The sequence below is a fragment of the Malania oleifera genome, chromosome 3 (genome assembly GCF_029873635.1).
Source record: "Malania oleifera isolate guangnan ecotype guangnan chromosome 3, ASM2987363v1, whole genome shotgun sequence".
In the NCBI taxonomy this organism is placed as follows: domain Eukaryota; kingdom Viridiplantae; phylum Streptophyta; class Magnoliopsida; order Santalales; family Ximeniaceae; genus Malania; species Malania oleifera.
In genome coordinates this window covers 55,853,423-55,997,601 of record NC_080419.1, presented here as the reverse complement: position 1 = coordinate 55,997,601, position 144,179 = coordinate 55,853,423, and the positions used below count along the sequence as shown (strand labels likewise).

The following is a 144,179-nucleotide window of genomic DNA, read 5'->3' as shown; positions in this document are numbered from 1 at the left end:
GCAAGATTGTCAAGGCTAGTGGTGTAGACATTTTCATGATGATCAACGGTAAACAATATTTTGTTTTCAGATTTGTTCTCTACAGTGCATTTGTCATGTTCAAATGAGACTTTATAACCTTTATCACATAGTTGACTTATACTCAATAAGTTATGTTTCAATCCATCAACTAATAACATGTTAGCAATGACAAATGAAGGTTCCTTACCAACCTTACCAACTCCAATGATTTTACCTTTAGCGTTATCCCCAAATGTAACGAATCTTTCATCTTTGGATATGATAGATGCGAATTTAGCTTTATCTCTTGTCATATGTCGTGAGCATCCGCTATCCATATACCACTTGTCCTTCGAGGAGGACAATCTTAAGCACATTTGTAGGACATAATCAGATAACTACTTTTAGTACCCAGATTTTCTTGGGTCTATGGGGGTTAGTACTAGATTCTCCTTTAACTTTCCAGACTTTCTTAATTTTGACATCTTTATTTTTGAAAGGACAGTCAAATTTTATGTGACCCAATCTCTTACATTTAAAACTTATAATATTTCTATGATAGACTTCAGTTGGAACATACGATTTTGACTCTCTTACAAAATATCCCATGTAGAGATGTCTTTATTTTAGATTCTCCTTCCCATTAAAACCAAGACCTTCCTTCTCTATGGAATTTCTTTGAACTCCTAGGAGTTTTTCAAAATTATTTTGACTTTCTGTAAATTTACAAATAATCTTAGATTTATCTTTCAAATTCTTTTCTAATTCCTCAATTTTCAAATCCTTGTCTTTCATGAGAGATGCATGAGATTCATTTTGACTTTCAACTAACTTCTAAAGTTCTTTCAATTTTAATTTCAAACCATAATTTTTCTTATTCATTTTCTCAAGAATTTTAAGGATATACAAATAATCTTGATGCAATTCATCATAAGAGAGCATGTTATTTTCATTTTCTAAATCACTTGAATAGTAAGATGAAGTAGAACAAAAAGATTATACCTCGTGGTCATCGTGAGCTATCAGACATAGATTCGCAATCTCCTCGTCACTGGATTCAGATTCTAAACTATTGGTATTGTGAGTGTCCAAGCCCACCTTTAAAGCCTTCTTCTTCTTCTTCTTAGACACTTTCTTTAGCTGGGGACAATCTGGCTTGATATGTCCAAATTCTCTACAATCATAACACATAGGAGGATCATCATTTTGCTTCCTTCTGCTTGACTCTCCTTTTTCTATTTTTGAGCCCTTGAATTTTCTGGTGTATTTCTTGTTCTTTCTCATGAACTCTGCAAATTTCTTAGTGATAAATGCCATGTTTTCATCCGATTCTGAATCACTTCTCTCATTAAAGCAATGAGATGATGCCTTAAGTGTAGTAGCTTTCTTTGCTTTAATTTTCTCATTCTTCCTCTCATTTATTGCAAGTTCATAGGTGATAAGTGATTCAATTAGTTCATCAACAAACATCTCCTTCATATTTCTCCCTTCTGCTATTGCAGTAGCTTTAGCTTCCCAAACTAGAGGTAGTCCCCTAAGTATTTTCCTGATCAACTCATAAGTAGGGTAAGATTTACCAAGAGCATTTAAAGAATTCGTGATGTGTGTGAATCTAGTGTATATGGATTGAATAGATTCATCAGCAATCATTTTAAATGTCTCATATTCACTAGTGAGCATGTCTATCCTACTATCGTTTACTTCCTTAGTACCTTCATATGCGACTTCTAATTTTTCCCAAATATCTTTAGCAGTGTTACAGGCCATCGCCCTATTAAACTCATTTACATCTAGTGCACAGAATAGCAAGTTCATTAAAGTAGCATTTATTTGCACAGATTTGAAATCTTCTTTAGTACACTCATCTTTAGTTTTGGGTACATTTGCCCTATCAACTAATTTCATAGGGACATGGTTTCCCTTGGAAACAATTTTCCACACTTTCCAATCCACATTTAAAAGATATATGTCTATTCTTATTTTCTAGTAAGTGTAATTTACACCGTAGAAAATTGGTGGTTTAGTGGACGAGTGTCCCTTACCGAATGGAGTTACACTAATGTGTGCCACGTGATCTTTTTACAAAATAAACAGTTAAGTCTATGTAAACCCGCTCTAATACTAAATGTTAATTCAGTTGTAATCTAAAGAGGGGGTTGAATTGGGTATTTTAAAAAACTTTACGTTTATTTTACCACTTAATCCCTATTTCAATGTTTAACAAATTAATTGCAGGAACTTGAAATTAATTCAAATTATTATCTCAATAAATTATATTTTACCCAATTAATTATCAAGTCCATATAATATAAATAAACATACAACCATGCAAAAGCTGATAATGAAATGCAAGCGGAAATTAAAAAGATAAGGGAAGAGAGAAGGCAAACACGATTTTATCATATTCAGCCAACCCGGCCTTCATCCTCACCTTGAGCAACCCACTCAAGGATTCCACAAAATCTCTGCTCCTTTAACCGGAATGAAGCTTCCCTTACAATCTGCTGCTTACAAGAGGCACAACTTCCTCCTCATCCAATTTACAACTCGAATCGTGATTATAATATAAAATTTTAAATCTGCAAAAACTCAATATTACTTCTAGCAAAGCTAGTGAGTACAATGGAAATCCTAACATATATTCATATGATAAGACTTGAAGCTCAATATGTATGTAACGATGTAATCATTATATGAATGATATGCTTCACAAAATTTTCCTTTTGATCAAATCTCCCAAAATAATTATATAAGTAGATGCTTTGGAGAACTTAGGGTTTTAGTTCAACTTACTAGATGCAAGAATACAGAATGTGATCTTATTAAAAAAAATTTTCTTGAATATTATGAAAATCTTAGTTCTTGCTATCAAATAATTTGTAAGATCAAACATTTGAATAAATGTATGACTTTGAGTATTTCAAAGATTTAACAAGTAATATTTTTCAAATACGTTTTGCACCAATAAAATAGATCTCTTTGAATAAAAATATGACTTTGTATATCACAATGAATCAAACTTTAGAATACTATTCCAAAAATATTTTTTGAATAAATAACTATGGGAAAATTAGTTTCTTGCTCCCAAAAGGATTTTTTACTAAATGAATAATGAAGAAGATGATCGATTAATAAAAATTGAAAGCTCAATAAAATAATTTCCAAACCTCAAGATCAAACTAAGATTTAGCAGAGGTTGCGCATGTACTTGCTTAGATCTTGAATATGCGAATGCCCAAGTAAATGTGTGTTCTTTGCAGTGCAAGCAATGATTCTTAGCAATAGTATTCAAAAATCTCAAGATACGTACAAGAATGTTCAAGGCTCCTCAATCATATGCAAAAAGTGAGGCACTAGGGTTTAGAGGTTGATTTTATAAGTGTTCTTGGCCCTAGGTTAAGTCTTGACCGTTGGGTCAACTTGATTACTTAAATGACTCACGTGTTCTCTCGCTAAAAACCAGATTTTTAAAGTTTCTACAAGTTCAGACGACTAAGCTCTCAGGTTCAGATGACTCAAGTTCCTTAAAGCTCTGAAAGTCATAGTCTCGATATAGGGTGAGACGACTGAACTATAGGTTCAGTCTTCTGAAGTCTCAACTTAGACGACTGAACTGATGGTTCAGACGTCTGAAGGTGTTTTGCCTGTTCTGTGTTTCAAAATTAATTCTTCATATGACTGAACTAATTCTTCAGTATTTTGAGAAAATTCTTCAGACGTCTGAAGTAAAACTTTTGTCGTCAGAAGTTGCATCTTCAGACTTTTGAGGGTAATCCTTAGTCGTATGAGCAGTCCAACTTCATTTTTTTATTTTGTTTTCAAAAACCATTTTTACTTTCTTGCTTTGCTTCTTCAAAAAACATTTTATAGAGTTTTAAAATATAGTCTCTAAGTCAATGAATAACCCCTAAAAGATTTTCATGAGATGTATGAGTCCTAAGGTCAGTCTAGGGTATATTTTGAGCTTTGAATTAAATCATATGAAATATGTAGATACATTCAATTATAAATACCCATTCCCATGACGATCTTGAACTTGATGCTTGCATCTTCATTCTTCTATTCTTTTAGTTCCATGGATTGTGTCAAGTTGTATATCCTTTAATCCTCATGGATTCCATGACTTTCTAACCTTCTGTGCATGTTCAGTAATGTTCTTGCTCACATTCTCAATGCATAGATCAAATACCAAGTGATTTGTCATTATCAAAACAGAATTGGATTCATAGAGTTAACACTCGAGTCAACTGATATGCCATTCTCAGAGATCACATACCTGAGGAAAGTAACTTGCCTCAGCCAGGATTCACATTTCTTGAATTTTGCATATAATTTCTTTTCCTTTAACACCTGCAATACCAGCCTCAAATGATCCTCGTGCTCCTAAAAACTCTTCGAGTAGACCAGCATATCATCAATAAATACCACAACAAACTGGTCTAGGTACTGATGGAACACTCGATTAATTAAATCCATTAACACTTCCGATGCATTATCAATCCGAACATTACCAAGAACTCCTGCATGTCTAATATCACAAGATCAGCTGGTAGTACTTTCTCCTGAATGTCCATTAAAAATTTTTTAAGTACCCTCATACATCTCATAACTGATCCAGTCAGTGTGGCTACTAACAATTCAACATCTGACTGTTGTGCCTCAATCCCAGATAACTTAGCGTACCTCGACGACACAAAAGAATGAGTGGCACCTGTGTCAAATAAAACAACAACTTTTTATGGTAAAGCAGTAATAATACCTGTCATGACATCTCTAGTAGCCTCAGCATCTCCTAGCATCAATGCATAGACCCTCGCTGGTGTTGTATTCCTCTACTGGCCTCCACGGGGTGCCTGGTAACCACCACGGTATGGTCTGTGAACAAGTGCATGGTTTGGCGGTCCCTAACATGACCAAGACCTATGTCCTGGTCTCCCACACCGATAACAAATGTTTTCTCCCATCCTACACTCACCTAGATGCCTCTAGCCACATCTGGGACAAACAGGGTAAGCCTGCTCTCCTTGAAACCCTCGGTATCCAATCACATGTCTCTGGCCTCCTCTATACCGATCTCCTCTCCATGGGCCCTGACTGGAACCCGCCTAAAAACTTAGAGGCTTAGGCCTCTTCCTATGGCTCGGCACTCCCACATCTGTCTACTCACTCCCCTCTGCTACCGTGGCTCAGTCAACTAACTTAGAGAAGTCCTGTATCTTTAGAACTGCCACCTACTTCTATATACCTCGTCTCATACCACTTTCAAACTTCTTAGCCTTTTTAGCTTCATCTAGTACTATGTATGGGGAAAATCATGACAACTCTATAAACTTTTCTGCATACTGCTGGACTATCAATGGTCTCTGAGTCAAACCCAGAAATTCCTACACTTTAGCCTCTCTGACTGTGACAGGAAAGTATCTATTGAAGAATGTCTCTGAACCTACTCCAGGTCATAGCCACTGGTATGGGCCTCTACTCCTCTAGTAATTTGGTAGCCATCCATAATCTCTCGGCCTCCCCTATCAACTTATACGTGGCATAGAGGACCCTCTATTCGTCGGTGCAGTGAAGCACCATCAAAACTTTCTCCATCTCCTGCATCCAGTTCTCAGCAACTGCAAGATCAGCTGCTCCTGAAAATGCTAGAGGATTCATTTTCGTGAACTTATCTATGGTACATCCCTGGGCTGCAGATGAGCCTCCCTGCTTCCTGGAGCTCCGTGTAATCACAGCCATAACCTACTGAGCTACGCTACGTAAAACAGCATCTAAGTCACTGCCGCCCATATTAGAGGGCCCTGCTCCATCATCGCCGCTAGCATGAGCACTACTACCTCTAGGGTCTATCCTGCAATAACAACAAATTATTTTGAGAATCTGAGCCTCATAACACTAATCTAGCTAAAATATCCCCCATGCCTCCTATTACCTAATTTAAGGCCTAGTCCTACCATATAGAAATAGAAATCGATGATAGTTTACTATGGTTTTCATGAAATCATCACCCCAAGAAAAACATAGAAACCACCCCAAAATTCCTACTTCCAAACTGTAGAACAGAACCCTAAATTCTCATCCTAGTTTCCCAACATTAACTCACTAATATTATATTCCATCCTCTTTAAATTCCATTCCTATATCCTGATATTATTTTCCGTTGTACTCTAAAGTCTATAAAACCTAGCAACTTAGGCTCTGATACCCCTGTAATGACTACTAAAATACACCTATGCAGCAGAAAACATAAAATTGTACAACCATATACACAATACCAGAATTCAGTATCTCTCCAAAATATACATACATAATTACATATCATCTGAATACCTTCTACCCAAAAACTCTTGAATGCTACTAAAAAATACAACCCCTTGATAACACTTACCCTACAGACAGGGTAGTGTAGACAACCACTTTACCTGTGAGCCTGATCTGCTCGTTTAGCTGATCACCTAAAAAATGTTAATTTACTGGGATGAGACAACGCTCAATAAGTAGAAATATTCTTTTACTAGTGCGTGGCAACTGAGTTACATAAATAACTACTGATAAATAACTAAACTAAAATACCATGTAAAATATAATGCTATGTAACTCACACCTATGTGGCTTAAAATGCATCTGTAATATCTGAGTTTTCTATTTAATCATACTCCTAGTATTATAATATATCTATTGTTATTCTGTAAATAAATAAATAAATAAATATATATATATATAATTAACTGTGAAAGCTACCCTAAAAATCTGTATGCAATGATTTAAGCCTTCATGATAGGGTTGTGCGGCCCATAGGCGGGACTTAACTGTGGTTGAACCATCAAGATAAGTCAACTGATACTCTACCAATCTATAGTCTGACCTTACTACAATCCCTCCAAAGGCTCGGTACTGGCATCTATCTAGGCCACCTTTACCTAGAATACCAGGGAGCCTACAATCCCTCCAAGGCACGGTTAACGAAAATTCACACACTATCTGAGATATGTGGTTGCACTCTTATCTGAAATAGCTACGGTATCGTGCTCTGCTGACTGAATCTGACTGAAATATTTCATTAGGGTCTGATACTATGTAATACTAGTATATAATTATCTTACTGTTTCATCATAATTCCAAAATAACCATAACACTATAAATTTGATCTGTAAATACTGTAATATATGATTGAAATAAATGTATATATGACATGTATTATCTGACTGAATAAACTGTAATATCTGAATGTTATAGTTTTGTAATTCTGGAAATCATGGTATTCTGTAAATACTGTAAAATATCTATTTGTAAAACATCTATCTGTATAATATCTATCTGTAAAATAACTATCTGTATAATATTTGTCTGTATATACATTATAATTTATAAATTCTGTAAAATCTAATAAAACATATTCTTGTACCAAAAATAATGTAAATCATGGTATTTTGGAAAAAACTGTATAAACTCTGTTCTGAACAAATACCTACTCGGGCCACACAATTAATAAAACTCATGTTTTGAAATCTGTAAAACTGTATAATTTATACCCTGTATCTTAATCAACAAAATACGATAATTTACTGATAAAATTTCTGAATTTACTAGCATAGCATATTTCCCTTCCTTGGCAAACTAAGCCCTTTTGCTAATTTCTAACTCACGCCCACGACGTCCACAATACCAAAATCCTGAAATTACACGCATATATTTTCCTATCAAATAACTGAATTCCCCAGAATAAACTTTCATACTCATACTTCCTGAATTATAAACTATTCATTATCTTACTTGGGTTCCTGGGAACACCCTTTAGGTCCCCTAACCTGCCTGCAGTATAAGGCCCAAAACCCTGAATTCACAACACCCACATAAATCATCCAAAACACCAGTATAACAACATCTACTACTAAATCTGGGTTTAGAAAACCTACAAACAAAATAACCTTTAAACAATCCACTTACCCTGATTTTGGGATGTTCCCAAACCTCTCAAATCGAAATTCTGCTCCACTAATTTGTAGAGAATCTCCTCAGTATCATCGTGGTAGCTTATGATCATCGAACCGGAGAGAAACGGGGTTGGATTTGTAGAGAGAAGGTAGAGGAAACTGAGGGTAAAGAGAGAAATTAAGAGAGAGGAAGATTTTTCATGCCGAATCCCGATTTCTACGTATTTATAGGTGATTTGACACGTGGCTTCGTCGACGAGACATGTGGCCTCGTCGACAAGATGAAGAAGACAGTTCATCGATGAAGGCAAAGAACTCGTCGACAAGCCAATGGGGTCCAAAATACACCCTCTTGGTATCTCTTCATCGATGAACACTAGAACTTGTCAACGAAACTAGGGCATTCGTTGATGCACCCTATTTTAACCCTTTTGAAATTTTCCTTCTCTCTATTATTTAATCATTATAATTTTCGGGTCGCTACAGTTTGCTAAATCTTGAGATTGAGAGTTACGCATAGTTTTCCCCTTAGATTTAATTTAATAAATATTTTGTGTGGGAAAACTTAAAGCTTATGGGTCTTGGCATTCAAATTGCAAGACACCTTAGCTTGTGTTTTTGTTTGAGTAAAAATTGTTTTCTCAAGCTTACTTTTGAATATCTCTTTGTGCTTGAATATTGAGAAAATATTTTTGAGATATTCTGATTACACTTGGTGAAAATATTTCAAACCATAAACTATGATTGAGATACACATCTATACGTAGTTTCAAAGATTAGTTTGTTGATACACTCTTGTGCTTGATTGGATATAGTCATTACTATTAAGTGTTGATTGCACACATATAACACTTAGCTTATAGTTCTTATCTGATTGATGTGCATTGATTATACTATGCTGAATTGGTACATAGTTTGCTTAGTTGAGAAGCATTTTAATTGTACATAAAATTTCATATTCATTGTTGTATTCTAGGCGTGGCCTGAGGGGGTTTGATCTAGCCCATAAAAATCGGTTGTTAGGGCCTTTTCCGCCCCCTAAAGAGAGTGTGTAAAGATTGAGGTCAGCCCTGGTGTAATTTGACCTAGTTGTAAGCAGTGCTGCTCCACCCGTTAAGTGAGCAATAGTGGAAATCCTCAGGCTTGCGAGCTGAGGCGCGCGCGGGGGGGGGGGGGGGGGGGGGGGGGGGGGCGGCATAGTTGGCTAAACCCTAATAACATTTCTTGTACCTGCTTTTAATTTCCACAATTTAAATTTCAACACTTGAATGTTTATGTTTTACTATTGATATGGATTGGGTTTATGAATATATAGAAAGACCCTAGGTTCTTGTAATACTGGTTATGGAATTTTGACCAAATTTAGGAGGAATTTTTAAATACCCAATTCACCCTTGCTCTTAGGGATTACACCAATTCCAACAATTGGTATCAGAGCCTCATAGCATTGACTTAAACATTGTTTCTAAAGATCAGGATGGCTCATATTGGTGTATCCCTATTTAGAGAGGGATGATCACCTTCCAGTCCTCCATTGTTTTGTGGTGTTAACTATACCCACTAGAAAATACGAATGAGCATTTTTATAAAATCTATGGACTGGAGGGCCTGGATGGTGATTGATAAAGGAATTTGTATACCAGTAGAAAATGATAATAGTTTGATGCATGCAAATTCACATGCCATGGATTTACTATATTGCACTTTAGATACTGATATTCTTCATAAGATTATGGTATGTAGTAGTGTACAAGAGATCTAGGTTGAGCTTGAAAAGAAGTATGGAGAGACCTAAGAAAAAGATATGTTAGGTTTGGTGCAATCCCAAGATGGGGGGTGAATTGGAGATTTAAAAAATTTCCTCCTAGGTTAAACTAATCTAGCAACAGTATAACGCAACCTAGGACCAGTCTAAGTATATATGAAATTGTAGATATGATATATTAAACAATTTTCAGTACATGCACCACAATTTCATTATTTCTTAACCAGGTACAATGTCGTGTCAATCAGATATGTAGTATATTCAGTAGAGAAAATAAATCAAGCACAAAGCATAATATAATGCAAGAAATGTAAAAATGACACCGAATATGATATTGGGGTTTGCCCAATCCTACCTACATCCCCGTCTTGGCGCACCAGCACAAGGATTACACAATGGACTCACTTAAAGGGTGGAGCGGCACCTAATACAACCAGGTCAATTAGCACAGGGCTGACCTCAACCTTTACAAACAATCCTTCTAGGCTGGATTACCGCCCCCTCAGACCACACCTAGAATACAATCAATGAATATGAAATTTTGCGTACAATTTAAGCGCTTCTACACAAGCATATATGTACTACAATACAATCCAGATAAATATGCACTCACAGATGATTTGGATTTAATGCTCAGGTGAGATCCAATATGTAAACTCTCTAAGAGTGTTAGTGTATGTACATGTGAGAGTTCAACCTTTGATTCAAGATAAGATATTCAACACACAAATAATCAAAGGAAGTTTAACACAATCCATATCAAATATCTTAAGGATATTCTAAATTTAAAGCACATAGATATTTTGGATTGAAGCTTGCAAAAGTAATATCAAAGATTATATGCAAGCTTTCAAGTCTTGCAATATGAGTGTCAAGACTAGCAAGCAAAAAAAAAATAAAAAATCTTCCCAATCAAATATTTATATATGAAATATTATGGGAAAGATTAAACAAGCAAGAACTCTCAAAAATAGATTTTCAAGTAGGTATGAATATATGAGAGTTTCTTCCAAGGAAATGGCTTGAAGTGATGCACAATAACTTAATCAAATCTCCCTACTCTTTGAAATTGATTTTCAAGTTAGGAGAACAATAAAAAATAGCTCTCTTTGTTGAAAATGATTTTGCAAATAAGGTGTAAGAGAGTATGAGTGATTTTTGCTTGAAAAATGGTAGAGTATAAGCAAATAGAAGTGTAAGAAATTGAAAGAATTTTGTGCTAATCTATTTGCTAATTCTTTTCTAGTTTAGGCAAATGAAAAGGTATAAATAGTTTCTCCCCAAAAAGTAACCGTTGGGACTCAATGGGGATTATTAAAAATTTTTTAAAACAATTTAAGAAAAGTAACCCTGTTTAACCGTTCTTAACTACGGTAAAAAAAATAAGAGAATCCGAGAGTTTTGGGTGCCCGAACAGACACAGTGCAAAAAAGTATTTTTTGAAGTTTGGGTGCTTGAATATGGGCTTGATTTGTTGACTAAGGCAAATCCTCAAAACACCATGATTCAGGTGCCTGGTCTAAAGTTCAGTATGTTGAACGTGAACTTTCAGTTGCCCAAGGGTAAAATGAACGTGGGAGTTCGGGCAGCTAAGTTGTTAGGAAAAAGACAACATTGACGTTCGGTCACCCGTGGATCCTACGGTCATTTTAGTTCAGGTGCCCGAAACCAAGTCAACTTTCTAACTAGTCAATGGTTCGATCGCCCTAGGTGTTTTGAACATCAAGGGTTCGGTCGCCTGACTTCTCACAATTTTTGCCCTTTCAATCCTATTTTAATTCAATTGTTTCTCCTGATAGTATATGTGATTTTGGGGACTAATTTAAGTGTAAGTGCAAGGACCTAGGGTCTTTCTAAGGTCTTTGAGTTAGTCCCAAAAACCTGGCATCAGTTGACCAACCCTAAGGTCACTCTATGGTCTTGAGCATTTAGTCCTATCATGCATGTGATGCAGTTTATTACAGACCATATTATATTACAGACCAATTAGAAATGAATGCAAATACAATTGAAAATAGGTCTTCATTCTTTTGATTCTTCAAATTCCATAAATGAAGCTTAATCTTCATAGTCCGTATGACTTGCTTAAGTTCCTACCAACAGTGCATGCTAAGAATAAACATGTTCAAGAAACTCAGTGCACAGGTGAGAAACATTGGTTTTGTCATAATCAAAAGGGTATCAGACTCATAAAGTCAACAAGATACCACCACTTCGGAAATGTCTCTAAGTGGTAAATCACAGGGATAGTGCATTAACAGAACAGAAGGTATATGATTCTTACTCTTGCTCGATTAATGATTCGTGAGTTGAATGCTTTGTTGTTTCATGTGCTGAATCATCTAGTAATTGTTGTAATAGTTTTGTTATTGATGCACTTGATGATTCTCATGTTGAATACTGGAATATTTCATGCAATGAATCATCTGATTGCCCTAGTGATAATTGTGTTAATAGCTCATACAATAATTCATATGATGCATGTTGTGATGATTCTTGTGTCAAATCCTATGATATATCTTATGATGAATCATCTATTGTTTCTAATGATAATACTATATGCATTGATTCATATGCATGTTATAGTGATAAATATTATGATGAATCATGCGTGAATTTAATGACGATAGCATGCCCTTGAACAAAGAACTAGAATGTACTTTATTTAAAATGCATGAACTTCTAGTTAGGATGTCTAAGCAGAAAACAGTCTTCAAAATTGAGAATAAAAGGATAGAAAAACAATTAAATGAATTAAATGATTATCATGCTATTCTTGAGAAGAAAAAGATAGAGAAAGTTTCAAAAATTATCTACTTAGAGAAAGAAATAGATGATTATTCTAAAGCTACACTTGATGTTATAAATGAAAAGAATAATCATAATAAGTCCTTAAAAATTAAGAAGAAAAATATTTTCAAAAAGGATTTAGGTTTATCACATGATTCCCACAATCATGCCTCAACGAGCAATCATAAGAATTGTAAGCATAATCTTTCACGTATTTACAAAACTTGCTTACATTGTAAAAGAAAAAGGCACATTTGATTTACTTGCTCATCTAGAAGTGCGAGGGGCTTAGACAAAGAAATGATGTGTGTTATCATGAATGCGAATCCCGTAGGACATAAGGAAAAATTGATTTAAATTAATGTTACTTAATTATTTAATTCCTCCTTAGTTCCTAGGTTTAAAGGTCATGATGACTATAAGCTCGGGAAGTGGTGCGTGCTTAAAATTCCAAATCTTAATATATGTATTCACTATACACTATTCCATACTAAGAATCATAAGATTGGCAAGCTAATATAAAAATTGAATAAAATCCACTTCCAAATGGACATGGCATCTTTGGTAGGTAAATAATTCTTACTGCTTAACCCATGCCTAAATGTTGATATCCTAAGTTAAGTATATTTTTGTCCATTGCAAAAATTTGGTTTTAGGGAATTCATCTTATATGGTCTTACCATCTATCCCTAAGCCTATCCTTAATCATAAAAGCCTAATCAAATATTGGTCATCACTCTAGGCTTATGCACTAATGATGATTAATTTCTATTCTATCTTGTGCTTATAATAAGACATCCCTCTAATCAAAATTAGAGGCATCTACTAGGAGATTCATATTTTATTATTAAATCAAATTATTCTCTTTGCGTTTAATATTTAAATCCTCTAATATTGATTCACCTATCCCCTTCATAGGAAATCCTTACCAAACCTTGATCATATTCGGTAAGGTTTCACCTATCTACTTTTATCCTTACTTTAAATTGTGATTATATTTATAGGATACTTTCCACTCTCCTAAGAGCATTGTTCAAGAAAATTCAAATACTCAAAAATGCTCTTTGCCTAAGCGATTGGACATATCCACTTCTACGAAAATATCTTGAATCATGTCCACTTATAATGAATACTCTTCGAACTTAATAGAAATTTTAATCCTTAGGAGTATTTAATCTTGTGCCTGTCGCACGCATTGAGATTCATAAGAAAAGGGGCAGACATTGGCTTATTGTCTTAACAAATATTCATTGTGACTTTTTGGTCTGATAAGCCTAAAGCATCCATTGCCAAGATTAAACCATTAAAAATTTTAAGATCCTTGGCTACGATATGTAGACATGAAAAAGGCATAGAATGAATAAGTACATAACTCAAGGGGAGCATTTATCCTTCATATCTATATAAATTAAAATGCTCTCATATTCTTATATCGTTTATGTCTTTATGCTTATATGTGTATAGTATTGCAACACTATCCATGATTCAATAAATAGTTAAAAGTTCTTTGATGGATAGTTTATGTTTTTTCCTAGCACAAACTACTATTGAGCTATATTGAATATCTTGAGTTGATTATATTACTAGAATGCATGCTTAGTCTAAAATGCCTCCTGCATAGCGGATGCAGTTGATGTGAATTGCATGCTAGTAGTGGATTATAGGTTGTTACATGCTTTATATGATCTATCAATTGAGAACAACCTATCAAATACAGGTTTTATGGGAAAATGTCTGATTTATAGACGGTATTCTGCCGAAATTTCGACAAGAGTTTTCCCAAAGTAAAACTTTGTACAAAGATGATTATGATAAAATAAATGTTAAAATCTTTTTGAAAGGATGAGTGAAAACTTAATGAAAATTAAATTTCATCCTTATATAATCATAGGGTATTTAGAGAGCTAAGCATCCTCCCTATAGAAAGGACTTAAAGGACTACATGCATCCCTTCACCTTTTGAATATTGAGGCTCTTCTGAAATCCCTGAACATTATATTCAGCTCTTAAAGTTATATAATTAGATATGGAATGTTCTTGGGTCACGAACTCTATAGCATGCCTTAATATCTATTTCTAATGCATTTGTTGCATATAGGGATGACCATACAAATCAGAATATTGTCGATAAAACATTAGTATGGTTGGTTTAAAAGATTCAAAAATAATGGCTTAAACTACAACGCATAATGAAATTAGTCTTTAACTAGTATAAGTAATTCACTATATCTAAGCTGGAATTCAAATCAATAGGGGGAGTATCTAGAATTAAATACGCTTAGATCAGTTTGAATTCTTTGTGACATGTGCTAAAATGTAGTGACTTTATTGAAAATCTTGAGTTGAACATCTAAATTGAAAAATATAATACTTAGCAACATGTTCTTTATGCTGTAATATGATCTTGTATTTGAATGATTATATCTTTAGGATCATTGTGGTTGTGTTTTTCTGGTTACAGATTGTGTGCTTAATTAACAAACCAAAAAAATGTTGCTTGCTTGCATGATTTTTAAATTTTTTGGCAAGCAACCCCCAGTATCTCTTAACAACATTCTAAGGGGGATATATAGTTATAGTTATAGTTATATATATATATATATACACACACACACACACACACACACACACACACACACATATATATCTATTTACATATATTTTTATTTTTTGGTAAGAAATTCTTTCAAATCAAAAATCCTTTATATCTTGCCTTATTATTACATACATACATATATATATATATATATATATATATATATATATATATTAAATTGCATAACTGGTTTGGTAATGTCACATGAAAATGCATGCAAACTAGTTCGACTGTGTTTGTGCTCAAACCAACTATTTACTATCATATGTCATGTGCTTTAAACTCAAATCATTCACGGGTCTTATGATATGTTTCAATTGCAATGGTTTGTGCATATTTATGGTCTAATTCTGTTTTTCATGTCATTTAAATCTTTTAATAACCAGTTATATTATTTGTATGCTTAATTGCTATATTTCATGCTTTATGAGGCTATCTTTGTCATTCATTTTGCATTGTATGATTATTTATGAAAGTAATACTTATTGATATACTGGACTGTTTGAGTTAATTGATGTTAATTACTGTAAATCATTTGTTGAACTCAAATAGGTCAATCAGATACAATTTTTTTTTTTTTTGGGAAAATGCTCTGTTTTCAAACGGCATGTGGCCGAAATTTCTAAAGATTTTTCCAAAACCATATTTGTATTTAAATCACAATTATCCTTTGCTTGCCTATATGTTTCAATTTTTATTCTTGTATGACCCTTTTTGTTGATGCCAAAAGGGGGAGAAGTAAGCAAAACTATGTAATCATTATATATTTAAAATTTCCTTATGCATACTTTCAGGGGAAGCCTTTCTTGGATGTACCCACTTTTGCATAAGATATTTTTCATCATCAAAAAGTGGGCGATTGTTGACCTTATGGGTCATATCCTGTTTTAATTATGACAAATACTCCAGTATCTAATGTCCATCAAGTTTGTGCGCGAGATCATATTGGTGAAATCATATGATGGCATGTGGTATCTTGAAGCAAAAGAAGACCTAGAATATTTATTTTTTGTAATTTTATGTTAAGTTTAATTCGGGTCTATAATAGTAAAGTAGGAATGGTCTATAATAATTGATGTGCATCATGCATGTAGGAACTAATAAGCTCAAAGACCTTAGATTGACCATAGGTCCCAAATTATTGCATGAAAAAATCCCCTATAACTTAAAAGTAACAAATATGTGAATAGAGGTGTCTTTAAAAGAGAGTTAGGAATTGAATGTACAAAGTTAGTGTGTTCGGTCGACCAAACCCTGGCATATAGAGACACTTCGGTCGAACGAACCTCCCTAAGGTCAAAGGTTTGACTATTTGGTCGATCAATCTTAAAATGAACATCAATGCCCTAGTCGACCGAACCGGCACGTGGAAAAATCCCAACGCCCTGGTCGACCGAACCTGAAGTTGAAAAATGGTATGGTTGACCGAACATCCAAATTTGGTCAACCAAACTTAGCCTGGTCGACCGAACCTTGGAGGTTCCAAAATTGTCTCAAGTCTGGTCGACCAACACCTTTATTCAAAAACACCTTAGTCGACCAAACCTTAAAAATGGTCGACTAAACCTCTCAGGTTACTCGAATTTTACCAAGGTTAAAACGTGGTTAATTTTTATTAATCCCATTTAAACTTTCTAAAAAATACCAGATAGTTCCCAACGGTTATAATTTTGGCCCTGCCTATATATATGGGTTCATGTGCTTAGATTAGCAATGGATTAACATTTTGATTAGTAACAAAATCCTCTGAAATTTTTTAGAGCCCATTCTTTCATACAAAGCCTATACACTCACATACTACTATTCCTTTGAGAAATCAAGCCTTGTGACAATATCCTTGAGTGATTATTCATTATTTATTGTTGCTGAAAACTCTCATTACATTTATTTTTTGCTTGATTTTGAGATTGAAAGTTGAGCATAGTTTCCCCTCTAGATTTAATTTAATAAATCTTTTGTGTGGGAAAACTTAAAGCTTGTGGGTCTTGGCATTCAAATTGCAAGACACCTTAGCTTGTGTTTTTGTTTGAGAAAAAATCATTTTCATAAGCTTACTTTTGAATATCTCTTTGTGCTTGAATATTGAGAAAATATTTTTGAGATATTCTGATTACACTTGGTGAAAATCGTTGAAACCATAAACTATGATTGAGATATAAATCTATACGTAGATTCAAAGATTAGCTTGTTGATACATTCTTGTACTTGATTGGATATAGTCATTACTATTGAGTGTTGATTGCACATATATAACACTGAGCTTACAGTTCTTATCTGATTGATGTGCATTGATTTTATTGTACTCAATCGGTACATAGTCTACTTAGTTGAGAAGCATTTGAATTGTACATAAAATTTCATATTCATTGTTTTATTCCAGGCCTGGCTTGAGGGGATTTGATCTAGCCTGTAAGGATCGGTTGTTAGGGCCTTCTCCGCTCCCTAAGGAGAGTGTGTAAAGGTTGAAGTCAGCTCTGGTGTAATTTGACCTGGTTGTAAGCGATGTTGCTCCACCCATTAAGTAAGCAATAGTGGTAATCCTCAGGCTTGCGGGCTGAGGCGGGGGGGAACAATTGGCCAAACCCCGATAGCATTTCTTGTGCTTGCTTTTAATTTCTGCATTTTAAATTTCAACACTTGAATGTTTATGTTTTACTATTGAGATGGATTGGGTTTATGAATATATATAGAAAGACCCTAGGTTCATGTAATACTGGTTGTGGAATTTTTACCAAATTTAGGAGGAATTTTTAAATACCCAATTCACTTCCCCCTCCCCCCTCTTAGGGATTACACCAATTCCAACAGAATAGGAATTTGGACTTGGAAATCAGAGTGATGTGTGAAGATGAAATGAAAAACTAGGATTTGGCAGCTTATGAAAGAAATCTGTGACTTGGAAGCATTGTCTACATTCCATTATTACTTTTGTGTATCTAGGAGTTTAGATGTTAAGTTGCTTGAATTACCTAACTTTTTTCTTGTTCACTTCCTCTGGATTGGCTTTTAACTGACTGTTTGGAACATAGAAAAATTGATGAAAGCAAAAGAAAATGAGGGGAATCCAGTTTGCGATGCTTGATTATCAAAAAAGGTGAGAGAATAACCTATATTGCATATAAATCAACACTATTTTTATTTTACATGCATTAACTTTTAATTTTGTTATTTCTTTTTCATGTTTTCATCCTCAATCACAAAATACAATCTCTCACTGTTGCTGATGATGAAACATAAAAATGTAAAATGACTAGCTTGTTCAAAGAAGTCTGCTTTTTTTTTTTTTTTTTTAATTATTTTGGAGAACCAATTTGAGAGGATGATTTAATTTAGAAAAAAAAAAAAAAAAAGGAAAACAGGGCTCTCCTAGTTCATGTAATCTTGCTTTTGCTGCAAATAAGCATTTGCAGGGGATTTTGTAACTTGAATTGTGAACAGAGATTTTAATTTCTTGTGCAGGTGGTGCTAACACCAACCCATCTAGCCATAGTCATGGTATGCTGCAGGAGGAGAACTTTTTGAGAGAATATGTAATGCTGGTAGATTCAGTGAGGATGAGGTAACTTAATTAAACCAAATCTTATGAAGATTTGTATGCTCACCTCTCTGCCATTTCTCATCTGATGCATGCTTTTATGCCTTGGGACTGTCTGTGATGATCAAATTCTTACATGGGCTACTCTAGAATTTCATCTAGATGAACCATTTCAATTCATCTCTTGGTTTCTTGATCTACAATCACAAAATATGTTAAAAGGGTTTTGGGAATTGCAGCATCTGTTTTGATTTGATCATAGAAAAATCTATGTTGGGTCTTCACTAACAATATCTATAAGCATTTGGGATAATTATTGTAAACCCTTGTCATAATTCTGTGTTTTCTAAAATTAATGAGATTGTAATTGTACAGAATTTTGAAAAATACTAGGTTTATTATTAATATGTCTCCATGAACTACAATATATCTCCTTGAACTACAACGGACTCGAGATATTTATTTTAAACGCCTTGAGATTCTGCAAAGCTTAAACAACTTGCAGGTGCCTTTTCTTATTCCAAATTTCTTTATCCCTTCAAAATAATTCTTTATTTTCGATTATTTTTATTTTTTAAAACATTCTTAATTGTCTTTGTTCTTATTGTTAACTTTCCATTAAAAGTTGTGGCTTAGGATTCCATTGGAGAAGTATGACGATGATAATATGGGTGGGGATTTGGATCATTTGGTAAGTAATGCTCCTCCAGCAGTTGTAGGATCTCAAATAATGCATTTTTTCATACAAGATGTTACATACACACATGCATTCATAGTTCATATACAGCTACACCAACATGAACATGGGTACACATGTATACAAGTGTGTGTATCCTTGCTCCTCTCTCCCTCCCCTTCTTTGTCTCAGTTTCCTCACAAGTGATTATTGGATAGTGGTCTTAAAATGAACTTTCATTATCACATTAGTTTGGAACCTGTAATCATTATATTATTAGCTAATAGCTATTTTTTTAAAGTACATCTGGCCAACAGATATTTCCTTTAAAGTGTAAAAAAAATCTGACTTTTGTCAAAAGATTGGACAAATTGTCCTTGCAAAATGAATAATTTCAAGACTTTATCACTATGCAATGGCAAAGGATGGATTTATTTAATTTTAACAACGATCATATTAAATTTTTTCAAATGATAAGAGGAATATTGTATAGATTCTAGCAGATTGGCATTTACCTATATGTTGCTCTTTATTGTGTTTTCTCTCTCTTTATAAATCCTTTTGTTTTCTCCTTCAGAATGGACAAAGTGATTCTTGGGAGCAATGGAATTCATTTCGTCTTCTATGTGAACATCAGTCACCTTTCTGTTGCCCTTGATATTTTTTGAGTTGCATGAATTTGTGATTGACCGAATTAATATTCTGAGGCTGTTCTTGTTTTAATTTTGTTTTAATTATTAGAGTACATATTCATTTATAATTCCTTGTTCTTCAGTAGTTCATTACCTTTAGCAAACTCACTTGGGCGCTAGATTGGAGAGTCTGTCAGAGCAGCTATATTCATACTGATGTAATTTTTTATGGCAGTAGCTTTTAACAGTTATGTGTCACTGTGCTTTTTCAAATTGCATTTTCTTAGACTTGAATTCTTTTTTTTTGTTCATCTGCTAGTCCTTTCTAACAAATGCACAGGGATATCCATGTCTATCAAAGCGCCATCAGAAGCTAGTAACTTCTTTTTTGAACCATTCAGTACAGGTTGGTTTTTGTTTGGTGTTGTGTGTGTGTGTGTTTTGTTCTCTATCTATTTCTCTCTATGAATAAACTATAATTTATGTACCCTTAGATCCCCTTGAGCTGGAAGAATGTTTTAGCCGATGACAATTATGCTTTTAGATAATTCTTAAATGGTGCTAGTTGGATATAAAAAATTATCTTTTATTAAACCCTTGCTGGCTCTAAAGGAAATAATTGACAGCTTTCTTTTCTAATTTTGTCCCTATTCTCCACCCCCTTCAGTTCATACTCATGATATTAAATATTTACCTTAAATGGTTGTCCTCATTAATTTCTCTGAATGCAAAAGTTTGTTTCACTTATTTGACAACATTAGCATTTGTATTCATATTTCAAAAGTTCTTCCAACTTCTCCAAAATTCATATTGAACTCTGTTACTGTTTTAGTATTTATAATTTTATTCATGAGCATGTCATAATGGCTCTCGCTGTGGGTGTCACCGGTGCAGCAATCTCATATTTTGGAGACTTAGTTTATGTATCATTGACTTGCAGTCTTGGTAAGAACACCTATTACTCCACATGTCCCTCATTTGTTATTTTTAACATAATTTTGTTCTTCAAGCATGATTTCAGTTTTTGGTTTCTGTTTGTTAATTAATTTTGATGTTGTGAGATAGAAGTGACAATTGAAGGGTGCACAGTTAACTTTTTTACTGCTCTTTAGTTATCGTGTCTAAGTTAATTTCAGTCTTCTAGCATGATTGATGATTTTTGCTTTTCCTCGTCAGTAGTTTGGTAGCAATATGGATGGACACATTGATCAATGCATGCTATATTATTAGTTTAGTTATGGTAAAATTCCTGGATGATTTATGATTCCTTGTTTAGGAATATTCACTAATTATTGATCTTTGGTAATATTGTTTGCAGATCTTGATCTCTGGAAAACTGGTACACCGTATTCCTAAGGGAAGTTTGGATTTAGATTCAAATCACACTAATAATCACGTTGAGGGTAAGTTCCTATGCTAGTCTTTTGTGAAAGACATTCATCCTTAGTTTCAACATTCATGTTTCCTTTTATTTTCTTTTGGGGTGCTCACAATTGGTAAATGTTTCAATTGCATATGCATTATTTTTCTTAATGAGCCTGAAATTTGTTGTATATATTGTTATATATTCTTTGTTTCCTCATTGTTGTTATTTTGTACTATGCTTTGTCTTTGTGTGATACTGTTTTTTTAAGTTCCAGAGTTTTTTTGTCTAGCCTAGGGATTTAATTTTTTCTTATTGCTTCAGTTTAATGGATGATTTAATTTTTGAACTGCATGCCTGAATTGATATATGTTGTGAACTACATGCTGGTAATGGACATTCGGACTACTTGCTTGATTGGAACACCACCTGCATGACTGATGCAGTAATGTGTACTGTCTGCCGGTAGATACTTTTAGGTTGTTGCATGTCTTAATCTAAATGACATTTGTATGATGCAAAAAAAAAACTCGTGAATTGCAATCTTTTGTGACTTGCAGGTTTGGGAAATATTCTATTTACAGACGGCATGTTGTCAAAAATTTATTAAATTCCAACTTTTTCTTAACCTTTAATAGTAATTAACAAGCTACAAGAATAAACTGGCGTCGTCAACAAATTGCAAATGAGAAACAATTACATCATCCCTACCAATAGCAACACCATGGCAAAAACCCTTTGAATGGCCCTATCAAACATCCTAAACAACACATCAGCTACTAAGATTAAAGAAACTTGCCTTACACCATAGAAGTAGAAAGCCAAGTCTTAGGATGACCCTTAATAATTACAAAAAACACAAAAAAAAAAAAAAAAATGCCAGAGAAAGACAACCCCCTACTCCAACAATGCCAATTAGCTCCAAATCCCTTCCTATCAAAGATCCAATCCAAAAAAGACGAACCTTGTCATAGGCCTTCTCAAAGTCCAACTAAAAAACTACCCTTCTTACTCCTAGCATCCTCCACAACCTCATTAGCCAAGAACAACATCCAAAATACATCTAACCCCACAAAAAGTTGCCTAGGAACTAGAAATAGTATCTATCCCCTATCACCATCCTAATCCTCTTGGTGAGGACCTTTGCAATGATATTATAAATGCTCGTAATCAAACTAATAGGATGGACATGACTAACATTAACAGAGTGGTCTTTCTTTGAAACCAAAGTGATTAAAGTTGAGATACTTTTGGGAATCACCACATTTGCCTGAAACTCATGAAACAGCTTCATCAAATCACACTTAATGACCTCTCAACAACTCTGAAAAACGGTTTAAGTTGAAACCATTTGACCTATGAGAATGATTAGAGTGTGTTAAATGTTAAAATATTTTTGAAGGGATGAGTGAAGTTCAAATGAATTTTGAGCTTCATATCTAAATTTACTTTTGCATATGCGCTAAGTGAAAACTCTATCAATCATGGACTCATTTGCATTATTTGATTATTATAGTTGTTTTTGATTCCTAAAGAAATCATGTAAATCATGAACATCACATTCTATTTTTTCATACAACTATATTCTGATATACATTGTTTGTGGGATGCATAAGCATACATTATTTAATGCTTATTATATGAAACTCTTGTGCACTCATAAAATTCTTTATTGGTTAGATTATTGGGAATTGTTTATTGTAAACACCCAAGTTTGGAGCATATCTCTATGGAAAATGTCTTATTAACAGACGAAATGCTGCCAAAATTTTTCTAAACTGATAAAACTTAGCTATTAAATTATATCATTTTTTTTAACTATGTCCAAATGTCCAATTCTTTTGCTATCAAATCATTGATACTTATTGTACGTATACATATATGTTAAAAAATCGTATACTAATTTCTTTTATAATTCTTAATTTGTAGGGTTTGCGGCTGTCACAACATCAACACAATGCCATGCACTATAGTTGTTTTTTTTTTTTTTGTATTTTTTTTGTTATCTGAATAGATGGAATTTCTATATTTTAATTTGAATTTGTATAATGTATTTGTATTCAAATTTGATTTTGAATTTTGAATTTTTTTTGTTTTTGTTTTCATTATCTGAATAGATGGAATTTTGTATTTTAATTAAATTTGTATTTGAATTTGAATTAGAATTTTGAATAATTTATGAATTTTTTAGTAATTATGGTTTAATGTTATGTATGCGAAAATGTAATTCAAGATTTTTACAGGAATTAATGATTAAAAATTATTAATTTTAAATTATTAGTGACGATTTTAAAATCATCACTAATAATTGTCCATTTTTTAAGTATTAGTGAAGGTTTTAATTAAAACCGTCACTAATTATAAAGTATTAGTGATAAATTTCAAAACCGTCACTAATACTCTACTATTAGTGACAGTTTTAAAATTCGTCACGAATATGAAATTTGTCACTAATACTCTACTATTAGTGACGGTTTTGAGCCGAGCCAATGTAGAATTTATAATAACGATATTAGGGTTTTAGTGACTGTTATAATTCGTCGCTAATACTCTATTATTAGTGACACTTTTAAGATTTGTCACCAATAAGTAGTAGTAACCACAGTTATAGCGACTAATTCAAAACTGTCACTAATACTTATAAAACTGTCACTAATACTATCAGTGACGGTTTTTTTATTATTAGTGACGGTTTTGATCCGTCACTAATACCCTTATTTTTTATAGTATTCAAGTAGGATGGAGTCCTCTCCAAGCGATACCCCACGCTCGGTTAGCCAACGATTCAATCAACCCTAAATAGCCAAAAATTATAAGAGAAAATTTTGTGTACAATGGCACTCTCGAAAGAGTTAATTAGTACAATTTGAATATCACAATATATTTCAATCAAATATCAATATAGAAAGATGAAGCTCAAGTTAATATCACCGGATTCTTTCTTAGATTGAAAATTTCAAATAGAGGACAAGAACCGTGAGCTTTTAAATCAGCAAGTACTCAACTTTAGCTTTCAGAAAATATTCAGCAAGAATGCTTTTATTGAGAAAGAATTTGATCAATAGCTGATTTTGATATTTGTTGTTATGTTTGATTCTTGGGTTTAACATGTATTTATAGATAGAAAAAGTAGTATTTCATATTTTCCAATTTTTTTTTAGTATTCCCCAAGTTTTTACAAAGTTTGGGGGTCAAGCAAACACTTTTGAAAACCTTCCCACGCGGTTTTAAATTTAAATTTACAAAGGTCAGTTGGCTAAACCCAAAGGTTAGTTGTTTGTGCCTTTTAAATTAACATATTTTTGAAAATAATACAGGGTCAGTCGTCTGACCTGGTTCTGTCTGCTTGTCAGTCAACTGATCAGATATGGTCAGTCTCCTGATCTATTGTTAGCTTCGACCACCCTTTAGTATTTTGGTCATAATGTTTTATATACAACTCCAAATTGGACGTTCTTAATATCAACAGAAAGCTAAGAGAAAATATCACAACTTTCATGTTGAACATTTTTTAAGATAAGAAATCATTGTTAGAGAAAATTGCACATTAATGAAGATATTGAAAAAAAGAAGGGAATTAATTTGGAGAATCCTGTTTTGGTGCTTTTTATTCCAAAAATAATTTTAACCTTTTTGAAATAACTTTTGACCTTATAAAAATATTTTCCAAGTATTTTAAAAAATGTCTACGTCCAAGTAATTAACCTTAGAGTTTTATGCATCCATAATGAAATCATTTAAAGTATTTACATGAGACTTCTTAAAAGACCATAACTTTCTAAATGCTAAGTCTTCATGTATTTGCTTTGCTCTCAATGTCTTCACATACTTGCTTTTCTTTCATATTTGACTTGACTTTAAGCTTCAATAGTCTTTAGCTTCATAAGATCTTGTAGCATTAAGTTCGAGCTTTTAAAAGACTTTGTCAAACACTTGTTCTTGAACACTTGAGTCCTAAATCATCACTTAATCAAATATGTTAAATTCCTTTGTTTTATTATCATCAAAACAAGATTCTAAACCTTATGAGGCCAACAGTTATATTATATTATATTAATATATTATTATATTATATTATTACACTAATTATGTATATATATTTTTGGGGTTGTTACATTCTCTCCTTATAAAAATTTCATCCTCGAAATTTGTTAAATAATCTGGAGCAAAGAATTTCTCTAAAGAGACTCTTCTATTTAGCAGAAGAATAAGAGTACTTGTGAATCAATATGGTTTAAAGTAGAGCAAGAGATCAAAAGGTAATATACTATAACCCTAAATAAAATCTATTGTTAACACATAACATTATAATAAGTTAAAAAATATCCTAACCTACCAATTCTTACCCTTATCCTAATTCATACCTATATTCTAGTAAAAATTATTTCTAAAGTCTACAGAATCTATAACCTGGTGCTCTAATACCAATTGTGAAAACACGAACCTGATAGGGTTCCTATAGCTATGATACCAACTGTAGTAACACGGAGAAAAATTTTAATAGCGGAAGACCTCAAATTCATTATACCAAAGTACTAAAAACCTTTCCTTTATTACAACAATATCTCCAATATCAAATTTAACAACCCAAAAATTCCAAAACATTAAAAACATAACTAATTAAATGTTTCTCTTAACAAACTCTTCTATCCCACCCACGTTTCCGCTACGCTACTCTGATTTCGGCTGTGCTCGTCAGGTATCTGAAAAGTATGATAATAATTAGGTGAGACACCTCTCAGTAAATAAGGATTAGATTATTATCAGTGTGTAGTTAAAATGAGCTTTATAAAAATAATTTATTAATTTTAATGTTAATCCCACATTTGTAAAACAGTGAACCATAAATAAATATACATAATTTCCTTCAAATCATAATTTAAGCCTATCATATGATCATAATCACATAAATACACAAATATGTATAAAAGAACTCCTTTTGACCTATGCATGTCATGTTTAACCCCCATGACCGGGTTGTGCGGTCCGAAAATTGGACTTAGTTTGGTTGGCCGACCAAAGCTAAATTAAAAATTATGCCTGTAAGTGCGATTTTCCTATCACATCCTGGTCCGGAAATAGGTGTGTACTCCCCTACTTTGACCAAATCCATTATCCACTACAAATATTTCCACTATAGTGTGGCTGCACTGATATTCATCCATAGCTACGATACCGAGCATTCACAACATTCGGACCATCAGGGTTATTGAAACATATAAATATAATTTACACAATAAAAACATTATCATAATCTCATCATTTTTTTTTTCCGATATAAAATTAGTAATAAAATCACATCAATATTCACAATAAATCATGTAATAAGCATAATCCTAAAAAAAATTCCCAAACATGCTCAAATATGCAATAACATAACTCATGTCACACGATTTGTATAATAGTTGTAATTTTATAAATTTTCTAAGAAATTCTGATAAATTTTGATTCGGTATATTTAAATAAAAATGCAGGTATGATCAATTTCACATATTTAATTTAACTACAATGTATTAAAAAAAATCGACATGATCAAACCCCCGCGGTTTAATTTAACCCAAGCATATATTCCAATATATTCAAACAATCTAATATGATCGAATCCCCGCAGTTTAATTCAACCCAGGCATGTATTTAAATAACATGGATATATCTAAATTCATGTACTCAAATTTAATTGGAAATATTTTAAAATAAAACCTGACATAATCTAGTCCCTTACCTCGCTTTTGGAATCGTGCCTATAACGTGTAGAAAATGAAATTTCCGTTCTTCAAATTTTGTAGAGGAAGGAACGGGAAATTGGGATCCCAATTTTGCAGGGCAGAGAAGAGAGAATTGAAAAGGAGATAGAGAGATATCAGAGAGGGAGAGAGACAACTAGGGGGTTCTCCTGGATTGCTCAAGATGCTTCTCAAAGCATCCTAATGCTTTTACATACATACATACATATATATATATATATATATATATATACATACATACATATATATATATATATATACATACATACATATATATATATATGTATATATTATTATTATATTATATAATTATTAATTATTAATAATTAATTAATTAATTAATTGTTTTTTTTTAGATTATTACACTAATCATTTATATGTATTTTTGGGGTTGTTACATTTAATATCATGAAAAGCCATGAATCCTAAAAGTCGTGGAGAAAAGTAACACTCTCTAATCTTCCCTTTCAAACTTGAGTTCTTTAATAGAGTTTCTCTCTCTCTCTCTCTCTCTCTCTAAATGAATGTGCTCTCCAAGTAATTGGGTGTGTGTGTGCAATGGGAGCCTTAGCTTCCTTTTTATAGACTTTTGGAAGGCAAGGGTCTTGCCCTAAGCCCCTATTACCAAAAAAACCCCCTTTAAAGACAACAGAATCTCTTTCTTCTCTCATATAGGTGTTTGGAAGCAAACCCAACCTAATCTTAAAAGAAATTTCTTGATCCAATTAAGGATAACTCCTTATTTTACAGTATTGAAGCAATTAAACCCTAAAAAAAAAGTGAAATTGCAAGTCCCAACTCAACCCAAACTTGAATTGCACTAGCAATGACTTGGAAAAGGGTAAAGAAACCTCAATTAATTGCCTCTTGATCAATTATCCTTTACCCTCCAATTAATTGAGAAATTTCTATCTTAGACAAAATTGGGTGTCTACAATACCACTTGAGGAATGGATTTGTTCACAACATTCACAAATCAAAGTAAATATGCTTGGAAAATAAAGGAGTTAAGGGAAAGAGTGACACCCGATTTTTTACAAGGTTCGGCAATCGTGCCTATGTCCTTGTCTCAAGAAACCAGCTATGAGGATTCACTAATCCCTCCTTTAAAAGGTGGAGACACCTCTCTCCTTCAATATACGGAGAAACCTCTCAAGCGAACACAATCCTTCCACTTTTTAACAACTTAATCATAGAGCTGTGAGTTTACACAATGAAATCAAGAACTGATTTTGTACAAAGATTACTCTCTAACCAAAGTAGATTAGTACACAATAAACACTCTACAATACTCTCAAAAGATATTTTCTAAGATGCTCAAGGAGATTGGCTAAGTTTTCATGGTTTTGAAAGCTTTGAACTTGAAAGAACAACTCAGAAAACAAGTTTCAGCAAGAACGGTGCAAGACACGATTTTTCAATGTAAATCGATATATTCAATGTGCAAAATACGATTAGGGTTGGCTATTTATATGTAGGTTTGAATTATAGCCGTTTGTGCATGTTTTAGTAACAATATATTTGAGAATCAAAAAAAATTTCGGCCATTTGCCAAACTTATCGCAATGCTTCAGCCAAATGAACTGGTAGTTCGGTCGCTCGAACCAATTAACTTATGAATTTCAAAACCGCCAGTAGCCATTCGGTTGACTGAACTCTAAGTTAGGTCACTAAAACATATTCAGTCGACTGAACCTGAGGTTCGGTCGCTCGAACTAACACTATCTGGAACTTTAACAATAGCAGTCGCCATTCGGTTGACTGAACCTGTGGTTCGGTTGCCCGAACTCTCTCATGTCAGACTAGTTTGTTCAGACTCCTTTAGTAATGCTTCATTCTCACTTTTCAATATGGTGTTTGGTTTGGATACCCTAACAAAACTTTTATGTAATTTAAATAGTTCAATTTTTAATTCGATATATAAGGGCATACTATCACAGGATTCATTACATAATTCATCACTAGATTCAATAAATGAGTTAGAGTAAGAGTTTTGTACCTCATCGTTTAGTGCCATAAGGCAGAAGTTCGCCACCTCCTGATCGCTCAAGTCACTTTTTGAGCTGCTTGAGTTGGACTCATCCCAAGTTGTCGCTTTCATAGCCTTCTTCTTCTTCTTCTTCTTCTTCTTCTTAGAATCCTTTTTGAGTTGTGGACAATTAGGTTTAATATGTCCCACCTTGCAATTGTAGCAATTCAGAGGTTCTACTTTTGTTTCTTTTCTACTTGATTGTGCTTTGTCCATCCTAGATCCTCGAGATTTACTAGTGAATTTCTTATTCTTTTTAAAGAACCTACTTATTCTTTTGGTGATTAGGGCTATATCTTCTTCATCCATGCCTTCATCTTCCTCATCACTTGAGCTTTCCTTGGAAGCTTTGAGTGCGATGGATTTCTTAGCTTTGTTGTTTTCAGTTGCTCTTTCATTTATGGTCATCTTATATGTGAGAATTGACCTGATAAGCTCATCTAAGGTCATCACCTTTAAACTTATACCTTTAGCTATTGCTATAACCTTTGGTTCCCAAACAGATGGCAGTCCTCTAATAATTTTCCCAATCATCTCATATGTGGGATCATTCTTTCCTAGTGTGTTAAGGGAATTTATGACGTGAGTGAACCTAGTGTACATACTGGGTATAGATCCATCTGGGTTCATTCTAAAAGTTTCATACTCACTAGTGAGTATGTCTATACGACTATCCGTAACGTCTATAGTTCCTTTATAAGTTATTTCTAACTTTTCCCAAATTTCTTTGGCTCTCTTACAACCCATTATCCTATTTAATTCGTTTGCATCTAACGCACTGTACAGGGCATCCATGACACTCGAGTTTATTTCTATTAGTTTCGTATGCATTTCCTTCATTTCACTTTCAACCCTTAGGAACTTCTTTATTATTAGTGAATTTAGTGGGGACATAGTTTCCTTGGACAACTCTCCATGCCCTCCAATCCATGCTTTGTAGAAAAATTCTCATCCTTTGTTTTCAAAAGGTGTAGTTAACACTTCAAAAATATTGGAGGCCTTATGGAGGATTGACCTTCACCAAATAGGGACACACCTAGGTTTGCCATTTGACCTTTACGCAACTACTAGTTAAGATTTATTACAACTAGGTTCTAATACCAATTGAAAGTCGAGGTATAATCCCAAGAGGGGGTGAATTGGGTATTGTAAAATTTTATGTGTGAAAGTTTTATTCAATTTTAAAATTGATTTTACAAGTGCTCTAACTTTTTAACAATAACAGTATTCTCAATAGACAATTTTATCTATATATATATATCCTTAAATTCTAAGAGCCTAGGCAAATATTTCAATATATGACCAAACTACTCACAACATATCAATATCTATAAGAATAAGATTAAATACTTAATATTCATAAATATATACTTAGCCATGGGATAGTTAAAGCTTTAACTTGAATAGGAGATAAACCAACACAATAATATTCCAACAGATTAAATCAAAATTATATTCATAACTACAACATAGTTTAATCAATAAGAGTATTCACAGCATTCACAACATTCACAAATCAAAGTAAATATGCTTGGAAAATAAAGGAGATAAGGGAAAGAGTGACAACCGATTTTTTACAAGGTTCAACAACCGTGCATACGTCCTTGCCTCAAGCAACCAGATATGAGGATTCATTAATCCCTCCTTTAATAGGTCAAGAAACCTCTCTCCTTCAATAGGCATAGAAATCTCTCAAGCAAAAATAATCCTTCTACTTGTTAACAACTCAATCATAGAGTCGTCAATTTACACAAGGAAATCAAGAACTGATTTTGTACAAAGATAACTCTCTAACCAGAGTAGATTAGTATACAATGAACACTCTACAATACTCTCAGAAGATATTTACTAAGAAGCTCAAGGAGATTGGCTAAGTTTTTTGGGTTTCGAAAGCTTCGAACTTGAAAGAACAACTCAGAAAACAAGTTTCAGCAAGAACGACACAAAACACGATTTTTCAATGTAAATTTATATATTCAATGTGCAAAACACGAATAGGAATGACTATTTATATGTAGGTTGGAATTATAGTCGTTGGTGTGTGTTTTGGTAACAATATATTTGAGAATCGAAAAGATTTTCTGCTGTTTGCGAAACTTATCACAACGCTTCAATAGACTGAACTGGTAGTTCGGTCACCCAAACCAATAAACTTATGAATTTCAAAATTGGTAGTAGCCATTTGGTTGGCTGAACTCTAAGTTCGGTTGCTCGAACACATTCAGTCAGTTTGGTCACCCGAACTAACACTGTCTGAAACTTTAACAATGGCAGTAATCGGTCGACCAAATCTGTGGTTTGGTCGCTCGAACTCTTTGATGCCAGACTAGTTTGTTCAGACTCCTTTAGTAATGCTTCATTCTCACTTTTCAGGGTGGTGTTTCGTTTGGATACCCCAACAAAACTTGTATGTAATTTAAATAGTTCAATTTGTAGTTCAGTATATGAGGGCATGCTATCACAGGACTCATTACATAATTCATCGCTAGATTCAATAAACAAGTTAGAGTAAGAGTTTTGTGCCTCATCATTTAGTGCCATAAGGGAGAAGTTTGCCACCTCCTGATTGCTCGAGTCACTTTCTAAGCTACTTTAGTTGGAGTCATCCCAAGTTGTGGCTTTCATAGCCTTCTTCTTCTTCTTCTTAGAATCCTTTTTGAGCTATTGACAATTAGGTTTAATATGTCCCACCTTCTTGCACTTGTAGCAAGTAGGAGGTTTTTCTTTTGTTTCTTTTCTACTTGATTCTACTTTGTCCATCCTATATCCTCAGAATTTCCTAGTGAATTTCTTATTCTTTTTAAAGAACCTACCTATTCTTTTGGTGATTAGGGCTATATCATCTTCGTTCATCTCTTCATCTTCCTCATCACTTGAGCTTTCCTTGGAAACTTTAAGTACGATGGATTTCTTAGCTTTACTGGTTTCAGTTGCTTTTTCATTTATGGCCATCTCATATATAAGGAGTGACCTAATGAGCTCGTCTAAGGTCACCATCTTTAAAATTATACCTTCAGCTATGGTTGTATCCTTTGGTTCCCAAACAGATGGGAGTCCTCTAAGAATTTTCCTAATCATCTCATATGTGGGGTAGTTCTTTCCTAGTGCATTGAGGGAATTTATGATGTGAGTGAACCTAGTATATATACTAGATATTGATTCATCTTGGTTTATTCTAAAAGTTTCATACTCACTAGTGAGCATGTCTATACGACTATCCCTAATATCTACAGCTCCTTCATAAGTTATTTCTAACTTTTCCCAAATTTCTTTTGTAGAGACCCGGAAATCATAATAACAAAAAGGAATTAGAGAAACATGTTTTTGGCTGAGGCAGGAGAAAACCAGCGACGGTTATATGAAGGGGGAAGAAAATCGGCGCCAATTTTGGCAAATTACTACAGCGGGGTAACAGGTAAACGATAACTTCTGGGCAGGTTAAATGGAAAACCGATGATGGTTTTTTGTGAGATAGAGAAAACTGTCACCGGTTTTCTCTGACAGTGCTGAATGTATAAGATCCCGAAAGCCATTTGTAAAATTAAAATCAAAACACGCTCTCTCTCTCTCTCTCTCTCTCTCTCTCTCTCTCTCTCTCTCTCTCTCTCTCTCTCTCTCTCTCTCTCTCTCTCCTCTCTCAAACCCACGAACCCCTCCCCTTCTCTCTACAAATCTCGCTTCGTTAAATTCCATTTCGACGATCAGGAACCACCACAAGGTTCCTGGCAAGATTCTCTACAACTTAGGCAGAGCAGAATTTCAGTTTGGGGTTCCGGGACACCAACCCAAAACTGAGGTAAGGGTGTTATTTAGGTGCTCATAGTTGGTTTATTTAATTATTGAGGGTGTAAGTTTAGATGTGAATGCAATTCTGGGGTTGAATTGAGAAATTAGGATTTTGTAAAATACTAGGTTTGGTGCCTATACCGCAGGTAGGCTAAGGGCCCTAGTGGGTGTTTTCTTAGGAACCTAAGTAAAATGATAAATAGTTTATAGTTTAGAAAATGTGAGTGTGATAATTATTCTGGATATTCAGTTAATTGACAGGGAGATGTGTATAATTTCAGGATTTGAAATTATGAACGTTGTGGGCATGAGTTAGGGATCGGTAGACGAGTTCAGCAAGCCAGGTAAGGGAAATATACTATGCTAGTAATTTTAGGAATTTTATCAGTAAAATGTATGTCATTTTGGGATATGAACTCTGTATGAAATTATGAGTTTTCAGGGGGTATTTTACAGATTATATATTTTTATTATTATCAGGAAAATATGAATTACAGTACAAGGATTTCTTATTTATTTAATTGTGTGGTATGAATAATTATCAATTCAGTACAGAATTTACACAATTTTTAGAATATCATGATTTACAGTAAACGCACAGAAATATATTTTTTAGTATTTACAGAATACCATGATATACAAATTTCAAAACCATAACTTTTAGATATTTCAGTTATTCAAATACTGCACTTTATTCAGATAATTTATTTCAATGTTGTGGTTATTTCAGTTGAAACAGAATCATGATAAAACAGTAAGATATATATAGAATAGTATTCTACAATATTAGACCTTGATGGATCATATCAGTTTACAAAGCACGGTACTGTAGCTATTTCATATCAGAGTGCAACCACATATCTAAGATAGTGTGTGGATTTATCAACAGTCGATCGTGCCTTGGGAGATACTACAGACTCCCCGATAGTCCGGGTTGAGGCAGCCGATCTGACTAGGGAGATTCAGTTGACTTATCCTAGTAGGTCAACCAATGTTAAGTCCCACCTATGGGCTACACAACCCTGTCATGAAGGGGTTAAATCATGACATATAGCCATCGAGGGAAGTTTTCATAGTTATGTGTATATATATATATATATAGATTTACAGAAAATAGCAAATATATTTATAGTTACTAAAAGTATGATTAAGTAGAAAGTTCAGATATTACAGTTATATTTAAGCCACATAGGTGTGAGTTATACTGTATATTATTTTACATGTTATCTCAGTTCAGTTGCTTAACAGAATATTATTCATGTAAACTCTGCTGCCACACACTAGTAATAGCATATTTCGTCTTACTGAGAGTTGTCTCATCCCAGTAATTTAAATATTTCAGGTGATCCAACTAGACGAGCAGACCAGACTCAGCGATAGAGGGGACATTTGTACTACTCTATCTGCAGGGTAAATGTTTCAGGGAGATGTATTTTTGAGTAGATTTTAGAAGGTCCGGGGAATGTTTCTAGAGTGATGTGTATGCATATTTTGGGGATAATATTGAAATTATAGTATTGTAATTATGGTTTTATGATTTTATGTTTCCTAGTGCATAGGTATGTTATAGTAGATCTTATCAGAAGTATCAGAGTAATATGAATTTACAGTTTAAAAAAAATGGTATAGATTTTCAGGTCGTTACATCTTTGGCACTCTTACAACCCAACGCACAGTACAAAGCATTCATGGCACTCGAGTTGATTTGCATTAGTTTCATATCTATTTCATTCATTTCACTTTTAGCATTAGGAACTTCTTTATTATCAATGAATTTAGTGGGCACATAGTTTCCTTGGACAACATCTCTCTAAGCCCTCTAATCCAAGATTTGTAGAAAAATTCTCATCCTTTATTTCCAAAAGGTGTAGTTAACACGTCAAAATATTGGAGGCCTTGTGGAGGATTGACCTTCACCAAGTGGGGACACACCTAGATTTTCCATTTGACCTTTATGCAACTACTGGTTAAGATTTATTGCAATTAGGCTCTCATACCAATTGAAAGTCGAGGTGTAATCCCAATAGGGAGGGTGAATTGGATATTTTAAAATTTTATGCGCGGAAGCTTTAATCAATTTTAAAATTGATTTTACAAGTGCTCTAACTTCTTAACAACAACAGTATTCGCAATAAAACAATTTCATCAATATATATATATATATATATATATATATATATATCCTTAAATTCTAAGAGTCTAAGAAAATATTTCTATATATGACCAAACTATTCACAGCAGATCAATATCTATAAGAATAAGATTAACTACTTAATATTCACAAATATATACTCAGTCGCAAGATAGTTAAAGCTTTAACTTGAATAGGAGATAAACCAACACAATAATATTTCAGCAGATTAAATCAAAATTATATTCGTAACTATAGTAGATTTTAATCAATAAGAGCATTCACACCATTCACAACATTCAAAAATCAAAGTAAGTATGCTTTGAAAATAAAGGAGATAAAGGAAAGATCGACAACCGATTTTTAACAAGGTTCGGCAACTGTGCCTAAGCCATCGCCTCAAGCAACCAGCTATGAGGATTCACTAATCCCTCCTTTAATAGGTGGAGACACCTCTCTCCTTCAGTAGGCAGAGAAACCTCTCAAGCAAAAACAATCTTTCCGCTTGTCAACAACTCAATCATAAAGTCATTAGTTTACACAAGGAAATCAAGAACTAATTTTGTACAAAGATAACTCTCTAACCAAAGTAGAGTAGATTAGTACACAATAAACACTCTACAATACTCTTAGAAGAAATTTTCTAAGAAGCTCAAGGAGATTGGCTAAGTTTTCTGGGTTTTGAAAGCTTTGAACTTGAAAGAACAACTTAGAAAACAAGTTTTAGCAAAAACAGTGCGAGACACAATTTTTCAATGTAAATCAATATATTTAGTGTGCAAAACACAATTAGGGTTGGCTATTTATATGGAGGTTTGAATTATAGTTGTTTGTAAGTGTTTTGGTAACAATATATTTGAGAATCGAAAATATTTTCGGCCGTTTGCAAAACTTATCGCAGCGCTTCGGTCTACTGAACTAGTAGTTCGGTTGCCCAACCAATAAACTGGCAGTAGCCATTCGGTCGACCGAACTCTAAGTTTGGTCGCCTAAACACATTCAGTCGACTGAACCTAAGGTTCAGCTGCTTGAACTAACACTATCTGGAACTTTAACAATGGCAGTAGTCATTCGGTCGACTGAATCTATGGTTCGATTGCCCGAACGCTTTGATATCAAACTAATTTGTTCAAACTTTTGCATTCGGTCGACTAAGCATTAGCCTCAGGCACCTGAACATCCTAAAATTCAATATTTCTTTAAATTTTGATTCTAAAAATGATTTTTAACCTTTTGAAATAACATTTGGACTTTGTAAAAATATTTTCTAAGCCTTTAAAAGGTATCTAGGGTTCAAATATGTAACCTAAGAGCCTCATAGCAAAAACCAACTAAGATGTACTTAAGTGAAACCTATTTTACAATACACGTGATACGCTATTTAGGTCTTCATGTCATTAAACTTGGTCTTCATCCAAGCTTTCCTTCAATAGTCATCTTTCATTTACTTGTGTTCTTTATGGCTTTCCATTATGCATCTTTTATTGTGCTTTTATATAGTAATAACTGTAAATACACTTGATAGCACAATTAGATGTCTTGGTTTGTCATTATCAAAACTAGATCAAGCCTTGTTAGGCCAACATCGGATTCAATATTCTAGAAGTATCACTCACGAAGAGATTGAGCACACCATCAGCCAACATCACAAAGATTCTATTGTGGTTGATGACAATATGAAGGAAAAGTATTCTTATTTGGCCAAATATGAAGAATACCAAACCACATGTTTGGTCGAGGACTTAAACCTTGCCGATGAAGAAAGATGATATTATGAATGAAGATAGCTCAAGCTCTATCTAGATATTGGCGAGTTCATCGACAAAAAACTTTAAGCTAGGCGAGGACCATCTGTCGATCTGACTTAATTCTAGTATTAGGTGATCCTCTTCATTCCGCATTTTTTGGTCGGCTAAAACTCATTTCGGGTTCAATATTGTAAAAGTATCGCTCACGAATAATTTGATCGACCACCATTCAACCTTGAAAAGGTAACACATTCTTTATAGCTAAAATGAAAAAGGAAAAGAGCATGCTTACTCATTAGCAAATGATAAGTGCCACATAATGGTGTAGTGCTCCTGAAAAATAGTCACAATGGTTGAATCTCATAATTTGCTTCTAGGCTCACATGAAGATCGCCAAGCAAAACACATGATGAGTATTGCCTAAACTAACCTCACGTAGCATGAGGTTGATTATTTTAAGGTAAAGCCAATTATTCTAAAAAAACGTCCTTGAAATGAAATGCACGACAAGCATTGCCTAAGCTATAATGGGAAATTATTTGAAGTGAATATTATGTTTTTTCATATTTATTCATCTTTTATTTAATTCTCCCAGCATCTTGGTGGGGGCAAATGGATCTCATAGCCATTGGAGTGAGTCATCTTCATTGGCCAATGCTATCTTCATCCCAAAACTATCGTGATGTGCATCAACTATGTGACTCTAGATTGCTAATCACCTCGCCTTTTTTGCTTTTGTTGCATCATAGTACTTTGTGATAAGCTCTAAAGAATTCTAAATTCTAGTGCAAGTGGTGTCAACCTCAGCCTCCAGCTTTGCTAGTTTCTAAACATCCTTAGGGTTTTTTATCATAGACCTAATGGTACTATTCTGCAAGGTATTCCAAGAAATATCTTAGATATTTATCTTCAATGATATATCTATCTTCTCTTGCCACGATCTTACGAAAGGAATTATAATTATAAGTCTCTCGGAGAAATGCTTTTAGTTTGGCGATCTACCTGCTAATGAAAATGATATTTGATGCATGCCAATTCTACCCCCCAAGCAATGGTAAGGAGATATTATATTTTTGTTTTATCCTATAGAACCAAACCCCCATTAGGAAGCACGAAGGATAATCTCTAGATTGCATCCTTTAACATTGCCTTTGGAAAATCATCCAATAATAGAGGGAAGTAAAGAATGCTTTCATAGATTTTATACCCTTCATAATATCAATCGTAAATGAAAGAAGATGCAACGAAGAGATTTAAATAAAGAAAATAAAAATGGATGATACTTGGAAATTGACTTTTGCATTGCGAAGAATCTTTCATCCGATTAGACTAAAGTAGACATTTAGAGAAGATCGTTTAACCCTTTTAGAACTAAGCGAGAGTGCTAGATTAAGCAATCATTTGGCCAAAATCACCTCTTAAAATTATCTAGTTGTTATAGCAACTAAGCGAAGGGTTTCCAATGTGAGCCACGAATATCACCTTTTTTTGGCTAATAACACAATTAATATGCCTTTCAAACGCCTTATGATGGATAACACAAGGAAAAGACAGAATATTCCGAGTATGTATTGCCTAAGAATGGAAGGGTATAATACTTTTTGATTGGCTAAAACTAAAGTCGTGATTTACGACTGTTCATTTATTAACAGTATAAGTAACTTAATGGAGCATCCGTGGGGGGCATTGATTGTGTCATCCTTGTGCAACTCCTTGAAATATGATGGTGATTGTTTAGCTAAGAGAGTCACCATTAAAAAAAGCATGCCTATTAAAGTGAATCATGTGTCACTTGCTTAGGGAAGTGACTAAGTAGAGAATCTCTTAGAGGAGGCGTAAGTCAAACACCACAAGTGAGACTCAAATTGCCTAACAAATGTAGTCACTCATCACCCAAACAACATAGAACACGAAGTCAACAGGCAACGATGATCACCTAACTCATCAAACGAAGGTCGCTCATCATTAAGCAACAAGGGGGATAAGCAATGGGCAAGCATGCAGTGTTTGATTGTAGAATTTGGACCTGTAATTTTATGAAATGGTCCTGATTTATGATTATTTTTTAAATGTTTTATACACTTTATCTATCATTAGGATTTATTATTTTGAATGTATACTTACAACTATAAAATTAACATAGGTTTGACCCTAAGGATATAAATATAGGTTATGGTTATTGTGAGGAGATCTCCAACTCAATTTAACAAAAATCATGCAATTGCCTAACACCAGACAGACCCAGTGCCTTTTATCCCTCTCATCCCTTTCATCTCTTTATCTTTTTCTCTCTCACTTTCTTCTCTTAATCTCTTCCCTCTCCATCTCTCCTTACCTCTTCTAATCTAAGTTGTTTCACCACCCTTTTTTTCTCCCTCCTATGATTTCTACAATTTCCACAATTATATTGTTATCCTTACACTTTTGATGAGAGTTGACATAATGAGTCAATTTACAACCAATCCAATATATGCCCTTAATTTTTTATCAAGCAATCACACAGCAATCGCCTAAAAAGCTTTACTAGCATATGGATCATTTACCTCATAAAGGCTGAAGCTATTGGTTAGGGCTTGATTATGATCTTTTCAAATATGTTGCACTGCCCAAGTAACTCCAACATAGCCCAATGAATAAAAACTACATGCCTTTGGACATAATTGTCATCCTATTACCACAAATCCAAGGTTATTTCATTAATTACCAATTAAACTATTTTGGACCATATTTCATAGCTTTGCTAAAACTCCCATTTGAAACTCAGTTGTTAATGCTCTAGATTTACGACATTTTTAGAAAAATAAATGTTCCTAACCTTGATTTTGCAGCAATATTCTGCATTGGTGAAAAACAAACCAAACCTATGTCAAATTGCCTAAATAAACTATCAGCAACTTTTAGAGTTTCATCTACGTTAGGATGAGTTTGGTCTTCAATAATAATAATAATAATAATTATTATTATTATTATTATCCCAAAGGATGATACTGATCTCATGTATTTATGTACTTTTTTCAGCTTGAATTGGCCGAGGGAGCAAAATGGGTTCACAGGCCAAATTTAAATGAATTATAAACAGGTAAAGGTTAAATGAATTAGAATTCAGATTAACCCGTTTATTACTACATAAATAATCTATAAATTCAATCTTGCCCATTTAATCATTGGATCATAAATGGATACTTGACCATACTTTTAAAAGTATAATTAATTTATTTTAATTTTTCTCAAACGTTTCACTAAAATTGACGTACTTTTTTTCAATAAAAAAAATAGCACTCATTTAGTCATTTATTTTATTTATCTTAACAAAAAAATAGTAAAATTTAAAAAATATTATTTATCTAAATGTCCAAAAGAAAATAAAAATTATACAAAATTATTTTAAAAAATATAAATGGGTGACCCAATGAGTACCCGATCCAAACTCGCCTAACCCATTTATTAAACGAGTTGGATTCGCATTAACCCGTTTATATGACAGGTCACCTCTCAAATTCAAACAGGATAGGTAACAAGTCACCCATTGATATTGATCCGTTGTCACCCCTACGTATGGCAGAGTTGGTTTGTATTCTCTGCTTTTAATTTATAATACCAAACAAAAGCTTGAAACGAGCAATTCCAACAGAGATCACACCTGCGGTACCAGAATTTCTCGTTCAGTAAACATGCAATTCAAATTAATACCATAATGAAGTTAGTATGCAACCAAATCACCGAACCACTGTATTGTAAACAGTTTTGATTAACAGAACAATAAAGTGGCACAAAGAACAAAGATGTACCTTTTAAAAATAATTTCGTGCCATAATCAAATCATTAGCATGTTCTCCAGAAAACAATAAAAAACAACACTTAATTAAGGTACGATTACATAACATATCAGATCCCTGCTTACTGTTATGAATGTGAAAGGAAATTTAAGCTGCAAACAACACATTAATACGATATTATGAGAGGAAAAAATGTTATCTTATTTTATGCTACAGTAAATCAAGACATTCAAAATAAACCAAGCCATTTGAGAAAAGGTTTGTTGAAGACAACGGATCAAGCACAATAAATAATAAATATGATATAATCTTAAATCATGCATGCCATATATATCTATATTTAGAGCAATTAGGAGGACAAAATTTAATTAACAATGAGGTAGTTTTGGTTGATCCCGAGTTTGATTCCGAGGAAACAATCTCTCTATATAAAATTATGTACATTGTGATGCTCCCCCATCCTCGCAAAGCAAGTAGACTTATGGCTGTGGACGCCTATTTAGAAGACAATGGCAATTACCCCTCCCACAATCCCACCATAAGTGAGTTCCCGCATCATCTGATTTTTCTTTAAAAAATAAAATATTTTATGCCAGGGGAAGGTTAAAAACTTTTCCTTGAAAAAATGTAAGTCTTAAAACTCCCCATTGAAACGTCTTAACAAATAAGTACTAATTATAAAAAAATATTTAGGTACTTATGTTGAGTATTGTATCCACACTACCAAACTATTTTTTTTTTTTTTTGAAGGAAAATAAATGTTTTTTCAAAAGAAATCAAATAGCGCTGCTACTCGCTTGGTAACAAGTTCGGTGATTTCAAATTCCAAATTGGGCAATTTCAACAATACAGTTCAGAAATTTCGGAAACTCATTTTAGGGTCATCCCGTTTTCCACTACTCCTTCCTCTTCCCCTATATCCTCCCCTGCGGGCTCCTCTTCCCCTTCCTCTCATCCCCATTCGTTTGAACGATTTTCCATGCTTCATCTCCACAAGCGAATGAAGTAGCTCATCGCAAAGAATACAGCCCGCGTGCCAGGTATTACCATCCTTCAACGGTGTTGTTTTCTTATTGAAGTCCACTTCTATGATTGTAGAATCACACTCAGGACACTGTTCCCGGGTTGTGGAAATCCGATGAGCACCTTCAGGAAGGAAGACCAGGCAATTGCACATATTGCAATAAAGTCTCCACTTGGGAGCACTTACTGGGTCTAGAACAAGCGTTCCAGTGCATTCTGGGCAGGCACATACTCCTTGAGCTATTGAAGAATGTGGGCATGTAGGGTGCGGGCAAAGGAAGCATGGCATGCCGACTCCTTTTCCCACCTTGCCAGAGCTATTGATCTTAGAAGCACCAAAGAGACTGTCTATACCTTCAAATGGAGGACTGTTGTAGCAGTATGGACATAGAGGGAATGACTTGCCTTCTGGACCAGGCATGGAGAAGATTAAAAGTTCGAAGTTGTCCAATGGGCAAGTGAGTTCTTTGTACAGCTGCAGCAAACACCGTTTCAGTGGCGGGTAAGCAGCAGATTATGGGAAAATATTCTTACAAAGATGATGGAAGCAAACAACAAACAAACAATTTCTATAAACATTTAATATATCAATATCCCCAGAATACTCTCCAAAAATGAATCCCGCATATTTCAAAAGTTTGTATGTGGAGGGGAAAAAAGATTAACTCCATTCTTAATGATTGACTGCATATTTATCTTAAATCTTATTAAACATTAAATTTATTGACAAAAATTAGTTATAGCATGACCTTGAGAATACTCCTTCACATGTTAAAAAGGCCTTGCAGCATATCCCCAACTACAGCCCCTTCTCGACACAATTCTCTCATTACTCCCTGTATCTCCCTTTCTGTATTCCATATCCTCAACGGCCCTAAAAGCCTCTTCTCAAGCCTTTCAATGCCTTCCTATGGCATATCTCAAATCTCTTTTTACTCCTATAAAATTTAACCCAAAAATGTCAGCTCTTTAAGCATCAAACCTAATATAGATTCAAGTCCAACATATATGCCATTCTTTTAGTTAAAGTATGATGCTGCTAGTTTATTTGACTTGAAATTTTTTTATTCACTTAACTCTAAATGAACCATTGTCTTCCATATGCATATAACCTAAAACTAGTCATGGGCATGCTCAGTGCCCGTGCTTTTCTGCTTCGGTTAGTCATAAACAGTGTGTTAGTGTGTGTATAAAAATTAAAGTCTCAAAGGTTGGAACCACGGTATTCCTCCGCCATAAGTGAGGGGTATTCTAATAAAGATAGGAGGTGCCGCCCTCTTTTTCACAAAAAAAAGTGTATAAAAATTAAGGAGCCATGGGTGGTTACATGTAATGATGGGTAGTTATTGTAGTCATGGGTAGGATTTGTACTAACTAAATTGCCCATCAAGCTAAATTTTTATTTTGAATAGATATTTGCAAAAAAAGAAACGAAAGGCCTTTTTGGAACATAATGGACAAAAAACACAGTGATTTTATAGTATAGCTATTAAAGTTGACAATTCATGTTACAACTTCCAAATCTGAACATATTAAGGGTAAATATATTCATGAAGAAGGACATACCTATGGCACTAAAAAATGCATTAGCATATACAAGGAATCATACTTTAGGGTGGGTTTGTTTTGGTGGCTAAGGTTTGCGAGATTGGACATCACTAAACAGGATATGATAGTTATCCCATCCCATATTTAGTGGAACAAAAATTGAATAGACTAATCATTTAGAAGATCAAATTACCTTTAAGATGTATAATTTTTATTTTTAAAATTTTTTTTAAAAAATAATACTGAAGTGGAAAAAATCAAAAGAAAAAATTTAATAATCTACCTACCCCATTTTTTTTGTTGTTGTTGTGTTATTACTATTACTATTTAGTTGGAGAAGATGGTCAGCAAAGAACGGATGATGGAAAGAGGGGAAACAAATAATTTGATATTTGAGCCATATAGCAGTCGCCCATTTTTGGGATCATTTGGAACTGGAAGGAGTTAATCCAACACATAGACAAACAGGTATGCAACACAGGCAATGAAAGAAATTAAAATCATGGCCAGTTACTTGTTCATCAAAACCATGAAAACACGGCTTGATCAAAAATTACAGTGGCTCCTCATTGCGGATCTGATATCATGGTCGGATGGGCGAGCAGTTAACCAGACCAGGCATGCGGTGGAGCATTGAAATCTTGGTCGGAGAAGATAACTGGAGCAGTTGAGCAAAGAAAGCATCAGTGGAGCAAGGAATACCAGAGGAATAATCATAATGAAGAAAAAAATGAGAAGGCAATCTAGTCCTTTCATTTATCTATTTTAGCAGAGATAGTTTATCCACTTCTGGCCAGTGGGGGACACCAGCCAGCCTTATCCTACATAATTGGCTAAGGTTCTCTCGCTTGGCCAGTCCCATCCCACACCCATGTTGTACCAAATATGGGCTAAGGCACAAGGGAATTTAGCCTAGCCTATCCTATCAACCAAAACAAAAAAACACCCTTAGGGTCAGCTTTTAGTTCCCATTATTTTGTTTTAGTTGTGGATAAACTTGCAAGTCATTTCAGGAGGAGGTTCCATGGTGTATCATGGTTTGAAGATGGCATTATTTTGGATTTTTTTTTTTTTTGGGGGCGGGTGGGTGGGCGAAAGGCTTGAGATCTATATTAAAAATGATAAATAGATATGAGGTTGAAAGTATGAAATGCAACTTTAGATTAATAGGGAAGACAGGAAAAAGTGAAAATAGTAAATTTTTCTACGTTGGATGAATCACTCAAGGAGGAGAAATTGAAGTGGGTTAGTTAAAATGGAAAAGTGTTTTGAGGGGAAGGGAAGGGGGGATAGAATATTGGAATCTAATTAAAACAATGGTGAAAGGCTTGAGAATCTAGATGTAAAAATGATTATTAGATATGAGATTGAAAGTATGAAATGCAGTTTTAGAAATAATAGGAATGACAGAATAAGTGAAAAAAGTAAGTTTTACTATGTTGGATAAATCACTCAAGGAGGAGAAATTGAAGCAGGTTAGTTAAAATGAAGAAGTGCATAGACACCTTTACAACATAAACACCTTTACAATTAAAAGGGGAAATTTATTGAACTTCTTTAAGACTGGTTTTGTATGGAACAAAATATTAAGCCACTATGAAAACAAAACATGAAAAAGCAAGTATAATTAGAAATGAGAAAGTTCACATGGATAAAGCAAGATAAAATCTGAACAAACAAGGAGCAGAGGTAGAAAATAAAGGAAGTCCATTTAAAATGGTTTGGATGCTTGCAATGTAGACTAGATAGTGCAACAAAAGAGTTAACTTGATTGATGCCAGTGGAAGGGATAACCTAGAAAAAATTAGGTTTAAAGTGGTATAGAAAAATTTGATTAACTTTGAACTTTTAAACGATGCTGCTCCAGATCAAGTGTAATGGCAAAAAAGGATCATACACCTAACCTGGATTTACACTATATTTTGAGCGTAAAATGGAATCAAACCAAAGAATGAAATCGAGGTAGGAATGGAATTGATGTTGGAATGTGATTACCAAATTTGTATACTCATGTGGGATGACTTTCAGTATCACATTTCTCAAATCATTTTCAATATTTGGTATCCTTGAACGGTGGCCACAATGGAAAGAAAAATAAGTCATTTTTCAAATACACATACTTTTACTCTCTTTCAAGAATAATATTTTAATTTTTAAGAATAATATTTGTATAATTTAAAACCTTATTCGAATTCAATAAATAAGTACTCTAAAATTGGACATCAGGCAAACAAATTAAACCTAATTCAAAAAGTGTTGAAAAAGATATGGCAGCCCATCCCAACAGTCACAAAAACATAAGAATTTACATTTTTTTTTTTTTAAATTAATGAAGGAAGAAAAAAGGAGGAGCAGATGAAGAAGAAAATGAATTTCAAAAAAAAAAAAAGTGAATTTTTAATCATCAAAAATTGCATGCCTCTTGACCCTCAGGATCAAGGCAGAACACAGCAACCATAAAAAATTGTATGTCCACTTAATTCACATCTTAGATCAGTGCAGATCATATCCACCATTGGAAGTTGAACTTTTTCTGCCATGGACATCAGGAAGAAAACAGAGCAGATCAGAGATGAAGAAGAGGAAGAAAGGAGGAGAGAAAGTGAACCTTGTTTGCTGGCAGTGATTGTGATCAATTTGGCTGATCATGATTGGGTTTGGTTTTGGATTGGATCATTTGCAGGAAGGGACAAACAATGTTCCCACTCCAATTCTTCCTCTCTCTAGTTGCAGGTGGCTGTGAATGGAAGAAGTTTGCATCAATGGTGATGGGACTGGGATCTGCAAATGCAGAAGAAGAAACAAGATTGGACATGATGTGGAATGGAGCTTTTCACGCCTGCCTATCTTGGCATTCTGGAGATGGAAGAGGTGCCTTTCAGACTTCACAGGGTTATTATGTGGTTTTATAAATTATTCATGGGTATCTTAGGAAAAGAAAGTTGTTAGGCGACAATTCCAGCATAATGAATAGCAGGTCCTGCTCATCTTAGCAGTAATGACAATTCCACATCTTAAAGAAATCACGATTCTGGTTGAAATCGAACTCCAGATTATTCTTTGGGAATTAAATAACAAAATGGAAATCTGGCCTGAATTCCAATTCCATTCCTGCCTGAATTCCCTGAACCAAACTCCACATTAGGGCTTTGTTGTTTTTGTCATTGTTGCAGCTGTTGTATATCTACATTGAAATTAATGGTGCAAGTCATGTGCTTTAGATTAATTGAGTTCCTTCAATATCTAAAGCAGCTCCATCATATTTATAGAAAAAGCACGTACTAGCTATACTTCAAGATACAATTTTTTTGCAATATTACCAAGGATAAACATCAAAAGGCATACTACAAAGAAGTTTTGAGATCAGTATAATCATAAAGTCTAATTAGAAAGTTGTTATTACCTCAAAACTTCATTCGAGGTGCACGTTAATTTCCTAAAGCCAATTTTGAAGGAGTTATGATTAATCAAGCATTTAGATTGGTTCTCAGAACAAGTCAATTGGTAAAATATGATTATCATGCAGAATGGCAACTCTCAAAGCCAGCCAGCATGTTGTGCCTGGCTTTAAATTAATGGTAAATGTATGTGCTTTAGATTAATTGATTTCAATCTCTAAAGCAGCTCCACTCAAATTTATAGGAAAAACATGTGTAATTTATAGGAAAAACATGTGTTGGCTATACTTCAAGATATAAGTTTTTGGCAATATTACCAAGGATACACATCAAATGGCATACTACAAAGAAGGTTTGAGATCTGCATAATCATAAAGCCTAATTAGAAAGTTGTTATTACCTCAAAACTTCATTCTAGATGCATGTTAGTTTCCTAAAGCCAATTTTGAAGGTGTTATGATTAATCAAGCATTTAGATTGATTCTCAGAACAAGTAAATTAGTATAATATGATTATAATGCAGAATGGCATCATTCAAAGCCAGCCAGCACGTTGTGCCAGTTTCAAACCATGAATAACTTAAAGTTTTCAATTTTTGTTTGTTTGTTTGTTTGTTACATACTTTAACTCCAACTGTCACACTTGCAATGAAAGACTGCAGAACTAAATTCATTGTATCAGTAATATCAGCAAGACCCAGACATCTGATCTTACAAATTCTATAGCTCAAGAACTAATCAACAAAATAAGAAAAACCAATGAGGTTACTGAAGCAAAATATGAAAAGTAGGATTCCTCACCCAAACATTCACTAAAAGCAGTAACCGTATGTATCCTCAAGATTCTCCCCCAAAAGTCAGCCGAAAAAAATCATATACGAAGATGAAGATACTGAAGCAACTCTATGACAAACAGTTATATGAATTTACAAAAAAAGAAAACAAAAAATGAAAAAAAAAAAAGCAAATCAAGCAAACAATGTCAAATCATATATGCAAAAGTGAAACATGTATTTTGACAGTACCATAAATGTGTCAAATCCTCAACTTTTAGCATAAGTGCAGCATCTGAGAATAAATAAAAGAACATAAGCAAATTTGCACATAATTTAGATTACCTTGATAGTGCCCTTCTGTGGAAGATAATAGACTTCTTCACATGTACCACAGTATAGGCGTGATGGCTGAGGGGCAATGTACTTCATGTAACGCAAGCATTTGCCACATTTGCTAAGTACACGTCCAGAATCAGCAAGCGGGGAAAATTGTGCTTCAAATAATGCATCCATATTCTCAATCTGCAAAAAACAGATCATAATAATAGTAATACCAACAGCAGCATAAATAATGCTAAGACAAATGCAAGTATTGAAGACATGCAAACTGTATTCTAAATGTTGTGATTAGTTCAGAAACAAGAATATCTTTTAACAGCAAGCACACGTGGAGCAGACAAAAGCATCTTATCTGACAGACTGAAAGCCTAGATACCCATGGTCATTATATTAATATGGTCAATGGCCAAAAACTCATGATCATTCATACTACAACAGCCAATAGAGATCTGATCAAGAGGATGCTAATGGCAACCTCCAGGGTGTGGTTCAGGTGGTAGTGCGGGCTGCGGAAGTGGCTCTCACGAGGTCAGGTGTTCAAACCCTCTCGGGTTCGTTTCTGCTCCTGAATTCCTGAAATTTACCTCCCTTTGGACTTATGGGGTCAGCTTCAAGGGGCGCGGGATTAGTCACGTGGACCGTAAAACGGACACGTGGAAACCCGATGCGTAATCCAAAAAAAAAAAAAAGAGGATGCTAATGGCAATGTTCTCCATTGTTCCCATGCCATAAAATACATCCACAGGAGCAAGAGTCAACTGTTCCTAATTGCAAGACCTGCAAAGCCACGTAACTTAAGTGCAGCTGCTTCATAGATTAGGTAATGCCTAGTTAGTCATTAGCATGACCTTGACTCCAATACAAAGCTTAAAGGAGCTGGAATGCCTGAATGATCCAATCAGAACTTTTTGTCAAAGTACACAATTGTACTAACATTGATATATCACCAGTACTGGTACATTTGTTCTAGAATGACCAGTACCTGCACTTCGAAGGGAAAAAAAAAATGAGAGGGAAAAAAAGGAGAAAAAAAGAAGAAGAGAGGAGAATATAATAACTAGGACACACTTATTGTCATATGGAAAATTTAAGCTCAATGTAAATGGGAATTATCAACAAAAGAGAAGAAATTGAAATAAATCATCTAAGAAAAGAAGTGGCAGATAAGGGTATTTTCATTGTCCAAGTATGAATATTTGGTCCATGATGTTCCAAGGATGCTGTTGTCATTAGCCAAGTAATTTTGAACTTAGCATGAATACACCATCCGTCAATTGAAAACAACTGGAATGCCTCCAAAATGACTGCAATGCTGGCTACCATTAATGATGCATTGATTAATTTCTGATACTTAGGTCCCTCTGTTGCTCCAATATACTAGTCTTCCTAGTTTCTCCTTAAAAGGTTCTCTTTAAGAACAATATTTACAAAATCTTATATAACGTAACTAATTTACCAAACATTATTTTTGACAATGCCATCATTTAGTAGTATGAATGAAATTTACATTTGAGACTGCCTAGCAGATGACTGATAGGTTTTTACAATAATGGACCAAAATAATATGATTGTCACAGAGATCACAGGATCTATGTCTCACTCTATCACAAGAACTATACTGTTCATTTACATTACAAGCATATTCAAATAGCCATTCCATCATGACTAACAAGGAGAACTGAATTAGATTCATTACATCGTCAGACTACGACAAAAGAATTGCTTAGCATTAACAAATGTCAAAAATAATTCTACAATATTTTTCAATAATAAACTTTCCAATTTCATTTTAAGAAAAAAATTAGACGTTAAACTTTCAGTTTATAAATACTACATGTGCTTCTATTTAAAGTATAAACAACATCAGAGGAAGTCCTCCAAATCGCTCTATTTTTTCCTTCAGGCACCTTCCAAAACTTAATTCAACTTCTTCAAGAACAAATTTAAATTTTTTTTGCGGCACTGAACTTTTAAAAACAACAGAATATCATAAACATCAAAATATCATGCGCATACTGATAAGGCCGTAGGGTTTTATCATGGAGAAATTGGGGAAATTTTAAGGGGGGAAAGTAGTAAGAGAAAATAGGGTTTGATCACTTCAAGGGGATTTGCCTCAAAATTAGCCAAAGGCTATGAATTATCTTATTGCTTTTATGGAAAAGCCCTGTAGGGTTACATATATATTGGGTAAGGAAACTTGCCCCTAGTAGGGTAAAATATCCCAATCTAAGTCCTTAATAGACTAAATCCCAATTGATTTGGGAATCCAAACACATTAAATAAAAATCCCACATTAAATAATCCTAAAATTAAATAGAATTCATTGGGAATCATAATAGATAAATTTGAAATCCCAATCATAATAGATTAACTAGAAATCCAAATTAATTTGGAAATCCTATCATTAGATAGAAAATCCCATTTGATTTGTGAATCCTAACACATCGCAGTCAATACGCTTATCAATGGTTCATAACGTTTTGCATAGAAATATGTTCCATGTGCTCCCAACTTTTAAGGATAACAGAGTACACTTGAATTGAATATAGTCGAAAGCAGGAACTTGACCATTCATATATAAATATAAATTTCAATTCAAAAAAGGATTGCAGCATTTAAACAGAAAAATGCTGCCTGAAATGAATTACAAATAATATCTGAAAAATGAAATACATTTTATTGTCTAATCTCATAAACACCATTGTATAATCAAGAGCCTAATAGGGTGATGTTTTCAAGATGCAGATATCTTTTTAAAATATAAAAATTCATTTACTTTTCCAAACAGGTACAAAGTAACAAGATATAATATACCTGTTTCACAAAATAACTGTACTTCTGCTGAAACTGTTTTAGTACATGCTGCACAACACATGAATGATTTGCTTGACCCTTGGCAACTAGAGTAATCTGGTGCTCAATGAAGCTGCGAATATCTGGCAAACAGAGATCCGGATCAATAAGTTGATAACCTCTTATTAGGCTAATACCCAAAGCTGTCGGAGCCAACTTCCTGCCAGCTTGTACCTGCACAAGGAGAAAATCTGAGTCTCAATAAGCAACTGTTATAAACAAATTTTTCCACGTCCCCATGCATCCACTAAGCCCCAAAAGGAACAAGCTGCTCAACATTGGAAAATGGTACAAACCTGAACAAAGTTGCGCTCACAAATGTTGTTAATATGTACAGAAATGGATGCATCTGTGCCTATTCCATTCTTTTCCATCAGGGATATCAGCTCGCTCTCACTAAGATAATCTGGAGGTGAGGTATTCCCCTGGAAATTTAAATTGCTTCAATAAATTAGTGACAGGGATCATTGCAATATGCTGAACACAAGCTGTATGTCATCATGTAATACAGTAATATGAATCTTTGTCTGCAAACATCACAATCTAACATGCAGTGGTAATATCTCATCCTAATTGGTCATGACCAATGCAGCAGACAATGAGAATCTAAACGTAGTTGCCACAACACCTTAAATTCTTCATATACATCTTCTATAAGCATAGAATCTGATAATGTAAAATCAGGGTGTGGCTAGAAAGTTTGCAGAATCAAAGAATTTATAGAAAAATAAAATTAGGAATACAAAAACTCAAAAATTAAATATGCATAAAGATTGTAGATAAACCACAAGTTTAGAAAATCAAAATCACACCTCATACAGCTCAACTTTTGAAACTTTTATTTTCTCCCCTCTTGTTAACCGAGGAAGATTTTTTTCATTTACTGCCAACCAGGGCATAATAGATGTAAATCCTTTGACAGTAACAAGCTGCCCCATGCAATGGAAGAACTCTCCACAAATTGAAAACTCCACCCATGTCCTGAAATGGATATCAAATACTCTATTTTATACTAGAAATATTATGATAGAAATTTGACATTTAAGATCCACATAAAATTATTCATAATCAGATCATTGACATTTGTTAATAATATTAATTAAGCAGAGTCAACTTGGACATCTAGTTTTACATTTTGCGCTTTAATTAAAAAATATTATAAATAACACACTGAGTTTATTTGAAATTTGAAGAGTCATCATTACATTCACAATTTAAACTATTCAACAGCATGCACAATTATGAGCAGGTAATGATTTGTTTGGGATTATGGTGGCTTCCACACTGGTTTGGTTTCCAGAATTTCAACATTTGCAACCATATCCCACGACTCCATACTAACATAAATATATAAAATATAACACTGAGCACAACGATCCCACATCGTCAGGGGGATGGGGAAGGCATAACTTATGCAGTCTTACCTCCACAATAGGAGACACCGTTTCCCTGATTTGAACCTCTGACCTCCACACTAGAAAGTATACAACTATGGGGTTTATGGTTGAAACGTAATGCGAGGATTTTTTTTCTGGGAAGAAGTTGAATTCGTCTTTGGTGTGGAAAAGGATTCAGATTTTGACTTTTTGTGGCATGTCAGGTATGGAATTTTCAGGGAAGCTGGTTTTCAGGATTTAAATAGGGATTGGAAGAACTGGTTTTTTCTGGTTTGTTCCAGATTTTTTTGGGAAATGTCTTATTCTCCCTCCTTGTACATTCTTTCCCTATTAATGAAATTTATTTTGCTATCAGGAAAAAAAAAAATTAAAGAAGTTTGGATCTCACACCCAAACCATTGAGTCAAAGCTTATGTAGTCATGCCAGTAATCAGGCAGGGAGTGGGGAAAGCCGCTTTCAAGCTAGTACGGTACCACTCTCTCCTCAAATCAGATATTTGACCCAGATGAAAAATGTTCTCGAATAGGTTCTTTCATATAAACAGGACAAAAATTTGTTTCTCTATAAAAATAACACTCTAGAAATTAGTAAGTAAACACGAGATATTTGATGTAAGATAGGGTAGGGAAATAGAAGAGATGTAAAACATAAAGAAATAGTAAAAGGAAGAAGACAAATACGATAGGAAGAAATTGGGGTTAGGGTCTAGAAATTGCAGAAGGAAAGAGAAAGAAAGGGAAGAGAGAGAAACCAAGAGATAGACACCATCTCAATTCTGTTAATCCAAAATATTATTACAAAAGGAAACAACGGTGCCCATATATATATGCACCTAAAAGCCAAAAATTGGAAATTATTCAAGATAACAACTTTTATGGCCGCCTCTCTATCCCCACTACACCGTTAAAATATTTTTGCCAGCTTAGAACGTTGAGCAACTAAGAAACAACATATCCAAATAGTATTGACAAATCTTCTCTCAGTGATGGTGAAATTGGGACTTTTGATGAGAAGAGATTACTCCATACCCCAAAATTGACAATGCTCTCTCAATGAAAAAGGATAGAAATACACATTATCAAAAATGAAAAGAAAGAAGGTGAGGATACTGATTTTCATTTCTAGAAAAATAGAAATTCTAAGCACCAATTCAAAAATAAGATGAGGAAAGAAACAGTTAACATGACTAAGATAAGGGCAGCAAAGACCAATGAGTATGCCAATAATGAAGAGTGGCTTAATGACAAGAAAGTGGCTTAACTAAGGTGCACTATAAAGCAAGAGAAAAAACCAAGAAGATTATTTATTGAGGCCAAAAAAGAGATTAATCTTAATCAAATCTAATTTCATAGAAGAAACAGACTTGAATCAAACTAAATGGGGTAAGAGAATACACATAACCAACCACAAATTGTTGGCACAAAGACTCGAGATAGTCTCTGATTGAGGATTAAGGTTAAAGGAGATGCATGACATAGCTTTGCACCTAAAAGAGAATTCAGAAAATTAAACATGATATATAAGAATGAGAAGGGGCAATATTCTATACGTGACCCATTGTGAAAAGGAAAAAAAAAATTGTAAGTCCATGAGGCTGGAAATTCAAAACATATTTGAAAAATCAATTTAATGAATGATGATGGGAAAATGACAAGTCTTAGGGCTACAAGCAGACGGTGTAGGGAATTTCCAGTCACAGTAACAGTATATCAACAGTATGCCTTGAGTATTTATCTCTTTAAGGTTCCATCCAATATGTTGTTTGTTGATGATATTGCCTTGATTAATGAAACTAGAAGTGGACTAGAATCTAAGTTGGAATTGGAGCCTTAGAATTTAGAGATTTCAAGAAAGTAGAACCAATACAAAATACACAGAATGCAATTATAATATTTCTAGGATAATGGGAAAAAAAAACAGTTAAACTTGATGGTCAAGAAATTCCTAGTATGAGTAGATTTGGTACCTTAAATCTATTGTGCAAGTTTCAAGATGAAGGAGAAACTGAAGAAGATAATGAAATAGATTTAAAGGACATTAGGTAAAATATATTTAAAGGAGGTTAGATATAAGACTAGTGTGCTATACTACAACAACAACAAGCCTAAAAGTCCTGCTATGTGGGGTCGACTACATGAATCCTTTTCTGTCAATTCACCCAATCAAGAGCATTTTCCTCTACTAGGTTAAGGGCTATTAAATCCTAAGACTAGTATGCTATATGGAACAAACTTTTGAGCAAGCAAGAAATGCATTCAAAAACTAAAGGCTGCAAAAATGAGGATAGTAGCATAGATTAGTGGTATAACTAAAGATAATTAAGGAATGACAAAAATAATGACAGCAAAGATGGTGGCACTTGCAACACAGATTGAATAACTATCCAATATATGGGGGTGATTACACCAAGGTTAGAAGCGGTCGGAGGATGAGGGGTAGACCAATAATAACTTTGAGCAAAATAGCATGGGTTTTTAGCATTCCAACTTTCTAATAATATTATTGTAGATCATGCAAGATGGCAGAATGATTCACATAGAAATTCTAACCTAATGAAACTTACAACTTGGCGATGGCGATGGTGGTTGCAATAGGTGAATAACACTATTACTTATACAAGTGACTTATATGAAAAACGGTAGCATAATGTCCATGTGAAACAAGAAATGTATCGATCATTCATTACGTTATATACTTTCTGGAATTTATAGACTCGGATTGAAAGCCAATATTTTTACCTTATATACTTGCAATCAGGAGACACAGTCCCTATAAAGTGTTGACAGACGTATTGATAGAGCCTCCAAGCATCATTGCCTAGCATATCCTCAGTTGCGAACCGCATTGGAGTTATAGGAGGGTGGTCACCAGCATCTGTTCCTACTCGTGGCTTAAGATATCCATCAGTCAGGAGCTTCTGCACATAACTGCCCCATGTCGGATTATTTACCTGCACTCCAAGCGTGCCTCTAAAATCAAATGAAGAAGGGTACGCCGTGCTCTCTGTACGTGGGTAGCTAGAGAAGTGTCACCAAAAACCAATGTGAAAAGAATAATTAGATACCACAAAGACTAAAGAAAACACTGTACAATGGGGAACTATAACATCATTAATTAGATGTGAAGGTATGCAAATTTTGCTGCCGCATTGCAAAAAATATCATTAGAAACTTCTTTTAAACACAACTCTTATCTCTGCAAGGAAAAGATAAATAGCCATTATACAGAATTTACTCCTTTTTTTACCATACCATGAAGAATTTCTGGTATGCACCATAAGTTTCTTTTGAAAAAGGAAAAAAAAGGTAAGTGTTATTAGTTCAGTCCCAGAATCCTTAGATATAATTTTCCACAAAACTCCTGGACTCTTGGTGGCAAGTGATAGTGTTTGAAGTCGAATTGGAACATAAACATCAGCAATGACTTTAAAACCAGCATGAAACATTGCTTGAATAATTTTCTCCGAAAAATCTAAAATGTTCATGTACACAGCTTCCATTCACACAAAATATATCTCATAGACAGGTTATTACAATGAACCAAACTTTCATTTTGCTAAGCATAGTAGTCAAAGTTGCAAGGTGCACTGACGCGCAAAGAGTACCTAGAGCCGAGGCGTGAGGCCCAAGGCACAAGGCATGAGGCGAGGGCGCATGCCTCATGAAAGTGAGGTGCATATTTATCAGAATTGTCAGTAAATACCCTATATAATGGGTTCTTGATTGTAAACACATTAGCACTGCTTTTGAATTTTAAAATATCAAATATTTAATACTAGAACATAAAAAATGAATGCCACAACACAAATTTTCAATAATATGCAATGCTCATGCTATAAGTTTCACATAATGGAAGCAGAAATATGCAGCTGGAAGGAAAAAAAAAAAAAAAAAAACCAAACAAACAAACAAATAAACAAACAGCAGCAGTGCAGCTCTGACTAGTTATCAAGAAATTCCATATAACAGAAACAAAAATTCCAAGAAAAAGAAATGCTACCAGGAGGAAAAAAAAAAGGAAAAGAGGACATTGAAGAAGGGGCTCAGAGCAGCAGATCAATTCAAAAAAAAGAAGGCCAAGGAGCAGCAAAGCAGAAATTACAGGAAAATGAGCAAAAATTCTGAAAAAAAAAAATTGACAGAAAAAGAAAAAAAAAATTTCAAAAATGGGATTTACTGCTCTGACTGAGAACAGCACGGCAAGCCAAAAGAAGAAGAAGAAAAGAAGAAAGAAGCCTGAGAGCAGCTGGGCAGATATGTCAGGAAAAAGTGACAGAAATTCCACAAAAACATAAAAAAATAAAATAAAGGAAAGGAAAAACCAGATGGCTTGAATTTAAAAGATAAGGATAAAAAAAAAAAGTATGACAAACATGCGTGAGGCATGTCTCACTGCGCCTCGGAATGCCTCTTAAAGGTTGCCTACCCTCAACCCCTATAAGGCGCCAGCCTCATTGCCTCAGTGCGCCTTTGACTACTATCTTGCTAAGACCCAAAGTAAACCACTACTAAACCCAATAAACAAAAAATCCTAACTCATAGATAGAGCTGTAATTACATAGTGGAGCAGGTGTTGAGTGTGTGAATGTAGAAGGGATTGAAAGTCAAAAGGGTATAAGCATCTAATAGCACCTATATAAATTATAAACACACAAAAATATGCATAAATTATATATATATATATATATATGGTAACAGAGTCAAAGGAAGCATGTTCCTCAAACAATGTGTCCAATGGTAATGCAATGAAACACAAGCCATTTTTTTAAACATCTCTAATACATAATTAATTAATTTCGTAATTATCATTTTTATAATACTGAATATTATTGGTGAAATTATTTTTTTGTATCATTGTTACTATTATTTTTATTATTTTATAACAATTATTATCCTTATAATAATAATTATTATTATTTTTACCCTTCCTATTATTATTGTTCTTTTTGTTATTGTTGTTTCTATAATAATAAATATTATTGTTAATGTAATTGTTATCAGTTATTCTTATTTTTTATTATTTTTATAAAAAAAATTATTCTTAAAATAATAATTATTTTTTTCTTTATTATTATTATTATTATTAACTAAGTCAGAACTTTGCAGAACCGCATTAGAGTCCAAATGTTTTAGGATAAGTAGGAGTAAGACAAAATATATGATACATAATTTCAAAAACGTAAGGAGTAGCAAAGAAAGGATTAAACTTGATAATCAAGAAATTATTTGCACTAATAGATTTCAATATCTTGGATCTATTATGCAAGCAAAGGGGAAAATTGAAGAAGATGTAATCCATAGAATTAAAGCAAGTTGGGTAAAATGGAAAAGTTTGTCAAGCATGTTGTGTGATCGTAGAATACCCTCAAAATTAAAAGGAAAGTTTTATAAGATGGCTCTAAGGTCGGCTATGCTTTTATAGTTCAGAATGTTGGGCAACAAAGAAACATGTATAAAAAACAAAAGTTTCCGAAATGCAAATGTTAAGGTGGATGAGTGCTATAACATTAAAAGATAAACTAAGGAACAAGGATATACACATAATAAATAATTTAAGCATAGCACCAGTCAAAGACAAGATAGGGGGGGGGGGGGATGATTTAGCTATTGTTTCTAGCATGAAAAAATGTAGGGATAGGCCTAAAATAACTTCAAATGAGATAGTGAGGAAGCATTTAATAGCCCTTAATCTAATATAAAAAAAAGCTCTCAATCGGGTGAATTTGAGAAAAATGATTCATATAGTCGACCCCACCTAGTGGGACTTAAGGCTTGTTGTTGTTGTTGTTGTTCTTATTATTATTATTATTATTATTATTATTATTATTATTATTGTTCTTGTTGTTGTTATTATTTTTATAATGATTAATATTATTGTTATTGTAATTATTATCAGTTGTTATTATTATTTTTATACTACTTATTGTCCTTAAAATAATAAATATTTGTTTTTCCTTTTTTATTATTATTGTTCTTGTCGTCATTATTATAAATATCATAGTTATTGTAATTATTATTAGTTGTTAGTATTTTTGTATAAAAATAATAATAATTAGTACTATTACTATTTATTGTTGTTTTTATAATATTTTTTTTTATTATAAAATGAGTTTGACTCCGTAGAATGAAGATGAACACTAGCCCATCTGGTCTAGAATCACATTTCTGCCATTCATGGGAATTGTATTTCGGTGGGAATACAATTCTGCCCTTGATTCCGCAAAGGGGCAGAATACTAGTCAGCTAAGGTGGTATTGACAATTGGCTGTGTTCTTAAGATTCAACTACTGTGTTTTTTTTTTTTTTTGTGAATTATCAATTTCTTTACTTTTTCTTGCTTTTTCTAGCTAAACACCAAATAGTTAGTTTTTTATATTATTTTTCCCCGATTCCTTTCTAAAAGATAAGTTCAATTTTTTATTAATTTTTCTTGACTTCTTCCTTCATTTTATTATTTAGAGCAAGCAAAAACATGAACTGTGTTTTTCTATTCTTCTAATTTCAATGTATATTATTGGGCACTCAATGTAGGATCGATAAAAATAAGAAGGTAGAAGAGTAGAACAAGAAACACATTGAGAGATACTTCATTAAACAAACATGACACAAGAACAGGGGAAATAAAAGAGAACTCTTACAAGAGACCCCTTAGTTCTCACTTGCCCTATGCCCTAGCTAGAGCACTCCTTATATAGAGTAAGGGAATATGTTGTAGCATATCCTTTCTTATCCCTTAGTGTTTAAAGCTTACAACAATATCGACATAAAGCTAAAGATGTTCTATCCAAGATGCTAATGCTACTTTAGATAAAGCTTACAATGATAATGACAATACAATAATAAAGCTTACAATGACAATACAATGAAGATAAAGTTGATGTTGTCATGACTTGTCAAAGATGGAGCCCAAACTTAATGAGGACCATATCTTGTCTTGTACTCTTCTTCTTCAGCAAGATAGCATGCCATTATTTTTAGGTCATCAATGGTCCTATTGTTGCTTGTTTGGTCCACACAGTAAAGAGTAATCCTATTTGTTAAGTAAGTTTTGTAGATATGAGGGAAAAAGTCTGAGTAATGGCTGTTTTAGGCTCTTTCATCGTCTTGGTAATGCACCAGATTGTACATCTCTTGAGGCAGTTTTTCTAGATCAACATTGTTGAGATAGTACGTGCTTTCCCTTGTTTCGATCCAATTGGGTGCTACCAAGTGTGGATCTGTGAATGGGTTAAGCTACGTATCCTTTCACATGTAGGGAAGATATTAACATATTTATCTTCCTCGTGCGTTTGGATTTTGTTAGCCCACTAGCTTTCATGTTGATTTTTATGATGACAAAACAAATAAGAATTAGTGCATGTGCTATATGAATTTGTGCTCCATTAATTATTATGTGATAGTTATTTTATTTTATGCTTATATATGGAAATCATTCAATAAGAATTAGTACATGTGTTATATGAACTTGTGCTCCATGAATTATTATGTGATAGTTATTTTCTTTTATGTTTATGCATGGAAATCATTTTTGAATTTGTGCTCCATGAATTATTATGTGATAGGTATTTCCTTTTATGTTTATAAATGGAAATCATTTTGGTATTTAGGGCTAAGTATATTAATACCTAGTTAGAAAGCAAATGTACCACCTTGGGTATCATATAGTAAAATGACGATATATTTTTATTGAAAGCTCCAAATATGACAAGGCCCTTTATATTTAAAAATTAATTCATAATTTTTTTCAAAAACATTCAATTTGACACTTACATATTTAGAGCTAAAATGGGTGTTTTTGTAAAAATGCACCCTATGTCTAAAAAAAAAAAACAAAAACAGACTACAATTCTGTACTATTTGTGAATCTAAATCTATATTTTATTCCACGTGAGTCCAAAAATTATTATTTCATATAAAATTAGACTCACCATTCTCTCCAAAAAAATTTCATGTAGACGTTTTAGAGCTATAATATAGGATTACAATATGGTCATTCTACACTGTCATAATGTCAAAAGCAAAAATAAATATGCAGCAGTAAATTACACATCTTAGTGTAAAAACTTTGGAAATATTTCAATTTTTTAATATGAAAGTAGATGTTATAGGGCTTCTAGAATGATATGGCACACTTAATTTGAATAAATGTTCTATTGTTATGAATTGTACAAATTGGCCAACAGATTCTAACCTCTGTCGTAAAAACAGCTCAACATATTTGTAGTGTTGGAATATTATCTCTTCAACGGTTATTACAATTGGCATTATTTTTTTTTTTTTATTGGAAACTAGACTCGTTGATAAGTCAATATAAATTTTTATAGAATTTTATTTGGTATTTACATGACCGTTTGTGATTTTATAAAATATATCATCTCACCTGAAAATCAGATTTCTTGTCATATAATTGGTTGTTTAGCTCCAATTTTAATCACATGGAGCCAAAACCTCTCCCACGTCTAGTGGGCAATTTTGACTATAAAAGAAGTCCAATTTTAAGGAAGAAGAATACGAGAAATCGCTATAAAAGTGGTCTCCCATTCTCCTCCATATTTCCAAGTGATAGTGTTTTGTTCTTGCTAAAGAGAGCACTTTCTTGTAAAAGTTTTTTTTCACTAGTTTTGACTCTAATCAAGTTCCAACTCTCATTCCTTTAAGAGGCTTTGAGTTGTGGCATCAATCTACTTAAGAGATATGAAGCCACAAATCACTTTTAATTTCTCGTCATTGTAAGTGTTGTTTAAGTCCCAGTGAAAGGCTCGTTTTGTATTCTAGTCCTAGTGAAAGGCTAGGTCTTGTAATTGTGCTCTTACCCCAATTGAAAGGCAAGACCTTTGCAAGTGGAACCTCAGCTTGGATTCAGTCGGGAGAGTGGATGTAGGTGCTCGTGAAGGAGACTAAATCACTTTAAAAAAGTTTGAGCATCTCTCTCTACTCTCTTACATTACTTATCATTTGATTGAATTAATTGGTCAATTGTGTTTGTGCATATTTCATACATTATCTTGGGTTATTGAAGCACATAGGGTGAGTTATAAGTGAACATAAACTTATTCTTATCAAAGCTTCCACAATGCATTCACCAAGAGTTTGATAAAAGGAGTAAGCATCATAAAAATTAAAAAAAGACTCAATTCACACTCCTCTTGGGTATCCTAAGGGACCAACAAATTTCACCTCTAAGATGAAAAGTAACCAGGTATGGGAATCCGATCATGAAATCAAGCCATTCGACCCACTGTTCGTCAGTTTTGAAGAATAGGAACTAATCTTTGAGGTAACTGTACTATTGAGGCCTTTTCCTTCAGTTTGTGATGAATGGGTAAGCCCATGGCTATTGGAGAATCATACCAATACAATATGTTCTAGCCAGATATCAAAGGAGAAGGAAAGCCTCTTTTGGGGAAGTTTGATAGGAAAGTGTGGGGACCTAGAGGCCTTTAATGTAGGGGGAGGATAAGCTTCATCGTAGAGAGGGAAACAGCCCGGATCACCAACTAAGGCCCCTAAATGACCGCTATTCACCACAAATGAAACTCGAAATGCAACTATCATTGTAATTATCATTACCACTATCAGAGTGGATGTCAGTCTAGATATGTTAATGGTGCATCAACCAATCCATAATTGGAAAGGAGTATAGATTGGAGACCTTGGATCATTTTATTGTTGCCTTTTTCAATGGTGTGACAAAGGATATAGTCTTGAATTTTGCTGAGAAGGCTCTGAACCCGTTTTGTGAAACTAAGTGAACATGAAGAGGATGAGGAAGCCATGATGGAGAAGACTTGGAGATTGGTTGGCCTCGAGAAAAAGTCACATAGGATGTTGGGCTTTCCCTTGATATGTTTTACTTTGAACTTATTTTGTGAGAGTTTGCCCATCTGAAAAGTTGTCCTTGCGGGAGGATCTTTTACTTGAATTGTATCATCTTTGGAAAAGATGACATGTCCATTTCAACTATAAAGATATGTCCTATCAGATGGAATTCAAGCTTTTCAATCTCTATTTTCACCGCCAAGATCTCTTTGAATGTGGAGTGATAATGTTATTTAGATACTTTGAATGCTCCATTCTATAGCCACAAATATGCCTAGTCCCATCACTTTTTTCTTCAATTAAGGTTGCACCCCAATAATTATCACTTGCATCAATTTGTAAGATTCTTCTACCTTCGTCAGGAATCTATAGTGGCAATCGCATAGCGATATCTTTAAGAGACTTTACCATCTTTGTGTGCTTGCATTCCCAAAGGGGCACATCTTTCTTTTTCAAAAGTTGATGGAGTGGTGTTGTGTAGGCTGCCAACTTTAGGACAAAGTCTGCCATGTAATTGACTATTCCAAGAAATGAGTGTAGTTGCTTTGTTGTCATCTGACTGTCTAGGAAAGTGCCGAGTTATGTCATGTGGCTGTAATTTATATTTTCCTTGGCTAATATGCATCCCAAGGAAATCAATAGCTTCAACCCCAATGATCATCTTCTTTTCAGACAGCATAATCCCATAGCTCGTGGTTATCTCTTTGAACTGATTGAGAAGCTTTGCATAGGATGCCATGTCCTTTGAAAAAAGGAGGATATCATAAATGTACTTAGGGCATGGTGAAAGATAGGCTAGAATATCATAATCATTGCCTTTTGGAAGATAAAGGGGGCCACTTCAATCCCAAATGGCATGATTGTCCAATGATAATGGAAGTTGGGAATACAAAATGTTGTCTTGGGAAAATCTTTTGGATGGATACCCAATTGCCAGAAGCCTGCTTTTAGATCAAACTTTGAGAAGATCTGGCCCTCGGATAGTTGTGAAAATAAACTGACCCAATTTGGTAATGAAAATTTATCATCTGCAAGGAAGTGGTTAAGGGACTAATTATTAATGACAAGTCTAAGCTTATCTCGTCCATTAAGCCCTCTTGTTAACATAGAAAGTCTCACAAGCCCATTGTGACTTAGTGGGCTCAATCAATCCTTCTTCTTGTAGTTGGGATAATACATTTTGGGCCAATGAGTAGTGCAGCGGATTCATCCCTTTGTGGCTTGCCTTTGTTGGGTTTATATCTTCATTTTTCTTGAATGGAAGGCTAACAAAGAACTCTGGATTCATCCAAAGTGGCTTTGGACACTTCTTTAGGAATTCATTGTGACTATCCGCACAGCTTGTGTGGATCAGTTGGGCTCTCACTTCTTCCAAGGTCTGGGTAATGTGGAAAAGGTTGGAATTTTCGGGTCCACTGCAAGAGATACAACCTAAAATGTAGCCCTGTTTCGTCCACTCGACTTTGTTTAAGTGCTGGATAATATCAAACCCAATGAATAGATCTTCATCAGGAAGATTTGTTCCAAAGAATGTGGCTTTTATTAATTAACCTGGATGGAGTTTAATGTAAATCGAAACACTCTTTAATTTGACCTCAAAATATTCTCCATTTGCTGCCTTGAAACCATGATTGCATGGCTTTGTCTTTTTGAAGAATGCTAGGTTTCTGAAAACTGCATGCTGCTCTTGTATCAAAAAATGCAATGAACTTAATCGGTTTTGAGTACTTACTTGACTAGTACCCAAACTGGAGCAGAAGGTAATACGTAGTTTTTGTTTGTATAATACACACGCATGTTGTTCAGAATTGATGTTGGAAACACCAAACCTAACAATTCAATTTGATTCTCAATTCCTGAAACTAAGATTTCAACTCACATTTTGAATCTCAATTTGACTCATGTTTGATATGGATATTGCAGAAGAAAAAAACCTTCAAAATCAGATCCATCAAATACAACTTTCTACAAAATTCTGTATCTATTGGTCAATCTTAGAATTGGAATAAGTTTGACAGCAAATCATAAAATTTTGGAGATCCTCTTGGTCTAATGAATGGGGACCCAGCTTTAAGTTACTTGCTACAGATGCATGTATACGTGTATAAAGAAAGATTCGGCTTAAATATTTGAAGATTGCAATAAGAACACTCAAATAAAAACGTATCACCTATGACATTATTATATACCACTAACAAGAGTTCTGCTGGGTTCAGATTTTCACATCTTCTATTATACACAACTAGACAATATGAAGACAAAAAAAAAATGGTGGGAGAAATAGCAACATATGAAACCTGATAAAGCCCTGAGTATACAACCGTTCAGCTAGTTGCATAGCCATTTGAGGTCCAAAGCCTAATGCACTTGAAGCAACCTGAAAAAAGCAAGACAATTATAATGGGAATCCAATTATATTGGTTTCAAGAATAACTTTCTGGAAAAGTAATCAAATGAAATCAAATTAAGACTTCGTACAAAGATATTGCCTTTTAATTTAGTTATTGAGTTATCGGAACACAAAATTTAACTTTGAAGTTATGCTGTACCTTCCTACAACCATGAAATGATATATATGAACCAAAAGGAAGTTGAGAAACATTGTGACCATGGTGTCAATGCATGAACTAAGAAACTTGTAAATATTTACCTCTCTTTCTCTCTCCCCATATATGTATATGTAAATATATATTGTTAGATTACCACTTTACCTAAAATCTTATGCTGTTAGTTTGTGGCACAACATGTATATCAAGCTTTAACAGTCTCCCACACATGCAGCTTGATAGCATGTGGAGAGATAAACATACAATAGATAACACCCATCACAGGGAATACAAGAACTTTTTTAAACAGCACATAATAAACATGGGCAACAAGACTAGAACCCAAGACCTCCTTGTAAATTGCTCTGATACCATATTAGATTACCACGTTAACTAAAAGCTTAAAGCTTGATTACATTGTTGATCCACAACCTAACAGCTAAAGCTTTTAGTTAACGCAGTAATCTATTATGGTATCAAAGTAGGTTACAAAGAGGTCTTGAACGAGCCCTAAACATGGCATTAGAGTATCACATTGGGCATTCTAGGTATCTTTATCTCTCTTTCTTTTGTCTTCTCTTTCAAGTTTCTTCATTTTTTCCACTTCATTTAAAGTTTTCCAGTTAACATCATCAAAAGGCTTGCAGGAGTAGGTTGAGAAAAATCATAATCATGAAAGGGATATTGCTGATGTCATCACTGTAGAGCTAAGATGGTGACATCAGCCACTCCAGATGGGGAGCACCTATTTACTCATCGTAGGTGCTGTTTAATGCCTTTGGCTGGACCATTCAACCCATTTTTGAGATATGCTCCAATGTGAGTGGCATAAAAACTCAGTCTTAGTATAACAACATTTGTCATTACTCATTAGTACTTATCCTCAAACAAGCTTAGCAAAAAAATTTAAAAAGGAAATTTCGGAGTTCATGGATAAAATACTATACATATCATGGCACAAGACAATTTGGATTGGAGCAGATTTCATTGATCATATAGGAAAGGGGAAACAAGGTCATCATATAGGAAAGGGCAAACAAGGTCATGACAAACAATTAGAGTTAAAATGAGTACCGTGGTGGTATGATATTAGATTTTTCAATGTTAAAAGATCTTCATACGATCTTATAACAATGAATATTCATTCTAGGAAGAGAGATGAACACCTAATGACACAATAAAAGTCAAAGAAACATTTTTCTTAACAATTAATCATGTGTAAAATTATTTTAGGAGTAAGTTTAACTACACATCATAGTATTAATGTTGGATATATGCATTAAAACAATGGACGAGATAGATAGCATAGACCAATGTAGGAGTAGGAGAACTAGGTGTCAGAACTTAAAGGGAGAAAATAAAATAAAATTTCAGGATAAAATGATGAAAGGAAGGTGGCAGGGCAATAAGAGACAACAAAGACACGTTCTTTGGAATAGGATGGCCAGTAACATTAGCAAGAAAGCAAAAGAAGTTTTAGGTGAATCAAGAGGATGATGCATGACTAGTCAAAACAGTTGGCAGCACATTAATACATCTAAAAAAGCATTTGAATAAAAAAGAATGATGCTTAAGACATGGCAACAATGCAGATAAAAAACTTTGCAAAGAATAGAGAAGCAAGAAAAGTTGGAAAAAAAAAAAAATGTAACTTGGAGAATCTAATAATTTTACATTCTAGATTACATACTAAAGAGATCTACGTGATATCAAAAGTTTAAAAAGTGAGGACGATAGTATTTAATTAAAGAAACCCTACTGGCCTACCAGCCCCATTGTTGTAGTCGCCTCATCTCCACCATCAACTGTAGACACAACTACACTTGCTACATTTTCACCCATTCTTTTGGATTTCTGTCTTAGAACTCAAACCACCCCTACCCATATCTGATCAAGCTTTACCTCTGCAATCATTTCGTATTAATTGAACAACACAGGTCGACTCCTTACACTCGACAACAGAAAGATATCAGAGAAGTGCTCCCATATCTCTGCATTTATGCACCCAAGAATGGAAATAGAGTACCTTTTCATGTTTAATCATAGCCCCACTTCAAGAACCTAGCCTATCCAATTGGATTTGGTCAATACCAATATCTAATCCTTCCACACTTCGTACTCAAATTGAAATGCTTGAATCTCAAGAAGGCCCATGATATGCAGTCACACAGCTAATGTGCCGCCAACAAAGAAACCCCAAATCAACTGATTTCAACTCTTTCCCTTCTCCAACAAATAGACAAACCCTCCAACCTCAATCTTCTCCACATGTATATAAAAGTCTTTCCTTCAATCTATAACATTCTGATGGAGTTCTCTGTAAGTTCCCAAACTGAAACACATCAAGAGAGAGAGAGAGAGAGAGAGAAGGCCGTGATTTTGACAGCGTTATCCTAATATTTTTCTATTAATTGTAAAAAAATAACAATCACATAAGGTGTATTCTTTGCTCACTGCACTTCTGCAGCAGCATTAACCGAATGCAAAGCAACACATGTCAACTATACGCAACACATATTGCATTGTTTTCACCAAATAAATTCTAAATGGAGAAGGCAAAAGGCTACCACAGTTTTCCAATACTAATTTTTCAGTAATAGGGAAATAAAAGGGGCTCATATACAAGTACTTGAATACTTAGAATAACACGAGAAGATTTTAGCTTGGCTGAGAAACACTTGTTGCAAATTATTAACTGGTCCAAGGCAAGGATTGTCATATATAAATTGGACTCCCATGTCGTTAGGAAAACCTTTTTTGAATAATATTGTTCTCAAAAGGGATGCCAATCTACTAGTTCCACTTTGAGTAGATTCTTTGGCTGCACTGATGCCAATTTCTTCAATCTACTCTATATTACAGTGGCTCACACACATTGAATGATTTTACTGAATCTATTTCATTTTATCTTGTTGGTCCGAATTTTGAAGCTTTCATCCGGTTCCTTCGGCTCAGATGCATTTTTATTTCACTCAATCCTTCTAGACACCTCTCTCATACTACTTTGCAAGTTTGCATCCACCGACCACACCAGGTAGTTAGAGACTCAAGCTATGCAATCCAACTTGATGCACCAAATAATTTCAAAATCTGCTCAATGCCTTCCATGATTTCCCAAAAACCCCTAAAATAATGAAGACAGAGGCTATCTAGAAAAGATGGACAAACTCAATGCCTCCCAGAAAGACCAAACAATGCAATGTCAATTTTTACTTCCTACACGTGAAGAAATAGAATTAAGCCAATTCATTGCTCATTAAATAAAATTCAATTAAGTTATTTTATGAAAGTATAATTTCTTATATTCTTTTCTACTTTGAGAATGAAATTGGTCGAGTTCAAAGAATAAGAAGGATGTTTTGGTCTACCTTACCTTTTTTCTTATGCAAATGCAAACCTGATGCTCGTCAATTCCACAAACTAGGGCAAAGAGGTAATTTAACGCATTTACATTTAGCTACCTGCACAAAAAGTTATTCAGATGCTCTAAAGAATTCCAGTGTATAAAAATTTGTTAAATTCAACAGTGTAGACTATGCAAAGCAGAGAAATTCTTTTAATAGAAGAGGTGTAAACCTTAGCTTCCAAAAAGAGTGCATCGCAGCAGATATAGGTTGCAAAGCATAAAACAAAACCAAAAAAAAAAAAAAAACAGAATGTTGGGAAGGGAAAGGAGGGATTTCTACACTATTATTTCTAACCACTCCACCTCAAAATAGTTAAGAGCCCTACAGAGTAGAGAGAAAAAAATTAAGAGCTAATAGCAGATTAACTTGTCTTCAACTCCTAACAAAGGTAAGGTTTAAAAAATAAAACTAAAATGATAGGATCAGAAGTTCACCAATAGAAAAGAGAGAAGATTACAACGAGTGGAGGATAAGTAATCCTCAAAAATTTAAAGAAAAAAAAAAACATAAACAGAAAAATAAAACCAATACATGAGAGGCCTCTTCCAATCCCGCTGAAGATCTTACAACAAAATTCTTTGGAAAAAATAAAAAATAAAAAATAAAATAAAATAAAATAACAAAGAATGAGCCCAAAAAGAAGCCAACAAAATAACTTTATCCCAAAGATGAGACAAAGCACTTGTTTTGTTATTACAAATCCTTTCATTCCTTTCAATCCACAAAGTCCAAAATAAAGCAAGCAAAAGTCGTACATGTCCATAGGATTATTCCTTTCTTAATCCTCCCAAAACCCATGCATTGCACTAATAAAAGAGCATCAACAGTCTACAGCATTGTGAAAGTATTCTTAAAAATCAAAAGCTACTTAACCACCCAACAATGAAGAAACTAGTGGTCACTAGTCTCATTCTCCTCCAAACACATAATACAAATGTCAGGAAACACATAACAAATATCAGGACTGATAGCCTTGCAAGGTCTGCTTACCTTCAACAAATCAGTGGTGTTAAGTCTATTAAGAGCAAAAGTTCACATAAAAGCCCCAATTTTGAGAGGAACCTTAGCCTTCTATATAAAATGGTTCAAGGGAAAACAAGAAGGGCTCAAAATTTTCAACAAATGGGAAATGAAGGATTTTGTGGGGAAATTGTTGGCCTCACAAGGCTTAGAATCTTGTTTTGATGATAACAAAGCAAAGGAACTTAACATATTTGGTTAAGTGATGAATCAGGACTTAAGTGTTTAAGAACAAGTGCTTCATAAAGTCTTTTGACAGCTCAAACTCAAAGATAGAAGATCTTACAAAGCTAAGAGACTATTGAATCATGAAGTCAAGACAAACATCAAGAAAGGAAGCAATGCATGAAGACTTAGCACTTAGAAAGTTATAGTCTTTTAAGAAGTTCCATGTAAGTACTTCAAATGATTTCAATATGGATACATGAAACTCTTAGGTTAATTACTCGGACCTAGATACCTTTTAAAATACTTGAAAATATTTTTAAGGTCAAAAGTTATTTCAAAAAGGTTAAAATTATTTTTGAAATGAAAAGCACCAAAACAAGATTCTCCAAACTCCCTTCTTTTTTCTATATCTGCATTGATGTGCAATTTTCTCTATCAATGGTTTCCTATCTTCAAAAATGTTCAACATGAAAGTTGTAGGATTTTTTCTTAACTTTCTTTTGATACCAAGATCGTCTTATTTGAAGTTTTATAGTGAAAGTTATACCCAAAATACTAAAGGGTGGTTGAAGCTGACAGCAAGACAGGCGACAGCTGAAAAGCTGGTCTGATTTATTCATTGATTCTGATTTTGAATATTAAGAAAACCTGAGAATGTAACCAAGCTGGTCTTTAACATAAAAGATTGAACTTGGTATGATTGTTGATTAAAGTTCAAAGGATTGTTGATCATTATCTCTGTGTTTGTGTGACTGCTGAAAAGAAGATTTGCTGGGGTTAACACTTAACTAAAGGAACTTTTAAAACAAAGAGTTTGCCAAGAAATTGTTAAATCCTAATTCACCCCCCTCTTGGGAGTACACCTTAGTTTTCAATTGGTATCAGAGCGGGGTTGTAACAAATCTTAAACTAGAAGCTACATAAAGATCTCTATGGCACACCTAGGTGTATCTCCCTTTGCCGAGGGTCAATCCTCTTATAGACCACCTATTTTCTGCGCTATAAACTACACTTTTTGGAAACAATGAATGAGAATCTATTTGCAAATCATGGATTGGAAAGCTTGGAAAGTAGTCACACGTGGTGACCTCATCCCTACTAAAATTGTAGACAACAAGGATGTACCAAAGGAAGAAAAAGAGATGACCAATAATGAACTAAATATGCTGCAAATAAACTCTAGTGCTATGAATGCACTATATTGTGCTCTTGACGTAAATGAGTTCAATAGAATTATGGGATGCAAATCAGCCAAAGAAATATGGGATAAATAGAGGTAACCTATGAAAGAACAGTTGATGTTAGAGATAGTAGAATCGACGTGCTCACAAGTGAGTATGAGGCCTTTAGGATGAACCCGAATGAAACCATCACTAGTATGTACACTAGGATCATCCATATAATAAACTCCCCCAATGCCTCAGGGAAAAACTACTCTACATATGAGATGATCCAGAAAATCCCTAGAGGACTTCCACCGATTTGGGAACCTAAGGCCACTACAATAACTAAAGGAAGAAATTTGAAAAACACCTCCCTAGATGAATTAATAGGTTCTCTCTTCATATATAAGATGACAATAAACGAAAGAAGTGGAAAATCTAAAATCAAGGATTCTATTGCATTTAAGGCCTCAAATGAAAGCTCTAACGATGAAGATGAAGAGGTAATGGATGTAAATGATGTAGCCCTCATAACCAAGAGACTTGCAAAAATCCTTAGAAAGAAGAAAAAATTCACTAGAAAATTCCAAGACTCAAAATCAGATGAAGGCGAAACCAATAAAAAAGAAACAAGGAGTGAACCTCCAACATGCTATAATTGCAAGAAAGTAAGCCACATAAAACTAGATTGTCCACAACTCAAGAAGGATTCTAAGAAGAAAAAGAAAAAGGCAATGAAGGCCACTACATGGGATAATATAAATTTCAACAGCTCAGAATGTGAATCAAGTGACCAAGAGATTGCAAATGATTGTCTTATGGCATAGTACGATGATGACATACAAAACTCCTCATCCAAATCATTTAATGATTCTTGTGACGATTCATCTGATGAATCCAATGATGAGAGTATGCCATCTTAGGAAGAACTACAAAGTGAACTATTCAAGGTTCATAAGATTCTAGTTAATGTGACTAAACAATACACTTCATTGAAAAATAAGAATAAAGCTATAATAAAAGAATTAGAATAAAAAAATCTTGATGAAAGAGAAAAGGATTTAAAAATCAAAAAATTAGAAGCAAGAATTAAAAGGTGATGAAAGAATTGGAAGATTTAAGATCCCAATCTTTTATGGAAATTGAGAAAGATCTGTATATATCTGAACTATAAAGTAAATTCAACAAAATGTCAAGATCCAGTAATGCTGCAAATAAAGGGTAAAAATATACAAGAGTCAGAAATCTGTGATCTTAAGAGAAAAATTGAGGATCAAGCCAAAATCATCTACAACTTCACTAAAGGAAAAGAAAACCTTGATTAAATAGTTGGATCACAAAGAATGTCTTTGGATAAGGAAGGCATAGGATTCAATGGAGTTGAGAACACAAGGAAAAAGAACCTCTGCAAGGGGTATTTTGCAAAAACCTCCAAAGATTATGCTAGCACCTCTTCAAATGCTTACACATACACCACATGCTTCCTATGTAAGAAGAAGGGACATATAAAGTTTGAATGCCCATTACAGAGAGAGAGAGTTAAAACTAAACAGGTTTGGAGAGTAAAAGAAACATCTCTTGTTAAACCATTAAGGCCCAAGAGAGTATGGGTACCAAGATGAAAGCCTAGTTCACAAACCAAGGACTTCATAGATCCTAGGAATAGGCATTCCCTTTTTAGAAATTAAGAAAGCTAAATCTATACTAAAATGAAAAGGGATGCCTCTATAGCCTATAGGATTTAAGGTGGCGGCCAATTCAAATATAAGAAGTGATTTAGTGATGACTATAAGTATGCTTTGATAGTAGATAATGCTTAACGTAAATTATTAATAAATATGTCTACTATATTAGAGACCTTGAAGGTCTAATGCATAAACTGAAAGTCTATCTTGACTATGCATATAATGGTAAATAATTCACCATATCAACTATCACTAAAGAGATGAAATAGCATAACCTTAGTTGAATTGTTAAAGAAAGGTTATAAATAGTTAACGTTAAAATTAGCACACATATATTGCTATTTGCACATACTTGAGATTTAGAAAATCAAATTAAAAGAGACCTAATTGATTAATCAATCAATGAAATAAGTTCAAAGTAAGAATCTGAAATTTCGCTGGTTAAGTATTAAATAAATCTACATGTTACTCTTTGTTAGTGCAGGTACAATAAAATTATTCTTGAAATATTCACAGCATATGGTTGAGTCAAGAAGAAAAATACATCTAAGTAGTCTTTCTAAGATTATATAAATTAGTAATAGCTTAATAGTTTCAACTCAATGATCATATCAGCAGCAACTACTAAAAATTCAGGAAGTTCACAGAGTCAATTAATACAAAGGTATTGAAAAAGATTGATATGAGGTATGATAAAAAAGAAGAGTTTTTGAGCTTATTGTTGATTATTATATTGCAACAAGAACATAAGAATGAGATTGTTGGCCGCAATAAAAGGATGAATTGTACAAGGCTTCTAAAGAATTAAATTCAAAGAATTATATGCTTCAACAGACAATTTGGAAAGATATTTGAAGATTGGTAAATCCATATGCAAAAGAAAATGAGCTTATTGCATAATAAAGAAGTTTTTTTTAGGAACAAGGATAAATGGTTGAGGAAAACAGGTAAGTCAAAAACACTGAAGTACAGTCGACTGACATGTTACCTTTAGTCAACTGGTTGTTCTCTGACTTGCTAAAATTCCCAGGTTCAGTAAAGTCAGGCGACTGACTCTCTGAGGCCCAGTCGACTGAAGCTCTACTGTTTGGAGAAAAATTCGAATAAATAAAATGTCAGGCGACTACCCCTCTATTTCAGTCGACTAACTGACAATAGTTTAATTACTAAACTGTGCACCTGATATTTTTGCTTGTTTGATATTTCTCATGCTATTTTGGGATTCTTGATTATCGTCTTAAGCATGATGAATAGTCATTTATCTGTTTTATGCTGATTGTATATGCTTATTGATGACCTTCTCCTTTTGATTGATGCAATGTAATAAGGAGGAGATGTGTTGAGCAGAAACATAAGAACTAATCATGAATATTTAAGTCATACCATCTGACATATGACTCTGAGCATGAATCTTTGAAATATGACTAGAGCATGCAAGCATGAGCATGAGCATACAAATCTGATGGAACTGCAGATGCATGAATATTTTCGTAAACCAAACATTAATCTGGGCTGTAATATTTGACTATGCTATTCCGTGTTGTCTAGCTCGGTTATTTCTCTTGACCATCTTAGTTCACATGCTTATTTTGGATTATGTTATATATCTGTTGCATGCTGAATAATGGATGACCATGTTTTGATTGAAATATATGCAGGCTTATAGACCTTGTTATTGTGATCTAAAAGCGAAATTTTTTTCTAGTCCTTAGTACTTTTGCATAATATTTCTTTCAGTTTATCCTTTTGTTGATTTAAAAAGGGGGAAAAAATTTAGCAAATCTGAATGTGAGCAAACTAAGCATGAGCATGGCATAATAAATTTAAAGCATGATTGATAATGATGATTGCTAATGATGACTGATAATGATGATAGCTTCACATGATATTTACACTCATACTATACATGGATACATAGTTTGTCCTTCAAGAATAAAATTATGAATTTATTGAATATGAAATACATTTCATTCAGGGGGAGTTAGACTTGTTAAGTAATGATATCATGATTACTGGAAATTATTGAAAATTTTGATATACAATCTTTTGTATTTTCTCATGCTAGTTTGAGACTTATTGTCTATCTTTTCATGCATGATGAATACAAAGTTTTGTTCTATGTCTTCTCTAGATCTATACTTTTGCTTATGGTTGCTCAGTGCCTTAGTATTTATATGTTTTTCTTGATATCTTATTCTTTTTGATTGATGTGAAAAGAGGGAGAATTTTTTGAGCAAAAATTGAGCATGACACTACATACCTAAGCATGTGTATTGGCTCAACTATGAAATGAAATATATGAGCATGATAATTGATCTTGAATTATGACATGATGTGATATTGAGCTAATCTTGATATATGAACATGATATTGAAATTGACCTTAACATCGCAAATATTGTTAAGTTGACGCTTATTGTAAGGGGGAGTCATATTAAGGCTTACTCATTTTTGCTCCTTGTTTGTCATCATCAAAAAGGGGGAGATTGTTGGCCTCACAAGGCTTAGAATCTTGTTTTGATGATAACAAAACAAAGGAGCTTAACATATTTGGTAAGTGGTGATTCAGGACTCAAGTGTTCAAGAACAAGTGCTTGACAAAGTCTTTTGAAAGCTTGAACCCAAAGATAGAAGATCTTACAAAGCTAAAAGACTATTGAAGCATGAAGTCAAGACAAACATAAAGAAAGGAAGCAATGCACGAAGACTTAGCGCTTAGAAAGTTATAGTCTTTTAAGAACTCTCATGTAAGTACTTCAAACGATTTCAATATGGATACATGAAACAATTAGGTTAATTACTTGAACCTAGATACCTTTTAAAATACTTGGAAAATATTTTTAAGGTCAAAAGTTATTTCAAAAAGGTTAAAATTATTTTTAAAATGAAAAGCACCAAAACAGGATTCTCCAAACTCCCTTCTTTTTTCTATATCTGCATTGATGTGCAATTTTCTCTATCAATGGTTTCTTATCTTCAAAAATGTTCAACATGAAAGTTGTAGGATTTTTCTTAGCTATCTTTTGATACCCAGAACGTCTTATTTGGAGTTTTATAGTGAAAGTTATACCCAAAATACTGAAGAGTGGTTGAAGTTGACAACAAGACAGGCGACTGACATTTTATGAGCTTTTTAAGAAAGCAGACAAAACTGAGTCAGGCGATTGACCTCTCAAGATCAGGCGACTGACCCTGTACTGTGTTTCAAAAATACGCTGAAATTTAAAAGACAAAGGCGACTGACCTTCGTGATTTTAAATTTATAACAGCGAGGGAAACTTTCCAAATTTGATTGCTTGGCCACCAAACTTTGTGAAAACTTGGGAAACACTCCAAGCAACTTGGGCAACACGAAAAATTACTTTTTAACTCTATAAATACATGTTGATTTCAAGAATTGAACAATAACTAGCAAGCACATAATACAAATTCCAGAATACTACTGCTGAAATTTTCTGAAACCTATTGCAGTGTTATTGCCGACAAAGCCAAGGTTTTTCGGATTAATTTACATTGAGAATTTCAATTCTAAATCAGAAATCAGGTAACAATCATCTAAGCTTCATCGTTCTATATTGATTTTGATTTAAGTATATTGTGATATTCAATTGTACTAATCTGCTCTTATTCAGAGTGTTACTTGTACACAAATTGTTTCTTTTGTTTTTTGACAATTCAAGATTGTTGAATCGTTGGACTAGCAAGAAGGGGTATTCTTGTTAGAGAGAGATTTGTTTTGACAGTTCAGGGGATTGAATCCTTGCCTAGCGGGAGGGGATTCTTGTTAGAGAGGCGAACTCCACCTTTGAGGGAGAGAGCTTGTAACTTTGGCATAATAAAGAAAGTTGGAATCCTCACAGCGGTTGCTTGGGGCAAGGATGTAGACCTTGGGCTGAACCTTGTAAAAATCCGGTTCTAAGCTCTTCTCCCTACTCTCTTTAAATTCTGCAAGGATATTAAATGTGTGTATGATCATTATATCTTGCTAAACTTTTTGGGAGTGCTGGAATTCTGATTCTGAAGCATATTAAATTCAGCATACATTAGTTAATTGTTTGGTTTAATAAATTTATTAAAGTTCTGATTTTTGAATATTAACAACTGAAAAGTATTCTTAAATTGAAAGTTCTACAAAGATCAAAGCTCTGAAAATTATATTTCATAAAGGAATAAATTTTAAGTTTAAAATCTGATATTGGTTTCTAAACCATCTTAAATTGATTCTTAAATTTGATCAGTTGTGCCTCCACATCAAAGGTTTGAACTTGAAATTGAATATTGAATATTGATTTGAATCAAGGAGTTGATTGGATTAAAATTTCTTAAGTGCTGAATATTAAAGCTGAGATTCATTATTCTTGGGAAAGTTGTAAGCTTGATTTATTCGATGATTTGAAAATCACCTTGATATGATCTTTATTCATTGATTCTGATTTTGAATATTAAGAAAACCTGAGAATTTAACCAAGCTGGTCTTTAACATAAAAGATTAAACTTGGTATGATTGTTGATCATTATCTTTGTGTTTGTGTGACTGCTGAAAAGAAGATTTGCTGGAGTTAACACTTAACTAAAGGAACTTGTAAAACAAAGAATTTGCAAAGAAATTTTTAAATCCCAATTCACCCCCTCCTCTTGGGAGTTCACCTTACTTTTCAGAAACACAAAAAAAAAAAAAAAAAAAACCAAAAAAAACCAAAAAAAAAAAAACAAAAGAATCCTCAAACCACATCCTTAAATCACTCTCCATTCTAGGAACAAAGGAAATATAGCACTCTCAAACGAGAAGATCAAATCATCAACCTCTCTCACTAAGATTTTATAAGAAAATGAAAACCCCAAGAGAGAGAACCCCTTTAAAAAAGGAAAGTATTAATTGGTGCATTCTGCATAGAAGATGGTCTGAAAAATGAGGAACCAAGGACTCCAAGGAAAACCTCCCCCACCCAGACATCCTCCCAAAACCGAATAAGATCCCCATTCCTTACTCGAAAAACAAATAAGGGGATTGTCAAGACTGGATATACATTGTTGGCCCACAACCTAACTGCTTAAGCTTTTAGGTAAAGTGGTATTCAAACATGGTATCATAACAAGCTTACAAGGAGGTCTTGAGTTTTGTTCTTCTTGTCAGCGTTTATTGTTTCTTTGTTAAGAATTATTTTCTTTACCAATGGGTGCTATTTATCGTTTATTTATCTTTCCACATGTTGGGCTACATGTGCGGGGGAGTGTTAAGGCTTGATATCCATTGTTGGCCGACAAACTAACAGCTTAATCTTTAGGTAAACTGTTATTCTAAATGGGATATAAAAGAAGGAAGCAGCCTAAGAAATAAACATCCAAGGACTGAGAAACATTGCCACTCTGCCTAGTATCACACCCATTTTGATGCAAACCATACTTCCTTCTAATAACCATTTTCCATAGGGAGTTAACCTCCAAAGAGAACCTCCACAATCATTTTCCAACTAGCAACATGTTTCTAGACACCAAATTCCCTAGTACCAATCCATTAAAGGCTTAGGTCTTCTAACCTACTCCCCAGTAAAAAGGTCATCTCTCTTCTCTTCCTCTTATACCCAAATTTAAGTCATTGCTTGCTAGGACTCAAATAGTTGTCATCTGCTCCCTCTACTTCTGCATCTCATAAACACCAACCATTATAGGTAGCACGATATTAACTTCCCCATGGATGTAGGCGTCTCTACTACTTACTCTTGACACGCCTGTCTCCTTGTTGTAACTAAAAATACTTCAGGGATAAACCGTACATACATGTAATGTTACTAGAATATAAAAGCTTGACATAATCCCGTATCTCCTAGCATACATCCAGGTGCATGCACATGCATGCAATTTGAGGTCCCACTAAGTTCGACAATAAGGAGACAATCCATGCATCTTCTTGAAATATTCATACCTCTTTGCTTTTGTCAACACAAGGCCCAAATTGCAACAAGTATTCAGATTTTCCTAAACATGTCAAATAGATCTTAACAACCTTAGAGCACTACACATAATTCTTTCAGCCAACTTTTCAATTATCATATGTGAAAATGATGAAGGACACATACTTTTGGGATTCATGTATGCATCCCAACACTCGATATTTCCTAGAATAAGGAAGCTTCAGGGAGTTAAGACGATAGACTGAAGAACTTAGAGGTTAAGTCACACTCCCAAATTCTTATCCATGTAATTAAAAGAATAGGAGCAAGTTGATTGTTTCCTTCCGTACCCAAATTCTTATCCATGTAATTAAAAGAATAGGAGCAAGTTGATTGTTTCCTTCCGTACACCATAATATCAAGTTTGTCACCTATTTTGTTCAAAGATCCAACCTTTTTCAATCATTCACTCATTGAACTTTACTAATAACTGTGTGGCATTGTTCATGTGTTAGTTTGGTGGGGTTGTGGCACTATTATGTTCGTCTGTTCGTGAAAGGTTTGTGGTGTTTTTGTTGTTCACCTTGTTTATGATTTTTCAATTTTTTCGATTGTTAACCTTGTTTATTATTGGTTTTCTTCATGAGTTGGGATAAGTCCATGAATCCCAAAAGTATGTCCTAAAAATTAGTGCATAACAACTATCATAGACATTACGTAATGGTATTGGTGGCTTTCGAGACTGTTACGAGGCAATACCTCTGTCAAGATTTTTTATTAAATGAATGACCTAACACAACGATAGGTATCTCCCTCTATTTTATAATATATACCAAATTCATTCTAATGACCATAACAACTTTACTACCTCTCACTTATTAACATAATAATAACATTAATAATAATACTAGAAGACTAAATAACCATTAACACTCCCCCTCAAGCTAGAGCATAGATATCATATGCTCCTAGCGTGTTACAAATAAATTTAACACAAGCACCCCCCAAAGCTTTGGTAAAAAAATCCGCCAGCTGCATATCAAACTTCAAATAAGTGGTGGTAATGAGCTTCTGCACAAGTTTCTCCTCAACAAAGTGGCAACAACTTCAATGTGTTTTGTTCGCTCATGGAAGACTAGGTTGGGGGCAATATGAAGAGCAGCTTAATTATCATACATCAACTCCACAGGATAAGAATGTGGAACACCTAATTCTTCTAACATGTTTTTCAGCCAAACAAGCTCACATGTAGTGTGAGCCATGGCCCTATATTCTACCTCGGCACTTGACCTGTCCACTATAATTTGTTTCTTACTCTTTCAAGAAACCATTACCACCAACAAAGATACATTACCCTGGTTGTTGATCTATTTTTTTAAGGTCATCCGGCTCAATTTGCATTAGTATAACCCTAAATATAAGTGTGACCCTAATCTTGATATAAGAGACCCCTCCCAAGTGCTCCTTTGAGATATCTCAAGATGCAAATTACTACATCCTAATGACTTAGTACTTAGAAAATCCAAAAATTGACTTACAACAATTGTTGCAAAAGATATGTCCGGCCAAGTGACTATGAGATAATTCAACTTTCCAACAAGTTTTCGGTATTGTCCACGATTAGGCAACAACTTCTATCCAGCACTAACTTGTTCTTAGGATCCATGAGTGTATCTATTGGTTCGGATTCCAACACCAAGTCTCACCCAAAAGATCAAGATCATACTCCCTTTGTGACAAAACAATTCCCTCATGAGATTTGGATAGTTCTATACCCAAGATGTATTTCAATGGTCCCAAATCTTTGATTTGAAACTTAGTCTATAGAATATGTTTTAAGCTTTAAATACATTGATCATCATCACTTGTAATTACAGTATCATCCACATATACAATAAGAATGATCCCACCCAATTAAGTATGATGATAAAACACAGAGTGACCCATTGCGCACCATCAAAAGCCAAACTCAAGTACTAAAACGCCGAATCAATCACACACTCTAGGAAACTATTTTAAACCATATAATGTCTTCTTGACCAACACACTAAGCCTAACTCCCATTGAGCAACAAACCAAGGTAGTTGCTCCATATAGACCTCCTCCTCAAGATCACCATGCAAGAAGGTATTCTTCACTTCTAACTAATGCAACATCTAATGACAAGTGGTGGCCAAGGAGATGACAAGACATACTGATGTAAGTTTGGCAATCAAGGAAGAAGTATCAAAATTATCCAAACCATACACCTAAGCATACCCCTCAACAACAAGACGTGCCTTTAGATGAGCCAATGAACCATTAGGATTGACTTTCACAATATATACCTAGCGATAATCAACCATAGATTTGTCAGGAGGAAGAAATATCAATTTCCAAGTATCATTGTTTTGTAAACCATTCATCTCTCAACCATTGCATTCCTCCACTCGGAGTGGACTAAGGCTTTAGAAACAGATTTAGGAAGGGCAATAGATGATGTAGTAGCAACAAAACAATAATAAGAGGGTGATAAGAAGCCATAGGCCATAGCAAACAATGTTGGAGATGGGATGTTGTGTACATGTTCTTTTACCTTTCCAGACAACAATGAGAGGATCAACATCATGGGAAATAGGGTCATCAGACAAGGAAACTAAAGGCATGATAGTAGAAGCTTGAAGGAAGTCTCTTCCTTGGAATGGCCGTTGTGAATACACCTTCAAATTAGGACAATCGAGTTGTAGAGAAGAACTCAACTACATGTAGACACAGGAGGGTGATTAGGTAAGGACAGAAAACTAGAATTTGGAAGATTACGCAAAGGAAGAGACTCATTGAGATAAGAAGCACTCAGGGACTAAGTGTAGTATGATGTAAACTCAAAGAAGGTAACATCAGCAGGAGCGATGTAGAGTAGGACTGTAACAATGATATCCCTTACGAGTGCATGAGTAGCCCAGAAAGGCACATTTTATAGAACAAGAATCCAACTAATCCACCCCAAGAGTTACCTAATGTACAAAGGACACACCCAAACATATGACGTGTAAAGACAATAGAAATGAATTAAGAAAGAGAATAGAGTAGAGAAGTTTACCACTAAGAATAGAGGATGACATCCTATTGATAAGATAGCACGTAGTAATTACAACATCACAGTCCAAAACACTCATGCATTTGCTAGAGGTGCGAGTGATATCAAGGATACGCCTATTTTTCCTCTCTGCAACCCCATTTTGTTAAGGAGTGTGGGCACAAGATGATTGATAAATAATACCAAACTGAGTCATATAAGTAGTGAATTGAGTACTGAAATACATTTAGCATTCTCACTCTGAAGTATTTGAACTGGAAAACCAAATTTAGTCTTTATTTCACAAAAAAAAAAGCACAAAATATATGAAATAACTCAGAACAATCTTTTATTAAATATAGCCAAGTCATCCTTGAATAATCATCCACAAAGGTTACAAATTATCAAAAACCCAACTTGGACACAACTCAAGTAGGATCCCAAAGATCAAAATGGATTAATATGAAAAGGCTTGCTGCCACTTATTGACTTGGGAAGCAAAATGGACATGATGATGCTTTACCAACTAACAAGACTCACAATCAAGACTAGACACAAAACTCAAATTAGGAACAAGAGTTTTCAACTTTTCTAACGAAGGATGACCAAAGCAACAATGAATCTAGAAAGGTGTGGCAACAGTAGTGCAAGCAGTAGATGGAGAGAGCAGCTCAAAGTGATGAAGTCCACCAACTTCACTCCCTTTGCCAATCATCTTCCTTGTATTCAAATCGTAAATGACCACAAAATCAAGGAAGAATGTTACTAAATAATTCATGGATTTGGTAATTTTGCTAACTGGCATAAGATTGAAAGGAAACTTGGGAATATATAAAACAGAAGGAAGAGAAATAGAGGAAGTAGGATTTACAGCCCCGATTCCCTTAATAGCAGTGGTAGATCCAACAGCAAGAGCAGCACGAGCTAAGTTTTTAGGATAGTGGAGAGTAGATAAGAAATTAGGTATACCTATGATATGATCAATGGCAGTAGAGTCTATAACTCCAGGACTAGGATGAGAAGTATTGGATGATAGGCAAGTTGTGGGGCTACCTATTTGGGCACAAGATGCAATGGGAAGAGAAGCTTGATGAGACGCTTGATACTACTAGAACTTAGAATATTCTTCCTTTGACATGGATATAATATGTTACGTGGTCCCAAAAGTGTGGGTCGATGGTGGCTGCATTGGCAGCACATGAAGGTTTAACATGAAGATCCCAACACTACTTAATAGTATGACCACTCGTCCACAATGAGCACAGTTGTGAGTAGTGCCTCTACCTCGTCCATCTCTTCCACGGTTCCACCACGGCCGCTTGAACCACCTTGATAACTTGTACAGCTGCTTGGTTGAAAACTAGAATCACCGTGCATGGCAAAGGTTGTCCTCTCAAAACTTAGATGCAAAAGTAGGAGAATGTGTGTTAAAGGAAGAATAAAAGACGGGAAAGTAAACATCGACAAATGATGGAAACTCTGCAATACTAAATATCTGGGACTAGATTGCCTCAAACTCAGGTTTCGACCCACTAGAACCCAAATAATTGTCATCTGCTCCCTCTACTTCTGCATCTCACGAACTTCAGAGGTTATAGGTTGCCTGATGTTAAGCTCCTCATGAATACACTTCATCTCTCTAGAATACTGTGTAATGCCCCTATCTTCCTACTATAACTGAAACTACCCCTAGGATAAAATCATACATACATATAACGTTACTATAGTACAGAAGCCAAGCATAATCCCAAATCTCCTTGCATGTAGACGCATGCACATTCGTGCAATTCAAGGTTCCATCGAGTTCCACAAAAGGGAAACAATCAAAGCACCTTTCTAAATCAAAGCACCTTTCTAAGTCCACACTTCTTTTCTCTTCCCTTCAGGAGGACCAGATCAGCACAAGTGGTCAATTTTTACTAATCCTGCTAAATAAACATTAATAGACTTAGATCACTCAATATAATTATTTCCATCCAACTTTTCGATTGTTATCTGTGGTAGCAATGAAGAAACATGATTTTGGGATTCATAGACTCCATCCAACACTCACAAATCAGACCACTAGAAAACAAGAGGAAAAATCAAACTAACCAAGACAACCACAAGCGAGGTGAACCACTGAAACTACCATAGACAAATCACGAATAAATTGATATCACACTGCCACAACCTCACAAAATCAGCTGCTCCAAGAGACACCAATGGCTTTTACTAACACTAAACAACTAGCGGATTACCACGAGTGCATGGTCGAAAAGGATTGGATCTTTGAGCAAAACATATGCCCAATAGCTTGGTATTATGGTCTATGGGAGGAATTAGAACATTCTAGAGGAAAAAAGCAAAAAGAAAGGTGGCCGGAAACTCTCCTACGCACCAGCACATGGGGTTGGGAATGCTGGAAGTCAGCCCGTGTGTGGGGAGGTTTTCGGCAATGGGATTTTGCAGGGTTATAGCTCACAGGGTTATGTCTTTGCTATGTGATTGGTTTCGTGAAATATTGAAGTGTTGCAGTGGTAAGGACAGCAAAAGGAAAGTGTTTTCCAGTGACGACTGAGTTAGGTGTGGTGGTAGGGTTTAGGTTGGATTGTGCCCTGATACCATGTTGAGATTTTTTATTAAATGATTGACCTAACACAATGATAGGTCTCCCCCTCAATTTATAATACATATCAAATACATTCAATATGACCATAACACCCTTACTAACTCTTATTAACATAACACTAACACTAATAATAATACAAAAAAATAAGATAACGATTAACAATCTCAGAGGTACTCTAATTCACAACTGTAATGGCCACTAGAGTACCAGAACAGCTGTTACAATGCCAGACTGGCAGTGAATGACTAAAACAGGTTTTTGAGTCCTTTTTTGCATTTTCCCCTCTTTTCCCTTTATTAAAGTTTAGAAATTCAATTTTAAGTTGGTTTATTTAGTTAATGATTTTTTATTAAAAAATTCATTTTTGGGTTTATTTTTCTTGACATTTAGTATGCAATTTTTTAATAACTACCATTCAAATAAACACAACTTTTTCTCTCATTAAACTACAAACATTTGTACTCTTTCTTCCAGTTTTATTTTTTTGCCTTTTCTTACACCTAGTTTGGACTTTGGAGACTAAAATACATCCTATTGTATGCATTTTCATTCTGGTTTAACATATGAACATTCTATATTTTATTATTTGGATGAAAATAATTCTACTTAAGACTAAAAAAGTACAAAAGATGGCATTCTATATTTTATTATTCTTTATATTTATGATTTCTTAGTTTGAATTTCACTTAGTATTAATAAAATAGGGCATAGTAGCAAACATGCTTCTTCTTGCCAATAGCAACTAAAGCAAACAAGATGAAATCCAATACTTGCAGTATATGTTATACTTACATTGATTAAAATTTACTAAAAATCATTTAAAGTGTTAGTATATAGGATTCTGGAATCAAAACATGTGAATTTACATGTTTTTAAGAAATTTTCTAATACAAAAAAATGAATTCCTGAACACAGTGTCAGTTACCCATATTGTAAAGTCTGCGACGGCCGTGACCATTATTGTTAAGAACATCATTGCTATTTAAGACTGAAGATTCAAGACATTTGGAGGAAATAGAAGCACAAAAGTCTCTCTCTCTCACTCTCTCTCTAACACACACAAACTCTCTCTCACACACATACACACACTCTCACAAACACTGCAGCAGCCCCAAGACAATAATCAATGACCCTAAATGTACGACACAATCATTAACGAAGTTCCATGAGTGAATGATAAAGAAGATTGGATTTTTGAGCAAAATACATGACAAACAACTTGATAGTATGGTGTAGGGAAGGATTCAAGGCATTTTGGAGGAAATTGGAGCAAACAGTGCCTTCCCTCCCTCCCTCCCTCTCATTGCTACTTCCCCCTTGATATTCTGGTGTAGGGAAGGATTCAAGACATTTTGGAGAAATCAGAGAAAAAGAAAAAAAAATTCTCTCCCTCTTTACCTCTTCTCTTCTTCTTCCCCCTCCTTTACTCCTTCATCCCTTCTCCTTCTTCTGTTCTGTTTATTCTCTGTTCTGTCTCTAAGTCTCCACTCAGCCCTGCAATAGGTCTCTTTTCATCTCCCTCCTTCTATCTTCTTCTCTCCTTCTCTCTTTGCTTCTGTCCTTCATCACAAAACAGTATAACTAAAAGGGACTACTACAATCCATATTTTCATTTCAAATCCCCTCGCCCTCCCACCTTCCTCTTAGAAGTTGAAACCTAAACTTAATGAAGGAAAAAAATTAAAATGAGCTGTGCACCAATTCCTATGCCCACAAGACCACAACAAATAATAAGCATTGTCAGTATATCTTCTGCATTAGAACATTGTCGGAACTAAACCATGCATCAAATAATCATGATAAAAAAGCTCAAAAACCTTTCACCATTTCTCTGGCTGTTAGATACGAGACTTAACATTTTCTTTCTCATGGCAAACAAGGATGGTCACAAGAAGTAGAAATAGAATAATTCTGAAATAATCATAATACATACCAAAATCTACAAAGATGAGAAATCATAAGTAGACTCTTAATCACAAAACGAAAATACTTAAATGCCAACAAAAGTTTGCTATTTTTTATGCTATCTAAAGTTGTAGGAACCATTGACCCTTCACCCTTGAACATGGCATTAGGAAGTCAATATTTTTTTAAGGTAATAAAAGAATATATATTAATAGAGAAAGAAGATACAAGCATTATAAGACAAGCAATCCTCAAAGAAAATAAGAACAACAATTAAGACCACCACAAACCAAAACTGCCCAGAATCCAAACCACTATGATCCTCCACCCAATACCCTACCTAAACATAAGACAAAAAACTACCTAAGAAAACCTCTTTCATATCTTTCCAATTGTAATTGATGGAACATTGCAAATTAGCCAATTCCTGTTGTCCCTTCCTAGCCTTGAATATGCCTTCATCCAAGCAAACTTCCTTCCTTCTGAGTCTGCTAATCGCATGCCTTTTTTATCAAGCATATGTTGCTTAGATGGATGAGTGGTATAACATTGAAAGATTAATTAAGGAATGAACATATTCGTGGTAAGTTAGGTGTAGCTTCTATAGAAGATAAGATAAGGGAGGGACAACTCAGATGGTATGGACACTTGCAACGTAGGCCTTATAGTGCACCTGTGAGGAAGAGTGACTTAGTTACTATGGGGGGCAGTAGAAGGGGTAGGGGTAGACCTAAAATAACTTGGGAGGAGATAGTGAGTAAGGATTTAATATCCTTGAATCTATCAAAAGAAATGGTCCATGATCACATAAATTGGCAGAAAATGATTCATATAGCTGACCCCACTTAGTGGGACTAAGGCTTGGTTTTGTTGTTTTGTTGTTGTTGTTGTATATGTTGACTAAGAGATACAAAATCAGTATTCATCTCATTTTTCTCAATCTTATCTTCTACCACCTCTAATTCATCATTCCTCAATCCAAGAACCCCTTCTAGATCATCCATTGAAGATGAAAAATGAGCCCCCATAAATTCAGAATCACCTGAACCATAACCAAGTTGTTCACGGACCTAATCTAAAGAAAAGCCCTTCTCACAATCAAAATCACTATCCATATCACCCTCCTCATTCAACATGTCTCCCCACTCCTTTCTTCTCCAACGAAGTTTCACCACTAACTTTTCTATTTAAGACAGTTTTCATTCCATTTGAGTCTTCAATTTAAAAGCTACCATCACTGTTTTTTGAGGAGCTTAATGTCCTTGCTCTTCTGCCTCCCACGAGTCTAAACCTTTAATGCCGCTGCCTAATTGGCAAACCAAGACTCCTTTACCCCATCCATCCTTGCCTCGTCATTACTTAAGTTTGCATCATCTTGATTCCCGGTCCGAACAGTCAAACCATAATCATCCATAAGAGCCTCCTTACACCCATCCTCCATAGCAACACCACAGGTAAACTCATCTATTTTCAATAACTCCCTTCCCTCATCCGCCTGCCCACCACTTAACTTCTCATGTTGCTCATCAAGTCTTCCCCCATCATAGAATAGGTACCACAATGATGTTTCTCCTCCATTTCCTCGCCCATCTATGTTGTCAATCATCTCTGCAGCAATCTCTTCAGAACTTTGTGCCTGGTTATAAGGTGATATACCTGAAGCCAAGGGCTGCTCAATGAAATTCTCCAATGGGCACAATAGGACTTGGCAAACCAAGAGGTTTGTCTTGGGCCTGCTCCAGAGCATTAGTTCAGGCTGCCATTTGAATACATTTGGATCAAGCCCAATATTACCCAATATTACCCAAGTTCAAAGTAATATGTATAATCCCTGGCCGACCCAACTCTAAGCGCACTCCTCTATTCTTGGGCTCCTGTCCCCAGCCCTCTCCACATTGCAAACCCTAGCTGAAGCGATGTCCACTGGACCATCTACTGACTACTGCCACCATCCTCACCGGGGATCACACCATACCCCCACAGTTGCTGCAACACCACCCACCCTGCTGGACCTTTGGCGATGATTCTCCAAACAAGGCATCCTTCCAGCTCTGAAGACTGTTTGGTAGTGCAGGCTCCTTCCTAAACTCTCCATTGGGACAAGGGAACTTCTGCTTACCTCCCACTGACTCCAAGTCTTCAATGATGCTGCACCAATTTACCCCTTTCAACCCCTCTGGAATGAATATAGAGTTTCTCTCGTTTGTCTGTATTCCCATTTCCAAGAATTTCTCTTTTCGATTCGATCTACTCGCCACGCAGAAAAGCAATCTACCAAATGTTTTGTGGCGAGAGAAATGCTCCAAGCTGTAAATTAAGGGAGATAAATCACGCACTCACCTTGTGACCGAAAGGGTGATCCTGATCCACCGATTTCTGACTATGGATCTCTCTTCCAAATGAACAAAGCCTACTTCCCCAAACATTTCCAAACTGCTTTTGATCTGCACCAACTTGAGGAGATTCTTCCCCCATATCTTTCTTCAAATCGATTCATGGACAAAGGAGTACATTCCCAAGGGAGAAAGAGAGCGAAAATGAGAGAAAAACACCATCATTAGACCAATATTATTGAACTAGCATATGAATACAACTTGAAGGAGAAATTGAAGAATTTTATGTTGAATTTTTACAAAATACTTTTATAACTTCAAAAAAAGAAGCAGCAATTCAAGTAAATGCCAATGTTCAGTAATAGCAGAGGACAATTCCATGAGAACTATCAAAGTTGCAAAGAGATTGACGCTTAGGAATCCAATATTAAAATCATAAATTTCCTGTTGCACATTAAAAAGTAATACTTTAGTTCGATTGATGCCATCTAGGAATAAAAGTAGAATAATTGTGTAATGTACATAGGAATTTCTTAGTATTACATATCTCAGCAACAAAGATAACATCTTTGAATTGAAGGTCTGAATGATCAACTCTGCAATCAGTTGTTGGAATCAATAGGTCTTCAAATCGTTCATTTGAAAAAATTGAAACCCTTCTTATTGGATGATCACGATACTTCCTAAAAATAGAAATTCTTGATCAATGGAGGAAGAATGTCACCATTTTTGTTCAATCATCAGCAGACTCTTGACTCCCAAGACTAGAATACAGAAAAAAAAAATTTGTTTTTTATATTTTCAGAACCAGTGATCCTTCAACACTACTTTAGGAATCAAAAATTTCCTTTTCTTTCAGAAGTCAATAAACGATATTTCATCTTGATAAATGCAATCTAGGGCTACTATTCTTAATCTTAAGCAAAAACAGAGAGGCCTTTGAAAAAACCTCTCCATGCCATGGGAGGAGTCAGTGATAATGGTCATCAACAAAGTTGAAGTTATTGGAAAAAGGTATCACGTCACTGTACTGGATGATTGCAGATTCTCTATTCGATGTAAAATTTCCATGTCTTTCTTAGGTGTTTACTTGGATGGAATGGGTATTTGAAATAATATTGTTCTTTTCTATCCCTCATGTTTAGAAAAATTTAATGTCCTTCCATTCTTTCTCCCTGTTTTTTCAAGCAATGTTTGTTAAAAAGGAAGAACAAGAATTATGATAATGATGACGAGTGCATTAATGAAAAATGAAACCAGATATTACTGCTAGTACAATACATTTTATGGTTATGCAAAAAGAAAAGTAACAAGGCATCAGCTCCCCAAAACCACAGACCTTCAGAAGATTCACCGTGTTAAGGCCAGAAGGGCGAGTTTTGCTTTCTTCTTTCTCAGATACATTAGTTACTTCTACAATCCCATCCTCTAGTACCAATTTTTGGAACATCACAGCAACCTACAATAATATGTAGAAGAAAGAGACAGAAAATCATCGTAATATAGCTTAAAATAAGACAATAATGAAAATTAAAAGCAGAGAACGCCTCACATCTAAGTCAAACACCTTGCCACGTTCCCATTCCAACTGAAGTTCATAGCCATTGTGTATGATATAAGGACGTAAAGCCCAAAATGTTTCTGGCTTAAAAGTAGTAATTTGCAGGTACCGTTGGACACAAAAACCAAGAGTTGGAGTTTGACATGGTCCATAGCTGAAAAAATCAACAGGCATGTATAATCCAATGATTCCCTGAGGTCAAAGTGCAACACTAACATATGCATGACACATAATAGGATCAACTGGGTACAAATTAAAATAAATGAGGCATAAACTAAATAGACAAACAGGACAAAAATATTATATATTAGACAAACAACAAATTGGTAACTTGTACTTCCAGGGTGATCAAATCATTTGTAAATTACGATGGTACATGTACCAATCCCATATAAAGTGCAATAGAGCGGCAAGAACAATGAATAGATAATAATGCCAATGAAACTGAAGATGAGTGCTTTACTTTTATTACAAACTACACCTGCAAAAGAATAAGCCGCAAATATTTAACCTCTTCAAGAATTTCTGTCCCATACATTTCTAGATTTATTGTAACAAAAGGAAAGCATCATCAGCAATCAATTTATTTCTTTCTTTCCCTATGTTTTGTAGGCACACATTACTTTCAGTCATCAGTAAGCATACAAGATCAGGCAGAGACTTGACCCATGAAACTTAAAGTTGAACTGCTAGGATGCGTGAGCTTGCACAATTTTATTTTCTTTTTCTTTTTTCTGCACACTTGAGGAGGAGAGGGGGAGCAATTGATATGCACCATCACAGTGTCTGCAACTTTGTCCACTCTTCTCTTCTTCATCCATTTAGATCTTTGATGTTAGAATATTTAATCACATTTGGATGTTACTGGTACCATCAAGGTCTTAAATTACCATGTAATTGTCGAAATTTCCATAAAAAATTCTGCACTCCACCGCCCTCAAAATCTAAATGGCAGTAAATTTTCCATCTTGAAGATTTTCTGTTGAAATTTTAATGAATCATTTGAAATATATTGAAATCTCAATTTTAGAGAAATATTTCATAATTTTGATTATGGAGCAAAACTTAAATAAGTTGAAATTTGAGATTCAAAACCCAAATTGAAATTTCTCTCCTAATAAATCTTTTTTTCTTTATAAAATGAAGATTATTAGAGGATCAATCTTAAAAAGATTGAACTTAGATATTAGTAACAACATTTTATTCAATCTTTTATCTCTAGATTAGTTGTATTTGCATAATAACTAATATTTAACTGATTTACGAATTTCATTTATATAGATATAGTATGGCTGTTGCATTGCAGTTCTTGCACCTTATATGCCATATATGTATAACTAATTATCCAATTTATCTTCTTCGCTGTAAATCTTGCATTATAAGGTAGTTGTTTCTAAAGTTACATTAAATATCCTATGTTTTACCTATAATTTACATCTTTTCATGAAATCGTAATGAACATTGACATCAGAATTTCTATCAAAATTTCCATATTTTTTATGCCTCAAAATTTTAGTTAAATTGAAATTTAAAACCTTGAATGTATAATCTAAGCTATAAACAAGGACTCTGCATATCAATAAAAATTATGCATACCAAAGGAATCACAATCAAGTCGTAGTTCAAAGATACATCAGTAAATAAATGACAGGCCAACAAACAAAGGGGAGGGAGGAGAGAACTGACGAGATGACTCTAGAATCAAGATTCCCATATTTTCCTTGGAAATAACTAGTCTGAAATCGTGTAAATGCGACTCCAACTTTCAAATCTATCTCTTGGCGAGCATCTACAGCCAATGCCTCATCTCTGTTTGGTTCTACAAGGTTGTCCATGGCCTTCAAAATGTCTTTCTCAGTAACAGATGAAAATCGAGCACGATAAACCATTTTTCTAGCCTCTCTTAGATGAAAGCCAGTACACTCAATCACTGGGGAAAAAATCAAATAATTTTCAGTCTCTAAAACAACATTAGCCTCAGAATACATAACTTCAACACATAAAGACAAATAGGAAAGCAAAAAACAATTTTAAAAAAGCATTGATTAGCTTCTATCATCCTGATCACGCAGATCTAGTTGCACATATCATATTTATGTATATTGAGTCATTATAAATGTTTCTCACAAATACACGATAAATCAGAAGAAAAGCAATTGGCATTTTACAAAGTGAAACTCACAATGGAAAATAGGCATTTTACAAAGGGATTAAAACTGACAACAGAAAATAGGTAGCCATAATTATTTTATTTTTTAATTAACTAATCGAAATGCTTAAAGATAGCCTGAAGCATTTTATTTATTGATGCTCCCTAGCCCACTTTTGTTTTCTCATTCTAAACCTACTTAAGTGTTTTTTTTTTGGTTCTGATCCAGTTGCTGAGACATTTGTAGTATTTCCCTATTACAGAATCCATTTAGCTTCAAATAATTAAGAACTTCTGATATTACTTCAATGATCCTTGATAATTTCAAATGGCAGCAACAACTCTATTTCTTGTGATTCCTTCTATTAAAACTGGGCATAACCTTTTGTTTCAAAATTTTGTCAAAAATTTGAGGACTTCGACTCACTATATGTTCTAGAAATTATTATCGTAATTTTCATGCAGTTGGAATTTTTTCTTTTACTGCATTATTTTTATAACAAAATAAATTTATTAAGAAAGGAAGATAGAAACACAAAATAAAGGAAAAAGCGTCCTTTAGCAGCCTAGACCAATAGAAGCAAAAAACAAGTTAACTAAGACAACTTATTTTGGAAACCCTTTCTTCAAGCCCTACTGGTTGTGACTATAGCACAACCTATTCCTCAATTCTCTTTGCCTTCTTCCATGCATCTGGCAAACTGAAACAGATTGTGTAATGGCACAGACAAAATAAATAGTTAATTAAATAAATGCATTAAAAATTAGTCACTCATGCATGCAATTGGACAACTACCTAGTCCTTTGGGAACTGACCTAGCATTTGAGAAATCAAAGCTCACAAAGTTACTGTTTGGAACTCAAAATCAGTTTTACATGAATGAAAAGAGTCCTGAAGTGATTAGGTGAAAACTATTCTTTTTCAGATACATTGATTGGGATTTTCCTAAAACAGCATGTGAAACTGACACAAAGTATTGCAGAGCCTTGTTTTGGTACCCAGACCATTTCATTCACATTAAATCTAATTAAACTGTATAAAATGCATGACTTTTTGCATTTCATACTATGTTAAATGAACTTATGCTAAGAATATGAAATAATTGTCTTATGCAGAAAATTGATATGCTCTCCAAGTTTAAAAACATTAGATTGATGCGGAATTCAGCAGTGCTAGGAAGGCTTAGATAAAACCAAATTTAGAGAGGTTAAATTTTGAATAATTAAAAATTTTGGGTTTTGTATATATACATATAAAAGAACTGGACTTAAGAAACCAGAGACACTGGCGGTGCACTTTACAGCAGCTGCTTGTCCCTTTTCCAGCAATGTTGTCTTGTTCTGTTACTTCCAGTGAACAGTGAACACTCAAGCTACAGCAGTAAATCCGAGAGAGAGAGAGAGAGAGAGAGAGAGAAAATTCTGCAGAAAATTCAGAAAATTTGAGAAAAATACAGAAAAAATCAGAGAAAGCATCGGCACTTCTTGGAGAAGCTAATAACAAATAAAACTCCTATATGTGATTAAACCCTTGTAAAAAAAGACTGGTAAGTGGTGTTCAATTGTTTTTTAATGAACTCGAACCCTAGAGTTTTCCTTGTGTTTTCATAACAGCATATTTTTAAATGTTGGGGATGATTTATTCGCTATGTATGCTAGTATTGTAACTAAGATAGCAACAAAATAATGCCTATTAGATTTACGAATGACTGTGCAGTATGTTTTAGGTTCCTTAAGACTGAATATAATGAATTTTAAGGGCAAAAGGAATTGTTTTAAAACCCTATTTTACTAAAAATAATACAAGACTTGGGGCTTGTAGCTGTCAATGGCAGCTGTATAAACAATTGAAACATGGAGCAGGGCAATAAATACATGTGTTGTTCATCCTTGAGATGCTGTGGAATTCAAATAAGTAGGATTGTGGCTCCCTCCAAGTGAAACATGCTAAACCGCCAGAGAGTATTTCTGCTCTATGCGGTGGTTGACCAAGCTGGTACTGGCATTGGATTAAAACTCATGTCTATGTTGAAACAAATGCCTACTTAAATACTTCGTAAATGAAAACTATAGCTAAAGAGATTTCCATGGAATGGTCATTTTGTTTATGACTGTAATTTATATACACGTATGATTACTTAAAGCGGCGAAATCCTCATAAAGGGGAGACTAAAGATGTCTACTGATCTTGTGTCACCTGTTTCTTTAACAATTTCAATATCATTTGGATTAAAGGGAACACATGCTGAAATTTCTAAAGGACCTACATAGGTTGGAACAAAGACAAAACACCCATGTTTCGTGATATTGGAACATATAGTCATTAAATGCGTAATAGGAATAGTCTGGCTCATTGAAAATAAATTGTATTGAGGATGGAGTGTACATAGAATAAAGCTCAACATAAAGAAGCTTGGTAAATAAAAATTTTCTCTCCACTGCATGGAACATTTGTCCATTTTTGAGCTCTTCCTGAACAAACCCCAATGCCATTTCTCTTTTCCTATTATTCTTACATTTGACCTCTTTGCATCAATTCAAGACCCCAGCAGTTGGTTTCTCAAAAGAAAAGTTTCCTTTTATGCTAGCAACTCTGACATTTCTAATCAAGGATAATTTTCAATACTATTTTCCTCCTCGGTCTGGTGCTTCTTGTTAAGGCTTCATAATAGTTATATATTTTGTTAGCCCACAACCCAATAGCTTAAGCTTTTAGGTAAAGTGATAATCTAAATTGTATCAGAGCCATAGTTGCTTGGAGGTCATGAGTTCTAGTCTTGTTGCTCGCATTTATTGTTTGTTTGTTAAGAATTATCTTAGTCCTTGTAACAAGTGTTATTGATCATTTATTTATCTCTTCACATGCAATTAGGCTGCATGTGCGGGGGAGTGTTAAGGTTTGATATACATTGTTGTTGGCCCAAAACCTAACAGCTTAAGCCTTTATGTAAAGTGGTTAATGCCTCTATCAGATTCACTCCAATTTGAGTCATGGCCAGTCACATACAAGAAATTGGGATGAGACACTTGTTATGGGGCTAATGTGTAGACAACAACAGGTTAGTCATTGGGGGGAAAAAAAAAATAAGATTAAATGCGCGGTAAAGCATGAGATGACCACCCGCCATGCCCTTGGAAGGAAGAGGGCTAGTGCTTGAGAATTCCAACAAGAAAAACAATGTTTCCTGCTGAGAAAAAAAGATAGAAGAGTCGGAGAGCCATAGCAGAGCAAGAAAAACTTCTCAAATTGAGATAGATTTACTTATAATATATGTTTTTATTTGCATAATGTACTCTTGAGGCCCTATAGAAGATAACTTAAGATGGATAAGAAATATAATGTTAAAGATAAATTAAGAAATGAACATATTCGCAGTAAGTTAGGTGAAGCTCTTATAGAACATAAGATCGCCCCCGCCCTGCGCCCGGGGGGGGGATGGGGACGACTTAGATGGTTTGAGCATCTACAAGCATATCAAGTAGTGCACCAATAAGCAGGAGTGAACTACTTACTGTAGGGGTCATAAGAGGGAAACGAATAGACCTAAATTAACTTGGATTGAGATACTGAATAAGGATTTAATAGCCCTAGATTTATTATAGGAAGTTGCCCATGGTCGTGTTAATAGGTGGAAGAGGATTCATGTAGCCAACCCCACCTAGTGAGACTTAAGGCTTGATTTTTTTTTGTTGTTGTTTTTGTTGTAATATACTCTTGAAGCCTGCCAAGAAGTTTCAGAGTTGTTCCAAGAAATTCTGAATTTGAAGTGTCATGTGATTTTAAAGTAAAGCAAGTTGTATGTAGGTTGCTTTCAACTGATTTTATGTAAGGAATATGTTTGAGTTACTTAAAAATGATTGTGAATGATCGTTTCTTGAATTCTTGTTTTGAAGCATGATTGTGAGACAAGAATTATGAATTTTTTGAGTTTAAAATGATATATTTAAATTCTATCTAAAAGGTAATAAGGTTTCAACATACATGGATGCCACACAGTTGATAAATATAGGAATTTTCCCAAATTGTGGTTTTGGTTTTCGGCTCTTGATAAAAGAAAATAAATTTGAGGAATATGGACCTTGATTTTGAGCAAAATAGAATTTGATCAAAGGTTTGGTAGATAAAAGGATGTTCATCCATTATGTTGATCGAAATGGTTTCAAAGTCTCAAAAGCCCAATCTTGATTTAAAAACAGGCAACAAAATGCTTTCAAAACTTCTAGCATGCCAACTAATGAGGAATAAGGAAGCTTCGGTGCCATAGAGGGAACGGCCCTAAAATGGATTACGTTATCATCTCTTTTCAAGGGCAAGAGAGGGTGCTGCCAATCTACGGGAGCCGTTTGCCACATTGATTCCACCACAATTGACTTGACTTGGAATGGACATAGTTTTGGAAACCCAGCTGTTTGCCTATTGAGTTGGAAAAGTCGGATTGTTAAACCCAACGATTAGGTAATTTGAGAACAAGGATTTAGCTCAAACTATGATATTTAGGGGGGAAAATCTTTACAATTGGAAATTTGGTTTGATCAAGTTGTGAGATTTGGGGAATAATGCCTTTATTGAGTCAATAAGAAATGGAGGTTGAAATAATTGTTTCCAAAATGTTTGTGAAAAGAAAACAATAAGCATATAAGTAGATTCACTGAAGCTTGCTAGACTAGATACAAAAAGAAGGTGAAAGAGACATGTTTAAACTTGTTTGAGCAAGAGAAAGGAAGAGGCAAGAAATTAGGTAATATAAAATGTATAACAATGAGGATGATAGTGTCTTGGTTAAAAGAAGTAGACATAAAAGAAAGACGGCAATGAAAACTGGCTTAAACTTAGAATTGAAGCATGAGGAAGTTAGAGTTGATGAACTTAAGTTTGCATTAAAAATGATGAAAAATGGAAAAGCTATAGGATCAGATGACATCGCAATTGAAGTTTGGAAATGCCTAGGTGATAACAAGAAAAAAGGTATTAAACAAGGTATCCAAAATTGTAATAACTATTGCGGAAATTAAACTTATGAGTCGTACAATGAAACTATGGAAAAGGGTAATTGAACAAAGACTAAGGTTAGAAACAAGTGTCTCGAAAAATCAAAATGGTTTTATGCCTAGCGATTCAACTATAGAAGCTATATATCTTTGAAGAAGATTAATGGAAAAGTTTAGGAAAAGAAGAGGAAGTTGCATATAGTTTTTATTGTCTAAGAGAACTCCTGTGATAGATCATTAAGAATATGTAAGGTGAAGTAATTATTAGTGGTAGGACTACAAGTGGAGAGTCTAGAGAATTTCAATTATAATAGATGTCCATCAAGGTCTGCTTTAAGCCCTTATCTTTCACATTATTATTGATGAATTTACTAGGAGTATTCAAAATGAGGTTCCATGCAAATGATATTGTCTTGATTGATGAAACTAGGGGTGGAATAGAATCTAAGTTAGAATTATGGAGAGAAGCTTTGGAATCTAGAGGTTTTAGGATAAGTGGGAACAAGGCAAAAATAATGGTCAAGAAATTAGTAACACTTCTAGATTTCAATACCTTGGATCAATTATGCAAACTGAAGGAGAAGCCGAATCAGACGTAGCACATAGGATTAAAGCAAGTTTGGTAAAATGGAGAAGTGCATCAGGCATGTTATGTGATTGTAGACCATTAAAATTAAAAGAAAAGTTTTATAAGACTGCTAAAAGACCATGAGCAAAATGATGGGCAATTATGAAAAAGCATATCTAAAAAGTAAAACTAGCTGAAATAAGAACGCTAAGGTGGATGAACGGTACATCATTAAAAGATAAAATTAAGAAATGTACATATTCGCAGTAAGTTTAAATTCCCCGGAATGTTGTTCTCGTTGCTGTTCGTAAATTATTGAGCAGTAGATCTGATTTCAAGAAAAATTTGATCTCTTGGGCCTTCAAAACTACTGGCTCTTGGAACCCAGGAAGTCAACAGTCCCAAGAGAACCCAGGAAGAAGCAATTCCTGAATATAGACCCAGAAGTGGTCAACTGGCCTCAAGAGGACGATCAACCATCCTCACTTTGATATCTTAGATCCTTCTGTTTGGAATTAAATATGTTTCCGCTTGTGCAGTGAACTTTTAGAGAAAAAAATAGGCTTTGAGTCTTCTTTCACTCATCAATAGGAACTGCCGCTGGTCACACTCCACACTCAGTGTGACACACCTATTCGGATGACCTTGGGCCTTATTAGCCTATCATTTGATGCTGCCTCTGGAAGCAAACCCTGTCACATTTTCACTTGTCACTAGCAACATTAAAAATTATTTTCTTCATCATTAAATCATTAAATAAAGGAACACCATCCAAATCTACCATTGGGGTCTCTAAAGCAATAGAAGCATCATCCAATGATGACTTGCAGCCATACTCAGCACAAATTTCATTAACAAATCATTTTCACAACCAAAATGGATATTATGTACATTCTCTTCATTCTATTCATCTCCGAATTACCCTTGCCTGCTTTACCGTTGTATACTTTGCTAGCTCATAAAAAATAATCTGCATGCTATGAACTATCCACAAGCAAAAAACTTGCATCTCCATTTCTATAAGAATTTTTCGTTATTCACAGTTATGGATGCCTCTTCTGTTCTTCCAACACATTCTAGGCCCAGATTGAATCTCCTCTACACCAATCTCTTTTCAGTTAAACTCCATGCAGCTTCAATGATTCAGAAAATACACCTGCTCCTGCTTCTCCTCCCAGATCTGTTTAGCCACTGCCTGATGAAGACAGCATCTCATGATTAAGAACTCAAAAATGACTCAACAAAACCACCTTCTGATTCTCCTCCTCTTCAACAAGAATCCTTTTATTTTTCTACTGTTACCACTGAGTTCCTAATTCCATCAAATCTTCTCACTGAACTACCCCACCACCACCATCATATCTTGCCAGAACCCCAAGCCGTAATTTCCCTCCCACCATTGTTGCACATCTGTTCATCTGCTTCAGCATTTTCAGCACCCAACCTCACTTTAAAATTGAGTTGTTCTAGATTCAAAGGTGGGATTATTGAAGTTTTGGGATCAACCTCCTTTAACCACATTAGCCTAATTCACACCTTCCTGAACAGACGCATGATACCAGTGCTTGGACATTAACAGCTCCTTGGGCTGTAGTAGGGACAAGTTGTGCCTTCAAGATTAATATACTGGTGTTGAGCTTCATCTCTTTTTTAAACTACTAAGGGATTGATTCCCAATTTAACGTAAGTAGGCAAAAACGAGTTTGATCCCTAGTGCAAACCCAGCACCCATGTAATTTGGTTGTTTTAGAGCTATTGTGAGCATGTGATTTTATTGGCTACCTCTTTATAGAGATTCTTAGAACTGCTTTGGGTTTGATTTTCTATTGATATTTCATCCCAAGAGCTAAATAAAATTTCTACCTCATCTTGAATGCTTTAATTTGTTCACATAGAATTCAAAATAATAATTTACCATGAAGAAGACCAAAATGTTAAATTGGGGAGTTCAATGGGTTTTTTTCAATATTCATTGGCCTTTTCAATCCGTAACTGTTGGAAATTTCAGACATAATGGAGGCTGAGCAGAGTTAAGGCAGTGAGGCCTAGGTTTTAGAGGCTATGACTGCTGAAAGGAAAAGAAAACCAGGCTCAAATACCATCTAGAAGTAGAGAAGAATTGAAATAATATTTCTTATTATTGTAAACTTAGGTACAATCTGAATGTCTTATAGACTACAAGGACAATCTAAAAGGAAAGAATAATAAAGGAAGAATAGAAAAAGGAAGGAATGACAATTGCTAACAAATCTCCTAGAATATCTCCTAGAATATCTCCTAAGATTATTTACATAATTACATGAATTTCTCCTATAATCAAGGAGAGTTGACTGAAATTTCTTCAACTGCTGAAATCCAATCTTAAATCCGGTACTTCTATTGGTTCCTTGGCCCAAACAGGTAATATGTCGAGTGCCTATTCAGCAATAAACAAGCTCAGGGCTTGAGTGGTAGTACTAGTTCAATCCCTTTGCGTGATAAAATAATGATTTGGCATCTTAGATTAGGGCATCCTAGTTTTTCTTATTTAAAATATTTGTTGCCTAATATGTTTAAAATTTGAATTGTACTTCTCTTCATTGTGACGTGTGTCATTTATCAAAAAATCATCGAGTTCCTTATATTTCAAAAGGCTACCATGCATCAAAACCTTTTTATTTGATTCCTAGTGATGTTTGGGGTCCCTCTAAGGTTACTACCTTATCCAGAAAAAAATGGTTTGTGACTTTTATAGATGATCATACTCGGATTTGTTGGGTATATTTGATGAAAGGAAAATCTGAAGTTGAAATATTATTCAAGAATTTTTATAGTATGATCAAAAACCAATTGCACACAAAAATAAACATACTTCGTACAGATAATGGTACAGAATATTTCAACCAAGTTTTGGGAAATTTTTTGAAAGAAAGAGGGATTCAACATCAATCCACTTGTTGTGACAACCCCACAACAAAATGGCATTAAAATCTTCATTTACTTAGGTTGCACAGGCTATAATTTTTTTAATACATATTCCAAAATATTTGTGGGGTGATGCTATTCTAACTGCTTGTTACCTTATTAATAGAATGCCTACCTGTGTGTGGCAGTATATCACTCCTTTGGCATGCCTAAAAAAATCCTTTCGTGATAATAGGATAATTTCTTATCTGCCTCTAAAAGTATTTGGACGCACTGTTTTTGTTCATATTCCAGCTCACCTTAGATCTAAACTTGATCCTAGGGCTGAAAAATGTGTGTTTCTTGGATATGCTCCCAATAAGAGAGGGTATAAATGTTTGAATCCAAAAACAAAAAACAAAAAAAAAAATCACATCAGTATGGATGTCGTTTTTGTTGAAAATCAGTCTTATTTTAACCAAACTTATCTTCAGGGGGAGAAAAAGAGTAGTGAAGATCAGTTTTGGCAAACTTCTATGCCAATGCCTAATGTGTTCCTTGACATTGACATCCCTATACAAAACATTCAAGGAACTGAAATTTTAAATAGTGAAAAAAATGGAAATCCCAATCTGCCTGTACAAAGCATAAGGGAATCACAAACAGGGGAAGAATTGCTAAAGAATAATCCCTCTTCTGAGCTTCGTGTTTATGCTAGAGGCAAGTATCGTTCTAATACTAAGGATCATCCCACAATTTCAGAGCAAAATCAGTCATCACCTCCAAAAACTGGTCATTTGGAAATCCCAGGTAATCCTTCCACTACACCTCGAGTTAATCAATCTGCTGACCATAATGTACCTATACTAGCCATTAGGAAAGGAGTTAGAACTTGTACCACACACCCCATTGCCAAATATTTATCATACCATAGACTCTCTTATAATCATAAGGCCTTTACATCCAATATTTCTCACCTATTTGTTCCAAGGACCATTCAGGAAGCTATGGATCATCAGGATTGGAAGTTAGCAGTTCTTGAAGAGATGAATGCACTACGGAACAACAGTATTTGGGAAATTGTTGATTTGCCAAAGGAAAAGAAAACTGTAGGTTGCAAGTGGGTGTTTACAGTTAAATGCAAGGCCAACGGCAATATGGAGAGATATAAGGCAAGACTCGTTGCAAAAGGGTTTACACAAACATACGGAATTGACTATCAAGAAACTTTTGCTCCAGTGGCCAAGATAAACTCAATCTGAGTTTTAACTCTCCTTAGTTGTACATTCTAACTGGCCCTTACACCAGTTGGATGTAAAGAATGCCTTTTTAAATGGAGATCTAGAGGATGAAGTGTTTATGGAATTACCACCACGTTTTGAAGGTGATCTTGGCAGAGATAAGGAGTGTAAATTGGTCATGGTTATAGCCAAGGTCAAGCTGATCACACCATGTTCTATAAGCACTCAAGTGAAGGGAAGGTTGCTATTCTAATTGTCTATGTTGACGATATTATTTTGACAGGTAATGACAGCAAGGAACTTGAGAAATTAAAACAGATGCTTACTAATGAATTTGAGATTAAAGACTTGGGTGACTTGAAGTATTTTCTCGGTATGGAATTTGCAAGGTCAAGAAAAGGTATTTTTGTTTCACAAAGAAAATATGTGCTTCACTTGCTTGGAGAAACAGGTTTACTAGGGTGTAAAGCAGCTGAGACACCTATAGAGCCTAATCTTAAACTACAACCTGCCAAGCCTGAAGAAGTAACCAATAGAGACCAGTACCAAAGATTGGTTGGAAGGCTACTTTACCTATCACATACACGTCCTAACATAGCCTTTGCTGTCAGTATGGTAAGCCAATTCATGCACTCACAAGGGCCTGACCACTTTGATGCAGTTTATAGAATACTGAGATATTTAAAGGGAACTTCAGGAAAAGGTCTACTTTTGAAGACCATAGACATCTACAAGTTGAGGTATACGCTGATGCAGATTGGTCTAGGAGTATAACCAATTGAAGATCAACTTCTGGTCATTGTTCTTTTGTTGGTGGAAATTTGGTTACATGGCGAAGCAAAAAACAAAATGTGGCAGATAGGAGTAAAGCAGAGGCAGAATTTAGAGCAGTTGCTCATGGAGTTTGTGAAGTGTTTTGGATTAAAAAATTATTGGAAGAATTGAAAGTCACTAATCCACTACCTATGAGACTGTCTTGCGATAACAACTCTGCCATAGACATTGCACACAATCCAGTGCTTCAAGATAGAACAAAACATGTTGAGGTCAACAAGCATTTTATAAAGGAGAAGCCGGACAGTGGACTGATTTGTTTACCCTATATCTCTACTACTGAACAAGTAGCAGATATACTTACAAAAGGACTACCAAAGAAGCAATTTGAAAATTTGATCGGCAAGCTGACTATGGAAGGCATCTTCAAACCCTTGAGGGGGAGTGTTGGAAAGTTTCAAAATTTATCCAGTCAACTCTCCTTGACTATAGGAGAAATTTCTGTAATTATGTAAATCTACTCTCCTTGATTATAGGAGAAATTTCTGTAATTATGTAAATAATCTTAGGAGATAATCTAGGATATATTCTTAGGAGATATTCAAGGAGATTTGTTAGCAATTGTCATTCCTTCCTTTTTTTCTATTCTTCCTTTATTATTCTTTCCTTTTAGATTATCCTTGTAGTCTATAAGACATTCAGATTGTACCTAATTTTACAATAATAAGAAATACTATTTCAATTCTTCTCCACTTCTAGAGTAACTTATTTTCTGAACCATAGACTTCCAAATAAGATTCCTTTCCAAATTTTGGGCTCAAAAAATTAGCTTTTTTTGCAGGTTTTTTTTCCTAAAAATAATATGTAACTCCGTTTTTAATGTGGATTCTTATTACCAAGTTGATTTAGGATGATAAACATTACCACAATTCCTATTAAATTACACAACTGAGGAGTCATGGTCCATTAAGAATCATAACATTTGGCTGCGCCAACTAGAGGTACTTAATTCAGGTTAAATCAACTTTAATTGCATATTTTGCATGTTAGTTTGTGCTTGGTGTTTTGATGAGATCAAAGCAAGAAGGAACATGTTAAAAATAGAATAAACAAAGATTTAGGGTCAAATAGAAACACCAAAGAGTTGGACACTAGGGAAACTACGAAACAAACACCTCGCAACGCACGTACAGCACCCACTGCACCTGCTTAATACTTTTCCAACAAGGTTTAACTAGTTTTGTTACTCAAGCAGACACTCTAATCTATTGCTTTAAAGCATAACCTCTAGAGAGAGAGAGAGAGAGAGAGAGAATGGAAGAGAGAAAACTCTACAGAGAACACAGGAAAAACAGAGAAAGCATCAGCATGAGTTGAAAATCTGGAAGTCAGGACAGGTAAATTCAATCTCCCCTTTATTTATATACTGAATTTGGTAAGGATGGGATTTATTAAGAGGAAAGGTATTAAACTTTCATGCAATTGAATCCTTGTGAAACTGATTGATAAGCTTGTTTTTATTTGCTGTTTAATTAACTCCAAAACAGATATTTTCTTTGTGTTAAAGTAGCAACAGATCTATTAATTGTTGGAATAATTTAGGTTGCTATATTTATTTGGTCCTGCTCAGGGAAATAGTAATGCTAGAGGATGTCTTTCAGATTTGGAAAATTACAGTGCAGTAAGTTCTGAGGTAAGCTTTAAATAAGGTGAATTGGAATGACAAATGGCATTGGCTTGAAATCCAGTTCGACTAACAATAAACCAAGATTTCGGGTGTGTGTAGCTATTGATTATTGTTGTGCAATCATTAAACGTGCTCATCAAGGTTGCTCACCCTACTTTTTTTTTTATAGTAACTTCGAGTTTGGCCAGAATCAAAGAAAACTGTAAGTGCTCCGCTATGTTGCAATTTTTAAAGCTTGATATACATTGTCGACTCACAACCTAACAGCTTAAGCTTTTTAAGTCAGTGGTAATCTAACATGGTATCATCAGAGCTGCTTACCAGGAGATCCTGGGTTCTAGTCTTGGAATTTTTTTTTTTTAATAGAAAAAGAAATTCATTAGATAGAGAAAGAATATACAATCAGGAGAGAAGACATCTACTTAATGAAATCTGGGAATACCCAAAAAACAAAAAAGAAAAATGCAAAAAATAAAAGACAGCAAATGAAAATCCGCATGCCCTCAAAAGAGACTGCAAATCACACTAAATATCTGAAATACTCATCCCGTTGAAATTTCCATTGCCCACACACCATAAGAAGCCATAAAAAGAACATTTTCCCACACCACTTAGTATGGCAACTTCTTCCCTAAAAATTACACAAGTTATGTTTCTTTTACAAGCCCCACTGCAAATAGAGCACAAATCCATAAGGCAATTCCTTGCTTCTTCCTCCCAAAACCCATAAAAGATATTGCCAAGAACTCCTCCACTGTTCTAGAACAAACCCAGCTTTCTCCCAAAAAAAAAAAATTGAAAGCTTGCTCCAAACCTTCCATGCAAAATCGCAATGCAAGAAAAGATGTGAAGCAGATTCTGAATAATGTCTCCTCATCTGCAGCAAGTCATTATTATTTATCGACTTAAGCACAAACAACCAAAGAAACACTTTAATTTTAGGGGAAGTTTGACCTTCCAGATTATTTTTAAGAGTAGAAAGAAGAAATTGGTACCAACCAAGAATTCACAAAAAATATTTACAAGAATAAACACCCGAAGAATCCAACAACCAAGATCGACTATCATCTTCAGAAGAGACGCTACAATTATTCAACATAACCAACAAAGAAGATAACTCAATAGTTTCCCTATCATTCAGGGCTCTGCTAAAGTGAGAATCCCAAGAAGCTAGAGGACTGCCCAGGTCAACATTAAAAGAAGAAATGGGATCATTTTTCCCCGAGCTCATGCGAAATAGGCGACAAAAAGAGGTGGACAGAACAACATTCCCCAACCAAAGGTCTTTCCAAAATGGATATTACAGCTCTCACCCAAAACAAATTTGGTATGGGAAATAAAGAGAGGGTAAATATGGGAGATAGCTTTCCACGGGCTTTCCGAAGAACATCTAGAACCCAAATTAGTAACCCATCCATTCCCATCAAGCCTGGGTTCTAGTCTTGTCGCCCACATTTATCTGTTTGGTGTTTAAAAAATTATTGTGTTTCCTATCACGTGTTATTTATCGTGTGTTTATCTCTCCACGTGTTGACAGGCTGCACATGCGGGGGAGAGTTAAAGCTTATCATGCATTGTTGGGCCAACAACCTAACAGCTTAAGGTACTCTAACAGTAATATAGCTTGCACAAGAAATATGTACCGGGATTAGTGTGAGCATAGGTACAATAACTTGCGCTAAAGATATTGTGCATATAAAGTGAATAAAGCTTGTGAATGCTAAATTTTCTTCTGGCTGTATTATAAGCATTTATCATTTTATACTTTTGCAAACAAATCCAATTTCTTCTCTTTTGGTCTATTATTTTCTTCTTCGATTTATTTGCAATGATTCAAGAAGCCAAAGGCTGTTTCTCCACGAAAAGGAGGCTTACAGGTAAACAACTCTGATATTTGTGAATAAAGAAAATTTTTAATACCACTTCCTTGGCCTAATGCCTATGGAACTAATCCGGATGGAGTCACAACCAATCACCTACTAGAAATTGGAACATGAGAAACTGGTCCATACGTGAGGTTCCTACTGCTATTTTCCAAAAATTCCTGACTTTATTTTCAAAAGGCTTAACAAAATAACAACATAAATTGAATAATTTTTTAGTGGACCCCAAGGACAAGAGTCAACATTTGGGTAATAAGGAACTTTTAAAACAACATGACTTGACATTGAAGCAAATAAATTGACAACTAAACTCATCAAGGACTCTTAGACTGGCTTAGTTCCACCCCCGTGTAGCTTTTGAAAAGTAACTTTTAAAAGGAGTTGATTGAGATTTGTTGCAAATTTGAAATAAATTGAAAAATTAGAGAAGAAAATAACACTTAGGGTTAGAAATGAAGAGAAGATGAAGAAAAAACCAGTCAGCAGATTTTCATAGAGTCTCAAGTACAGCTCCAGGTATGCCCCTCTTATATATTAATAAGAATAAAACATATTTGAAGACAAAAAAACCCCCAGTAGCACAACCTAATTACATAAATAACATGCAACATATTTTCTTCTAACACTCTCTCAAGCTAGAGGTGTATAAATATCACCCCAGCTTGTTACAACCATTAAAAAAGACAAGCCTATATAATGGCTTTGTAAAAACATCGCCTAACTGATACACAGATTTCAGTGTCCTGACTTCCTTCTTCTACACAGCATCCCTCTCAAAATGAGGGTCAACTTCAATGTGCTTTGTCCTCCCATGAAATACTGAATTGCTAGCAATATAAATGGCAGCTTGACAATAAGAAAACATATTTATTGGCTTCATTAACAAGAATTCTATCTTAGGCATAAGAGACTTCAGCCACATAAGCTCGCTCATAGTATGAACCATAGCTCGATATTCTACACCAGCACAAGCTGTTGCCACAGCAGTTTATTTCTTGCTACACAAGGTAAAAAGATTACCTCCCACAAATGTACAGTATACAATAGTAGACCTTCTATCATAAAGGGAGCCAGCCCAATCTGCATCAGATTATCACATGATCTCACAGTTTTTATAACATTTATATATCAAACCTTTGCCATGAGAGCCTTTGAGAAACCACAAAATCCTACAAACAGCATCCCAATGTGGTTGTTTGGGATTTTCCATAAACTATCTCACCACCCCAACCTGTAAAAGATTTGTCACGTATATTAATATTCAAGTAGATCAACTTGCCAACCAACTTCCTATGTTGACACTTGTCTTCAATGTCCGGTCTAACATCCCTAGACAACTTTATGTTAGGATCCATAGGACTATCAGTTGTTCAGCTCCCAAAAAACCAGCTTCACTTAACAATTTCAAGGTATATTTTCTCTGAGATAGATTCAACCCTTTCCTACACCGCATAATCTCAATACCAAGAAGGTAACGCAAACTAGCCAAGTCTTTAATTTGAAATATAGCTTGAACTCACTGCTTAACATCTGTAATACTGCTCTACAGTATGATGACATCATTAACATAAACTACAAGATTCCTTCTCCTTTTTATGGACAAAGACCGAATTATCAGAGTAACACTTGATAAAGCCAAATGTAGAGACCACCACACTAAACTTGTTAGACCAGGCCTGAGGAGACTACTGAAGACCATAAATGGCCTCCTGCAACTTGCTATCCTCCCCTTCAGCAACATGCCCAAGAGATTGCACCTCTTCCTAGAAATACCTATACAAAAAGGCATTGATCACATCCGACAAGTATAAGGACCAATCAAAATTAACAACCAATGAGATTAATACATGAACAAAATTTAGTCTAGTAAGAAAGAAGGTATCATAATTATCAATACCATATGTTTTGGTGCAACCCTTGGCAATCAATTGATCCTTAATCCATTCCCAATAGGAAAATAATACAAGTTGCTCTTCTCAAGCCCTTCACTTTTGTCTCAAGAATAAAACAGTAAGAAGGAAAGGTCACAACATAGTTATGACTTATGAGATAGTCAATTCTGACTAACTGACAAGTTTAAGGGAAATTTAGGCACATAAAACATAGAGGAAAGAAGCATAAAAGGAAACAAAAGAAAATTGCCAAAATCAGAAACTAGTATAACTAAACCATGAGCAAGAGTAACCTGTAAAGTAGTAGATTTCAAGGACTAAAACAAATTAGGACTACCGTCGCATGGGAGGGGGAACCAAAATTGATAAGCCAAGGTGAAGAGGGTGGAGAGACAAAAAGCCTGGCTATAATTAAATGGGCCACAAGAGCATTAGATGTAGAAGACTGAGTTTGGAGTTATTGACCCATGCAGAAAAGATTGTAATACTCCTATCAAGACGTGGTAGGGAAGTGGTAGATGATATACTCAACTCCGCAGTGGAGTGGCCAGGTACACTTGAAGTTTCATCAGTGGAATCACCCTCGGCAAGAGACTTACTAGCCCAAGTTGATCTCCTATGAAGATCCCAACATCGATCAAGAGTGGGTTTTCGTCACCACAATTGTGCAAATGAGGGAATTGCCACGACAACTCCTTGTCTTGATACACTACCTCTACCACGACCATTTTCTTTACCCCGTCTCGACCTCCAACACTTCCCTCCATAGTTGGAGGCAATGCTAACCATGATTGAACTATCATGGGAAGAAGATTGAGATCCATCTTTGGTGATACATTGGATTATGACATATCATCATGAATGGTTTGGAGCTCAAGACTCAACCTAATCAAAAACTTGGCAACAAAAACATCTACACTTTGTCTATTAATCATATTAACGTTGGAGCTAACTGGTCAATTGATGTTGAGTTCCTCCCACGTACCCTTGAGAGTGCTAGAGTACTTATATAATTTCCATTTAAATTTCAACAAATCATCCGCAATTTATTGACGTAACCAACCCTAAACCTTCAAAATCCCTTGCCTAACTCACCAACAAGAGCCAAGAATCCCTGAGAAAACCATGAGGCAGCTCCTAAAGAGATACAACCCACCAATTGCACTCTTGATTCTTCTCAAGAATGAACAATGCTTCGATCTTCCCTACCTTATCTAGCCTCAAATCGAATGACTTCCCTTTGATTAAGATGGAGCGAACCCCCACCATTACTCCTAACTAAAAACATAAAAACAATCGACCAAGAATTGGGATGGAAGGGAAAAATCACAATTGAGAGAAAAATTGCTAAAATTGCTACTCCCCTCCCTTGAAAATAAGAATAAAAAAGATTTTAAAGACAATACCCCCACTCACACAACCTAATTACTAAAATAACATATTTACTTCTAACAAAATTGCCGTGAAAATTGTTTTGCTCCAAGTGAAAAGGTTTTAGGAAGAAAAAAAAATACATTGATCGAGTGTTTGGTAAAAAAATTATAACAAAATTGTCGTGAAAATTGTTTAGCCATGTGAAAAGGTTTTAGGAAGAAGAGAAAATACATTGATCGAGTGTTTGGTAAAAAAGCTATAAGGTGCCTCAAAAATTTTAAAATTACTAATATAGATATTTATTTTTAGCAAACTTAATTAATGCATTAACAATTTTGCAATATTTGGGGAAAAAAAAAAAAACTAAGAATGTTTGTGGATTTTGTTGGGGAAAAAGCTAACTTTTAACTTTTAAAGCTTCAAATTCATAATTTCAAAAGTTCCCCAAAAAAGATAAAAGCTAGCGTTTTAAAAAGTGAAAAAGCAATTTACGAAAAGTTTTATACCCAACTTTTACCTCTAAAAAGGGGGACTTGAGCAAAATAGGGGGACCAAATGCATTCCTAAAATGTTATCAACTAAAGCCTCCATGTGGGATCACTTAAAAAAAAATAGCTTTAGCACTTGCGTCTTAAAATAAGCATTTTTACAAAGAAGTGACATTTGAATTGTGCTACAACAAACACTTACTACATAAGTCAATTTCGAGAAGCAAACTAAGATAACTTTTCGGTGGCCACTTATAAGTGGAACTATTCATAGACATGGTCAATTTTGTAAATATAAGAAAATTTAATGGCTATTTTATAATTTTAAAAAATATATTAGAAGATAATAATATATTATTCATTATAATATACTAATTATTGATGAAACATAATTCAATTCTGGAATGTAAAAGGAGAACCATCTATTAATTTAAATTAATAGAAAAACCTTAAAAATAATAATTTAATTAACAATGTTATTTTAATATAAATTAATATGACAATCATATGTTATAAATATATATTAAGAACAAGATTATTTTTAATCAAAATATAATATTATATTATTTTTACTTAATAAAAATATTTAAATGTTAGTTAAAAATAACAATTAACATAATTCTTCATTAAATTTTTTAATTAAACATCATATTTTTAATTTAAAAATAAATTATAAAATAACTATTCATTATTCACTAAGTATTATAACATATTAACTATTAATAAAATATAATTAAATTTTGGAATGAATAAAAAAAACCATCTATGAATTTAAAGTAACATTAACTAAATTAAAATTTTCAATCTAGTTGTTAATACTATATTTAACATAAATTAATTTGATAATTATATTCATATGTTATAAATATACGTTAATGACAAGATTATTGTTAATTAATAAACAATATTATATAATTTTAATTAATAAAAATATTTAAATTTTAATTAGAAAAATAATATAATTATCATTTAATGTTTTAAGGATAAAATAAATTAGTGTGAGAGAACTAGATGGTAGAACCTAAAAGGAGAAAATATAATAAAATTTAAAGATAAAATGATCAAAAATGGGGATTGGACTATAGAAGATGAGCTAGAAACAAATACTCTTTGGAGTAGATTAGCTAGCTCTATTAAAAAGATAGCAAAAGAGATTTTAGGTGAATCAAGGGGAAGATTCTTGAATAGCAAAGAAAGTTGGTGGTGGGATAAAAATGTACAAGGAACAATAAAGACAAAAAGAATTTGGTATAAAACGTGGCAAAAATGTAGAAACAAGGATAACTTTGAAAAGTATAAGGAGGCAAGAAAAAATGCAAAAAAAGTCGTTAGTGAAGCTAAATACAGATCATTTAATAGTTTGTATGATAGATTAGATACAAAAGAAGGGGAAAGAGATATATTTAAACTTGCTAGAGCTAGAGAAAGGAAGAGTAAGGACTTAGGAAATGTAACATGTATAAAAAGTGAGAATGATATTGTCTTGGTTAAGGAAAAAGACATTAAAGAAAGATGGTGAAGTTACTTTAGTAAGTTGTTTAATGAAAACCAAATAAAAGGCTTAAACTTAGAATTGTCAAATGAGGAAAAGACTAAAAATATGAGATTTATTCGCAAAATTAGAGTTAACGAAGTTAAGTTTGCACTAAAAAAATATGAAAAATGGGAAATCTATGGGACCAGATAACATCCCAATTGAAGTTTAGAATTGCTTAGGTGATAACAGAATTATATGGTTAACTAATTTATTTAATACAATTATAAAAACTAAGAAAATGCCAGATGAATGGAGAAAAAACACTTCAATGCCTATATACAATAATAAAGGAGATATTCAAAATTGTAATAACTATCGTGGAATTAAACTTATGAGTCAAATAATGAAACTATAGGAAATGGTAGTTGAACAAAGATTAAGGTTAGAAACGAAGGTCTCAGAAAATCAATTTGGTTTTATGCCTGGGAGATCTACCATAGAAGCTATACATCTTTCAAGAATATTAATAGAAAAGTTTAGGGAAAAGAAGAGGGACTTGCATGTGATATTTATTGACCTTGAGAAAGCATATGATAGGATACCTAGGGAAGTTCTATGGAGGGTTTCAGGAAAAAAAAAAAAAATGGTATATGTAGTAGGTATACTGATGTCATTAAGGATATGTACGATGGAGTAATGACTAGTGTAAGGACTATAGATGGAGAAACTAGAGAATTTCCAATCAGCATAGGTGTACATCAAGGATTTGCTTTGAATCCTTATCTTTTTGCTTTAGTGATGGACTAATTGACTAAGAGTATTCAAAACGAGGTTCCATGGTGTATGTTGTTTGCAGATGATATTGTATTAATTGATGAAACTAAGAACAAAGTAGAGATTGAGTTAGGATTATGAAAAGAAGTTTTGGAATCTAAAGGCTTTAAGATAAGTAGAAATAAGACAGAATATATGAAATGTAATTTTAGTAGTGATAGGAGGAATATTGGAGACAAAGTTAAACTTGATGATGAAGAAATAAATCACACTTGAAGATTTCGATACCTTGGATCCATTATGCAGGCTGAAGGAGAAATTGAAGATGATGTAATGCATAGAGTTAAAGCAGGCTGGGTAAAATAGAGAAATGCTTCAAGTGTGCTCTGTGATCGTAGAATACCCTTAAAATTGAAAGGGAAGTTTTATACGACAGTTATAAGACCAGCTATGCTATATGAATTGGAATCTTGGGCAAAGAAGAAACATAATATCCAAAAAGTAAAAGTTACTGAGATGAGAATGCTTAGATGGATGAGTGGTATAACATTGAAAGATAAATTAAAAAATGAACATATTCGCAGTAAGTTAAGTGTAGCTCCTATAGAAGATAAGATAAGGGAGGGACGACTCAAATAGTATGGACACTAACAACGTAGGCCACATAGTGTACCGGTGAGGAAGAGTAAGTTAGTTACTGTGAAGGGCAATAGAAGAGGTAGGGGTAGACCTAAAATAACTTGGGAGGAGATAGAGTAAGGATTTAATATTCCTGAATCTATCAAAAGAAATGGTCCATGATCGCGTAAATTGGCGGAAAATGATTCATATAACCGACCCCACCTAGTGGGACTTAGGCTTGGTTTTATTGTTGTTGTTGTACCATTTAATTTTTAATCATAAAATATTAATATTTTATCAAAATATATTTTTAAACAATTATTTATTATTTTACTATGTATTACAACATATTAATTATTAATTCAATTCTAAATTAAACAAGAGCTATCTATTAATTGATATTAATATTAAATAAATTAAATTTCTTAATTTAATTAACAATATTATTTTCATCATAAATTAATATGATAGTAATATATTATAAATGTACATTAATAACAAGATTATGATTAATTGAAAATAATAATCTTATATTATTTTATTTAATAGAAAATATTTAATTTTTAATTAAAAATAATTAAAATATTTATTAATGGAACTGTTAATTAAAAAATATTAAATATTTTTAAATTTAAAAATATATTTAAAATAATCCTATAGCGCCCTAAATAAAAGTAAGTATCCAAATACCACTTATTTTAAACACAACTAAACACCACTTATAATTTTCTGCACTTTTTTAGTTCAGAACTTACTATGAACACTTATTAAATTCAGCACTTCTGCAAAAGTGGTTCTAAACGATCCTTAATAGCCCAAGAAATAACTTTAAAATTGTGAAAAATATATCTCTTCCCCAAAAACATAAAAATTATAACTCCGTCCCTGAAAATTATAAAATTACAATCCACCTTTGCTAACTTCAGCAGAACCAGAAACAGCAAACAGAAAATTTCTCTATTTTTCACATGCACCGACTTCAATCTTGCTTCAAACCTCTTACTCGCTAAATGGTTATAATATGGGACAATCTGTCAATTAAGTTTCATAAAATTATATAAATGGCACATAAAGAGTGATGTTCACCCATGAATTTATTGTGCAGCATCACCAATCATTTGACCCCAATACTCTTTTGAAGCCAGTTCAACACCATATGGCTTTTTTCTCCCAATCTGATCAGATGCAAGGAAATATATCCAATTTCATGTAACATCCATAATGCAGAGAAGTGAGAGTCAAGAGTTGCAAATATAGGTAGTCCCATGCATGTGGCTTCCATGATTATACAAAACAAATTGTCCTACAGAGCTCATGCTTTTGTAAATTGTGACTGGAGCACAAAACTGTGTACAACCCGACTTATAATATACATGAAACAAGCTTTCAGCACCCAAGTTCGAAATAAGTGCAGTACTTAATAAATGAAGCAATATGCTCTTCAAAATAAATCCTTCATAATGATGCTCTTCCATTACACAATGAGTTCAAGATATGCAACATGATTGTTGACTTTATACAAGACTGCTTTACATGGGAGACTCAATAGTCACTTCAAGAAGAAAAAAAAAAAAGGGGTCAATTTGATAATACACATAAACAACATAATTTGCAAGCAACATGACAACTAATATTCCTATGTCTTTTTGTCCCCTTCCCTCCAAAGAAAAAGCTTAATATATTCAATTTTTCAACCAAGTTAATATCAACAAGAATTGTTTTGCAATAAAATTTAACAAGTTTAAACCTTCTGAAAACAAAATTGGAGGTGGAAGAAAAAGTTTATTATCCACAAATTGAATATGAAAGATTCTAATCCCCTCTATGTTGGAAACAAGTCTACCCACCTCAAATTTTTCAATAACCTCAAATGTCACAAATCATGACTTCATAGATTATTCTACACAGCACAGCAATCATTGTAACAAAAAATAAATTCTGCACATCTTCCTCTGTTGTATTTATGAGTAATAAACAATCTTTCAGTTGTCTACTTCACATGATCACTATTCAACTAATTCATAGATAATAAGTGCCTATTCTCAATTTTGTACATATAAAAAAAATTGATTTTTTTTTAGTTATACTAATATCTAACTTTTTTTAATAGAAATTCCCAGTGTGTTGACAAATTATGAGCTCCTTTCCAATTCAAAAAGGAAAGAAAATCAAGGTGACACATAAAGTTAAATCTTGCTACCGAACGCAAAATGTGAAGCATTCTCAATATTATTCCTTTCCTTTTTTATTATAAATTTCTTTCTTTACCATATATATAAGCCCTGAGTCTCCTGTTAATATATCATTATCAAACATAATACATTTATCATAAGGGCCAAACATTACAGATTTAACCATTGCACGGAAAACAGCATATATAGAGCAACCGAAAGTATGGAAGAAATGTTACCTTCAAAACATATATTTTCCCCTTCACGATCACAATCCAACCATAATACTAAATGACCACAACCACGAGCTTCTTGATTTAAATGCCTAGAAATATGAGCCTTGGTCCAAACAAAAAAAATAAAATGTCAGAGACAATTTTTGATATTGGAATCTACAGGATCAATAATATGCAGGGAAAAAGAAGTCTTACATAATTAATATGTAGGAAATAAAAAGTAATATTTCTGCCATAGTTTTTTAAGGATATATTCAAAGTTTCAAACTCACAAGAAGGTAATATTCAATGGGAGGCTAAATCATAAAATGAGAATAGAAAATCCCACTAGTGAAAAAGCATTTTGCAAAGGAATATCTCGCGGCTCACACGCACTAAACATCTATCAAATTCAGCATACTGAAAGAAAATCTCACACCTTTCTTCCTCAGCCAAAAACTTAATGTTAGTTTACCACTTTACCTAAGAGCTTAAGCTGTTAGGTTGTGAACTAACTATGTATATCAAGCTTTAACACTCTCCCGCACATGCAGCCCAATAGCATGTGTTGAGGCAAACACAAGATAAACAACACCCATTACAGGGAATACAATAATTTTTTAAACAGCACATAATAAACGCAGGCAACAAGAATAGAATCTACTAACCAGCTCTGATACCATGTTAAATTACCACTTTACCTAAAAGCTTAAGCTATTAGGTTGTGAACCAACAACATATATCAAGCTTTAACACTTAACAACATTGAAGTCTCCTCCAACCACACACCTAGGATAGCAAAACCCAAACACAACAAACAACTCCTACTAAAACTGAGTGCAATGTAGGCCTATTATGACCGTAGGCTGAGATAAACCACCTCTGCTCCTCCCCTAAACTTCAAGCAACAGTGCAACACAAATAAAGAAGGGGAAAAAAAAAACTGAAGGCAGTCAATCTTAGTTACCAAACTAGTATCCCACACCATCAAAGTAAACGCCACTACGCCACTGAAAAATCAAAAGCATAGCCTAATCCTTCCTCTACCTGGCCAAATATTACTAATAATTCCCCCATCTAACTGTTCAAGCCGATTCTCTTCAGAATTGCCCAAACTTTCAGAACTTTGAGAAAATCAAGCCTAAAGGCACCAAAGCCTGAGTCCCCACCTCCACCTACAAAACAAGTTTAGCGCACAAGACGTCACAAAAATTTTGTCCCTCCTAGATGTCATGCTTCTAATTCCCTCTGACACTGTTGATGAATTCATCTGAATTGGAGCATCAATCTCAAATTGTCGCACGAGCTCAGCTCCCTGCCAAATTGTGCCCGGGCAAGGCTCATTGAAGAAACTCCATTTCTAACGAGGGAAGCTCCCGTATTTCACCACATATTTTGGCCTTTAAGAAAGCCTTTCGAAGACTAATTGTCCATCTCCAAGTTTCCAGTGCATCTACTTCACTGATATTGCAAGAACCATAGTCCTAATCGGGCCTAGAAAAAAAAGAACCACAGTCCTTGCAAATCCATCACAAGCCTCCCTCATTTTTCTGTTCATCAGACTTAACCCTTCCAGGATGCTAAGTCTTACCCATTTGTCCAGAGTTTTAAAGAGTGATCACAATCATGAAGCCCCGCCAGTTAAAAACTCGCACAGAATAACTCCGCCCATTTGTCAAAATGTACCCAACTTTTTGATAAAAGCCTTGTAAATAAAAGATAGTCAGAAATCCTAAGAGTTCTTACTTATCCATGGATTACCCTATTTCGCAGATCAAAATATTTTCAGTTGTTCTCGGACGCAATAGCATTCATTCTGTGTAGCATCAAACAAGATGACTTTTTCTTTGCAAATTATGAGATCTGCTCAATCTGTTCCCTCGCCCATTAAACCATTATAGATTTCCTATCTGCGTCAACAGTCCAAATAAAAGCATATAGAGTGGCTGTCCCAATCTAGAAGATGACAACAATAACCAATAGTTAGTCTTGTTCATGTTTTGTCCAAATCATTGAAGGACTTGAAAACTGTTCCACATTTAGATTGCAAATAAGAAGATTCTGTGGTTACTTCTTCGTCCTTTCCTTAGGCAAGCCCAGGAAAGCAGATGAATGATAACTTCATCATAGCCTAGGAGCTCAGAAACACAATGAAAAGGAGGGAAGAAAAAAAGGGTTGATAACCATCAAAATAGACATCTCTGGCTTCATATTTCAAAAGAAATTTTAAGTGAGGAAATTCAATAATGATATAATGAAAATACCATAATTTCATTTCCAGCATTGGTTAATGAAACGTGTTAAGTTTAACAAAACAATCATGACAATATGATGCAGGGGCAACATCAAGGGTCTGAGCCATGAGGGATAGAAGGGAAGAGAGGGGAAAAAAGAAGAAGAAAGAGAGGAGAGAGGAGAGAGGAGGGGGAATCACACATTCAACTCAATTCAAATTCATCACAACTGCTTACAACATGGCTTTCACACAATGTTTATAAGAAAGCGTCTAACTATGAAATTACACATATACCCCTAAAACAGCATGAAGTTACAAACCGACCCTAAGATACACAAATATCGCAAACAAGCCCCCAAATACAAATAATTATAAAAACACACAATTAACTACTAACTAAACCCAACAATCCCTTAATCCAATTCTTCGTACTTGCTCACCAACATGGATCATCCCAATGTCTTGCTTCTTGTCCTACATCAAATCTCCTCCAATTAGAAAAAATTCAGCCTCGAATTTTGAAATGCCAAACTTTCATTTCAGAAGATCTCTTAATGATAGAGAGCTATGGGAACTTTCCTCCTTGTTGTCGTTATTGAACAATTGTCATCTTTCTTCAGCTAGGGATACTTGGTCTTGGGCTTTGGATCATGCGGGGGTGAATTCTTGTAATCATTTTTTGATTTTTTGACCCGTTCCAATTCTTGTCTTCCCCTATATTCATTTATTTGGAAGGCCAAAGCGCCCCCCCCCCCCCCCCCCCCAAAACTTTCTTTTCAAAAACCAAAAATTAAGGCTTTCATTTGACTGATTGTGCTTAATAAAATCAATACTAACAACTGTAGCTGATTAGGAGACCTTTGGTGGCCTTATCTTCAAATGTTTGCGTGCTCTGGTTTTTTTTTTTTTTTTTACGGAAAAAGAAATTTATTAGATAAAGAAAGTATGTACAATTAAGAGAGAAGAGATCTCCTTAATGAAATCTGAAATCCCCAAAAAAAATGATGAGAAATAGATTCTGAACAATCAAGACAAAGCATACATATATCGAGAGATAGAGCCTTTAAAGGTCTCCTTATTTGCAACAAGTCATTAGTATTTATTCTATTAAGCACAACCAACCAAAGACACGCTTTGATTTTATGGGGGGTTTTGACCTTCCAGATTACTTTGTAGAGCAGAAAGGAATGATTGGTACCAACCAAGAAATCAAAGAAAGATTTACACGAAAAAACACCGGAGGAATCTAACAACCAAGATCGACTATCATCCTTTGGAAGACATCCTACAGTTGTTCAACATGACCAACAAAGAAGATAATTCAATAGTTTCCCTATCATTCAAGGCTCTCCTAAAACGAAAAATCTCAAGAAGGTAGTGGACCGCCCAAATCTGCAATAAAAGAAGAAATAGGATCATTTTGCCCTGAGCTCAAACTAAATAAGCAAGGAAAAGAGGTGGCCAAAACAACATTCCCTAACCACTTATCTTTCCAAAAACGAATGTTGCATCCCTTACCCATCACAAATTTGGTGTGGGAAACAAAAAATGGTAAATCCGGGAAATAGCGTTCCACGGACTTTTAGAAGAACATCTAGAACCTAAATTAGTATCCCACCCATTCCCATCAAGTCCAAATTTACTTTTGATAACTTTATGTCATAGGGAGGAAACCTCTAATGGAAACAGGCAAAGCCACTTAGCCAAAAGAACCGTGTTCTTAGACACTAAATTTTCAAGACCCAAACCACCCTCTCTCTTAGTCCTTCCTACAAGCCACTTCCCAATTCACTAGTGATCCTTAAAACCCCCAACCCTGACCACAAAAAATCTCTCATAATTCTCTCAATCTTACTATCAATTCGAATTTAAAAAAATATACAGAAAATACAACGAAATACTAGAAAGACAAGTCTTAATTAGAGTGATCCTCCCTCCTAGAGAAAAAAGGGCGGGCACCCTTCCACCCGTCTAACCGCTTGAACAGTCTCTCCACCACCGGATCCTAAAAAGCATGCTATGTTATTTGAATTTTGAAACAGCACCTCATATGTTCTTATGTTGTAATTATGTTTGGAGAATATCGAATAAGTTATTTGGTGTGATGGGAGAATCTTAGGTTTTCTCAGATTCGGTGGAGGAATTGTTGTCTATTTATTTTGAGGGGTTTAAAAGTAGGAAGGAGAGGGGATTGGCAGCAGGTATGGGAGAAGGTCCATTACCTGGCCTCTTTATGTTGTGCTGGCTTCAGTTGCTTTAATAGAGTTAGTTTTTTGGAGGTTCAAAGAGATTGGAGGAATCTTTTGCTTGTTTTTTTTTCCTTTCCCTGGCCTCTTTATGTTGTGCTGGCTGCAGTTGCTTTAAGAGAATTGGTTTTTTGGAGGTTCAAAGAGAATGAAAGTATCTTTTTTTCCCTGAATTTGGGTTTGTTCTTGTTTTTTTTCATTACCTGACCTCTTTATGTTGTGCTGGCTTTAGTTGCTTTAAGGGCGTTAGTTTTCCGGAGGTTCAAGGAGAATGGAGGAATCTTTTGCTCTGATTTTGGGTTTTTTTTTTTTTTTTTTTTTTCTAGATTATTCCAGATTTTTGGAGGGAGAGTCTTTTTCTCCTTTGTGTAAATTCTTCTCTTATCAATGAAATCTTTTCTTTTATTATCAAAAAATTATGAAATGTTGGAGGATTAGAAGCAAGAAGTAAACGTGGAATCTTCGAAATCCGGAGCTTGAGTGATGCAAGAAACAACACTCCATTAACAGCACCATAAACTTGACTTGAGAATTGGCATCAATGAACTCATCAAGGATGACAAACTTTACAATAGGAATTTTTGAAAGATTTTGGATGTCTTCAAACACATTCATTTCCTTGCTTGTAATGTCTTCAAGTTGATTAACTTTGGCAAATTCTCTATCTTGGGTTGTTGGTAGAGAAGGCTTCAAAATGATTTTCTTGCCATTATGTGTTCTCATGTCCTTGAGTCACACCAAAATCATCTGACCAAGGAGAACCAAGGAGTGCATAGACAACATTCATGGGTATGATATTACACCAAACATAGCCAAATAATCACCCATTTGGATAGGAACCAAAAATCTTGGGGTGGGGTTCCAGACGGAGTTGCATACGCGTGACTCCATTTCTAGAGTCCACGTTCATAGCTGATAGGACATCTTCCATCAATAATGATATTGCAAACATTTTGTCCACACTCCAAAAAGAAAGCTTGGCACTATGCCCAAAGAATGATAAATGGAATTCTTTTTTCCAATAATTTTATACATATATATATATATATATATATATTGCAGCGACAGTAAAGTTGTCGCCATGTCACCTGGACCTTGTAGGTCACAGGTTTGAGGCGTGTAAACAGCCTCTTGCAAAAATACAAAGTAAGGTTGCTTACTATAAATCCATCATGGTCCACCCCTTTCCCAAACCCTGCATATGCAGGATCTTTGTGCACCAGGCAGCCCATTTTTTTTACACTACAACTATATATCACCAAAAGTCCTTAACACACTTGCCCACAATTCTCAATCTTCTCGTGCCAAACCATAAACATGACTCACAATTTTCAAGATCTTCAATCACCTTTGATCTTGAGTATCATGCTGACATGAAACAAATTCACTTTGAAAATTCACAAATGGAGCAATAAAACCTGATTTTTTATGCTGGCAGCGGCAATTTCTAGCGTGTCGTGCCATTATCGTGCTTGCATTCATTGTATTGTGTCCACCGCCAAAATATCATGCTGCAGGTCTAAATATCTTTGATGCAAAAGCAGCATCAAGGATCTGCAGCCATGAGAGACAGAAGGGAGGACAGGAGAAGGAAAAAGGAAGAGAGGAGATGAGATATGTAGGGGAATCACACATTCAGCTCAATTCAAATTCATCAATGACTACTTACAACATGGCTTTCACACACTATTTATAAGAAAGCTTCTAACAATGAAATTACACATATAACCCTAAAACAACATGAAATTACAAACCAACAATCTACCACAATCTCTAAACCCAATTCTTCTTGATTATTCTTCAACATGGATCTTCCCAAAGTCTAGCTTCTTGTCCTACATAACAGTAGAATTGTAATAATAGCAGAAGCAGCAGAAGAAGTGAATATCATTGAGTTATTATGGTTGAGCAGTGTAGACATCAAGAAACCACATTATCTACCACAGCAGGACTAAAGCCTTTATTGCCTGACCATTTGTGAGCCCAAGTGGGACAACTACATCTTAAAATCATAAAATGGTTTTGCTCTGCGTCAATTAACCTCACATTTAACTGAGCTTTAAGCACAAGCACAAACTGGCATTAACATTGACCTTACACTGTTTTTGTAATGTCGTTCATATCAGCTCTAAAATATCATGCATCATTTAGAAACATCAACAGTGTACATAATCCAGCACGATTGTCAAAACATTATTTCACCACAAACTCTCAATCTAGCAACAATTAGCACAGAATTGCCATATGGTGCCAATGGTGACAAATGTACATGAACTCTTTCATTTTGGTGTCGCATAATGAGGCTTCTATCAATCAAAGTACAAGTCATCATTATCTATTTGAAAAATAAATAAATAAATAAATAAACCTTCTAATTTTAAAAACAAGAGCTTTAGCACACCATAGCCTTTTTTTTAATTTTCCGAGAACATCAAATATGGAAGGGAAGAATAAAGCAAGGCAAACAGAGTAGAAAAAATGGGATACCTTTGGGTTTGATTCTGCCTTAACAATCGGAGCTCCAAAAAGATCAAGGGGATCCGTGATTGTCCAATCTTGATATGTTGCCGGAAAATCTACACTAAATTTGTGCAAATAAAAATGTCACATTCAAAATCCAAACCCAGTAGATTGATAAGGCTGGCCTTACGAATCTTCAACAGCTGTACTAAATAAATTTTAATATTGCAACTGGGTGAAATACCACAGCTCTTTAAAGGCAATGGACCATCAGATGGCACTTTCTATAATCTTGTAAAGAATTTAGGCACACAATATATTGTCCAGGTTACCTAACCAAGCTCAACAAAAATAAATCTTGTCATAAGAATAACAACAAAAAAATAAAAAATAAAAATTAACAAAAAATGAGCATTTGTTCACATTTTACAAAGCAGAGAGTATACCTGTAACTGAGACAAGTCAACTGCCAGCTACTTGAGCTCAGCTCACTCCATATTATATATTATATAATACATAATATATTTAATGCATATGCTTATTATAAAATAGATTTAGTATTATTTAGTAAGTATACATATATGAACAAAATAACCAAATTGAGCATTGATCAAAAGATTCAAGCTCAAATTTAAAGAACCCACAGTTGATATGAACTTAAATTTAAACATTATATGCTCATTCAAGTTCAAGACAAGTTTTAACAACTCCCTCCCTTCCGAAAAGCCCCAAATCCAAAAATAAAAAATAAAAATAAAAATAAAAATAAATACACACACACACACACACAATGGACCCATGGCCAACCCATTCTTATACGACTAAAATAAACTGGCAACGCATGATTCCGTGTGTGTTTGCGTACATTTTTATACATGTAAAAAAAAAGTGATCTCAAGCCACAAGGCTCCCCCTTTGCAAGGGTAGGGGGAGGTTTATCACAGTGTACGCAGCCTTACCCCTGCATATATGTAGAGAGGCTGTTTCCTTGGACTCAAACTCGTGACCAATCGGTAAAAAAAGAGCAACCTTACCATCCACACATTTGTGCATATGTACATTCATAAAATAGACAACCCAACCTCTTCACATCCTATACAAAGCTAGAGCTGGTTACCAAAGGCCCCAACCTCTCAACACAGCTCCTAGCTGGCTTTCCTCAATCTCCAAAAGCACCATCCATGATAAATCTAAGAAGCTCTAAACCTTATTCTATGTAGGCAATAGATCCAAAATGACAAAATAATTGCTTTGGGTATGACCTCTACAGTCCCACATTTCAGCTCCTAGTCCTACTCAAGTAAGAAAATAAATATGAATGGCAAATAAATATGAATGGGGCTGCGAACTGTGAATCTCACAATAAAGTTGAGAAAGAGATTCCTTTCAAGAAGACATGTGGACATAAATAAAAGACTAATAAAGGAACCAATCTAAATTCAAATTAAATATTGAATACGAAGATAAAAGAAACAAAGCCACAACATTCTTCATATCAAAAAAATAAGGCTGCTTCTACCAATAATATCTACAAATTTAAAGAGTGACCTGAAAACATGACCAATGACGGATGTCACTTTACAATGAGCGTGAAGTCCCATGAATATTCCATCAAATTCATGGACATCTGTACTGCTTTTCCTTGTAAACATCTGTACCAAGCAAGTAACAAGTTGTAAGCCAATGGTACCATTGAACATGGCACTCAAATAAAATAAATAACAATCAAAAATAAAGAACACAAGTATATGGGGTAACAATTGTGATAAGGATATTGATCAGTGTGAATATGCTCTCTATCTGACTGTTCCTCCCTCACTTTGCATTCTCCCCTGCTGACAATGGAGTTCTCCAGCTGTAATGGCAGAGGATCTCAAGTGGAAGTCGGTCCAGATGAGAGGCAAGTTCTTCAAGCTCAGGAATGGGGTTTTTCATTTTCATGCTAGAGTGAAATCCTCGCATTAACCAATTTCTTTGATGGTTGTTCACTGGTGTTTGGAGCTTATTTCATCTACCTTTGTCCCTTTGGAATGCTTTTCTGTCAAAAATGCTTGGGGAAGTTCTGTAATTGAATGATTCACCAATTGACAGAGTGGAAGACTTTTAGAATTAGAGAGGAGTTTGAAGGGGAAAAGGCATTTCGTTTATGTGCCTGAGGATCTAAAGGGTTTTCAATGGCAATAATTTGATGAAGTGTTGTGGTTGTTAGCGGATGATGAGATGTCCAACGATCCTATGCCAGGTGCATCTACCTTGAGGAGAGAATTTCGTTGTATTATATAACCACTTCACCTAAAAGCTTAAGCTTCAAGGTTGTGGGCCAACAATGTATATCAAACCTTAACACTCTCCTACACGTGGAGAGATCTACTGTGAGGAGAGAATTTCATTGTATTATATAACCACTTCACCTAAAAGCTTAAACTGCTAGGTTTTGGGCCAACAATGTATATCGAGCCTTAACACTCTCCTACACATGGAGAGATAAACATATGATAAACAACACCCATTACAAAGGAATAAGATAATTCTTGACAAACAAACAATAAAGATGGGCAACAAAACTAGAACCTAGGACCTCCTAGCAGCCATAGCTCAAAACCATGATAGATTACCACTTTGCCCAAAAGCTTAAGCTGTTAGGTTGGAATGTATGCCTTAAAAGGTTGGCCACATGTGGTGAAGGAAATCAATGGGTAATCATCCAATAAAAAGTGGTGGCTGATGTTTCAGTTGAGGTGGTTAAGAGATGGGAGGAGCGGTTACAGCCAGTGTTTCCTCCTGCTGCAGCAAATGTCAGAGACAAGTCTTGCAGTTCAGGGCTGGATGCTAGGGTTTGATGGAGTGATCCCCAGTGTTATTCCTTTAACATGTACTTTGGGTATCCTCCATGTACTTTGGGGAAAAATGGGCTTTTTCCTAGATCTGCAGGAGTTTTAAAACCCAGTCATGGAAAGAGTGGCCAAGAGGCTACATGGTTGGAAGGAGGTACTTTTTCCCCTTAGGGATAGAATTACCCTTACTCAGGCCTGTTTATCTAGTATCCCATTATATTATTTGTCTATTTTCAAGATTCTAGTGGAGATTTCTAATAATATTGAGAAAATAATGAGAGATTTCTTGTGGTCTGGAATTGAGGGGTTTTCAGGATCATTTGGTAAGGTGGGAAGAGGTTTACAGGTATAAATTGGAGGGAGGGCAGGGTCTTGGAAAAAATTGATGCCTAAAACATCACTCTCTTAGCTTGGTCATGGTGTTTTCCCCTAAAAGATTATTCCCTTTGGCATATTAAAACTATGGGCTGGGCGAGAATGAGTGAGATACTAATGTTAGTTTGCGATGTTCATCAAAGAGACCATGGAGATCAATTTCTTAAATTTATCCTTTATTCACTCCTCACATTAAATTTCAGGTGGCAAGGGTTCTCGAATTTATTTCTAGAAAGACCTTTGGTTCAGGAATGATGTTCTATCCACATCTCTTCCTCGTCTCTTTCGATTGAGCTCAGGGCAGAATGGTATGAGAAGCCAAATAATGAATCTTCTCTCACACTAACAAAAATGATATCTTCTTTCCTGAGAATATGCATGTGTTATGTTCTTTCCACAGGCCCCAAAGTACAACAAGTACAGCACAGTTCCGTAACACTGTTCCTTTCTTTTCCCTACCAAAATCAACAAAACAGGTAGCCAAAAACTGCTGCACTGTCTTTGGACAAACCCAACTTTCCTCAAGATAACTGAATAGCTTGTTCCAAACCCTCCATGCAAAATCACAATGCAAGAAAAGATGTGGAGCAGATTCTGAGCAATTAAAACAAAGCGCACGCATATGACATATCTAGAGAGAGAGCCTTTAAAGGCCTCCTAATCTGCAGCAAATTATTAGGGTTGATCCTATTAAGCACAACCAACCAGAGAAAAGCTTTGGCTTTAGGGGGGACTTTAGCCTTCCAAAAACTTTGGTATGGCGGAAGGGAAAAATCAGAGCTAGTCAAGAACTCACAGTAAGATTTGCAAGAATAAAACCCCGAGGGATCCAAAGGCCAGGATCAACCATCAACTGCCAAAGTTACCCAACAATTATCTAACAAGACTAACATGGGGGATTATTCTTCTGTTTCCCTATCATTCAAGGATCTCCTGAAGTGAAAATCCCAAGAACATAAAGAACCACCCAAATCAACAAAAAAATTAAAAATATAACTGTACTGTAGCATTGCAACTTGCAAGTATAAATTAAAAATAGAAAAAATATATATTATTTAAATATCAATTGTTGTGGGCTTTGGGGCTTGCATGTGGGCAGTGTGAAATGTGGGGATGCACTGATGGGATGAAGTTATGGAGGAGCAAAATTACAATTCAACATAAAATGAAAAAGTACTTTTCTTGAAAAAGTACAATTATGAAAAAAGTACTTATCTGAAAAAGTATTGATAATAAGTAATCCTAGACTACTTCTCAAAAAAGTACTTATTTTCCTCAAAAAATAAAAATAAAAACATAGTAGTTTGGAAAAGTAGTTTTTGAAATAAGTACTTATTTAAGTGTAAACCAAGCACTATTTATTGACAAATGTACTTATAACTTATACAAGTACTTCTAACAATAAGTACTTACTTTTCAAGAAATTCCAAACGGGGTCTGAATTCCCTTTGTTGTGGCCTTGATGGGGACGGGCTAATGAAGTAATAGAGGAGAGGAATCGAGTAGGTCAGCCACTCTGTTTTAGTTATTTGTTTTTGTTAGATTACTTAATTGAAATTTGGATTACTTAATTGAAATTTGCTACATATCATGTATGGAAACTCCAAACAGGTCACTTAGGTACAGGATTATGATTGGGAATGCTCTATTTTCAAACGGCATGCTGCCGATTTTTTTTCCAATATACCTTGTGTCTAAATGACGTACTTTGCCTTCGCATCTTATTGCTTAACCTTTTTTGCTGTTGCCAAAAAGGGGAGAAATGGCAAAAGTGGGGTAAAACTGTGCTTAATTTTGCTTAATCTTTTATTACCCATTACTTTCATTATCTTTATGCATAAAGTCAGGGGGAGTCTTTCTTGACAGAACCACTTTTGTATAAAGTATTTGTCATCATCCAAACGGGGGAGATTGTTGACCTTATAGGTCACACCCAGTTTTGATTATGACAAATACTCTTGGTACTAATGGTTGTATTGGGAATTGCATGTAGGTTCACCTTGTCCACACTTCAAGACTAAAAGACATATCATAATAGCGTGCGGTGTTCGTGCCAAAGAATGAAGATCTATGTATTGTATTTTGTATTCATTTGTTTATTTCTTCATTCTGGGATGTAATTTATTATGAACTGTGCACTTGTATGGTTTGTAATAACTTGCATTGTGCATGGTAGGTAGGTATGCTCAAAACAACCATAGTTAGACCTTAGGTACCTACACTAAGGACACGAGTCCCCTATATCACTTATCATAATCAAGGGAATCAAAATAAGGCTCAAATGAACTTAATGGGAAAAGATGAGAGGGCTCGGGCGACCGAATCTATGTCGTGTAAAGCGATTCGGGCGACCGAACCAGTCAACATGTTGACTTGGTCTTCGGGCACCCGAACCTATTTTGAACGTATCTTCCTCGGGCACCCGAAAGCTTGTCAGAACACTTTTTCAACTACTCGGGCAACCGAACGTTTACGTTCAAAAGTGGGGTCGGGCGACCAAATTGCCTAGTTCGGTTGACCGAACTATGAGTCGGGCACCCGAACTATCGAACAATCGCTACTGACTTTGTTTCAGCCGACAGACTCACCCTTCAGGCACCCAAACCTGTAAAAGTTAAATTTTTGACTGTGTCTGCTCAGGCACCCGAACCTCTGGCCGGGCACCCGAACTTTGCGGGTTAAAATATTTTTACCGAATTTTTAAATGGGGTAAAAAGGGTTAATATTCTTAATGGTCTTTTAAACAAATTTAATTATACCCACTATGTCCCCAACGGTCAAAAATTCCTCCTTGCCTATATATACTCCTTCATTTGTCTTCATTAGCAAGGATTGACAAACTTGATTAAGGCAAAAATTCTCTCAACTTTCAAAACCCTATATTAGCCAAATACTACTTTCAAACACTCACAAACTCTTCATTCTTGATTTCTCCAAAGCATTGTGAGTATCTTGTAAGGCTAGTGTGCTTAATCACAATCACTAGAACTCTCATTTACATTATTGTTTGATCGATTTTTTGCGAGAGTTTAGCATTAAAGTTCTTCCACCGGTTTCATTTGATAAACCTAGTGTGAAAAGACTTTGAGGGTTGAGGTTCTTGCATTGTTGTTGCTAGTTACCTAAACCTAGATTTTGTGTGCAAAAATCCTTTGCACGGGCTAGTACTTCAAACAACTCCATTGTGCCTTGAATATTAGAATACATTATTGAGTTTGATTGTTTGAACTTGCTTAGCATATTTTGAAACCCTAATCTGATATTGTTTTATTCACATAGCGTGTTTCAAATATTGCGTGAATATACACTCTAGATCTGAACTGAATATCTATACGCGATTGAGTGTTTAGCACACATTAGAGCACTGAGCATATTTACATATCATTCGTGTTGCATTATTGATTGAGCTATATTGGTGCACACATTTGCTTGTCTAAAAGCGAATTTCCGTGTACACATTTTATACACATTGGTTGTATTCCAGGCACGGGCCTGAAGAGGGAGACTAACCCTGTGAAATAGTCTCGAATTGGCTTAGACCCGGTTAGGAAAGCTAAGTGCGCAATCCTGTTAAGGCGTGTCGGTTAAGGTCAGCCCCTTGAATTGACGTGGTTGTATTAGGTGCCGCTCCACCCGTTTAAGTGAGCATTATAGTGGTAATCCTTGTGCTGACGTGGCCAAGGCGGGGACGTAGGCACAGTTGGCCAAACCTCAATAACATATCGTGCATATTCTTTACATTTCCGTACTTCACTTTTATCGCACATGTATGTTTATTTGTTAATTGTGTAGACTGACCCTACGTTGGATTGTTCTGTTGACAAAACCAGTTAACCTAGGCATTAAATTTTAAATACCCAATTCACCCTCCCTCTTGGGGTTGCACCAAATCTAACATGGCTCGTCGACGAAGGCGCCGCCTCGTCGACGAATTTGCCTCGGTCAAAGGCTTTATAAATATTATTTTTGGTTGCTTAAAGGTTAAGAAAACCCAAAAGCTTTCTCTCTCTCTCTAGAACCAGCGAGTTCTCTCTCTCTCTCTCTACGATCCTTCGCCGTTCGTCGTCTATTTCTACGATCGGAAGGTTCTGCGTAGATTAGGGGAGGAAACTCTACAGTTATAGTGGATCAGATCGTCGTTTTGAAGATTTTCGGGATTGTCCCTAAAATCGAGGTAAGGTAAGGATCTGATTTCGTTTTCGATTAGGTAGTTCTATAGTAGTCAAGATTATAGTGAAGTAATGTTCTGTGGTTTTTAGGTTTCGGGGATCTCGGGTGATTGTTTTGGACCAATCCGTTCATGTTTCTATTGTCAGGATTTAGGTAAGGGGATTTGTTTACATCAGTCTTTTTATAAAACTAAACTGCTAAAAAATTAGCTTATGTTTATATGTATGGTATGACTGCTTATTTGCGAAGTTTCACCGGATAAAAGTGCAGATTTTTACGATTTCACGATTTTGGTAAAAATAAGGGTTTTGGTGTATGATCTCCAAATTTTTCAAAACCTTTTTATTTGCATTAATATTAACATAGGAGATGCTTGAATCCTTTTTTTTCCATTTAAATGTTATTTATTGAGTTATATACCATCTAGCGAATTTTTGATCAAACAAGTGTGACATATGATACGAACTGAAATATGGGAATCTGTTTTAATATTTATATGAACTATGGGAACTGGAGTTCCATTTTACTATGTGAGAAATATGGAAAACAGGTGTTGATTATATACCGAGCTATATACATAAAAAGGGTTAAACCGAGAGGGTGTGTGCCGGTTTATACCACAGTGCGATTGTATGAGTTTGTGAAAATACAGGAACTGTACAAGTGATTTGTGAATGTGAAATAAGTTAATTCGTTTTAACGTAAATTGTATTTATGATATTTGAAACCGCGGCTTGTTACTATTATTATATCAGAGCCTTAAAAAAGCTCACCGTTATATGAGAGCCCTAAAAAGCTCACCGTTACAAGAAAGCCTTAAAAAGCTCTACGTTAAGCGAGGTTCCATTACTATATATATATTGGATACAGTGCAACCACACAAATGATTTTCAGTGTGGGTATCGAGATAGTTGGCTGGATATTGGAGTGGCCACTGGTGGATTAATGGACCAGGTGATACCAGTCGGACTATAGCAAACTGCACAACCCGTAAGCCAAGGGGTAATGTGTTCGTAGTAGTTATTATTGTATCTAAGCTGGACAGTGTTTTAAATATGCATATTTATGATTTGAAAACTAAAATGGGCAAAGTCACAGGTTTGAGTACCAGGCGGAGAGATTGTACAATGCATGGGCCTGTACCCTACTCTAACCCCGGGAACTCTCGCTTGTTATGATGCTAAACCATCTAGCATAGGAATTATGTTTATATACCTCCTATATTACAGTATTGAGAATATTCCTTATATGTATCTGCTTTTCAATTAAAATAAACGCATGTGGTCACACACTGATGTAATATCTTCCACCTTACTGAGAAGTATCTCACCCCAACATACAACCTTTCTTTCAGGTCCTGTAGGGTGTCGGTCCTCGTCGATAGGGGGACTTGGAGGGTCGTTTTGATTTTAGCTTACGTAAGTGTTTAATATGTGTAATAGACTCAGTTTAAATCGTTTTTGGGGTTGTAAGAACTGATTATGTTTTAAGTATGGATTTATGTATTTAAGGATACGGTTAGAAAACTCAAGTTTGTCTTATAGATTCCTTATGAATGTTTATGTTTTCCGTTGTGCATAAGATTACAGATTAGTGTGAATCACCCGTATATCCCTATTCAGGGCAGGTTGTATATGCATGTTTATCAAAGACAGACGTATTATACAGGAGTTGTAGCACTCTAGGGCCATATAACAGGCCGGGGCGCTACACACTTGCTCCACCACTGGGTTCAATACAAGGTGCAATTAGGGTTGCTACCAAGGGGGAGACCCAAATAAGTCAAAGTCACTCCAAAATGGAACAACCAGCTCAGCCCACCAAGCCTTCTAACTCAGACCTCCCTAACTGAATACTCGCTACCCCACTTTTAGATATGTTGATCTTAAAGCCCAAAATATTCTCAAAGAATTTTAGTAAGAGTCTTACAAACTTTCGCAACACTATCTTCAAGAAAGAGGAGTGTCATCAGCAAATTGGAGGTGGGACACTACGATGTCCTCCCTACCTACCTTGAGGCCCCAAATGACAATTAGACCTCAAGCATGCATAATCATCCAACTCAGCACATCCACAGCAAGAGTAAAGAGAAATGAGGAGAAAGTGCCCCTCGCCTCGAACCCCATGAGGTCTGAAACCACTCCCTAAGTAGGCTATTCACAATAATTACCATTTCCTCCAAACCCCACCAAATCCCTTCTAAGCCAACACATTATCCAAGAAACTCCAACTAACCATGTAGGCTTTTTAAGTATAATTTGAGCAAGACTCCACTCCCTGCCCTCCTCCTCACATCCTCCACCACATCATAGCAACCACGACAACATCTAGAATCTATATATCATGGATTAAGACATTGTTATAGAGTAATTGTCCTCCTTAACAACTCCAAAGTGTCTTAGATGTAACCTTGGCAAGGATTTTGTGGAGACTAGTGACCAAGCTGCTCAATCAGAAGTCTCTCACCCTCTTTGGATGCTCCTTCCTAGGGAGAGCAATAAAAGTAGGATTCACGTTCATCCCCACCACCCCATTTTTGTGAAACTCACCATAGAAGTCCATCAGGTCCTCCATATTACCTCCCAACTATCCTAGAATAAGCTCATGGTGAAGTCATCATTTCAAAAACTCCCCATCCCCTCAATCTCTTCAATGTCAAAAGGCCTTCTTAGCCAACTAACAAGATCTTCATTATTAAGGCTCCAATTAATACCTTCCATCATCAACCTCTTCATGCAACTCTTGGTGTACAATCTCCAATAGAAATCAACAATCACCTCTCCTATTTGTTTAGATTCCCGCACCACACTTCCCGCATCTAATTCTAACTCCTTGATCAAGTTCTTCCTCCTCCTCTTGGCCACCTTGTGAAACAATTTTAGTATTGCAATCCCTTTCTTTCACCATTTTATCCCAGATTTCCATTTCCAGCTTGTACCGTCCCTAAAATAGATCACATCCAAATCATTACAAAGCTGACCCCTTCTAGCCCTATCCTCAACCAAGCTGCACTCCCCCCACCCATCCAAGCACTCCATCTTATTCAAAATCAAAACTTTTTCCTCTTTCAAATCACGGAAAACTTTGTAATCCAAACTCTAAAGTTTTAGGCTGCTTTTCATAGACTTCAACTTCCTTGTACATCCAAAACCTAACCACACCTAAACATTGTCCCTCAACAAAGTCTTAATGCACTCCCTAAAAGAAGGACGCATCAGCCACATATTCTCAAACTGAAAGGGGTAGGGCTCCAATAAATGGGATTGGCACCCAAAAGAACTAGGCAGTGATCTACCATAACATCCTAAGTGACATTCGAAAAGGTGTCTTCCCATTCATTGTTGAATAGAAAGTGGTCAATATAGGAAGAAGTGATCCTATCTCCCCGAACTACCCAACTGATGTAGCCATAGCCATCATTAAAAGCCTGCAATCCCAGATGATGGAATCAAAGGTCCTCATGCTACTAGTTACCCTAGGAACCCCCAGCCCCCCAACCCCTCCTCGCTAACCAGATGGTATTAAAATCCCCAACCATCACCCAATGCAGATTACAAAGGCCAAATAGACTAGCCAAGTCCTCAAAAAAAGCGATCCACAAAAGATAAAGCATGGGTCCATGAATAAACAAAAACCACCAGTCCCCAAACCCAAATCACCTACAACACAGTCCCCCTAATGGACGCTACTCTGGCATCCAAATAATGATACTCACCCCCACCCCCACCCCCCCCCCCCCTCAAAAGCTCCTAAGAGGAGGGAAAGAACACCCAATCTTTAGGTGGACTTTGCAATACTTCTCGCAAGGAAAGTGTCCAATATTTCAGTCTTAGATTCTTAGATGAACAAGATATCAAGAGAAGCTCAATAGATGAACTCTCCCATACGAACTGCATAAGATGAACAACTGAAATAGGCAATTCAAAGTGGTTCTTCCCAATAATCAGACATCTAATTCATGGACCATCAATACTCCAAAACTGACAAAGAATAAACGAGTCTAGGTCAACCTTCATCATTTTAAAACAAAAATTGGTCAACTATTCAAAAACCAGTCATCCTACATCCAGAATTGGTTAATGTAAATTGGTCAACTATTCAGCCGCTGTATTACACACATCAATACTTTAATCTATTATAAACATATAAACAAAACAAAAAAACAAAAACAAAAAAAAAAAAAACAACAACAACAACAACAACAATAATAATAATAATAATAATAATAATAATAATAATCATAATGATAATGCCCATCCACTAAGAAAGAGGAAAAGAGAAGCAGCTTTCACATAATTTTGGATCGTCAGAAACTTCAGAAAAAAAAAACAATGCAACTATTCAACTTAGTCAACCTGAGTTTCCGGCTCTCCATAAATAAACATAAAACTTATAATTTGGGACTGGTCAATTTTTTTCATTTTCTCAGGTTTCTCAGCAACCAAACAAAACTATAAGAAGAAAGAGTTTCAAAAATTACTTGACCATGGGAGAGCGCGGAAGCAATAGCTAGGGCGATGCTAGGCTTCTCTGCAACCTGGAAAGAGAGCGACAGAGAGCACGAGGAGCACGAAAGCGCAAAAAGGGCCAAAGGTTTAAGAGGATGAGAATCTGAGAGATAAACAGGAACAGAAAACAAAGAAGAGTGTCGGTTAGGAATCAAGGACTCGTTTCTTACCATGAGAACCTTGGGGGCCATGGCGACTATCGACGGTTGAAGCCGGTCCTTTCAGTCCTAAATTTTTTTCATTTCTGAAATCTCAGAACTCACCGGTTTCCACTGACAGCTGACGCGGCCTTCCGTTCCGCTGGCTGAAGCCTCGTTTTGATCTTTTTGGAATAAGAATATCTTGTTTTAAAAATGTTTCCTTAAATATATACATATAATTATATATTAAATATATAAAATTATCATATATATTTGGGAGAAAATAAATTTTCATTTTCCAAAGAAAATAAATTTTAAAAATAACTTTGCCCATGTGCAAAGTCCATCGAGTTTTCTCTCAAAATGATACCATTCTAAAAATATTATTCCACGGCCCAATCTAGAATTTATTCTCGAGGGACCAAAGTTTAGGGGAACCATTCTCGAGAAACCATTCCTCAAGTTTCGACACTTCGTAAAAGAAAAAAACCAAAAAAACATAGCTTCCACCCTTGAGTTTTAATGAGGTAGTTAACTCAAGGGATGAGATTTGTCTATGTTTGTGTCATATTTGTGCACATCCTAAAGTATGACTAACAACGCTTGGACATATGGCAATCACTCAAGTCATCAGGTGAGATGAATTGCTTATTACCCAAGCAACACAAAAACCAGAAGTAGTCATCTAGGCAACAAAGGTCATGCAGTCATTGTCACTTAGTCATCAGGCAAAAGGTCGCCTAATCATCAGGTGACGATGAACAATCATTGGACAAGCATGTGAATGATAATAAAGTTTTGTCAATTGTAATAATTGCCCATTTAATGTCTAGTAATCGAATGAATTTAGGATTAGGATTAATGGCATGAATTTATGAGTTGTAATTGTACAATTTTAGGGTAGTAATGATTTAGACACAATTTGGTTTTAATTGTAATTCCAAGTTTGACCTGAAATTGGTATAAACAAGTATATGACTTATCTTGTAAGGATTTCCAAACCAACAAACATAATGCAAAGAGCCCAATGCTTTTATCCTTCTATCTATTTATCTCTTTCTCCCTCACTTTATTCTCCCCTTAGTCTCTTTCCTCTATATCTCTCCTTACCTCTTTCAATTTAAGTCTTTTCACCTCTTTCTTTTCTCCCTATTAAGCTTTATATGATTCTTACTATCTCTATCTTTACACTTTTGATGGAAGTTGACATCACAAGTCCATTCACAACCAATCCACCATCTATTCATCTAAACCCAAACTAACCTTTAAAAGTTACTTGATTTTTTATCAAACATCTTTTTGGCAAGCTCACTCAGGATCCTTTATGCTATCAATTACCATGGGTACAAGGTAAAGCCACTATATCCTAAGGTCCATAAGGCTCATTGATGTTGATTTAGCAACAATTTGGCAACAATTTGCCAAAGATAGTTTTCATATAGGCTCTCAAAACCTCTCATAAGGTAGTGACCACAATGAAGACAATTATGTGCGCTTTCAAGAAGGACATGGGGTCTTGGATAGAGAGCAATAGAGGACATGCTCAATGATTCAAGGTTCACAATAGAAAGGACTAAGGAAAATATTACTCTAGGTTGCCCATAGTCTTTTGTTTGGGCATGGTTGAACCATTGCCTATAACAACTATAATGGATTCAACCAACCTCTTATTTTAAGGGAAGATTCTAGGTGGGAAATTATGTTCGTTTTGCAATGGCTATAGGGCCAAACTATCGCCTATAACTACTTTGATGGATTCGGTCAACCCACTCTTTTGTAGGAGGACGCTGGGGGGCAAATGCCACGCGCTCTGCAATCGTTCAACAAGACTCAAAAATGCAAAGAACAATAAAATTTGTTTACATGTGTCATCAGCCAAAAGAATCTTAAAAATCTTCCACTGGCTAATTATGCAAAAGATGGCAAAGTGCCTGAGCCTACCACTAACAAAAAATCATAAGAGTTTGTCGAATGCCAAAGTGATCTTGAGAATGATCTTAATACTAATTTGGAGATCGTTAAAGTCACCAATGAAAACATTGAGTCCAGTGAGGGCCATCGTTGATCTTGGCCCAAATATGGTATGGGGTCACCATATTTTATCCTTCCCCTCTAAATGATCAAAATATGCTCCGAATCCAACATTATTGAAGGCATTACCTATAAATAAGCTGACTGATTGTTGACTTTTTGAATCAAATCCCTATTTTGATGCTAACAAAGTACAAGTTACTTATGTGTGTATTTAGTGATTGAATAGGTTATAATTCAATACGCATATAAGGAGACTGACAATGGAAGCCTTGAAGGATGTAAAGACTATACACTCAAGCGCATTCCATGATGTCAGAAGAGCAAAGAAGAAAACATATTTGATTTAATTTGTATATGCATTTAGGTTTTTATATTTTGGTCTGTAATAATGTATGCATCTACATGATATGTTTGAAATATCAAAACGACCTTAGGCTGACTATAGGGGACCCAACACTTGCACCAAAAACTTTTTTCTAAAATGTCTAAAATCATACAAAGTTTTTGGAATAGCTTTAAGGTTCAATTAGGGCTTAAATTGAGGAAGTTACTGAGCTCGGTCTGTAATGACCTGGGATTTAAAATAATTAGAAAATATAATAAATGGAATGCATTAATGGATAATAAGGGAAAATGAAGGATTTTTTAGAAGGAACAGCAGGCCTCATCGACGAATGTCCTGTTCTCGTCGATAAGCGTCCTTCTAAAGCAAGTCGACGAATCCAGTTCCTCGTCGACGAAGGAATCCCGAGAGAGTATTCGTCGACGAAGGAATCCCAAGAGAGTATATTTTGGAAATCTGAATTTCGTCAACGAAGGTATCTTTTCGTCGACGAAGTCTCTATAGTGCCTCGTCGACGAATCCACGTGTCTCGTCGACGAAGCCCTGCCTATAAATAGAGAGTTCTTCATTTTTCAGCGAAAACTCATGACCTCACTCTCCTCTCTCTCTCTCTCTCTAGGACGGTTTTCCCACCTTCTCTCCTCGATCTTGGGCCGATTTTGACCCGGTTTGACGATCCAGAACTGCCACGAGGTTCGCAGGATCGTTCTTTGCAAGGCTGTAGGAGTTGATCGTTAGGTTGTGAGGTTTGAGAAACATCCCAAAATCAGGGTAAGTGAATTATTTTGGGATTTTCTTAATGAATAATGTTGTATGGAGCCTAGGTAATAGTAAATAAGTGTTTTCCCTAAGATTTGAGTTAATTGGAATTTATTTTATTTAAGTTAGGATTTTTGGATTTAGGGTCCAAGTGAACGCTACGGGAATCGGTTCAAGAATCCTATCAACGTAGTTTGAAGTCAGGTAAGGGAGAAATTTATATATTAAATCAGGTTTTTCATGAATTAAAATGGATTATGTGTTATTTATACATATATATATATATATATATGTGTGTGTGTGTGTGTGTGTGTGTGTGTGTGTTTATGTGGATTTAAAATGTCAACCATATAAAACCATGTTTTCTAATCCTAGGAATGCTTATATAGCTATGTATAGGTGAAAGTAAACGGATGAAAGTGAAAAGTAATTTTTGAGGAATTATGTAAGAAATGAAATATATTTTTTCAGCATATAAATGTTAAATATGGGTCGACTTATTTTACAGGAATAAGTATAAATTTTAATGTTAAATTGTGTGGCATGAGATTCTGTACAAATATATGTTAAATGTATGAGATGCAGGTTAAGTAAGTAAAGTATTATGAATAAAATATGACATAGACTATGCTGTCTGTGTATGTTAAATGCAACCATGTAAATGTATGACAGCTGAAAGTCATGTTAGCAGATTCTAGCGTATTTCTATGTGGACTAACTGATGATAGCTAAAGAGCGGTTGTAGTACGAAGTAATGAAATGAAAATGTTATGGAATGAAATGACAATTAAATGACCATGGAATGAAATGACAAATGTGAATGAAGTAAAAGGGAAAGAGTCACTTAAAGTGAAACGAAATGCAATGTTTAAGCTATGAACATGAACAGAAATGTATGAATGAATAATGATAGAAAGGAATAAAGTATTATGATATTAGAAGTATCTATGTATGTAGAACATGTTACGATTGGGTGAGACAAACTCTTCGCCTGAGGGCTTGCTGAGAAAGGCGAGTGCATTAGTAGCTTTAGATGTGGCAGTAGCTGCATAACGTACTAGGGCAGAGGAAACCTATTTGTATGGGGTGGGTAGATTTTCCTATCCTTAGAGCCTTTGCCGGTAAACTATTGTTAAAAGCATGAGTATGAGATCAAGTTAACACTTGAGGGCTTACTGAGTAAGGTGAGTGCTGGTATGCTTTAGTTATGACCTTAGGGTTGCCTAAGTATCAGAGCATAGGGGTGCTATTTGTAGGGCGGGTAATTACCCCTATCCTTGGGTAATCTCGTGGGTTAAATCTCTGCATGTGTTTGATTAGGTTCAGAAAATGATTTCAGAGTTATGTTAGTGATTTGCAAATGTAATTAAAATGATATCGATTTACCTCATATTGGTCACACGTTGTTTTAATATGTATATTTTCTTCCCTTACTGAGATGTATCTCGCCCGAATATAAATGTTTCTTTTCAGGACATCCTCGAGGTCGGTCTTAGGGAGCTCGAGGGTACTTAGTTTTGATAATATTAAGAAACAGGGTATATGTAGATACTATTTTGGGGATGTAAATGTTTATGTTTTGTCTTTATGTTTTAAGGATAATGAGTAATTAATGGCTGTGAATATACTGAAATGTGTTGGAGATGTATGTATTTATGGAAAATGCAGGTGATGGATAAATTTTATGGATTTCTAGTTAGGATATAGCAAACTCTGGTATTATGGAATGTTGGTATTGTAGAATTATGTTTATGGAAATTATGGTTATGTTTTCCGCTGCATATGTGATGAATTATGATTTATTATGATATTATCATGTATAACGCATCGAACCCAGGTTTATCAGTTTGGGGCATTACATTTTGGTATCAGAGCCAGGTTTTGGGGATTTTGAGGATTTAGCAATGATTTATACCAAAGTATAGGAAATAGTTAGGATAAGGATACTAGATAAATAGTTTAGGTACTGAGAAATAGGTTTGGTATAGGGAAGTATAGGATCGTGTTTTGTAATTTAGGGGCGAAAATACATTGACAATTTCTTGTGATTTTTCTAAAGCAGTCGACGGCCTCAGAAAAGCCATGGTAAACCTTAGATGTTTTTGTTTTAGAATTATGAGACTGGTCCTTATATGAAGATTTTGGATTTTATTTGGATTTAAGTTAATGATTATTATATTTGAAGTCATGATATGAAAATCTTATCTCTTTTCTGTCCTATTTTCAGGATGGATTCTGGAGATGAGAATGTAAAGGCTGAAGGAAGGGAGGATTCAGTGATCTCTAGCAAGGAAGAAATAGATACCTCTAAGGTGCTGCGAGGTATCGTTCATCAAGTTAAAGCAGAAATGAAGAAGGATCCAAAGGAACGAAATTGTCCACCTGTAAGACAGGGCTGCAGCATAAAATAGTTTATGAGGATGAACCCTCCAACCTTTACAAGAGGACCTGATCTAGTGGCAACAGAGAATTAGGTACAAGAGATAGAGGAGATCATGATTGTACTCGACCGCATAGACAAGCAGAAGGTCTGTTATGCCACTTTCAAGATAACAGGAGAGGCGAAGCACTGGTGGCTTTCTACGAAGCTGCTAGAGGATTAGAGGGTGGTAAAGATAGCTCTTACCTGGGAGAGATTCAAGGAGCTATTCTTTGACAGGTACTTTTCTTCATCTGTCAGAGAGGAAAAGATCGAGGAGTTTACCAATTTGACTCAGGGGGATATGACAGTTGCGGAAGTATGCGGCTAGATTTGTGGAACTTTCGCGTTTCACTCCATTTCTAATCCCTAATGAAGTAAAGAAGGCCAGGAAATTTGAGAAAGGCCTGAGGCGCAAGATCTACGAGCTGGTGGTCGGATTTCAAGTTCATAATTTTTCAAAATTAGTTAATAAGTCTTTGATGTTGGAAAAGAGTATCCAAGGCAGCACTGAGTCTGTAGAGCAGAAGAAGAGACTTGCACCATCTAGTTATTAGTTTGAGCCAGTTAGGGATTAATAAAGAAAACGAAAGAAGCAATGGGCTTTGTATGCCTGAAGTGTAATAAGAGGCATAGGGGTGAATGTTGGTATGACACTCTGAATTGCTTCAGGTGCGTTAAGCTAGGGCACCACAAGAAAGATTGTCGAGAGAACCCTTGCCTATGGTAGCTGCTCAGAATCAAGACCAAGGAGAGCAGCAAGTACCGCTTGGAAGGGGTGCTCCACCCTGACTGTACACACTCCGAGCTAAGGAGGATGCCATTAGAGAAGCAGGTATGATAATTTTATTTAATGAATAATGATTGAATGATTTATATGATGTTATGCATGTTGAGTTCTTATGATCGTAGTTAGCAAATGAATTTAAGTCATGTAAAAGGATGATTAGATAGCAAAATTTCGAGGACGAAATTTCTTAAGGAGGGGAGAATGTAATGACTCGGGATTTAAAATAATTAGAAAATATAATAAATGGAATGGATTAATGGATAATAAGGGAAAATGAAGGATTTTTTAGAAGGAATAGCAGGCCTCGTCGACAAATGTCCTATTCTTGTCAACAAGTGTCCTTCTAAAGCTCGTCGACGAATCCAATTCCTCATCGACGAAGGAATCTCGAGAGAGTATATTTTGGAACTCTTAATTTCGTTAACAAAGTTATCTTCTCATCGACGAAGTCTCTATAGTGCCTCATCGACGAATCCACGTGTCTCATCGACGAAGCCCTGCCTATAAATAGAGAGTTCTTCTTTTTCAACAAAAACTTGTGACCTCTCTTTCTCTCTCTAGGACGGTTTTCCCACCTTCTTTCTTCGATCTCGAGCCGTTTTGACCTGATTTGACGATCTAGAACCTCTATGAGGTTCGTAGGATCGTTCTCTGCAAGGCTATAGGAGCTGATCGTTGGGTTGTGAGGTTTGGGAAACATCTCAAAATCAGGGTAAGTGAATTATTTTGAGATTTCCTTAATGAATAATGTTGTATGGAGCCTCGGAAATAGTAAATAAGTGTTTTTCCTAAGATTTGAGTTAATTGGAATTTATTTTAATTAAGTTAAGATTTTTGGATTCAGGGTCCAAGTGAACGTTACGGGTATCGGTTCGGGGATCCTGCCAGTGTAGTTTGAAGTTAGGTAAGGGGGAAATTTATGTATTAAATCAAGTTTTTCATGAATTAAAATGGATTATGTGTTTTATATATATATATATATATATATATATATATATATATGAAATAAGGAATAGCTTCCCAAAAGGGGGGTGAATTGGATTCTTTTAAATTTTAATGATTTTTAAGCTTTTGATTTTGATACCCAGAAAACAAAATATATAAATGATAATCACACATAAAAAATACTGAAATTTAAATTCACAAATGAAATCAATGTAATTCAATCACTCAACCAAGAATATTAGAGCATTTGTTGATTTCCCTGTAAGCTTTTAGTATGCACTTCACTTGATCAAGATTTTCGCAGATTAACCAACGTACTCCCTTTTGGGTTTCCGCAAACGGTTAATCAAAACGTACTTTCTAAATATCAAGTACCTTTGTTTCTTTCTCACTTAAAAAAAAACTTGCAACCTGCACTTTTAAACCATACAACAATAGCAAGTAAAGAATATAAAGTAAAGTAGAGAGAAAGACACAAGATTTTTATGAGGTTCGGCTTCAACACAGCCTACGTCCTCGCCCTTGTCAAAACACCAAAGGGTTCCACTATATCAGTTCTGTTACTGGGTGGAACAACACCTGTTTACAACCACTCCTTCTGTTAGGCTAGAGTCTGCCTCTCCAAACGACAATCCCTCATTTGGTCCAACGATTCAACAGCTCTGAATCGTTTAAGAATGAAGATAAAGAAATTTTGTGTACAAAATAAAACTCTCACAGCAAAGTAGATTAGTACAATAATCAGCACAATGATACTTCAAGGTAATTCAAATATAAAAGAATTTGAAGCTCAATACGTAGTATGAATCACCAATATAATTTTCAAAAGATGAGAGATTCTAACTTTTGAAAACTTTGCCTCAAAGTATAAATCAATAGCAAATCAGTAATTTGAAGATTGCTAGATCTGAAAACCCTTGAAGATTGCTTAATTTCAAAAACCTTTAAGTATTGCTAAATCGTTCTCTCTAAAAAACCTTTGAAGATTTGAGCTATTTATAGATGTTTAGAAGCTATTCATTACTCCCAAAGATTCCCAAAAGTTGTTTCCAATTATTTTAAATTAATTATGTTCAAAAACGTGGTTTAATAAATCTTCTCGTTGAGAGATTTAATGCCAACGTTCGAGTGGCAGTCGCCTGCCACGACTTGGCAGTTACCTGTCACAGAACAAATTCTCAACACAGAATGCTAGCAGTCGCCTGCTAGAACCAAGGCAGTCGTCTGGCTTGTTCATGCAAGCGCCTGGCAGGTTTAGGTAGTCGCCTGTCTAGGTATTGACTTTTTGAAAAACCTCTTTCTTAATGTGGTAGTCGCCTGACCCTTCAATATTTGAAAATTTTCCTTTTTCAAAAACTTTTCTTTTCATTGTTTATAAAAATATTCTTTAGAGTATATATATAAAAATATATTTTTGAATTTCTAAGAGCTTCAAACCAATTTATACTTGAAATTAACTTTGAAGTACTTACATTTAGAACATCTTTAAAAATATAATTCTATGATTTTCAATCTTGTTCTTCCATCATCTTTGTGGTTTCAATCTTTTCTTTGAGCTTTTCACTAGTATAACTTTATTCCTCATGCTCATTGTATTCCATAAGCCTTACTATGTTCTTCAAGAATTCTTTGTGATCCACTAGCTTCCTTATGCACTTGAGCTTTGTCACTTTCCTGAAAAACTTACACTTGAACCATATTAAACACATCATTGATTTGTTATCATCAAAATAAGAATTGTAAGCCTTATTAGGCCAACAATATATGTTTTTATGTGGATTTAAAATGCCAACCATGTAAAACCATGTTTTCTGAGCCTAGGAATGCTTATATAGCTATGTATATGTGAAAGTAAACGGACGAAAGTGAAAAGTAATTTTTGAGGAATTATGTGAGAAATGAAATGTATTTTCATCATATAAATGTTAAATATGGGTTGACTTATTATAGAGGAATAAGTATGAATTTTAATGCTAAATCGTGTGTCATGAGATTCTGTGTAAATATATGTTAAATGTATGAGATGCATGTTAAGTAAGTAAAGTATTATGAATAAAATATGACATGGACTTTGTTGCCTGTGTATGTTAAATGCAACCATGTAAATGTATGACATCTGAAGGCCATGTTAGCAGATTCTAACGCATTTGTATGTGGACTAACTGTAGTAGATTATAGCGCATTTTTATGTGAACTAATTGATGATGGCTAAAGAGCGGTTGTAGTACGAAGCAATGAAATGAAAATGTTATGCAATTAAATGACAATGGAATGACCATGGAATGAAATGACATATGTGAACGAAGTAAATTGGAAAAAGTCACTTAAAGTGAAACGAAATGCAATGCTTAAGTTATGAACATAAACAGATGTGTATGAATGAATAATGACATAAAGGAATAAAGTATTATGATATTAGAAGTATCTATGTATGTAGAATATGTTACGATTAGGCGAGACAAACTCTTCGCCTGAGGGCTTGCTGAGAAAGGCGAGTACACTAGTAGTTTCAGATATGACAGTAGCTGTATAACGTACTAGGGCTGAGGGAACCTATTTGTATAGGCAGGTAGATTTCCCTATCCTTAGAGCCTTTGCCAGTAAACTATTGTTGAAAGTGTGAGTACGAGATCAAGTTAACACTTGAGGGCTTACTAAGTAAGGTGAGTGCCTTGGTATGCTTTAGTTGTGATCTCAAGGTTGCCTAAGTATCAGAGCATAGGGGTGCTACTTGTATGGGAGGGTAATCACCCCTATCCTTGGGTAATCTCATGGGTTAAATCTCTGCATGTGTTTGATTAGGTTCAGAAAATGATTTTAGAGTTATGTTAGTGATTTGCAATGTAATTAAAATGATATCTATTTACCTCATGTTGGCCACACGCTGTTTTAATATGTATATTTTCTTCTCTTACTGAGATGTGTCTCACCCGAATATGAATGTTTCTTTTCAAGACATCCTCGAGGTTAGTCTTAGGGAGCTCAAGGGTACTTAGTTTTGATAATATTAAGAAATAGGGTATATGTAGATACTATTTTGGGGTGTAAATGTTTATGTTTTATGTCTTTATGTTTTAAGGATAATGAGTAATTAATGGCTGTGAATATACTGAAATGTGTTGGAGATGTATGTATTTATGGAAAATGCAGGTGATGGATAAATTTTATGGATTTCTAGATAGGATATAGCAAACTCTGGTATTATGGAATGTTGGTATTGTAGAACTATGTTTATGGAGATTATAATTATGTTTTCCGCTGCATATGTGATGGATTATGATTTATTAAGATATTATCAGGTATAACGCACTAGACCCGGGTTTATGGGTTCGGGGGGTTACACGGTCGACCGACCAGTTTCAGTATTAATAAGCTTGGTCAACCGAACCTTGGAAAAATCAATAGTTTGACTTGCCTTGGTCAACTGACTTGTTTTGTAACTAATCTTCCTTGGTTGACCGATCCATTAAAGTTTACTTTTCCAACCACTTGGTTGATCGGCCTTGTAGTTCAAATTTGCCTTGGTCGACCAAACTAATATGGGTGGTCAACCGGCCTTTTGCCTTGGTCAACCAAACCCATGAAGGGTTGATAATCTCCCTGAGATGGTCGACCATCGTGCTTCTTTGTTCAACCGAGTTATTAGTAAAAAATCAAAGTTAACACAGGTTAGTCGATCGGCCCTTACCCTTGGTCGATTGAACGTTTCGGCGGTAAACGAAGGTTAATT

The 144,179-nt window shown here is 34.8% G+C and overlaps 1 protein-coding gene across 3 annotated transcripts; it reads right to left on the bottom strand.

The window, feature by feature from the left end:
• Positions 1-40,810: 40,810 nt before the first annotated feature.
• Positions 40,811-133,363, bottom strand: LOC131152134 (DNA topoisomerase 3-beta). 3 transcript variants are annotated; one of them, XM_058103805.1, is made up of 15 exons: positions 133,190-133,363; positions 132,992-133,048; positions 122,681-122,784; positions 121,160-121,253; positions 114,215-114,314; positions 90,691-90,934; positions 88,996-89,158; positions 88,783-88,902; positions 63,958-64,037; positions 54,581-54,859; positions 51,257-51,425; positions 50,741-50,869; positions 50,406-50,618; positions 47,592-47,771; positions 40,811-42,003 (listed from the first exon to the last, which is right to left on the bottom strand). In XM_058103805.1, exons 1-15 carry the CDS (start codon positions 133,208-133,210, stop codon positions 41,359-41,361), a joined length of 2,598 nt encoding a protein of 865 aa, XP_057959788.1. In that variant the 5' UTR covers positions 133,211-133,363; the 3' UTR covers positions 40,811-41,358. The 3 variants fall into 3 exon arrangements, with proteins under 3 accessions (XP_057959788.1, XP_057959790.1, XP_057959791.1); XM_058103807.1 differs by having other exon boundaries at positions 132,997-133,048; positions 133,190-133,318; XM_058103808.1 differs by lacking the exons at positions 132,992-133,048; positions 133,190-133,363 and having other exon boundaries at positions 121,160-121,248.
• Positions 133,364-144,179: the final 10,816 nt, after the last annotated feature.

Excerpts from the sequence above, each read along its gene's own strand:
- LOC131152134 (XM_058103805.1), bottom strand. The coding sequence starts at position 133,210 with ATGGCCCCCAAGGTTCTCATG. Across the intron at positions 114,315-121,159 it reads AGGCAGAATCAAACCCAAAG|GCTCATATTTCTAGGCATTT; the intron begins GTATCCCATTTT and ends GTTTGGACCAAG. Across the intron at positions 50,870-51,256 it reads CAAAAGTTGAGCTGTATGAG|GGGAATACCTCACCTCCAGA; the intron begins GTGTGATTTTGA and ends TTAAATTTCCAG.